This window comes from Cavia porcellus, unplaced genomic scaffold (assembly GCF_034190915.1).
Source record: "Cavia porcellus strain 051 isolate PalLab524CR breed Dunkin Hartley unplaced genomic scaffold, mCavPor4.1 scaffold_6, whole genome shotgun sequence".
Lineage (NCBI taxonomy): Eukaryota > Metazoa > Chordata > Mammalia > Rodentia > Caviidae > Cavia > Cavia porcellus.
The window spans coordinates 22778275-22884702 of record NW_026947489.1 but is presented as its reverse complement, the minus strand read 5'-3'; the positions used below and the strand labels follow the sequence as shown (position 1 = coordinate 22884702).

At 48.2% G+C, this 106428-nt stretch overlaps 2 protein-coding genes across 5 annotated transcripts; both read right to left on the bottom strand.

Moving 5' to 3' along the window:
* Nucleotides 1–306: 306 nt before the first annotated feature.
* Alpk3 (alpha kinase 3) lies at nt 307–47032 on the bottom strand. Of its 3 annotated transcripts, none has more exons than XM_003475481.3 (14): nt 46859–47032; nt 42199–42237; nt 37947–38068; nt 28704–28821; nt 26985–28242; nt 9590–11483; nt 8880–9027; nt 8416–8543; nt 8281–8316; nt 5789–6069; nt 4942–5030; nt 4045–4268; nt 2301–2349; nt 307–1817 (listed from the first exon to the last, which is right to left on the bottom strand). In XM_003475481.3, the coding sequence occupies exons 1-14, from the start codon at nt 46987–46989 to the stop codon at nt 1478–1480; spliced, it is 4857 nt and encodes a 1618-aa protein (XP_003475529.1). In that variant the 5' UTR covers nt 46990–47032; the 3' UTR covers nt 307–1477. The 3 variants fall into 3 exon arrangements, with proteins under 3 accessions (XP_003475529.1, XP_013014290.1, XP_023423240.1); XM_013158836.2 differs by having other exon boundaries at nt 9590–11480; XM_023567472.2 differs by lacking the exon at nt 42199–42237.
* Nucleotides 47033–53182: 6150 nt separating this feature from the next.
* On the bottom strand, nt 53183–105915 carry Znf592 (zinc finger protein 592). 2 transcript variants are annotated; one of them, XM_063250071.1, is made up of 10 exons: nt 105760–105915; nt 90716–90821; nt 75998–78240; nt 67596–67774; nt 59740–59916; nt 59360–59519; nt 58991–59278; nt 58710–58822; nt 58188–58323; nt 53183–56790 (listed from the first exon to the last, which is right to left on the bottom strand). In XM_063250071.1, exons 3-10 carry the CDS (start codon nt 78218–78220, stop codon nt 56269–56271), a joined length of 3798 nt encoding a protein of 1265 aa, XP_063106141.1. In that variant the 5' UTR covers nt 78221–78240; nt 90716–90821; nt 105760–105915; the 3' UTR covers nt 53183–56268. The 2 variants fall into 2 exon arrangements, with proteins under 2 accessions (XP_063106141.1, XP_063106142.1); XM_063250072.1 differs by lacking the exon at nt 90716–90821 and having other exon boundaries at nt 105760–105912.
* Between the last annotated feature and the right edge of the window lie 513 nt (nt 105916–106428).

The following is a 106428-nucleotide window of genomic DNA, read 5'->3' as shown; positions in this document are numbered from 1 at the left end:
TTCCTCTGAGGCCCCAGCTCTGCTCTTCCTTTCTGGGTCCCTCCTTTGTGTTCCTCTTCCCAACAGAGGGGCAATTCCTAAGGCACAAAGTCCCCAGACACCGTGACAAGGTGCACACTACCAGCTCAACTGTGCAAATAGCACAAACCATCTTACCTGTGGCTTCAGGAGGCTGACACTGAACTGCAGGCCAGGAGCCAAAATATGGATTCATTATTCCAGGGGGCACAGGGACTATGGGACACCCTCATTGGGCCTGGCTGGGAAGAAGGAACCCGCTCTGTCACCACACCAGATGAGGACAAATGGGAAACACAGTCGCTGCTTTTATTGCAATCCAAGGGGAGCAGGCTAGCTCCAGACTGTCCATGCCAGGTCTCAGGGAGGGACATCGGGAAAGGACCCAGGGCATCAGGTGCTACACAGAAAATTCTCAGGAACTCATCTGGGGAAGCCCAGCACAGGTGCCCAAGATCAAGAACAAATGGTTGGAGACAGGATTCCCCATTCCTATGCTTGAGACTGGGTTGGGTCCTTCCCAAGATCCCCACAAGGGAGAGTCCCAGCCTTCCATCCTTCTGTGAGGGGGACGTGAAATTCAGTGTGACCCCCTCTTTCCAGGATGGAGTATGAGGTCCCTCAAAGTCAACTCCCTCCCTCTGACCCCCCTCATGCCAGCTGGAGCTCAAGTGCAGAGAGCCAGGGACGGGCAGGGAAGTGAGCCGGGGGGAGTAAGGCAGAGGCACTGGTGGGCACTGTGCAGGCCAGAGCCAGGCAAGCCCGGGCACAGGGACAAGCAGAGTTGGAAGGGCAGGCTGTGGGGTCAAAACAGGGGAGTAAGGGCCAGAGCGACAGTGACGGGGAGAGCATGCAGGAACACGCATCATCAGATACTGATGCTTAGGGACACAACAGGCTCTGCAAGAGCCCTGGGCCCACCTGGGCCCAAGGACAGGCTAGGCACAGGAGAGCTGGGGTGATACAGCAGGTAGCTGGAAGAAGTCACCCTGAGAGTCGCAAGCCAGACCCCACAGAGGAGTCTGAAGCCCTGAAAACAGGAAGAGGCCAGGATGGAGCAGGGGACAGGATGACATGGGCCCCAGACGGCAGCGTTGGCCACCGTATCTGATTGGGGGAGAGGGTTGGGGGAGAACACATGCAGAGGACTCGGGGGCCTCCAGCAGTGGCTCGTGTAAACTTCTAAGAGGCCAAGGCCACCAGACACTTGGAGGTGGGCCCTGCTTGAGGCCTGGGAACCCTGGGTGACGACGGCACCAGGAGATGCCAGTGGCTGTGTGTCACAGCCAAAGTCATCAGAGGAAGCACTGACGGAGGAGAAGATGCTCAGAGGGGTCCCCAAGCAGTGCTTGCTCAGGACACCTTCTCTACTGGCACCGTCCTGAGGACATCTCCATCTGGTTCAAGCTGCTTCCTGGTTGGTCTGCTTCTGGGTGGAGGCCCCCAGCCCCTGCTGGGGCTACCGATGGGTCTTGGAGCTCCTCTCTTGGGAGGGAGGCTGCCCTAATACCTGGACAGCAGCTGTCTCCAAGGTCTGGGAGGTGGCCCTAGGGCTTGGCGTGCTTCTCCGGGCACCCTGAGGACTAGGGGGGCCTTTCTTCTGGGGCTGTGGACTCAGCTGGGCACCTTTCCTACCAGCTGATGGACTCTTGGAGCCTTTGGGCTTGGCCTGGGGGTGGGCAGCTTCAGGGCTCTTGAGAGCTGTAAGCCCCAGCATCTCGCAGTAGGTGTTACACTGGTGGGAGGAGGTGAAGTGGTCCAGCAGGGTTGGGAAGCAGCTCTCCTTGAGGCCTTGGTATCTGCAATCAGACAGGAAGAGCTGAGTGAGTCCCACCTAGGGTGGCAGAGCCCTGAGGGCTGGCTTTGGCATGGCAACCATCAGAGCACTGTGCCCAAGGTACCTCCTTCCCTACTCCCCAGGGTACTAACTCAGACAGCAGAGTCCCAGTTTTAAAGCTTGTCTCATTAAGACCCTGACACACAGGATTCACCAGTCCTCAGTGTGCAAATGGGGCCTTTCACAAGCATGCACACTCATCTCTTGCCCATCTGAGAGGCAAAGAGTTTGCTGTAGTCTCAGAATGTCTACTTGGCATTAATCATAGCTGCTGGTCAATGCAAGGAGTCAGAGACATGGGGGTGGGAATTACCGGCCCCCAAGAATGTTCCCATACAGCTGTGGGTATCAGTGGGACTATCTGACACCAGGCCGGCACCTCAGGAACAGAGAACTAGAAGGAGACCCCCGAAAAGACTCTTTAGGGTCCCTAGGAAACACTTACCCTCGCAGCTTGGTAGCAATCTGCACATCAGTCATCTTCCATTTAACCCCTGAAAGCAGAGAAATGGCTCAAGCAGCTCACACTCACTCATGTGTTACTGAGTGCTAGGCACAGTAGTCACTGTGAGCCAGAGAAAATGCTCGATGTTTGTGGCTCCTAGAGCCCAAGCTCCCCAGCTTCCTGAGCCTCTACTGGGGCAGACCAGTAGCGTGCTGCATCAGCCTCTGACTGTAAACTTGGCCCTTCTTCCTCTTACAGAGTAGCAGTCTGTCCCTAGAGAGTGTGTGACTTAGGGGTGGACCAGCAGAAATGCAGACTGGCTTCCACCCGACTCACAACAGCAAGTGGGCACCACAGGTGTGATCTTTTAGTTCAGATAGTCTGGCAGAGGTGATAGGGAAGAAATGTCCTACCCTCGTCAGCCGGGGCAGCCCAGCTTCCAGTATTAGGTTTGTGATCTTCTTTCCCCATTTTCAATTTGCCCAGCATTTTTCTAGGGAGTTGGTTCTCGCTAACTGGGCCGAGTACCATCATGTGACAGCGTAGAAGGAGGCATGTTTTTGATTCCAACAGACCTCGGTTCACACTTCAGCTCTATCACTCTGAATGTGTGAACTTAGCAAGTCACTTACTATTTCTAATCCTCAGCTGTAAATGAAAAGGTAGCGCTGCCTATCTGGTAGGGGTGTTGGGAAAACCACCTTACACATTAGGATTCTAACTTAGTGTCTGAAACACAGTAATTATGCAATAAATACTAATTACTTTATCATTTCTCTTGGCACATATTACATTCCATTCATCTCTTAATAATGATCTCTTACATCCACAAAAAACTTCAGCTTGCAGAAAGCTTTCTAAATACGGTCTCATGTAATCCTGAGAGACGGGAGAGAAAACATCATTCTAAGTAAGGGACAGGGAATAGAAGCCCAGAGATATGAAATGACCTAACCTGCCTGAGTTTTGGTTTCCTTCTTTGTGACAGCCTCACAGAGCCTCGACTTAATCTCTCTATGTTACCACTGCACGGTAGAATCTGTTCATTTCCCACAGCTTCTTGAGGACATCGGCTACTCCTAGCCCAGCCCTTGGTGAATGGAAAGGGAAGGGAAGATGAATGGTAGGAGTTCATCAGTTGCCTGATGGTGGCCGATGGCTCCCTAGCTCCTGCTCCCCCAATACATGGAGTTTTAGACCCAGTAATTATTACGCATGTTAATATGTGTGAGGTACTGTTATTTTTTTTTTATTGGTACCAGGGATCAAACTCACAACTGCCTCCTTGCAAGGCAGGCACTTATGCCGCTGAGCTAAATCCCCAGCCAGGTGTGAGGTACTGAGTTCCATCTCCAAAACCAAAGATGGGGGTCTAACAAAGATGGGGAGGGTGAAGCTGCAGGGAAGGGGGGTTTGGAAAACGGTGGCTGTGAATTCTGAAATGTAATACATGGATCCTATATAATGTCCTTTGAAACAAATTCCTTTTTAATTTGAAGTAGGCTAGGACTAGCCCTTTAAACCCTACTGCAATTGCCAGCAGGACGCCTGAGGTCCCAGTATGTGTTAGGGTTGCATGCAGCCTACCTGGTCTAACTGGGGACCCATCTGGTCCCCAGCCCATCAGCACTATCATATTATTGTGCAAAGCAAAAGAGAATAAGTGTGAAACAGCTTTCACAGTGTCTTTGTCTCCTCCACACACTTTTGTACCCACACCCCATGCACCCTCAAACCCACGTACCTGCCAAGTCTGTGACGAGGAAGCTACCATTTGTCCACTGGTACAGCCAGTGTTGGAAGGCCTGGCATTTCTGCACAACCTCGGAGCTGCTGGGTGCAGCTGGCACCCCTGTGCAGCCCCCTTCCCGGGAGCAGTAGCTCTGCAGGGACTCCCCCAGGTCCTCCTCCAGGGTAGCATATGGGATGGTGTTGGCAGGCCGGTAGATCAGGTAGAGAGGGATGATCCTAAACAGTTGCACCCAGCAGTTAGCAGCCAGCGTAGCCCTGAGAGCTCTCACCACCAACCCCATCCCATATCCCTGCATCTAAAACAAGCGCCCTTTCCCGGAATGGCATGCTTGGCTGTGAATCTGAAATACAGCAAGGTGGGAAGCAGCTCCTGAACTCAGGGTAGGCACCGGAGGCCACTGACTCTGTTCTGTCCATTCCCTGTGGCCAGTGGGATTAGAACCAACTCTGCTATGGCCCTGGCAGGGGTGAGGGCTGAGGCCAGTGTATGTCAAATAGAAAGGACACTGCAGAACAAGTTCCACAGACCGCAGCTCAATGCCAGTCTTACCTCAAATGCTCAAGTTAGCATTCAGGTCTCCACATGGAAACAACTGCCAGTTATAGCTGATGCTGACAAAAATCTGCAGAAGAGACCTGACCAGTCCTAACCCAGTGACCAAGCCACCCCTTACATCCCCAGGCCCCTGGAACTGCTGTGCCCAAACGCTACGATCAGCAAGCTTGGGGTGAAGGACATGGAGTTGGGGTGGCAGGGCTCATGACCAGAGCAGAGACTTTTCTAAAGTAGGACATGCACCCTGGGGTCTCTATTTCTAGATTTTGTGGGACCAGCCCTCCAGGAGGCTGCAGAGTTGCTGTCTGCATGGGACCCTTTCCACATACTTACTCTGGCACCTCCCCAAAGTGGGGGGCTGCCCGGGCTTCAGCTGCGAAGATTTTGCAGTACTCCCGGCTCATATTCTGGATCTTGCAACCCTGTGGTTACAGGAAGCCAAATGGAATTAGCAAGGAGGCTCCCAGTTCTCTGGCTGCCTGGCTCAAAGTGGGCAGCTACCTGCTGAGAGACTTCCAGGAGGATGCTAACCCTGAGGGACGTGGCTGACTCCTGCCTCCCTTCCCTGGGCTTCATCCTACAGCCTAGTGCTGGGTAGCGGTGCCCCAGTGGCCACCCTGAGGAGAGGGGCAGGCCATCCTCCAGCCCGAGTCCCTTCCATCTGTCTCCCATGTAAGTATGGATTCTAGGAGAGATGGGGCTAGAGGTAGGGGAAAGCTTTCCGCTGCAAAAACATACAGTTTAAAGCCAGTGTGGTATAGCCCGTAATCCCAGCACTCTGGAAGGCTGAAGCAAGAGAACTGCAAATTTGGGTCCAGTCTGGGCAACCGAGCAACTTAAGTTGGATGTGTGCTCTACTAGAAGATGGGCTTCAGCCCATAGCTTACCTTGGCCTGGGAGGCCTTCCACAGACCCTGCCCCAGGCCACCCCCAGCCCCAGAGCTCCTTAGGGTTGAAGATATAGCTGAGTACCAGGGCCCCTAGTCATATTTTCAAATTTTCTGAATGTTCATATTTTCTGAATTTCTCTAGACTAAATGTCTGGAGATTCTCCAGAGACTTTTATGCTAAAGAGAAGTGAGAGATGGCTCCTGCCTCCACTTCAGGCTTCCCTGCAGGAGCCAGGCTGACTGAGGGGAGAAGCGGGAGAGGGCGGTGATGGGGGGACGGGGCTCAGTACCTGGATGGTGACATCGTAGTTTCTGCCCAGGAGGGAGGTCTCGCTGCTGGGCCCGAACACAAGTGGGCTGCACACCTTGATGACACACGTGCGACCAGACTCGAAGATGGGCTCCAGCCCATAGATGACCTTGGCCTGGGAGGCCTTCCGCAGGCCACCCCCGTGTCCACCCCCTCGAAGCTCCTCGCTCACCAGCCGCCCAAAGAGCTTGTCCCCCCAGCAGCCAGAGTCAGCCAGACCCTTAGCAAACACCATGGGGGTCATCTCAATCTCTTCTCCAACTGGAGGGGACACGAGAAAGGTGGGAACTGGGAGCTTCCACCTGGCCAGCAGGGTGCGCAGTCCACAGAGCAGCAAAGGCTGGGCCATGCCCCTCCCTGCTCCCAGGCACCCCTGGGCGCACACCTGTGTCCCCCACCGAACAGTGAGCATGAGCACAAGCTGACCAACATCTCATCTAACAGGGCCTATGCGGTACCCATCCCAAAGGAAGGGCTCAGCAAGGGTCCACGGAAGGCTGGCTTTCCGTGAAGGTGAGGCCAATGGGGTTACTTTGTTCTAGAACTAGGGCTCTTGACGAACTGAATGAATGACTCCCTTTCAACCAGCGTGTTTGATGAGACAGAAAGTCTCAGGCCCATCCCGAAGCATTGTGCATCCCTGCTGTTCAAACTGGGAAAACTGGGATTCTAAACACAGGACCACTATCACTAAAAGGAACCAGAGCAAGCCAAAGACATGGCTGAAGCAGGGCATGGAGGTACACTCCGGTAATCCCAGCACTCTGGGAGGCTGAGGCAGGAGGAAAACAAGTTCAAGTACAGTCTAGGAAACTTAGCAATTTAGGGAAAACTTGTCTCAAATTTTAAAAGAATTAAGGTGTATTATGTACTGGTACCAACTCCCCACGATGAATATAAATAGTATGCACTGAAAATGTACTAATAAAAATAAATTTGGAAAGGAAAGGAGAGGACCCAGGCCCCACACAAGAGTAGAGGATGGATCTGAAACATTTTTGTGAGATCAGGAAATAAAGAAGCAATCAAAAGCTCCTTTATAGCTGGAGTAGGTTTGACTGGAAACTTGTCAGAGCACACAGGGAGCCAGCTGGATGGGGTACCCTTTGCCAAAAGTGAAACTCAATCCTAGCAACAAAGAATAATTATTGCAATGTACTGCACGTATCAGATGTGTTGAAAGTCCACCTGTTCATAATGGCAACTGAAAACAAAACAAATAAAAAAAAAACATTTTCCTCAAAAAGAAATAAACCTTATTGGTCAGCTTTGGTGGTTACTAGAACATGAGCTCATTGTTCTTAAATCTGGTAAGAACAGGAAAAGGAGCAAGTATTTAGCCTTCATTTTCTGTATGTATCAAGGTAACCAAATAAACATTTCTTTATACAGATAAAAATTTCAGCTAATGGAAGAAGGTAAAACAATAGAATTAAAATTCTGCTGTGTTGTAACTCCCTAATGAAGTAACAGATTTCAGTGATAATTGGTGACTCCTAAACCTCCTAGATAACAAAAGGAGCTACACCACATAGTTTTTTAACTTTAAAAAGAGATAGATCATGCAGATAACACCTAACTGAATCCAAGGGTCACCCTTAGCATTGTTACAGAAGTGAAACAATCCAAGCCAGGTGTGGTGGTGCACACTGAAATCCCAGCACTCAGGAGGCTGAGGCTGGATGATCATTGTGAGTTTGAGGCCACCTGAACCACATAATGAGACCTTGCCTCAAAAAAAAACAAAACAAAAACCGTAAAGTCAAACAATTTGACCTTATGTGCCTCTGGATAAGATGCAAAAGAAATACATAGCACACCTGTGAGTTATTCCTGCCCCAAAAAACTCACACCTGAATCTGATCAAAGTTCTCAACCTAATTACCAATGTATAAGAAAAACATGTGTGGAAGATCATCAAGGGTAAATGATTAACAGAATTCAGAGTGGAAGAAATTCTACACATTAAAGACATCAGCAAATAAATGAAAGCAAACAAGGGGAGAGAAACTGTTAGCTATTAAGAGAGACCTAAAGAGATGTAGCAGCCAAAAGCAATTAATTGTTCCTGGTTCAAATAAAGCAGGGGGGCAGATGGGGAAATCTGCCTGGATATTTGATGAGATGAAAGAATTACTACTGAGATTTTAGTGTGAAGTCTAGTTGATAGAGATTACATTTTAACCGGTAACTGAACAAGGTAACTGAACAAGGCAGTGGGTGGGTGGTGAGCGGGTGGGGTGAATGCAGCCTTTGTGGGATCTTGCAGCAGGGTGGACCCTTCCTCTGGCACCTGAGGTCCCACAGTGCTTGTCAAACTTGGGGTCATGTCACGTCACCAGGTTCAGGGCTCCGAGGCAGGAGGACTCACTGGGGTGTTCTCCTCCACCCTCCTCCTCTGCCCTCCCCATGACCTCCCCACGACAGGAGGACCAGGCCGGTATGGGACCCTCACCCCTAAAGGGAACGTACCTTCACCTTCTTCCCTGGAGACGAACCCAGACAACACTGTGTGGAGAAAAAGACAAGGACGCTGCTGGCTTCAGGCTACCGGCCAGGCCCAGACAGCTGCCCCTCCCTGGTGGAGTCCCCCACTCAACCACTCACCCTCAGGGCTGAGGCAGAAGTCGGTGGAGGCTGAGCCATGCTCGTTGGAAATGGTGCACCGGTACATACCACAGTCCATGGGGGCCGCCTGCACGATGGCCAGGGCCGCTGGCCCCTCATCCCCTGCACTAGAGTGGACACCTTTCTCAGGAGGGCCACCACCAGCCCCAGGGCCTTTGACCCGGCTCTTCCAGGCTGGTGGAACCCAGTTCTGGGAGCCTGAGGAGGTAGTCGTAGGTAACACAGCCTGCTTTGTGACGCTGACACCAGCTAACTATGTGACTGCAGGTGAGTGACTTGACTCCTCTGAGCCCCATTTTTCTTGGCTGCAGAGTAGCCCCCTGCAGAGGGGAGTAACAGCTCCCCTCCTAGAGCTATGGCTGAGTGGGGTAAGGAATTTGAGGTGGGAAGACTATGCGTGGGATTGTTGCCAGGGCAGATGGCAACAGGGCTTTGCAACTTACCTCCTGCCCACCTCACCCACTGGGCGCTGGTCCTTGGCCCAAGTCAGGACTGAGTCACTGAGGATGTTGAAGAACTGGCACCAGAGCTTCAGGCTACCAGAGGCATCGGGGAACTGCTCCACTCGGATCTTCCGGATCACCTGAGGGGCTGAGAGCAGGTGGGTAAGGGGCCATAGCCACGTCTGCCACCTGTGGCCTCTCTGGCCACACCCCTGCTGCTGGACCCTTGGTAGGACGTGGGTGTCTTTCTGGGATCAGGTTGGAGGTCAGACCTCCAAAGCTCACATCTTTAGCTAGAGGCCCACACCGCAGCCAGGCTAGGCTGGGGGGACTCAGGGCAGAGACAGAGGAGCCAGAGCACTGCTGAACCCCAAGCTCCAGAAACCTGAGCCCCCCCACTGCAGTGGGACAGTCTGCAGAGAGGCACTGTGGGTGACACAGTGATGGAGCTGGGGCTACGGAAGCCTGGCCCCGTGGTGGTGCTTGATTCCGGTCTCCTCAAAACTGGTACTGGAACCTAGAACTTTCGCCCGGAGCTCTACCCCCAAGCCCTTTTTATTTAGAGGCAGAGTCTTGCTAAGTCTCCTGCCTCCTCCTCCTGCCTTGGCCTCCCAAAGGCATGTGCAGCCACACTTAGCCAAGTCCCTTAGAAGGCCCTGTTACCCGTGGGTGGTGCTGGGAGCAGTGCTGTCCCCCTCCCTGGGGCTCACCTTTCAGCAGGTCTTTGGCTTTCCGAGGCTTGGCCGGGGCATCCTGTGTGTCTTCATCCAAGGCAGACTCTGCGTCAGGACCTCCAGCCTTGGGGCCCAGCTCTCCTTCTGCTGGCTCCTGCTCTGCCCGGGGCACCTCCAGTGTGGCCTTTCTGCCCTGGGTAGGAGAACGCTTCTCCCGCCCTGGGGTTCCAGGGGACCCTGGAGCCAGGTTCTTCCTGGGGCCCCTGGGAGACACTGAGGGGCTTTCCCTCTCCTCAGACTTGGACACCTCCCCATCTCCTGCTGCTCTGACCTTAGGGACAAATCTCTTCCTACGTGCCCCCAGAGCTAGTTCCTCAGGGGTAGCTGCAGGGAGCCCCGGCAGAGTCTCCTCTGGGACTGCCTCCTCTTGGTAGGGCTTAGGGGCCCTCCTCTCTGATGCCCGGAGGCCAGACCCCCCAAGGGACTCCCCTGAGGCCACCTGGGGGCCCTCCCCCACCACGATGGCAGGAACTGCAAGAGGGCTGGGCCCGGGGCCCCGGGCAGCCTGGGCAACGGCCAGAGCCTGGCGACCAGCCTGCACCTCTTGGTCCAGGAGGCCAGTGAGCCGCCTCGAGGTGCAAGGGCTCAGCAACAGGGTTTGTGCGCTCTGCACCAAGTGGTTGTTCTCCACACGCTCCAGAATGCGCCGTGATGTCCGAGGACTCAGCCCTGCCACTTCCACAGTGGGCACCAGGGCTGGGGATGGTGTCGTACCCACTGCTGCAGCCCCTGCCGGAGACTCGGTCACTGCCCCACTGGTTTCTGTGCTGGAGAGCTTCAGTAGCAGAAGCAGGTAGTTTTTCAGGGAATCAATGAGGCCCGGGTCACAGCTCCGGGTAGCTGGAGGCCGCTCCTCCACAACAGGCTCCTTGGCACAGGCCCCCTCGCTGTTGGTGGCCACAATTTCTGGCAGGGGACTCTGCATGGGGGGCTCTGGCCCTGGATGCAGGATGGGGACAGAACTGAGCCCAGCCTGGTCCCCAGCTGTGACTGCGAGCTGATGGGCCGAGGTGCTCAGCAGCCCCTCCTGTGGGCTATTGGCTAGGCCAGGCTCAGGAAGACATGGTTGAGGGGACACCTCCAGGCTTGGGCCAGCGGGGGGACAGCCACCTAGGGCCACATATGGCACGACTCTCGGCTGTTCTTCCTGCTTGGCCTTGGCTGGGCCTGACTCCTCCGGCTCCACATGCCCCTCTCCTCCCCCGGGCCCTGGGATTTCCTCTGGGGGCAGCTGTGCTGGGCACATGAGGCTTACAGGCAGGGGACCCAGGACAGTGTCTTCCTGGCTCCTGGAGGTGCTTATTGTTGGCTCCTCGGATCTGAGCGTGAAACCAGGTTTCTCTGGGGCAGCAGATGCTTCTGGGGTCTGTACTGAACATTGAGCAATTTCAGCAGACCTGGGGCCCTCTGCTGGCTGGTGCTCTGCAGCTCTGGGCGATGAGCTGAGGTGGGTTTCAGATTGCAGCCCTGGGTGACCTTCTGTGGCCAGTGGGACACAGCCCTCTGGCTCTGTCCCCCTTCCTTCCTGCATCCTCTTGTCTTCCTGGGTCTTGTCATCCTCCGGTATCCTTTCTGCCTGGGTTTCCTCTCTTCTCTGCATCAGCATATCCTTCTGTAAACTCCTGTCTGACTTCAGCCTCTCACTTTCCTGTGTCACAACATCCATCTGTGTCCTCTGCATCATCCGTTCCCCCTCTCCCTCTGTCCTCCCTGCCACCTGCATCTGTGAACTCTTCCTGCCTCTGGTTCTCTGGTCATCAGTGAACGTCCTCCTGTCCTCCTGGGTTTCAGTATCCATGGGCTCAACAACACCTTGGCCTCCAGAGCTGCTGCTGGCAGGTATGGGCAGAGCCTCGGCTGCCTGGGGCTGCTGGGAACACAGGAGGGAGAGTTAACTACAAGCGCATTAGGCTTCCTCTGGTATGGCAACCCCACTTCCTTGAACCTTACCCCAAATGCTCTGCAGGAAGCCTGAGCCCTGCTTCTCAGGCCTACAGGAAGTTAGGAAGCATAGACACAGGATCGAGTCCCAGGACCGCATGGCCATCCAACCTGGTCCCTGATCCCAGGAATCAAACTAGGGAATATCCAGCCTCTGGGGGCAGCCCTGGCCCTTCCAACCTCTCCCAGGATGAATCCAGCCTCTTGGAAAGACCCTTATTCTCACCACCACTGCACAGCTCCCAGAGCAACCTGTCTGTCCTTTACTGGTGCACCAGTCGCTCTGGATGGGATTGGGAATGAGGTGGGAATGCAGTGTGTCCTGACAGCAGCATCCGCCAGTCACACTGAGGATGTGGCACTAACACGATGCCACTGACACAAAAGGCCAATGTGACCCTGAATGGCACCTATGCCAAGAAATCAATGAAATGTAATTTTTTTTTCTGGTACTGGAGATTGAACCCAGGACCTTTACAGTCCCAGCCAGGCATGGTAGTGCACACCTAAAATCCCAGCATTTGGGAAGCTGAGGCAGGAGGATCATCTCAAATTCAAGGCCAGCCTGGGATACATTTGGGTTTGAGGCCAGCCTTGGCTACACAGTGAGTTCAAAGTCAGCCTGCAGTACACATTGAGACCCTGTCTTAAAAAAAGAAAGGAAGGGGGCTAGGGATTTAGCTTAGCGGCATAAGCACCTGCCTTGCAAGCAGGCAGTCATGGGTTCGATCCCTGGTACCGATAAAAAGAAAAAAGACAAAAAAAAAAAAAAAAAAAAAAAGAAAGGAAGAAAGAAAGAAACCTGAAGCCTCAAAATACAAATGAAAAGATAAAAGTCTACCAAAAGCAGACAAATACAGGCCCTGGGAAGTTAAGGAGAGACGGAGTTGTTGGGGAGAATGGATAATCACCGAAGGATGCAAACAGGCCACAAATCAGTCACTTCAGGCGAAAGAGTCACCCTGAGGTGCAGAGTCCATCAACTCCACACGCCCACAAGGTCACAGAAGAAAGGAGGACCCTGCAGGAGATTGGTGAGGTCCACAGAGACGAGGGAGGAAGCAGAACCACCCAGCAGCGCAGATCTCAGAAAATACAGCAAAGACACACACGTTCCTAAAGAATCCTCCTGAAAACTGGCTTGGTCACCAGGATGCAAGGAATATTGTTCCCGTGGGCTCTGCCTGAGGAAACTACTGGAAAACAAGGGGTCACAGCACAAGAACTGCTGGCAAGATGAAATACGTCCATCTCATATTAACACACAGCCACAGAAATCGAGTTAGAGGGACTGTTCAGAACATCGGGGTTACAGGAGCCTCTGACGAAGATGAGAGGCCACGAGAAATGTGGCATTGGTGACAAGGGGACACTGGATGGTGTCACTCACAAGAGACAGGGACCAAAGACAGTGCCCAAAGTGGCAAAGCAAGCCGAGGCTGTTTAATGAGACAGAGACAAGCCCTGAGAAATACGACTTTTGGTTACAAGGTGAGGAAACAAAAATGACTTGTCATTTCTCATCGTAAGAATATGAGGAGATAGGGGCTGGGGATTTAGCTCAGCGGCATAAGCACCTGCCTTGCAAGCAGGCAGTCGTGAGTTCGGTCCCTGGTACTGATAAAAAGGAAAAAAGACAAAAAAAAAAAAGAATATGAGGAGATATAAACCAGATAAATAATTCACATTACAAAAATTTGAACCCCAAACTAAGTCACAACATACATTTATAAATATGAGAACCACACCCAAAATCAAGGCAAATATATCACACAGTGAAAGACTTTAAAACATACATGATTAAAATATATTTAAATTAAGTATAGAATTTATTTTTTACTAATTATGGAATTTTGAATAGTTATGCATACGGGAAAAATTTGATAAACATTAAGAATAAGTCTGAAGAATTTTAATGAAAATGTTCTTCAACTTCTTTGACAATCAGGAAACTATTAACAGGTAGAAATGCCTTGGAGTTCATGGTTAAAGACAATGTGGTGTTTATACACAATGGAGCACTACTCTGCCATAAAGAAAGACAAACTTGAGGCATTATTAGGTAAATAGTGGCACTTCAAGACCATAGTGTTAAATGAAGCCAGGCGTGGTGGTGCACACCTGAATCCCAACGCTCAGGAGGCTGAGACAGGAGGATCAGGATTGTTGTGAGTTCGAGATCAGCCTGGGTTACAAAGTGAGCTCAAGGCCAGCCTGAACTGCATAGTGAGACCCTGTTTCAAAAAGACAAAAAAAAAAAACAAACCATGTTTCATGAAGTAAATCAGACACACATGATCACTTTATGAGAAACTCAAAAGGCAAATACCGAGCAAAATGAAGGCTGGATACTAGGAAGCAGGGAGGTGGTTCTCAAATGGGAAGGGGAGCAAGGCATGGCGAGGGGAGTGCAGGGAAGGAAAAAGGATCTTAAAAAAGAGAGTTGAAGAAAAAAATGAAAATAGTGCTTTTCCAAATGGGAAGGAGTTCAAAAGTTGGAGGAAGTAGGAAAGGAAGGAGACAAAAAATGAATTAAAGCCAGGGTCATGGCGGTGCAGCCTATAACTCCATCACTAAGGAGGCTGAGACAGGAGGCTCGCCAGGAGTTCAAGGCCAGCCTGGGCTACATAGTGAGACTCTGTCTAAAAAAAAAAAGGCCATTTGCAGACTACCGAGGGAGAGAACCAGGCCTCACCAGGAAGCGATCCCTGCCTGGAAACCACATCATTTTCATTGTTTTGTTGGGTTGGGTTCTATTCTCTTTTGTTTTGTTTGATTATGTTAAATCTGATGGCATGAGCTGTTATTTAAAAGACAACAAGACATATTATGGTAGCCATTTTGGATTTTCTGCTGGCTTGTTTTGAAGTCCTTTATTGCATTCATTGTTTTGTTTGTATTGTTTCTATTCTGCTCTGTTTGATTTTTACTATGTCTGAAGGTATCTGCAGCTATTTTGAAGACTAAAAAGGCATTATGGTAACAATTATTGGTTTTTAAAGTTTTGAAATCCTGTATCAATTAGAATGGCTTATTTTGATTGGTTTTATTGTTTTATTTTCCTTGGCTTTGTCCTCTTTAAAATTTTTTAAAAATTTTTAGAAAATAATTAAAATATGTGATATACACGTACCAACTCCTCACAATAAATGTAATCATTACTTACTGCAAACATCTACTGGAAAAAATGTATAATTTATTAAAAAGGGAAAAAAATTAAATACCTTGGAGAAAACAAATAGTGATTAGTAATTATTACACTCTTTTTTTTCTTCTTTGTAGTATTGGGGATTGAACCATAGGCCTCAGGCATGCTCGCCAAGTGCTCCACCCCCGGGTTACATCCCAGCCCTTTTCGTTTTATTTTGAAACAGGCTGACCTCAAACTGGCCATCCCGCCTCTGCTCCCAAGTACCTAGGACTCGAGGTGTGGGTCACCTTTGAACCCCTGCCATTCTCAGATGGATATTAACATAGACATAGATCTGTTAATATAGACGGCACTGATACAGACCTAAGACCTGTATGTTTACAAAGCACGTGCTGTCTTCGCACACACAGCCAGCTGCTGCTGCTCCTGACTGAGACTTGGTCACTCTCCAGCCAACAGGTCCAGCTGATCCCTTGAAGCCACTTCTCATTAGCTCCAGATCCAGTCCCCTCTGTGTCCACTGCCAGTTACCTCCCCTAGGCTGCTGGCAACGCCATTTTACCTGGACAGCCATAAAACCTCCTAGTTGGTACCCATGATTCTAGTCTTTACATCTGCTAAACTCATATCCTCACTGCAGCCCGAGGAATCTTTCCAAAGTAACGAATCTGAAACCTCTCCGAGGATGGTCATCACTTACAGGCCTGAGGTCTTTAGCCTCAAAGAGAAAAAGTTAATAATATTCTCTGTTAACAAGGGTAGAGAGGACCAGGCACCATCATAGCCCCTGTGGACACCACTGCAACAAATGTAAACAGAAAATGCAAGCTGGATTTGGCTGCACACACTTAAAATCCCAGCGCTTAGGCCATAAGTTTGAGCCCAACCTTGCCTACATAGAAAGGCCCTGTATCAACAACAATAGCCAAAAAGAAAATTGAAAGTACAGGGGTGGAGATATAGCTCGATGGTACGGTGCTTGCCTACGAGACCCTAGGCTCATCCATAGTATCACAAAAATAAAAATTTAAATTAAAGACCAAAACTAAAAATACAGGCTTTTTTTGAGACAGGGTCTCACTGTGTACTTCAGGGTGGCCTTGAACTCAACTAGGTAGCCCAGGCTGGCAGCAAACCTCCAGCCTCAGCCTCCCAAGTCCTGGGACTACAGATGTGTGCTACCATACCCCTCCAAATTAAAAATACTTACACTTTTGATCAAACAGTTTAACTATTAGCAATTTACCTTACAGGTAAACTCTCATATTTAAATGGATTTATATATAAGGATACTCACTGAAACACAATTTATAATGCCAAGACTAGAAATCACCTAAACTTCAAGATAGGACTGATCCATTGGATTATGACATACTCATATTCCAAATAAATAAAATCCAAGTTAAAAAACAAGGTACAGAATAGAAACCTTACCATGAAGTTTTTATGTGAAAAATGTAGTGGCATACACCTACATTCATAAATGCAAAGAAAGGGCCGGGGATTTAGCTCAGCAGCATAAGCACCTGATTGGCAAGCATGAGAGGTTGTGAGGTTGATCCCCAGCACCAAATCTTTCTCTCTGTCTCTCTCTCTGTCTGTCTCTCTCTATATATAGATATAGATATAGATATAGATATAGATATAGATATAGATATATAATTTCATTGCTTTTTGATCTTTTATTTGTTTCCTTTTACTTGTTTTGGGTTCATTTTGCTTCTTTCTAGTTTCCTAACATAGGAGCTTAAATGATTGATTTTAGATCTTTCTTTTTTCTAATATGTAACTTTTAATGGTGTAAGGTAAAATTTGGGATGTATAGCATCCCAAATTTTTATATTTTCATTTGATTCAAAATGTTTCCCAAATGTCTATAAGACTTCCTATTTGACTCATAAAACTATCTTCTCTAATTTAAAAATATTTGGAGATTTTATTATCATGCTATCATTGACATCTAGTGTAATTTCATTGTGGTCAAATAACAGCTTCTGTTACCTCAATTATTTGACATTTTTAAAGATTTATTAACATAGGGTTTATTTTGATTTGCGTTTTACATGCACTTGAAAAGAATTAGTATTTTGTTCTTACACTGAGTATTCTGTGTTGATTAGATCCAGTTGGTTGGTAGAGCTGTTTAGTTAACTTATATTGTTACTGATTTTCTAGTAGTTCTCTCCACTACTGAGAGAGGGATGTTAGAGGGATGTTAGAATTTCCAGCTATAATTGCTGATCTATTTCTCCTTTCAGTTCTGCCAGTTTTTACTTTGTACATTTTGAGGCTATACTGCTATTAATATACACATTTTTGTTGTTTTATTGAATTGACTTTATTTTGCATGGTACTGGGGACTGAACATAGGGCCTTCACACTAACACAGGGACACAAGGAAACTCCAGCCCTACTTGCTATTTTTATTTATTTTTTATTTGGAAGCAGGTCTCACTAAGTTGCTAAGTCGCTGAGGCTGGACTCTAATTTGTGATCCTCCTGCCTCAGCCTCTCAGAGTGCTAGGATTATAAGCATGCACCACCAGCTTAGTTTCCCTTCCTTTATTTTTGATGTTTCAAGTTTCCTTTTGGTATCTGATTCCTTTTAAAGATTTTACTTTAGGACTTCTTAGAATATAACTGCTGCCAGTATATTCTCCAGTTTTCCATTCATCTGAGAATGTGTATGTTGTCTTTACATGTAAAGCTATTTTTTCAGAATAATGAATTATAGATTGAAAGTTCTTTTCTTTTACCACTTAAAAGAATGTTGTTTCATTTCCCTTTGACCTCCATTGTCTGAGATGAGAAATCTACAGTCACTCAAGTTCTTAGTCTCCTGTGCTTTTTTTCTCTATTTTTAAGATTTTTTATTGCCTTTACTTTTCATTATGTTGTTTTTGAATGCAGAATTTTTATCATGTTTTGGGTTTATCAAATTTTTTGTCATCAAATTTTTTTTGAGACAAATTCACACTATGTAGTTCAGGCTGGCCTTGAGCTCACTGTGATATTCTGGGATTACAGATGTGCACCATCAGCCCCAGCTACTGAACTTCTTAATCTATAGGCTTGTGTCTTTTGCCAAGGTTAGGTTATCTTCAGTCATTATTTCTTCAGGTATTTTTTCTTTTTTATGATTAGATTTTTTTTGAGACAGTTTCACTATGTAGTTCAGGCTGGCCTTGACCTCTCTTTGTAGCTAGCTCATGCTGGCCTCAAACTCTCAGCCTCCTACCTCAGCCTCCCGAGGGCTTGGATTATTGGCATGTGCCACACATCCAGCCAGATATTTTTTTGTACCATATTCTTTCTCCTCTGCTTATCCAATGACATGGATGCTAGAGCTTTTGACATTATACCACAGGTCCATGAGGCTCTCTGATGATTTTTTTTTTCAATTCTGTTGTTCAAACTAAATAATTTCTATTGTATAATTGAAGATAACTGACTTTTTACCACCTATCATTCTGTCGTGCCAACCACATATGCCTTCATTTCAGGTAAAATATATTTTAGTTCTAAAACTAATGTTTAGATTTTTTTAATCTTTTAATTTTTATTGAAATTTTCTATCTCTCCATTCATTTACAGAATGTTCACCATTACTTGACATGTTCAAAGTAGATGTTTTTTAAGTCAGATAATTTCAACATCTAAATATTCTTGGCATTGGTATTCTTTATCCCCCCCCCCATGCAAGTTGAGATTTTTTTTAACATACTAAGTAAATTTTATTATATCCTAGATATACTGAGCACTGAGACTCTGGTTCTTGTTTAAATCCTATGGAGAATGTTAGTATTTGTGTCTACCTGGTTGGGTTCAGCTTGCAAATTCTGTTCAGCTCCCTGATGCTGTACACTCAATGTCAATGCCATTTTTCAAGCCTCCCCATTGCTGTCTGCATCTGTCCTCTGGTGTGTGACCCCCGGTACCCTGTCTGCTATCTGGATGGTGGTCTGTTGGTTCCATTCCCAAAGTTTTTGATATGCTGTTTTGAATCACACAAATAGCTTGGGAATGAGCCCAGGGATTTGTAGAATTTTGTAGGGAGTGGCTGACTCTGGAAATTGGTCAGAAGTAAGGCAGGTCCCAGAACAAAGAATGCTGGAGGCAAGCTGCTTCATTCCAGAGAACACCCAGCCCTGAGACAATCCAAGCAATCGGTTGCTAAGCAAAAGTGGTGTGACACCAACCTGTCAAATGTATAAATAAACACCCCTACAGTGGCTGAGCGGTTCCTTTTTTCCCAGCTGGAGAGGGCTCTTTTATTTTTCCATCCCTTGCCATCTTCCCCACTGGAAACTTAAAGAGCTTCCCTGGTAGATGGCAGAGTATATAAACACAGAGATCATTAATGACTCCTTTTCCCAAGCCTCTTCTTCTCCATGATTTTCCAAGCACTTTCTATGGCTATTTTTCTCAGTTTTCTAGCCAGAAGCTAACACCTCATTTGCCTCTCTCTGCCGCTTGCTTCCCCACATTAGCTTTACCTTGAATCAAAGAAGAGACCCAGGAGAGGGGGGAAAAGGTGCAACAGGGTTTCATCCTACTCTCTCAGCACCTCGGCTCCTCTGAATAGAGGGAAGGTTCTCCTCTAACAAAGTTTTAGGTTATCTGTGGCCTCTGTGTCACTGTCACTACCGGGAGATCCCTTTCTAGTGCATCAAGCCTGATCTAGAGGAGTTTTTCCTAAACCTTTCTGTCCATGGTGACACTTACATGTAGATTTCGGATTTCTTTGAAACCAGAGCATGAGACACAAGAAAGGGAAAGAAAAAGATAAGCACAGCTGGTTCAGTGGTACCGTTAAACCTGGGCTTCTTCCCCACCCTATCGGCTACTACTCGCTTTTCAAAATTGCCAGATAACTGCACCACGCACTTTGCCCAGATATTTAGGTGTCTTCAGTGACAAGTACAGGGTGGAGCATGATAACTGGAATGGTCATAACAACAGTGATCAAACCAATATTAGTTATTATATTTCTCAGCTCTGGGATTCTAGTTGGCCTATTTTCAAGTCTTTGTCATATTTTATAGTTTCTAATTCCCTGTTAGAGTTTCAAAATTTCTCTTTTTAGCCTCCTGAACATAGGAAAGAGTTTTAGTTTTACAGTTCATGTCTAAGTATAACAAAAGCTGAAAATCTGTGGACTCAAGTCTATCTTCTTGTGGTTTTGCTAGTTCTTTTTCATGTTTTCTTTTCCTACTTATCTAAGTTTGGTGCCGAGTATTCTATTTGAAGCATTTTTTAACAAAATAATTTGAGGGGAAAAACTAACAAAAATAATTTGAGGTTTACGGTGATGTGATTTCCATTTCTTTCTGCCACATGCCCAGAGATTGTGGGTATCTTAAATCATCTTGACCTAATTTCAGAGAAAGAGCTATTACTTGTCATCAAGATGATTCAGAGCTCCCCAATACCTCAGTGCTTAGGAGGGTCATTTACTTCTAGTTCTTCTAATTCTCAGGGTGCAAACCTCCAAGGTTCCAACCCAACCTGAGTGCTCCACTCTTGAAATCACAGACTCTAATTTTTGCCTTCTTAGTCCCATGAGACTATCCAAAATCCTGCTCAGTCTCTCTCCTTTACCAGGGCGGGGGATTCAGTGGCTCAAAGGCTTGCCTGGTAAGCACGAGGTTGTGAGTTCAATCCCCGGTACCAAAAAACCCTGAATGAACTCTCCTTTTGCAGCATGGCAAATAACACCCAGGACAAAAGTCATGCCAAAGGCCGAGGTCCCCATCCTTGATTTCCAATTCTTTCCAACTCTTGCTTTGTCCATATTCTGCCCAGAGTGTCTAGTTGTCCTCAGTAGTAAAGCTGGCTGCAGTTATCTAAGCCAATCTTCACAGAGGCTAATGCTCAATACAAGTTAGTTCTTCCCGTTTTCTTTTCCACCCCTGGCTCTAAAAAAATGTTATTATTGATGCAAAAGAGAGGGAAAAAAGAGCAGAACAGAAGACAAAGATGGGAAGAAAAAGAGCTGAGAAGCTTCTTCTGCACTGAGCATTAAACGGAGGTGCAGTCACACCTGCAGTTCCTGTCTGGCCCTGTACCTTTCCTCTGCTTCCTACCATTCATCCTTCCTAGAATATCTTCCCTCCTCTCTTTCTATCTGGGGATATCATGAGCATTCTGTTATATTATTTTAAATTCTATTCAGTATTCTTCTAACGTGGTTTTTCTGATAATAACTCCCATCCATGCCACCACCCAGTCTGGCCTCTTCCTGGATGCTTTCCTGTAACCTTGGACCTCCCTGGAACCCCAGTGCAGTTAGTGTTCACTGTCTCCCCTTATGCATGTTTCCTGATATGAGTTTTGTCCTCTCAGTCCCGGAGACACTTCTAGACAAGGATCACGTCTCTCCTCAAGCCCTTCTATTCAACAGCTCTCTGAAAATACTTACGATGTATTCCCTGCAACCAAAGTACCTTCACTGTGAAAGGGGAAGCCCCACACCATGAAAGAATCATCCTGCAGGGTTTCCCACAGAGGGATTCTTGGGTCTCCAAATGTTCAGCAAGCCTCTCCTGAACCGGGGGCTGGGGATTTAGCTCAGTGGCATAAGCGCCTGCCTTGCAAGCAGGCAGTCGTGAGTTCGATCCCCGGTACCAATAAAAAAGAAAAAGACAAAAAAAAAAACAAAAACAAAAAACCCTCTCCTGAACCTACACTGTCTCCTCACAACACTCAGCACACAAGCATCCTCCCGCATCTCCTCTCGCCTGTATCTCAGCTCCAGAGATCTGAGGTGGGCACAGAAAAACACTCAGGTTAGGGTACTGAAGAGCAGCCAGTGAGGACGCTGAAGATGAGTTCCCACTCACCAAGTGCCTTTGGGTGAGATTGCTTCTGTCCCGGAAAAGGGCTGCCTGCACATCACAGCTAGGGCAGAAGGATCTTCAAAGCCGTCACTGTTCCGGCATCAGTTCCTCACCCATTCCCAAGAAGAAGACTTAACGCAACCCTCCAAAGATGCCTCCTGTTCTCAAGAAGGGAAATCATAACAGAAGAAAGGAGCACTGACTTCCCCTAAAGTTCCTACCCCAGAGGAAAGACCTGCTGGGGAGAAAACAGCAGAGTTTAAGGAGATAAGAGCTGGGCATGGTGGTGCAGACCTGTGATCCCAGCATGCTGGGAGGCTGAGGCAGGAGGATCACAAATTCAGCATCAGCCTGGACAACTGGAAACCTTGTCTAAAAAAAGGGCTGGACATGCAGCTCAGTAGTACTCAGTTGTAGAGCACCCCTGGGTTTGATATCCTGTACAAGAAAGAAAGAAAGAAAGAAAGAAAGAAAGAAAGAAAGAAAGAAAGAAAGAAACAAAGAAAGAGCAAGATGTCATGTTGCATGCCTGCAATCCCAGCACTAGAAGGATGAGACAGGAGGGTCACTGTGGTTCAAGGCCAGCCTGCACTACATAGTAATAGACCCCTATGGTAGTAGACCCTGTCTCAAAACAAACAAAAAACAAGATTAATAAAAGCAAGCTAGAGATTGATGCTATGCTATATACCCAAATAAATTCTAGATTAATTTAAAAATTAAATGAAAGAATGCAAACAACAAAAAATAGAAAAATAAAGATAATTTTTCTATAAGAAAAATGCATAATCTCAGAATTTACAAGGGAAGCATAAATACTACAGAAAAAAGTAGTTAAAATACTCATACTACAGCATCTTATACAGCAGTGAGAGAAAACCTCTCAGAAGCGAGTGCCCAAACTACAACCTAAAACCCATTTACTTATCACAAAGTGCCAGCACTGCAATTAAACCTGAATACTGGGGTTTTGGTTCAGAAAAAACAAGTTTTACTTTATCTTTTGTCTTAAAAGAAAAACAAACAACATACGTGCCATAGGTTCACCACCACTGTTACACAGCCATACAAAATACAGCTGTGGCCAGGCATGGCAGTGCACGCCCGTAATTCTAGAATTTGGAAGACTGAGGCAGGAGGACCACAGTGCGTTCAAGGCCAGCCTGAACTGCATCCCGAAATCTTGTCTCAAAAAGACAAATATAGATAGATAGATAGATAGATAGCCGTAAAACTGGGCATGGTGTCACATGTCTGTAATCCCAGTGCTCAGAAGCCTGACGCAGAAGGACCAAAGATGCAAGACCAGCCTGGACTGTATAGTGAGACCCTGTCTGGAAAAAGCAAACAACAACAAAAAAGATACAGCTGTAAAGAAATCTTAGAAACCTGTGGGGCTAGGTAGATAGCACACACATCAATAATGCCAACACTGAGGAGGCTGAGGCAGGAGGATCAGCAGGAGTTTGAGGTCAGCCAGAGCTACATAACAAGACTCTGTCTTAAAAGATCAAAACAGAGCCTGGGAATTTAGCTCAGTGGATTAAGTGCCTGCCTGGCAAGCACAAGGTCATGAGTTCAATCCCTGGCCCCGGAGGGGGGGGGGAGATCAAAACAAAAGAAATGATGGGGAAATGATCATGAAATAATGAGAAGGAGGCAGGATCTTTAGTAACATGAATATGAAAAGTCAATTCATTTCACTATAAAGCAACACTTAAAATGTGCATAGATGCTGAATATATTTTTTCACAGGTAGATTTCAAAATGTTTTAAAGTTTTAAAACAATCAAATAGAGAAGAGAGAAGTCAGCACCTCCCAAGAATGGGCCATGCTGGGAACTGGGAAGATCCAACAAGAAGCCAACCAGCCAGCCTTTCTGGTAAGCCACTCAGCTTCCAGAAAGAGAAAGTCAGCGCCTCCTGTGAGACTGTTGCGTGGGGGCTGAGACTCAAGCCCCTCCCCCATAAGCAACCCCTCCCTGGTTCGGAGGACGGGCTGAGTTGACAGCAACTAAGGTGCACAAATGAAAAAAACAAAATAATAATAATAATAATAATAAGGTGCATATAGCAACTAAGTGCTTCTATTGTCTGATTGATTTTCAGTCCTGGGGCCAGAGATCTGAGTATCTTTTGGGAGGATGACAGTATGCAATATAGCAAACACGGGGGATTTCCTTCTATCTTGTCTGTGAAGGCAAATATTGTTCTCACTATTTTGCTTTGTTCTGATTGTTTTGCTTTATTCAACATTCTGCTTTGATTGGTTTTACTGTTTTGGTTTGATTTTGCTATACCTGATGGAATGGACAACTATTGTGAAGGTAAAAAGATATACTATAGTAGCTATTGTTGTTTTCCTAGTATCCTGCTTGGAAGTTCTGTGCCAATTTTGCTGCTTTGTTTTGATTGGCTTTGTTCTGTTTTGTTTTGTTGGATTTTACTATCTTTAAAATAATAAGTAAATAAATAAAAATTTAAAAGTCAAACAGAAACCATGCAACGTTTTCCCAGGAGAGTCAGAGCCCAGGAGCATAACCTGTCAGGTGCTTGCAGTGCCTGAGCACCTCCTCTACCTGAGGGGAGCCCAGGCAGGGGCCCAGCCAGGAAGAGGCCACTGGGCAGAGAGGTCAGAGTCACGCATACACTTGGCAGCCAGCCTGTTCCCTTTCTGAATGAGCTCCCAGAGCCTGCAAGGGCCATCTCTATGACAAGGCCCTGTAGTCCAGCCGTGGGCTGCTAGACACATGACGCTACTCATGGAGCTTCCCAGGTCACTTAAAACTTTTCATACTATGGCCAGCATAGCCTGGGGCCAGCACAGGGTACCAGGAACCACCAGTAGCTTCCAGAGTTGGGCCTGAGGGCCTTGGGGCTGCCTACTCCTGACCCTCTGAACTACAGTGTGACCTCAGCACACTGAGACATCTTCCCTCCCCACTGAAGTACTCCTCCAGGGAAGCCACTCTGTCCTCCATGGAGCTACCCATGTGCCTCCCTCCACTGTCCCAAGACCACCCATCCCAGGCCACCCTGCTGTGGATCACTGCTTTCTCCAGAAAGTCTCCACCTCGGGACCGGAGGCTCCTGCTTCTGCCACACCTGGAAATTGTCACATCTTAGTTCCTGCCACAATCAGAGCCTGTCTCCACTTGGGGTCACCAGATTTAGCAAAAAGAAATAGAGCGTCCCCAGTTAAACTGAAATTCCACATTAACTATCAAGTGTATTTCTTAATATAAACACATCGTATCTATTTTATGCACCCACCTTCACTCCTGCAACTCATAGGAAACCCTGTCTTCTGTCAAGCTGCACACCACTGTCTCCTTAAGCCCTTGGGGTATCCTGTCTTCTCTGCCTAGGCAAGACATGCTGACCCTCCTGCGGTCTTTCCAATCCTGCTCTCCTGACTCCTTAACGCTGAGAAGCAGATACCCCACTTCTCCACCCCCACACCAAACATCTTTTCCCTGTTGGCTACCTGCTCCCCAGAAAATGGCAGCACCCTGGTTCCCAAATAAAGCAAAGGTTTACCTCTGTGTCCCACCATGGGAATACTTTACAACAGTGTCTGTTCAGTGTCTGTTCATTTAGTTTTTTTTTTTTTCTTTTTTGTCTTTTTCGTTTTTATCGGTACCAGGGATTGAACTCATGACTGGGGTGCTTATGCCGCTGAGCTAAATCCCCAGCCCCTTGTTCATTTAGTTCTTAACGTGCACCAGGCACTGTACTAAAACCAGCCCAATTTTTGTAATACCTTATCAAGTAGTATGATCATATCTTATTAAAGCAGTCAAATATGCATAGATATGATGTAATCAAAACTACATATTTAAAAGCACTTATGATAAGTGCCCCTGGCACAGGCCAGGAGGAGAACCAGTGCTCCCCAGATCTGGCCATGGTAGGACTCAGGAAGCTTATTCTTCCACCCTCTTGGTAAGCGCTCCCAGTGTGGGTCAGGAGGAGAAACAATGGCTCATGTGAGCTTACAGTTGCACAGGCTGAGAATCAAACACACACTCCTCCTCCCCATGAGCAACTAGGGATCGCTGTCTCAGCATCTCTTGGGAGGACGACCATATGCAATATAGCAAATATGGGGATTTCCTTCTATCTGTTTCAAAGCAAAGGTCGTTTTCACTGTTTTGTTTTGTCATGTTTGTTTTGCTCTATTCAATACTCTCTTTCAATTGGTTTTATAATGTTCTGTTTTTGGTTTGATTTCACTATACTTAACTGATTGGACAACTATTGTGAAGATAACAATGTATACTATAGTACCTATTACTACCATCCCAGTATCCTGCTGTGAAGTTCTGTACCAATTTCACTGCATTGTCTCGATTGGTTTGTTCTGTCTTGTTCTGTTGTATTTTTACTACCTTCAAAATAAAATTTTTTAAAAATTGGACATAAAAAATAATAAAAGCACTTATAAAAATACATATTTAAATATTTTTCAATTACAGTGAAAGGTACATTGCCATTCCTCTCTCTTAAAATACACCTCTTGCTTCAAACACAATTATCCCATCATCCTTGCTATTTTCTGAAGCAGTCCTGGAAGTCCTCTCTCCTGAGTGTCTTTCAAGTGGCTGCCTTAATGTCCTGAATGGATTCAAATTATTCACTGCAATTTCTGTTCAATAAAAACATTACTGTGAGTCCCCATCCACTTTACTCATCAGATCTGGTACTAGGCAACTCCTGGCTCTTCATCCAAGTCAAAATGACCATGAAAGATACACTTTGAATCAATGCTGGACACTGAGGCAGCTGTGACAACACAACTAAAGATACCCTCACAAGAGGACTTGCAGAACTGCTTCAGAAAGCGGTCAGCAGGAGGGGATACGTGGATTCGAAGCAAGGGGATTTTTAAAGGGGAACTCATAGCAACATGTCTTTTACTGTAATAAATCTCTTTTTAAAACTATAGACCTCCAACTACGTATTTTGATCACACTGCATAGATATACTTGATTCCAAAACCTTAGGTAAACCCAGATTAAAGTAGCATTTGCAGGACACAAGGTATTTTTAAAGTCTTCTAACAAGCACCCCGGTTGAGACACACCACACACCCCAGCTCACTCCTGCTGCTCCATCACTCCACAAAACCCCAGTCTCAGCCCAGCCATGGAAAACGCCCTGACACCCCCACCCCACCCCCAGCACAGTCCTCTTGGCTGTGAACTCTCACACTTGAGGAGAGAGAGCCACATCAGGCTGTGCTGCCCGCACGCTTGGCCTCTGGAGTTGGCTGAGAGGAGCCATGCTTGTGGTCCCTACTCCTGGCTGGCACCCCCTCTCCCCACCCCTACTATAAATAACCCCCACCCTCACCCTGCTGCTGGCTGCCAGGCTGTTGCAGCAAGAGTTTCCATGAGGTCAGCTTCCCAGAGGGGCTCCCAGCCTCAGCTGCACTCACCTCTGGTGGGGGCCTGTGGCTGGCTCGCCCCTGCACAGGGCTGTCCCTCGAACTGTGCTTCCGGCGGGCAGGAGGTGTGGGTACCTGGGCAGAGGCTTGAGGCGAGACTTGTCCAGAGCTCTGGGTACTATGATCCAAGGCTCCATTCAAGGAAGAGGGAAGCTGACTATCAGCATGGGGCTCCCCTTTGGGCTTCGGAGGGGCAAATCTCTTCCTGTTAAAAGGCCGAGCAGGCTGAGGCTCCGAGGAGGGGGTGTGCTGACCAGGATCAGTGGGCATCTCAGCACCTCTGGACCTGATGGGCACCTTCCCAGGAGGATGCTCTGCAGGTGCCCTGACACTAGGGGGCAGAGACTTCCCCTGTCCCTGAGGCCTGGCCACCAGGGCGCTCTCCATATATATGTCCTTCAGGGAGAAATACCCTTCCTGGCCTGGGCCTGGGGTTGGGACAGCAGCTGGAACCTGGGCAGGGCCATCACGAGCCTTGTCTTGAGTGCCCACAGTAGAGGCTGGCTTCTTGACACTATTGGTCCCAGGGGACACAGACCCCTGGGCTGCCCGGCCTCTGCGCTGGGCCTGAACCTGCTCTGGGCCCACGGGCCCCTGTGTCCCACCAGAATCAGGCTGGTCTGAAGAAACACAGTTTTCTGCAGAGTGGTGAGTTCGGGCTGCCTTCTCCAACTCTGGTGTTTTTAGCCCTGGCTTGGCTTCCTCGTCTTTCCTTTTCTTTTTGGCCCCAGACTCCTTCTGGGGGGCTTTTGAGGGCCCCCGTTCCATGGCCTCACAGATGTAGGTCAGCAAGCTGTGTTCCACATCTTCGCCATTCTCTGGTGCAGGCTCCCCGTTGGTGGGCGCCTCACTGGGAGCAAAGCTGTTGATCAGGCCCAAACCGGGGTGCTGAGCAGACTCTGTGTCACCCTCCTGCCAAGCTTCCGGGGCCTCATCTTTAGCCTCCTTGGGTGGGAATGGGGCCGAGGGGACAGGTACCCCGGGTCCGCTCAGGCGTCGCTTGCGCTGGAAGCGGTCAGGGCTGAGCTTGCGCAGCGCCTCGGCCTCCCCAGGCGCCTCCTTTCCATGCCGCCAGCTCTGCTCCAACTCCCGCATCTTGGCCGCAGCCTTGCGCTTCAGCTTGGCGAACCAGCGTTGGTGGATCTTGTACTCGGTCATGGTCCCTACCTCCAGGACCCCCGAGCAGGACACAATGCCCTTGGTGTTCCGGGCAGAGGCCTGGTAGATGGCAGCATCTTCTTCTCGACACCTAAAGGCAGGAACATGAGGTGTGCCACAGCCTACCTGTGACATCACCTCCTTACCACACCCTCTGTTCCCGGGGAGGAAACAGAGGCCAGAGGAGAATGGCACCTGTCCAAGGTCGTGCTGTCCCAAGAGGGATTAGACTCAAAGTTCAGGAGAGCTGCTTCAGGGAGCAGGTGACCAGCACGGCCCCTTGTGAAGTAATGGTAACTCAGTTGCTTTTTTTGGTTTCTGATCTCATGGAAAATGTTTCAGTGGGGTTGCTCTCAGCTCTGTGGCTGTCAGAGATACTCCCTCCCTGGCCTCAGGAGATCCCAGGCCCTGGAAGGCAAACACGGCTCACCAGGTGGCTCGGCTGGGTTCATGACCCTGTGCTCTACTCCAGGAGGTGTCAAGCTGTCTCCACTGGGGACACTCCATGCCCTGGGGTGGGGGTAGAGTGTGTGCCACGCCCCTTACCCTCACCTGTACAGCTGCAGGGTGTGGCGGTTGCCCTGGTGAGTGATCTCATACTTGGGCAAGCCACAGTAGCGGTCCAGTTCGGTGTCATCCTTGTACCAGGTCACCTCTGGCTCTGGGTACCCTGAGGAGGAAGCAGGACACTGAATTGCAGTAAGGTGAATTCCAAAACAGCGGTACGGAGAACAAAAGGCCCGGCTGCCCCAGACCATCGCCCTGGACCCACTGGGCCCACAGTTTCCCTGCACAGCTCAGACAATGCGTTAGTAACCACAGCCTGTCCCAGTCGAACGCTGGAATAAAACTATGGTTGGAAGTGAAGCGTGGAATTTCCAGAAATCCTTGACTAGTAGTAATGTGTTCCCTCTCTACGTGGCTCATTGCACAACCTCAGTTACAGGGAGGACTCCCTCTGGACCACCACTGCCCAGAGCCCTCCTTTCGCCAAGCTCCTGAGCTGCATTTCTTGACAGTGCAGCTAAGCCAGCCACCTGCCCCCTGCCCTTTCCATCATCCTTCATCGTCCTTCTGTCCACCCATCCACATCTCCCCAGTCACCGTCGTGAGACCCCCTGAAGTGTCTTCCCAGCCCCTCTTCTTTGAGGACCCTAGGGTAGAACAAGGGATGTGAGGCAGAGAGCCCCGGCAGCTTCCAAATCTGGATTCCAGTCATGCTGAGCACAGGCGCGTTCCTCGAGGCCACCCCTAGGAAGTTCTGGCTCAGACTGCAACCGACCAGCATTACTGATAGAGATCAAAGCCTCTTAACTCTCCCTCCAACATACGCAAGCATTAGAGCCCAGGCTCTGCTCTCAGGAACTTACTGCACAGTAGAAAAGATAAGACCAGCAGCCAGGCAGGACAGCAACGCTCCTGGGGCTGGCACCTGCACACGCCCTGCCTGCCCTGCGGTCCAGCCTCCCCCTCGAGGCTGCCTCTCCAGCACGTACCATCCCAGCAGCACAGGGCCTTCTGTACCATCGCCCTTCCTTGACAGACATGTTTGGCTCCATGTCCTCCTTAAGATCCTGCCATCTCTCTCCTTTACCGAACAGTTCTTTAAAAGCCATGTCTGAAGCCAGTACGGTGGTGCACACCTGTAATCCCAGCACTCTGGGAGGCTGAGGTGGGAGAATTGCAAGTTCAAAGCCAACCTGCATAATTTAACAATACACTCTGTCACAAAATACAAAACTTAAAAAAGAATAGAGCGTATAGCTCAGCGGTAGAGTCCTCCTGGATTTGAGCCCCAATACAAAAATAAAATTGGTTTGAGAGCCAGGTGAGGTGCCAGCTGCTTATAATCTCAACTACTCAGGAGGCTGAGGCAGGAAGATACTACCTGGGCAACAAACCAAGACCTTATTTCTAATAATAGTAATAATAATAATCATGAGTTGCCTGTCCTTGCTCTCATCACTTTTCTTCCTCTAACCAGGCCTCTGTACCCAACACTGCACCAGAATTGCCCTTGTCAAGGACACCCATGACTTGCACATTGCCAGTGCTGAGGACAGTGCTCATGTCCCATCCGTCCATTTCCAAGAGGCTCTTCCTTCTCCAGCTGTTCCCCCAGCACCATGAGCCACGCCTGGTGTCTTTCTTGGTCCTCCTCCCCTCCTAGACAGGCCCCACGGTTCAGGGCTCAGAGCCCTTTTCCAGCCTCCATCCACACTCACAACCCAGGGATCAAATCCTGGCCTGGTTTTTGAAGGGCTGGACACGCCTGACTCTCCACATCTGGCTCAACCTCTCCCTGCCGTCCCCCCCAATCCTCTCCCTTGATTCCACAGCTGCATGTGTGACTGATGCTCGCTCTCACAGGCCATGAGCACCACCCAAGCTCCTCTCTCCACCTGCCCCACGGGCCTCAGGACATGCACATCCTTCTAACAGCATGGGCCAACTGTGACACAGTGGCCACCCTCTGTCCATTCTTCCTCTCATAGCCTCTCAGTTCAGCAATCCTATTGGCCCTCCCTCGGGAAGAGCTCCAAGGGCTGATCTCCATCATCCCCTCCCACCTGGGTTTCACTGAGGTTCCCACTGCCACCCTGGCCTCTCGGCAGTCCAGCCCAGAGGCAGAGTGAACGTGGCCTCGTGCAGCCCTGTGGCCCAGGCCCCCTCGCTGCACTGCTTGGCACCTTGCTCCTGGCACCCCAGCCTGGGGTCTGCCACTCACCTCTGACGTGGCCGGCACCTTCCAGTTCCACCTCACACCCCAAGGGCAGCAGCTCTCCCCCTCGGCCTCCTGTCCCTCCTGACAGGTATCTCCCCCAGCCCCATGAAGCTCATTGCTCCTGACATATGAGCAAGGAGTGCGTTGCCTTAGAAGTGTGTTGGTGTCCTCCTGTCTGCCCCAACACACTCGGTGTAGCACGTCAACTTCAGGACAGTTGGGGACTTATCTGTGCTATTTCCAGCTCTGTCCCCACTTCTAGCCCCATGCCTGCAAGGGAATCAATCCTGATCAAATATTTACAGATAATGGAAGACCTCAGGAGGCAGAGACTGGAGCCAGAGGTGCATGGGGGCTTTTGAGTGAGCAGCATTCAGACAAGACTTCAAAGGCGCACAGAACCATGGGAGATGCGGGCTCCGCATCAGCTCCGCCCCAGACGTCAAGTCTGATGCCATCCGCACAGTCAGTGCTGGCATCCGTCTCCTGGCCTGTCTCTCCTGCCCATTTTGTGCGGGACTCTGTGCCTGCCCCTTGTGACAGCACACAGGCACAGGAGCCCCGGAGTAAAACCCTGCTGGAAGTGTGAGACACAGGAAAACAGTGAGTGGACAGAGCAGAGGGACTGGGCACACAGGTAACTGTATGGGCACGGGGAGCCAGGGGGAGGCTGTGGCTGGCCACTCAGGGAACACCGAGCAGCGCTGGCTGTAAAGTGAGTCCCAAGTTTCCATTGTGAGCTAAAGTCCCTGGTTACATCACTGCGCCTATGGCCCTGGCCAGCACAGGTGTCCCCGCTGCCCCATGGAATGATCTCATCCCGCCAGGCCCAGGCAGAGCCTCCCACCTCGTGACCGGGCAACACAGCCCCAGCTGCTGGGACACCAGGCCAGTGGGAGGCAGGGCGGCCAGCAGGGCCATGGGCAGCCAAGGGCTTCACAGCAAGAGTGCGGCACCATCCCTGGGCTGCAGGAGCTAACCCTAAAACACAGCCCGGGGTGCAGGTGGGCACGTACACATGTATGTGCTCACAGCAGGGGTGCCTGTATACCCACACATGCACACAGCAGGATGGAGCCCTCTGTCCTGTCCCCACAGCCTGGGACTCCCTCTTCCCAGCCCATGCAGACACCCAACTTGGAACCTCTTCTCCACCGTTCCCTGCTTAGAGCTCAATTTTTTAAAAATGTCCAAATACAGAACTTTATTTGGCCCTCAGAACAGCCCTGTGCGCATAGCTGCTGATGTTCACTGCTGGCTCCACTGAGGGCCAGAACCTGAGCCGAGCTCTTTCAGGTATAATCTCACCTAATCTTCAGAAACTCTAGGAGGAGTGCCTGATCCCAGCCCTCGAGTGAAGGCAGGGGAAATCAAGGCTGGTGAAACGAAGGCTCCCTCACAATGTCATTTAAAGATGCAGCAAAACAGCCAGCATTCAAGTCCCTCTCTGCTATAAAATGGCAAATTTTTAAACCCCAGTGTCTGCAGAGGGAAAACAAGGCCCAGAGAAGCTAAGTGATTCCCCAGGGTCACACAGCTGGCATGTGCCACAGGACCGGGGTTCCTTTTCCTTTCCAATGAAGGTTCCAATAATGATATATAAAGTTTTCTCCCCAGGGGTCATCACATTAGACTCATTTCTCTGAAAAGGATTTCTTTAGAGACTTGGTTCTTTCTGAACACTCAATGCCTTGCTCCCATCTGCCTCCTTCTGATGCTCCCGCTTCCCATCAAACATCAGGGCACAGCAGTGGAGTGGAGGACAGCAGCAGAGGTGGCCACTGTGGACAGAGATGCAGTCTCCAGACGGAAGCCCTCTGAAGCCCATCAAGCCCACCCCCGGGGGAAGACTCCCACAGCCTTATCCCTCCTCAGGCCATGTGTGTCCCACAAACAACCAGCAGGGACAGCGACGGGTGTTCTTGCCTAGACCAGGTCCTGACCCCCAGGAAAGCACTGGCCCCATGTCTGGCCATGGTGGCCCTTGGCGGCTGCCCATCCTGGCCTGTTTAGGGACACCCCTGACCAGGGGAAGAAGACAGGTACCTATGGCCACTCTGTTTTCACAGGATGAGCTGGGGCAGCATGGTAGTGTCACATGGAGGCCACAGCTGGTCACCAGGCACCTCTCCAGGCTGGAGAACCCCAATTTCTAACTGTTTCCTAGGACCTTCTGCCTCTTGTGGTTTCCTTCTTCCCCTTCCTACGGTCTGCACTTTCTCCTTGGTGGCTGGAAAGGTCTTTCTTATGGGACACACTATGCTAATCTTTCCTCATCTGCTGCATAAACTCAGAGATGAGGGAGGGAAGGCACCACAGAGGATGAAGTGTGGAGAGTGGACGACACTGCAGGCCTCAGCAGGGAGGGTCACTGCCTGGCTGGCAGTCACGAGATGCAGAGACAAAGTTTATTCCAGCAGGTGGGGCTTGAAGCAGGGGAAAGCTTATTCCCATAATGACACTGGGAACAAAATGATTCGAGACTTTCCCAGAAGGTAGAGCCAAAAGACAGAAGAAAGGAGAGGAGAAGATAAAAAAAAAAAAAAAATAGAACTAGATCATGGGAACAGACATCCAAAGCAGGATTCAGGAAGGAAGAACAGAGGAAAACAGGAACAGGAAATCAACATTAAAACATCAAATTTCCTAGAACTGAAGACTGAATCTCAGTTCCCAACTAAAATACCAGAGCATGCCCTAGAGTGAAGACCCAACTCAAAGGGCACTGTCATGGGATACCAGGAGGAGAACAACTGGTCACCTGCAAAGAATTGGGTTCAAACTGCCTTCCCATTCTGACCAGCAACACTGGAAGGAAGGAAAGAGTAGAGAGAGGCCTTTAAAGCTCTGAAGGAAACGTATTTTTAACTTAGAATTCTATACCCAGCCAAACTTTCCGCTAGGGGTAAAGTGGTGAAAGCAGCTTCTCAGACACAATGAGTCTGACATTTATTTTCCATGCATTCTTTCCAGGAAGCTACGAAAACAAGAATATAAATCAGGGAGATTACTAGAAAGGTTGCCTTCGTTCTTTATAAATATTAATCTTGAGTTGCTTACTTTCAACTGTCTACACCTGTAGTAAAAATGTTTCCCCTATGGACATGTGTTAGCATTCTACAAGTGTATAAAAATTCAAGACATTAGCAATTTCAAATTCAAGTTCAAAGTATATATTGTTTAAATGATTAAATGCAGATGTTTTATACTCTGAATAACTGTTTTGAAGATAATATGCGATATATATCCCATTAATACCCCCTAATTATCATGTTTTGAGATTTTCTTTTTTTTTTTTTTCTTTCTTTTTCCTTTTTATCAGTACCAGGGTTCTAACTCACGACTGCCTGCTTGCAAGGCAGGCACTTATGCCGCTGAGCTAAATCCCCAGCCCCATGTTTTGAGATTTTATTTTCCCTCTTTAAAATAAAAAAATAAATCAAATAAATGCTAGGTACATACTCAGGTACATACTGCACTAGGTCCCTGCCTCTTCCCTGGTGCACCTTTCATGTGCTGAATGAAGGTTTGCCTCTTCCCATAGAAACCGAAAACCCTAAAAGGCTGCCTGTGCTGCCTCTGAAGCTCACATGAGCTAAACTCGGGGAGACCAGACATGCCCCCCACCACACTTTCCCATCCATAGATGGTGATGAGTGAAACAAGAACAGGAAATCACCCAGAAGGAAGTAGAAAAAGCCCCAGCACCCCTTCCCATGGGCAGCAACAGTGACAGCCACGGCTCACGCAGCAGCTTCAGTGGTCTTCACCAGTGCAGCACTAGAGCAGTTCTCAGTGGATCTGGATTGGGTGGCTTCCTTTTTCTTGACTGTCCTAATGTTCCTGCCTCCCCAAAATGTCTCTGAGCTACACAAAACCTCACTCAATAAACTGTAATTCTGCCTCAAAAAATATTCAAAGTATAGACCGCCCCCTACGCGTTAAGCTGTTCACCACCAATTTCCTTCGCAAGCTCCTCCCTCTCATCAGCTCCTTGCTACTGAAGAAACTGGGGAAACCTTGAGAGAGGATTCTCCTCCATAATAGAAACAGGGGGAGTGGTGGGGCACAATTATAATGTAAGAACATTTATAAAATAGCGAACTTACAGGTATTTCATGATTGTTTAGGGGTCTCTGACCAAGTTTCTGTTCTGCTGTTTCTGCTGAACTCAATTGACCCTGACATCTAAAGCCTAGCCGCATACCTCTGATAAGCACTGAGTCAGAGTAATTGTCTGTCCCTTAAGGCACCCTGGGCTGGTCAAGGACACCTTGGAAGAGTCCCCTCCCTGGAGTGTTTCAGTGCTGTGGTGACACCTTGGACTGTGCTCACCCTGTAAGGGCCCCCTGCCCTTGTTCAATGATAAACAGTTCCTTTGTTTCAACAAATCTGTTTCAGACTAACCTGCCTGTCAATATATGACTCAATGCATGTAACCAAGGATGTAATGTTTTGTCACTTGCTTTGTACTTCCCACTGCCAAATTCTATGTAAACTAAACTCTCTGTAAACTGGGGCTTTTGCTTTTGTGGTATTATCCTGCAATAGTCTGCTGGCATGAAGATTCAACGGTGAGCTGGCATAGGATTAAATACTGCCTTCTTTAAAAAAAAAAAAAAATATATATATATATATATATATATACATATGTATAATATACATCAAGAAAGAGAACATATAGAATGCTAAAAACAGGAAATCCATCACAGGAGAGAGGTTAAGAGACACAACTGTGTATGAACCACATCACAGCAGAACAGCTCAGAGGAGTGAGGTCTAGAGCTCGCACTCAGTGCCTTCTCTACCACCTCTGGAACCTGATAAAACTACCAGAGACAAAACTTCAACAAAGCAAGAGAAGAAACCAAGGAGGGGCACAGAGCCCAGGAAGCTGCCAGACCTCAAGGCACACGCCATCACCCCAGCATTTGGGAGGCTGTGCAGGACTGTGACACGGGCTACATAGAGAGATTTAGTCTCAAACAACTAAAAACTTTACAAAAAGAGGCTACTGGGGCTGGATGTGACCCACACGTGCAATCCTAGCTAGATGGGAGAGTGAGGCAAGAAGATCACAAATTCAAGCCCAGTCTGGGGAACATACTGAGACCCTGAGTCAAAATAAAAAATTTAGAAAAAGGGCTAGACATATAGCTCAACATGGAAGTCTTGAGTTTAAAGAGAAACAGTATCATCACATATAGTATCATATACAGTATGATTATAGTAAGCATGCTATACATACACACATTTGGATATACAGATACACAAATATATACTGTATATAACCATAAACAGTGTGATTGGAGTGTAACATCATATGGTAGTATAATAAATATCACATAGGTATAATAAGGCAAACAATAACTGTAGAGTTAAGCAAAATTTGTGGGGTAACTTAATTCCTAATCTACAATCACAAGAATTCAGCAGAGAACATTTAACTCCCCAGACTCACAAGTCAGAAGCTTTGCTGTTACTCAGCATTGTGGCCATGAGTACACGCCAAGAGAGGGCTGAGTGCTGAGAACAATCACTTTAAGAAAGACAAACTAGTCTTTTTGATAAATATAGAAGCTGGGTATACTTTGCACCTATTTTTTAGTTTTTCATGGGTTTTGTTTTGTTTCATTTTGTGCAGGGTCTAGCTATGTAATGCAGGCTGGACTTGAACTTACTGTGTAGCCCAAATTGGCCTCAAACTCATGGTGATGCTCCTGCCTCCGCGTTCCAAATGCTGGAATTACAGGTGTGTGCCACCAGTCCCAACTAGAAGTTGAGTGGAATTTGAAGCCTCAAACAGTATGTATATTTTGATAAACTGAAGTCTAACTTTCTTTAACAAGGAGGGGAGGATGTTCCAAATAGAGAAAGCAGCACACGAGAACGTATAGGGTGGTGAGAAAACTGTTAGTGGGACTGTTAATGTGCCGGACAGCAAGAGGCAGCGTCTCCTCCTCCCCAGTCACCTTGCGGCTTCCAGGCTCCTCCTCTGCAAACTTGACTAATAATAGCACTTACTTCACAGGGTTTTGTAAGAATTCAACCACAATGGAAACAGACAAACATTGCAACACAGGTCACACTGTTTAGGGTGCAGGCAACACTGTCCCCAGGGCAGTGTCCTCGACCTGGCATTTGGCAGCCTGAGGGAGAGGGACCTCAGCCCAGAAAAGCCACTCCACTGATTGGGAGCACAAGGCCCCCACGACTGGGTAGATCACAGCTAGAAACTTGACTAACTCAAATCACAGGCTCTCGGAGGAAGCTGGGACCTGGGACCCTGGCTTTGCCCACTTGGCTACAAGGGGTGGGCATCTGCAGAGGTAGGCAGGTGTCCTGTGGGCCTTGCACAGGGTAGGAGACACGATGGGTGGCTGTGCTGGGGGTGTGGGAGAGAACAAGGCCCGGAGCTAGCTTCCTAGATTCCGAGGGCCCCTCCTCCCCTTCCAAGGTACAGCACTTCCGGTTCTGCCCAGCTGTTGCTTCAGGCACCACCATGAAGCTCAGCAAAATACCAATACCCACTCTTCACTCCCACCAGTCATGTGTGATGCTGCCATGAAGGCTTTGTATGGATTCGCTCAATGTCCTGCCTCTACAAAGCTCACGCTACGTTATCCTCACTCTACAGCTCAGGAGGCGGTGAGGTTCCACAACCCCCTCTGTCACACCCTGGAGGGGAAATGACCCCAAGCCAGGCACTTTGCCTCCAGGGTTGCCCCAGTGCCACACATGTCACTGCCTCCCAGACCAGATACTCCCAAGTCATGAGCAACTCAACCGTAACACGTTGGAGCCTCCAAGGCCACCTCAGCAGTCATGTGGTCTCTGAAGGTAAGGAAGCCTTCCTGAGGAAATGTCTGGGTACACGTGTGACTCCAGAGGAAGGGCAGGGGACAACTGCCTGCCAGGGACACTGAGCTTGAGAGAAAGCTGAGAAGGCCGATGTTAGCTTGCACAGGTTTGCACACGGCCCACTGCCCATCACTACGAGGTACCCCAGCCCCCTAGCCCCACTCCATGCAGAGACCCCGGAATAAAATGTATGGACAGCACCACATTACCTGTGACAATGCAAGTGAACCTGACGTCACTGTCCTCGGACACAGCCCGGGACTTGAGCGTGGTCTCGAACAGCGGCTGTGTCTCCTCTGTGAGCTGTGCAATGATGGAGCAGAAGGTGCTCCTAGGAAAGGCAAAGAGTTGTTCAGAGTGGCCCTTGTCCACCCTCTGTGCCACCACCTGGCCTTGACTAGCACAGCCCAGATCTTACCACATCTGCCCACATCTGGGCAAGTCTTCCTTCGGGGAGCCCCGGCTGTTGGCCAGGCTGGAATGGAATCTTGACCCAGTGCCATTACCAAAGGCCACTCACACAGGCCAGGCTTCTGAGCAAGCTGGACAGCCTGCCCAAGCCACCAACTTGTCCTCAAGGGCTCAGCTCTACCTCCAGCTCCAGGAAAGCTGTGTGTGGAGGACACACATGGGCAGGCAGAGCCCCCATTCATGCCAAAGAGGGAAAAGCCAGCTAACTTCCAAGGGCCCAAGCTGGGGCTTGGAAGCAAATCTTCTGCATTGCTTTAAATGCCAGTGGATCTCAGGGGTTTAAACCTAAAAGGAGTCTCTCACTCACAGAGGAATCGGAAAAGAGACTTCAGCCAGGAGTCATGGTATACATCCACAATCCTGGCTGCTCAGGAAGCCAAGGCAGGAGAAGCACACACGAGTGCTAGGTCAGCCTGAGCCTCTTAGTGACATTCTGACTCAAAGTCAAGTTTTAAAAAGGGCTGCAGATTTAGCTCAGGGTAGAGCACTTGCCTATGAGCAAGGCCCTGGGTTGAATCCCTAGCCACCGCGCTCCCACAAAAAAAAAAAAAAAACAACAACAACAACTAAATGAATTCTGATTCCAAGCAGGGCTACGAACCTGCACCAGGTGTTGCTCCTGACCCATCCTGGATGCCACATGCTGAAGGGACAACTGAGCTGGGAGCTCCAGGACCAACTGGCAGGACCAACAACCCATGGACCCACTCTTGCGGAAGCCAGAACTGTCAGTTGGGATAGGTCCCCAACTTCTGGGAGGCTTCCTGCAGAAGCCCAGCGGACTCAGCCACAATGCTCAGAGCTTGCGGTCCGCTCCTTCTGGGCACAGGAAGAAGCCGCCCTGCCAGCCCTGTCCCAGGCCAGCAGAGCCACAGTGCACTCAGGCATGAAGCGCAACCACAGAGCCAGGTTGTGGGGTGCACAAGCTGTGCCCACCCCCCTCCCCTTGACAAGCAGCAGGGGAACCGTGGATGAGGGGGTGAACTGAGCAGGGGGAAAGGTGAAAATGCCAAATCACTCCAAGGTGCCTTCTCAGCCTCAGGAAGGAGCCCTCGCCAGAGGGTGATGTTTATCTGTCCATGACTCCACCACAAGTGGACAAAGTTTGTGGGAGCAAAAGCAACAGCAGGGACAGCTCACACACTGCACACTGCACCCACATATGGGGTGTCTGTCCTGGGAATATTACCCTGGACTTGGGTCGGAGGACAGAGGCACATTCCCCAGGAAGAACACCTGGAATCCAGTACATCTCTGGGCAGATGGAGGTCGACCCAGGAACCACAGCTTCTCCACTTGAATGAGGATTTCTGGCCATTCAGGGAGTTGGCAGAAGCACCCCACAAAATCCACTCAGAATGGGGGCCCCAGCCACTCATACACCAGAACCTGAGCTGGGTCTGCAGTGAGACACTGTACCTCTCACCCACAAGTCACCTGCCCCGAAAGCATCTCCTCGTTCCCTCTGAGCCATGCAGAGCACATCGTCCCTCCGGACCTGGGCAGTCAACCCGCTGAGCCCACAGGAAGTGGAACATCTCCTTCCTGTAGTCCATGGACAGTGATTCCTGACTGTGGGCCGGGCCAAATCTCAACCAATACTTTCTAGAGACTGCCAGATCAAACACAATCCAGCTTCTATGATTCTGTAACTAATATCCCTAATTAACCTCTCCCTACATAATCTGAAGCCTATTTCATCCATGGATGTGAACCTGGATCCCATATTCACTTTAGGGTCTTAGGTAGAAAGCTGCTTAGGCAAGACTAAGAAAATCACTTCAAGATGGGTTACTTGTGCCTGTAATCCCAGCACTAGGGTGGCTGAGGCAAGAGGATCAAAAGTTCAAGTGCCCCCTGGGTAATTTAGGGGGACCCTGAGTCATAAAGTGGGGGATAAAGATATAGCTCAGTAGTAGAGTTCTCCTGGGTTTGATCCCCAATGCCATTAAAAAAGAAAGAAAAAAAAATAGAAGAGGAAAAAGGATGAGGAGGACACGGAAGAAAAGAAGAAGAGAGAAAAGGAAAAGAAAGGAAAGGAAAAGAAGCCAGACATGGTGGCGCTCCTGAGCATAGCACTCAGAAGGCTGAGGCAGGAGGATCCCTGTGAGTTCAAGGCCAACCTGAGCTACACAACAAATTCCTGCCTCAAAAAACTCAAGTAGGCCTGGGGATTTAGCTCAGCGGCATAAGCGCCTGCCTTGCAAGCAGGCAGTCGTGAGTTCAATCCCTGGTACCGATAAAAACGAAAAAGACAAAAAAAAAAACAAAAAAACAAAAACCCTCAAGTAAATAAAATAAAATTCTAAAAAAGAAGAAAAAGTCATTTCAGCAACAAGGCACAATGGCACCGGCCTGTAATCCCAGCTACTTGGGAGTCTAAGGCTAAAGGAACACAAATTTGAGGTCAGCCTGGGCAACTTAGCAAAATTCTGTCTCAAAATTTTAAACAAGGACTGGAGGTAGAGCTCAGTGGTTAAACACTTGCCTAACATGTGAGGGCCTGAGTTCAATTCCCAGTAGCACATTAAAACACAAAGAAACTTTTTAAAAATCATTTCAACTACTAGATAAGTGAGAAAATAAAGAAATTACTTTTAAAAATTGCAGAGACGAGTGCTCCTGTTAGATATATAACAACTGCTAATTACTTTATTTCCTCTCTCCTTTTGTGTCTTTGTTTGTTTGTTTGGTTAGTTGGTTGGTTGGTTGGTTGGTTGGTTGGTTTTTTGAGACCGGATCTCACTGTGTAGCCCAGGCTGGCCTGGAACTCCCAGCAATCTTCCTGCCTCTGCCTCCCAAGTGCTGGGATGTTAGGCATGTGCCACCATGCCTAGCTCATCACTTCTTTTGAATGGAAAAGAATTCTAATCTCTAAAATGAAAGACCTCTGCATGTGGTTCTAAACTGTTTGATAAACAGTGTTCAGGCCAGGAACCTGAAAGAAAGAAGGCCCTCTCTCTGAGGAGCGACTTGGGAAGCATTTGGGGTGCAGCACAGATCACTATGCATGCTGGACTGTCCCGCTGTGTGTCACTCTTCTCATCCCACAGCCTTCAGTCCCTCCTTCCAAACCACCTAGATGTGGACGTGCTCTGCCAGGTTCCCTAGAAAGCATGAAGGACCATGCACAACAGGAAATGGTTTCCAGTTTGAACCAGTGGGGCGAATCTTCTTCCACCTGGGGGCCACTCAGGACCAAGTTTCCTCCATGTCTGTCCTCTTGGAGGGCACGGAGGGGGCTGACCCTGCCTGTGGAGGTGATGAGCTATCAGAAGTCCGCTGGCCTCAGACCGCTGGTCTGGGTTGGGGCCCGAGTGGTGGGAAGTAGCCAGAAAATGTCGCCACTTTGACAGTAACCACTGGTTTGGCCAGGGATAGGGCCTTGTGCCCAGCTTGGCAGGCAAGTGGAGTCTTTCGACCTGCAAACCTTGCCCAAGGCTTGCTGGGCGGGTTCGGGAATTCGCTAACGGGGAGGCCAGGTGTGTGGTACTGTCTGGTCTCACGACCCCACAGTCTACAGGCAGAGACAGGAAAGAGAAGAAAGGAAGCTCAGAGGAAGAAGAGGCAAAGGAGACGATAAGAGACTACGGGGAAAAATATAAAAGGCGAGGGGCCATGATGGAAGGCTGCTACAGCGTCAAACCTGGATAAGGGATCACAAAATCATGAAAACTTTGCATAGGAAGAGATGCGTCCCTGGTGGCTCCTGTTTTGTTCCTGTGGCACCTGTCCAAGGGCACACAGATGTCACTGCAGGCATCTCAGGGACCCCTGCCCACAGGTCCCTTCCTGAGTCCCTGTGCTCCTTCCTGGCGGGCATGCAAGTGTCACCCTGGTCTCTGCAGACCCATGCTCACGTGAGTACCCCCGCCTCCCCTCGCCCCATGCAGCCGGTTAGTGTGAGAGCTGTCACTTGGCGGTCCCTCAGGGCCCAGGCCCACAAGAAAAGCAGTCAGAGAAACAGAATGGAATGCAGGGTGCGTTTACCTTCCAGAGCTGGGGTGAGACAACCGGCTGCTTGGTAAGCTAAGCAAGAGACAGCAAATGGAATCATTAGGCCGAAAAGCAAGGAGACCAGGAGGCGAAATCAACAACAGTCCAGAAGGATTAATCTGCCATCATTGGGGACCCAGAAGCCTTTCTATTAAAAGGGACCAGCTGTCTCAGCTGGCCTGCTCCGGAGAGCAAGCGGCCTCACCATCGGACACCAAGATCTCTGAAACCAAAAGCTGGTTATAAGCAGCAGAGTCCAGAGAAAGGGTTAGGCAGGAAGGAGGCCTGGCAATGCTTTGGGGAAAGTGCGCCTTGGGCACGTGGATCTGCCCCGCGAGGGGCCCTGGGCCCCGTCTTTTGGGAGACAAGGAGCCACATTCCTGGCTGTCCCCTGACAGGTGTGGGGGAACACCCACCATTAGTGGGTTAAAGTACAGTTAACAAGGAGCAAGGCAGACCAGCCAGGAGAGGGGAAGAGGAAGGGAGACACAGCAGTTAATCCAGCAGGAGCCAGGAGGCGCTCAGCTCTCTGAGGCAGCTCCAGACCTGCTGTTCGGGCTCCTCCCCGCACACCCAGGGGCACGTGTCGCCTTCCTCCCTTTCTCTCTGTCCCTGCTGCCTTCCTCTGAGTCAGAGCCTCCCCTTCGAGTCTGCTCGTCGGACACCATCCCTCTGCACCGGAGGTGGAGGCCTCCCGCTGCTGTTACACCGGGACTTCCCTCCCTGGGCTGCTTGTAGCTCTCCTACAGCTGGGGTTTTATCTCCTTCTGCTGCAGCCAGCCCTGCTCCTAACTGGCGTGAATGCATCCATGGCCTTCACTTTGGTCCTCTCTGCTTGGAAAATCCTCCCTCCTCTCTGCCCACCCAGCCTTTTGGCTCCTAGCAAAGTGTGAGGCATGTGAGGGCACCCGGCAGCTGTTCTCTGAAAACAAGGGAAGTGGGGGGAGAGGGGAGCGGAGGAAGTGAAAACACATTTGTCACCCAGGAGGGGCCCTGCACCCCAGAGGGAGCTGCTGCTCCAGAGACAACGGGAACAGGGCGTAGCTGCCTGGCTCTGTGCTTTACAAACCCTTGGGCTGCGTGGGCAGAGTCCCCCTTGGTTCCAAAGCCCAGGCTGACTCCACCCTCTCCTGACCATAAGCTCCTCAGAGTGATGAAATTTCTCTTCTGAATTTGGGTTTTTCCTCTCTCTCTGGGAAGGAGGAGGAAGTCAGCTTTCCTGAAAATGGAGGTTCACTGGCCCACAGCGAGCACCTGGGCCAGCTAGCAGACCCCAGCTTTGTCCAGCTCCCGTGGCTGACCTCTCAGCCTCCCCAGTCAGGCCACAGGGCTAGGGGGACTCCCAGCCCAGGAGACACCATTCTTCAGAGAATGCAAGTCCACCCAGCGCCCTGCTGACTGGGAACCCCCACCCACCACCCATTTAACAGCCTCTTGGAGCTCAGAGTCAGGCATCAAATGCTGGGGCAGAAAGCCTCTGAGCTTTTCATAGGGCAGGAAGCTGCCCAGAGGGGAGAACCTGCTTAGCATGTGTAAGACCCCAGCACTTCAGAAAATAAAATAAAGCTGCATATGATTTCAGTGTGGCTGGTGAATTCCAACTAGCACAGGCTGGGACATAAAGAATTTTTCCAGTCACCTTCATTGCCCAGAAGGAATGAAAGGTCTCCTCATAGGGAGCAAATATCCAGGTTATCCTGGACCCTGAGGAAGTCCTGGCCTATGCCTGGGATAATGGTCACTCAGATCCCAGCCCAGCAGCTACCTATAAAATGATCCCCTCTCCTCGTTCATGAGCCAGTCTGACCCCTGCTCGGAGTGCACCCCCTCAGCTCCTCAAGCCTGCATTCTTGTCTAGCTTTCTTACTCTTTGTTGTTAAAGGCTGCCCTAATCCATCATCTCCTCAAACCACTTTCTTTACTGCTCAACTAAAACTTTTAAAAGAAAAGAAGAGGGGGGCTGGGGATTTAGCTCAGCGGCATAAGCACCTGCCTTGCAAGCAGGCAGTCGTGAGTTCGATCCCCGGTACCGATAAAAAAAGAAAAAGAATAAAAATTAAAAAAAAAAAAAAGAAAAGAAGAGGGGGAAAAAAAAATCCTGACCTTGTGCCTCAGTTTCCCTAAAACCCCAGGCAACTTGCCTGACCAAGTAGAAGAGCAGACATTGTTTCACAACAGTATAGCAGCATCACCATTCTGCTGCCCCAACATCCCCTGGATTGGGGCCACTGTGAAACAAGGGTGTTCCTCAGAAGCTAAGTCGTCATACAGGCTTCCCGCCAGCTGCAGCTCTTTACCTTCCTCCAGCCTCCCCGAAGCCCGTCTCCAACAGGGGGGAGGCATGTCTCATACCTTAGCGAGCACTGGGATACCCTTGCCCTGACATGAGGATGGAGACTTCTCCAAAGGACGTCACAAGCAGGGAGGTGAGGTGCATGTAGTGAAACAGAGCCTGGACCCAGAACCAAGGCTTCTAGAGCCCCGAACACCTGCACGGCCGTCCATCAGCTCCCAGGGACAGCCTATCAGCACAAGAGACCATTCAAACAATGACTCAAGAACTCCATGACAAGCTGGGCACGGTGGCATACGTCTATGATTCCAGCACTCTGCTAGGCTGAGGCAGGAGGATTTCCAGTTCAAACCCAGCTTGGGCAATTTAATGATTTAGTGAGATTCTCAAAATATAACATAGAACGAAGCTAGGGATGTAGCTCAGTATGAAGGCCCTGGGTTCAATTCCCAGTACAAACAGGAACAAAAAAAGGTAGACTCAGAAAACACTGGAGCCAAAAATGAGTGGGGACAGAATTTGTCTCCTAGTCAGGACCCAGGGCTCAGCTCTTTCTCACTTGGTCCCCTTCCCATCTCTGGGGGCCACAGACTGTGCAGTCACCTCCTCTAGCACAAGTCAGACCTTGCAGAGCCCTGGGAACTGACCCTTGCCTTTTCCCCAAAGCAGCCCCTTCTTGATCTCCTCTCTGTGGCCAAAGGCTCCTCCAGGGACCAAACGAGTCTGGCTCTTTGTCCCTCAGAAGGGTCTGTGGCCAGCTGGCTGGAAGTGAAACATTGCAGGGGTGGAGCCTGTGGTGACCCCACCAAAATACCCAGAGCAAAGAGACACATTTTCAAGCACTCAGGGCAGCTCCAAGGGGACTCAAGTCAGCCGCATCTCCACCTTCAGCTTTCTGGTGGGCACACTGCTTTGACTCACCCGGGGTGCCGTGAAGACATCCCTCATGCCACCCAGCCAGCCAGAGTTCCAGGCCAGCTTGCCCTTGACAGCCCACCCACCCTGCCCTCCCCTGTTCTGCCCCGTCCCAGCCCACCCCTCCTCCCTCCCCTCCATCGCTGCTGTCCTGCTGTCGGCAGGCGAGGTCCCTGCTTCCTTTTCCTCTCCTGTCCCCCTGATACTGACAAAGGCCAGACACAGGTGGCCAAGCCCAGATAAGCCCTGTGACAGGCGGGAGTTGCCCACAAGGGAGCAAGCTTCCCAGACGATGGGAATCACGTCCACATTGGAAGCTGGTGTCTCCACAGAGCCCGCACTTGGTGAAGGGGCATTCTTTCCTGGCACTGGGGGCCTGGTGCAGTCCGACTCGGTCACTAACACCAGCCCTCAGCCCTGCCCCAGACATGTGACATCGTTTGACGAGTTTTATGCAGAAACAGGTTCCGGTTACATTTGAACCCTTCCAACTCCAAGGTCAACAGGACTCAGCCAATCCACAAGGAAGTGCCCAGGACTTTTCCTGAAGGTCCTTGCTGCCTGTTTTCGTGCTCTTGAGAAACACAGAGCAAAGCAGCTCTCAGCAGCCTGGCGGGAGCGCTCCTTTTCAGGATAATACCCAGCAAGCCAGGGGCTGGGCTGGACACACACTGCCAGTCCCAGCGGACAAATGTCACATTTCCTTTTGGAAAAATGGGCTGTGGAAGGGAGGGCACTGAGCTTCACAGAGCAGGCAGGAGTGTATGTCTCGGTAGCAAGGTGTGTGGCTCGTGTCCGGGCGCCCGTGAGCACCTGAGGCTGTCTATCATCTGTGGGCAGCCTCGCCCCTCTGCCACTCTTAGAATAGCAGGGCCCCTCAGGTCCTCCTCTCCCTCCACACCTCAGCCCCAGCCTCCAACCCCAGGGGACACGGCTCGGCCAGCTTCAAGCCCTCCATCCCTGGCTGCCCCTTGCCCCGTTCCTCTTGTCAGATGCCTGTCCTGGCCCAGGAGGATTCTTATTTAAGACACAGGTTTACTCCTTGCTGGTGACCGCCCCACCCTGAGCAAGGTGGCCCCCACTCGGGCAGCCAGTCCCCCCTCCAGTCCCCTTCCTGTGCTCTCCCTCCAGCCCCAGGAATTCTAGCCGCCCCAGCCATGCTTATCGCTCCCTGTGGAATCTGTATCCAGTGGCTGGGGACAGAGGGGCACTGGGTAGGAGATAAAGAAAGCCCAGGGCCCCTGTGACATCTCCCCAAATAGGGCCCAGCTCCTCTCCTGGGGCCTGGTGGGACCTCAGGCCTGAAGCCCGAGGGCCTTGAAGGGGCAGCACAGGGACTGTTGGGGTCCAGTCCCTGCTCCAGGCCTCCGGCCTGTGGGCAGAGTGAGGAAAGGGCCCCATCCTGCCCTGTCTGTTGCCACCCAGTCCCTGAGCAGTGCCACTTACCTGGTCTCAGGACGCACACTGAGCAGATAGCTGCGGCTGGCTGGGCCGGGGGTCCACACAGGCCCATCGTCCTCACTGTCAGCCCCTGCTCGTTCACCTACGCCCAACCCAGGGACCCTGCGCGACCCCATGTTGTTGCCTGCCCGCTCGGCCCGGCTGCTGTCCCAGCCTAGATGGCCGCCCCTATTTATAGCCCAGCGTCACCTGCTGCTGTCCCTCCCTCCCCCTTCCCCCTCCCCGCCACCCCTCAGCCACCACCAAGACTACAACTATGTGCAAGCCACGCTGGCATTGGGAACAGCCCTGGGGACGCACAAGGGATGATCAAAAACACAGTGAATGCTTTTAAAACAAAAACAGAAAACCAAAAACCTTACTTCAGTAAGAGACACATGATCAAGCATGGTGGATAGGTGTGCTGAAAGGGAAGGGAAGCATTTGAGGGTTTGGGGCAAGTGGAGAGGAAAGCAAAGGGGTGCAAACCCTGCTGTCCTCCAAGGGAACCACAGCCCCTCCTTTAGGAAATGCGCATCCTAACAGACCTGCCTTGTTCCTGCTCCATCCCAACATGGCCGCAGCCCGCTGGCATCTGGTCCTCCACCACACTGACCACCCTGACCACCCTGACTAAGGGGTGCCAAAGGAAGCTCTTACCAGCACATTCAGGACTGGAACAGGGAAGGGAAGCAGCCCCTGTGACCGAGCACCACGAGGAGGGCGGACCTCGCCTCACCTCGGTGTGGCCTTATTGCCTGTGTCCCTTTGTCCCCACCTCCCTGCATGTGGCAGTTCCAGCTTTCCTAGATGTCTGTGTGTCAGAAAGTTCCTCCTGCTTAACTGTGATCCCAGCACTCAGCAGGAGAGAGGCCCAGGCAAGAGCATCACCAAGAGTTGGAGGCCAGCATGGGCTACAAATCAAGTTCAAGACCAAACTGAACTACATAATGAGACCCTGTCTCACAAACAAAACTTACTCTGGTTTTCAGTTTAACTTCATCTTCTTTCTCACATCCCCTCTCCTTGTCTAGGTCTTTTTAAATTTTGCCCTTATCATCCAGTGATAACTCTAAGCCATCCTTCCCAGCTTCTTGCTATTTTTTTGTTTGTTTGTTTGTTTTTCAGTTACTAGGGATTAAACCTTAGCCCTTTACACTGAGCTACATGCTTTTGTCACCCTATTTTTTAAAATTTTAAGACAAGATCTCACTAAATTGCCTAGGTTGGGTTCCAACTTGTGATCCTCCTGCCTCAGCCTCCAAGAGGGCTGGGATTACAGAGTTGTGCACAATGCCCAGCTCTTCAAACCAACTTTCTCTGTCTCCAGCCAAGTTCCTGATGATGAGGCAAAACTACACAAGGTGTGTCAACGTCCTCAAAGATGAAAAGGTAGATAATGTTTTTCCTCTCTGAGCTCACAGTCTTGTAAGAAAAGCCAGGATCTGTAGAGCGGTGCCATCTAACTTGAAGACCAGATTGACAGTCTACCAAATCTATTGAATCCGAGAGCAGATGAGTCCTAAGGGAGCATCCCGTTGACTCAGGATCCTCCTGCCTAAAACCCTCAGTGATTTCGCACTTCCTGAGGAAACTGGATGCCTGTAGAAAACTCATGGGCTGCTCTTAGTGCACTTACCATGGCGGGGATGCTGTAACCAGTCCAAGCACAGTGGAGGACCCATGCCACTGGCCCTGTCACCTCAGCCCCCACCACGTCTGGGTGACTGTGACCATGCCCCATGGGTGACATGGCACCATCTCTTCTTCTTCAGTCCAGGATTCAACAGTCCCTTCACAACCCAGGGAAGAGTGGGCCATCAGCTCTGGAGGACAGTGAGAGCCTGCCAGGGCTCCTGGGCTCGCTCACTGCCTCCTGTGCCTTTGGCTGGCCCCTCCCCAGAACCTGTGAGGTTACAGAAGGTTCGCTTTTCCTGAGGTACCTCCCCTTCTTTTCATTGCCCAAATGCTCGAAAGAGCCCAAGGGAACCGGTCCATGATCCAGTAGCAACGAATCATCAAGCGCAAACCAGTGAAGCAACCCCGGAAGGGGAGCTGGGAGCCAGGCCTGGTCCACTGGCTGGACAGGGAAGGGAGGGCAAGAACACAAAGCCCCAGGGGCCTTTAGGGGAGGAAATGGGGCGAGGGCCAATCCAAGCGGCCCAGAAGCAGCACCCCTGCTGGTCACCCACCCTGTTGTCAATGGCCTAGATGCGCCTGTCACAGGGGCCCAGGGACAGTGTCTCCAGGACCTGGAACGTGCTCCTCCCCAGACCCTGCTCATGCACACATGGATTTTCTGTCCTGAGGCCACGCAGAAGCCCAGTTCTTTTTTTGGTCCAAGATACCCACAAATGTGACATCAAGAGAACAAGTTTCTTCACAGCATAAGGGAGCAGGACACCGGAAGCCCCTCCAAACAGAACTCTTCCACAGTCCAAGTCTGCCTGTGGCCACTGAGCAGAGGCAACTGTGCCACCCACCCACAGGCACTTTTCAGGACAAAGGGAAGCACAGCTCTGGTCACCTTTACTCTGGCCATCACCCTCCAGATCTTGTGCTTTTAGGCATTTATGCTGAGGTAGTTTTTTCTACAAGCTGGGGCTAAGGCCTGGGGTCAGAGTTCAATGAGGATTTCCTTTTGCTGCAACATCAGCTCCCACTGCAGGCCCCACAGCTCTGCAGACCCGAGACAGCTCAGTGAGAGTCACACACACCAAGTGTCAGGCATCCCTCCAGTTCCCTCCCCAGTTCAGGCCTTCACCGAGCTGTGTCCCCAGCACTTTTTGAGGCAGAGACACACTTTTCCTGCCTCAGTCTCGCAGAGTACTGAAATTACAGGTATGTGCCACGGAGCCCTGTTTATTTTCTTTCTCTTGATTCTACTTTTTCCCCTCACAGGTGAGCACATGCATGCATAGGGGAGGGGAACTGTTGTGTGTTGTTTTTTAGAAATTCCCTACATGGTGCAGGCCAGGCCTGAATTCACCGTGTAGCCCAGGCTGGACTTGAACTCCTGACGCTCCTCGGCCCTGGGCTCCTGTATGCTGGGATTACAGGTGTGCATCACCATGCCTCACTGCCACTCTTCTAATAGTAAGGTTTTAGCTCTGAGCCAAACAAAGCCCTAGTCTTGGCGGGTGCTACCTACGCATGGGAAGCTACTGCTTTGTGCCGCCAACCTGCAATATTCTTGATGCCATCTGTCCTCCCTCCAAGAGCTGCCCAGCTGAGCTTCTTTCTAAGCAGGCAGAGCCTCGCCCCAGGTGGACAAGTCACCCTGTCCAGGGACTAGAGATGGGGCCACAGCTGTGCTTGGATAAGTGGACACCAATTAAAGCATTACTGGCAACAAGAAGCTACTTCTGACTCTAGTTTGATTGAAAAGGGAATTAGGGACTCGAGGATAGAGCTGTCCCACCTGCCCAGGTGTCCTCCCAGCCCCCACTCTGATGCCACATGGGCTGCCAAAAGTCTAGGCTCTTTGCAGGAGAGGAAGGAGCGCTGCCCTTGGTGGCAGCTATCAGTCAGATGGGCTGGGCTGGACTCACTCCAGCCATGTCTTTGCTCAGGAGGAAGCATTCTTTTCCCCCACCAGGACTTTTCCTATGAACTCTTTGTATCTCCACTCTTCTTTTTCTCAACAGCAGAATCTTCTCATCCAGGTAAGAAGCTGATTTCTGCTCTCCTCAAGGGTTGCCACTGACAAGTCAAGCCACCCTCCTCACCATCCCGAAGCAGTTTCCAGCTTCAGCCTCTGCCTCACCTAAGTCCCCTCCCCCTCCGCATCCGTGTGCACATGTTTGCATTAAGGGGAGTGAACAGGGCCTCTTGCATGTGGGCAAGCACTGTACCCCCGCTGCACCCTGGCCCCTCCACAGCCTCTACCCTCTCCCTGCTGCCAGCACCAGCACCAGCACCACCACACACACACAGCCCCTCTCCCCAAGCCCTGGCTCTAGTCTCCCATTTTAAAGTCATTTCCCAAGCCCAGCATGGAGCCAATCTAGGAAATAAATGTAAAGCTTCCTCCAAAGACAGCAGTTCTCAGAATACCCCCAAATATCCAGTCCTATCTATGCACAAGGCAGGGAGGGGAAATGCCAAGGGAACTGGTCTAAGGAGTAGAAAGTCCAGGAGGAAGGAGGAGCTGCGCACATGCATCCCTGGCCGTGACTGAAAGGGGGTCTGGAAACAGCAGGTTTGGTTTGGTTTCGTTCAGTTCGGTTCAGTTCGGTTTGGTTTGGTTTTACAGTACAGATTGAGCTCAGGGGCTTAGCCCTGAGCTACACACCCCAATCACCCTTTTTATTTTTTTTTATTTTTTTTTATTTTTTTTGCAGACAGGATCTAAGTCAGTAAGTTGCCCAGGCTAGGTTTGAACCTGGCAATCTTCCTGCTTCAGCCTCCCAAATGCTGAGATTATGGGGTATCAGCTGCCACACACAGCAGTTTAGTCATTCTCTTTACACATCAAAAATATGATGCGCTGATTCCATTTTCATAGAATATAGAGACAAAGGCTGCATGCTTCAACTCTAGGGTACAGATCTGAACAACTGCTGCCCAGGTGACACAAGTCCACCCTTGAAGGAAGCTGGTGCCACAGCCCCGTGTCACTCTCAGAGGGAGGCCCTTCTCTCACATCCTCTGAGTGCCACTTTCCATATGATCAATGAAATGTGTTTTGATTTTTACTAATCATGTACTAAAAACAACTTATATTTGCAAATTTAAAAGTATTTTTAAAGGCCAGTGCATGACACAATAAAGTAGCACAAAAATACACCTGCATAGGTAGACCAATAACATGCCTGAGTGACAGGACTGCAAGATGCTCAGGAATTAATTTTCAATAGTTCAGACTTGGAAAGGCTGGACAACAGTGAAAACAAATGGTCACAAAAGAGCTGAAAAACAGAAACCTGAAGCAAACTGAAAGAGGAATAAATGCAAATAAAAGTGACACTGCTCAAGAGAGGAGAATCTTCTGTTTTTGTATACAACTAGGGCAAAAGTAAATAGGTAAAAGAGAAAGCAGGACAACTTTTACCTTTGGGGAAGCTTTTTCTATTTTAAAGACATACAGGAATGAGAAAATAACATCTGACCAAGCTCAAGATACACAGAAACAGGCTGGGTATGGTGGTACAGATTGTAACCCCAGCACTTGGGAGGCTGAGGCAGGAGGATCACTGTGGTTTAAGGTCAACCTGAACTACAAAGTGAGAAACTGTCTCAAAAAACAAAAACCGAAGCTATGTGAAGACATAAACCAACTTGCTCGTTTGATGGAAGACTCAGGCTAGGTGCCTCTGTCACACAGAACCTAGACGTAGGGTTCCAAATACCAGTCACAGCTGCCTTCACTGAGACTACTCTGGACAAAAGAGGAACATAGTGAACCTGGGGAAATAATTCTGCAAAAGTAAAAGGTACATGCCCCTCACTCTTCATTTCACTGAGGTAGAAAGTTTAAACAGGAAATGGCTACATAAGTAAACTATGTTAACTTGCCATGATGAAAGTGAAGATGACTCTAAAGGCTAGGTAGAAACACAGCAAACACTCAGGATATGATAGTAAGTGAAACGGGGGAGTACAAAATCAGTGTAACGTCAGCCACAGCCCACTAGGAAGCCAACTCTACCCCTGCTCGCTGTGCGACCTGAGGGAACTCACTGACCACCCTGAATCTCAATTTTACTGTCTCATAAAAAATAACAAGCTATCTATCTTGTGCGGTTGTTCTGAGGCTAAGAGATTATGGGGATGTTTGCTGTTGTTTGTATAGAGACAGATATACACAGGCACACAGCTATGTTCACCACTACCCACCCTTACTGCAGTCCCCACAAACTCCGCCCCGCATGTGAATGAACACTGGGAAGTGGGGGAAAACCTGGAAACTGCAGCCAGTCAAGGACAAGGTCTGAGCATGTGTCTCACGTCTTCTTTAACAGTGCACATCCCACTTTTAAGAAAGACATTTGAAGTGGGGACCTGAAAACCTCATCTGTGGGAGCCGGGTCCAAGGCCGCCACTCCCCTCTGGCCACCCACACCCTGCGGCTGCGGGGATACCTGTGAGGAGAGAAGGGGGACGGCAGCCCAGACCTGCGAAGGCCCTGGCCCGCTCAGGTGGCCTGCAGAACTGTGGCTGCCTCCACATCAGACTGATTCCGCCACATGCTACTGAGTTAGTGCTGCACACCGAGAGCTGTGCCGCCCGCCAGTTCTTCACCAGTCACATCAACCCGGTGTGCATATTTGGGACAATCTCCCCAATACCACCACAGTGGAAAGAAAGCAAGCCTCAGAACACTGTGTATCGAATGCTACTGTTTGTATTAAAAATAGATATATAAATATACACATTTAAAAACTTATAAATGCATAGAATTGCTCTGAAAGAATACACAGGATACAGTTAGCAGCGATTAACTGGACAAGGGTTTCGGAGCTTGACCCCCATTGGAAGGTTACTTTTTATTGGATACTTGTTTGTTGGATGTTTTGTCACATGTATGCATTAACTTTTCAAAACAACAAAATAAAGGAAACCGATGGACACTGAACAGAGAGTGGTGATCAGGATGGAGGTTCCTTAGTCTGGGGAAGGCAAAGTGTGGGACTCACAACTGTTTAGGTTTTTTTGTTTCTTTCGTTTAAATCGGACAGTTTACATAAGTTAAGGGAGAAATTCTTTCTACAACAGTTAGCTCATAGTTATTCAGCCTATCATTTCACAGAAATAAAGCAATTGGAGAACTGATAGCAGGCATCTGTCAAGCCTCAGGGCGCACTAAATGATAGTGCGGTTCGTATCTGTTTAATTTGATCAGAGGAGCTCTGGCTGGCAGTTAAGGCCTCTGCTGATGACAAAAGACAGCTCGCCCATTCAGAACACCATGAAAGAGACAAGGTCCGAAGATGCTAGACTGGGCAAATTTTCTGGATAATCCTCAAAAATAATACTCTTCAAATGGCAAAGGAAACCCCAGAGTGACCAGCCCCAAGATGGTGCTGCTCCAGCTGGGGTGACATGCAGGTCTCTCTAGGGGGAAAGGGGTACACGTGGTCTCTAAAGAGACTGGGCACTTTGTGGGGCACCCCAAATGCTAGGGAAGTAGAAAAGTGAACTTCTGGGCAATTGATGAGCAGGCTGGCAGCCAAAGAAACTGTGGTCACTAAGACAGCAGAGGGTTTCACAGGTTCCATGTGTGACTGTCGTCCCAAGTAGCCCAACATATCTGTTCTTTACCATCCCAGCATCCATTTTCTTCTCCATAAAATGGAAGATAACTGGGATCTTTGTGAGGATTAGTGTCACCAGGAACCGTTTACCGAAATGCTGGGCATGTGAGCAGGGCTTAAAATAAAGCTTTACAACTCTCAGATCACAGAGAGGTGATGCTCTCTGCCAATGCTTAGCTGACAAGCAGCATCCCTGGGTGAGCAGAAGCAGGTGGGCACCACCTCAAGTCTGAAGGTCAAGAATGGCCTCTCTAGCCAGGTACGGTGGTACATGCCTGTAATCCTAGAACTTGGGAGGCTGAGACAGAAGGATCACTGTGAATTCAAGGCCAGCCTGAACTGCATAGTGAAATCCTGTCTCCAAATAAACAAAAAAACAGCCTCTCCACCTTTGTATGTTTTATGAATCAGAACGAGTTGGCACGAGTATCTTGTAAGAGCTTGGGAGGACCTGGATGGGGGCAGGGACCTGTGAGGCTGGAGTTTGCTAAGAGCTAGCTACGAGCAGGTGCCAGGCCACGAACCAGGATCCCAGTGAGCAGCTTAGTCATCCTCCAGCCCAGGAAGGGGACATGTGTGTAGGCTCAGGACAGCTGGCTGAGCCTGCAACTTCCCCGACTCCTCTGCCTGTCCCTGGGCACCACTGCACACCCCTCCCTGCACCTCCACCAGGCCTGCTCTCATGACTGGACCTGGGATCTGGGGCTGGCTCTGGCTCTACAGGCAGGGGGTGGGATGGGAGGCAAAGAGTGGTGGACTTGCCAGGAAAAGCAATCAAAAATGCTATGGATGCCAGAGTCCCTAGAAATGAAGCAGCACTAACCTTTCTTACTGCCATTAGCATTTCACTGACAACCTGGCATTTGATACAGGGAGAAAAAACTGGTTTTTCAGTTGTGAAAAGGTCAGGCATATTTGTCTGACTTAATTTATAACTGCTATTCATGCCTCCTACAATAGATCACCTGTAAGAACGCAGTGAGCTCTGTTCCCAGGGATGCATTGGACCTGCAGGGCCAATCCCAGGCCCGGGACAGCCCCAACTCTGCCCCAAATCTACTCCTGGCTCTGCTACACTGAGTTCCCTTTGGCAGACCCAACAGCAAGGTCTCTAACGCTGCAAGAAAAGGACAGAATTCCTCCTCTCCACCCCATTACCCAAAAAGGGTTTCCATAAGCGTCAACTCTTCTTCAGGAAAGAGGGAGACACCCAAGAAGATTTGCCTCCTGCCCAGGAGAGACCTGTGAGGGGACTGCACTGGTACTGAGACTGCTCCTCAAAGTCTCCAGAGAGCCAAGAAACAGGAAGAGCTCTCAGTGGGAGCAGGGAAGGGCAGCTGACTTGGAGAGGAATACAAGAGCCTGCCTGCATGGTAAGAAGTTTTTATTGAAATGTAGTCTGAGCAACATGAGTGCAGCCAAGAGGAAGAGAGGCTGGCCTGCCGGGGCAGCAGCCTCTCACAGCATAGGAGCAAGAACACACACATTCCCCCATCTGTGTGCCCCAAACCTGCTGTCAGGGAGGGCAGGACAGCTGGGGAGCAAAGTCCCAGCACCCACAGTGCCTTCTGCAGGTCCCTGGCTCTCCACACCTGCCGGCCTCAGCCACACCTTCTGTTGTCTCCAGTTACAAGCAAAGGTGCGCTCAAGTTTCCCACCCACAGAGACACAAGAAGCCAATGTGACAGTTCTCAGGACTGTTTTTGGAGAAAAGAATCAGAAAAAGACAGGAAGGGCAATGTGACCAAGGGCCCTTGCCAAGCCTGGCTGGGTAGAGCTCTCTCCCAAAACAGCCCCCTCTCTTTCTTCTCAGACTCTGAGAGGCTCCCTGGCTGAAGGCAGCAGCAGGGACTCCCAGACAAGCACAGGCCCAAGGTCTGGGGTGCAAACTATACTGACAGCATTGGGGTAGGGCTACATAAGAAGCCTGGAGTTAGAAAGACATAGACCAGAGTTGGGTACCAAAAAGCAGCACAAAGCCATAAATAACAGAAGCAAACTTCAGAAACAGGAGGGTCCTGGGCAACCCCACCCTGGGCAGCGCACCACAGCTCAGGGCACAGTGGCCACACTCCCACGGGCACAGACTTTGCCTTCCCTTAGTCTGTGAAGCGGTGGGGGACACTGGGGGCCCAGCCACATACACTGCCACGCCTCTAGTCACACCTGAGGGGACAGTGCAAGGCTTTCCTGGTCCTGAGAGGCCTGAGGCTGACTCTGCAATTCCTGGGCCCGATCCTCTGCCAGGCTGAGGCCCAGCAGTCCCCTGGCCTCAGGGTCAGCTGACAAAGGCCGGCCGGCACATCCTTCCAGTCCGTTCTCTCTCGCTTCCATGGCCAATTCCTCCCCAAAGCCCTCCTCTGGCTCAGAGGCTTCCACCTTCACTTCCACTATCTCCTCCTCCTCCTCCTCTTGCTCTCGCACTTTGTGGACGATGAAGAGGTGGCGGCTGAGAGAGCTGGCGGAGGTGTAGCACAAGCCGCAGAGGAGACACTGGGCTGTGGAGCTGTCTGCCTGGTGCTGAGGTATGTGGCTCTGGAACTCCAGCCCCGAGTCCGTGGCAAAGCTACATTTTGCACACTGAAAAAGCGATTTGTGCCTTTTTGGGCGAGGGACAGGTGTGCCTTTGCTGGTGGCCGGAGAATCCCCTGCTCCGCTGAGGGGTCTTTTTCGATGGTTCACCTGAAAGGGAAGATGGTATGAGCAGAGCCCCAAGACACGATCACCACCACCAGAAGCCCAATGCACCACTCAGGCTAGCTCACCTATCCCTAAATATGGCTTTGGTTCAATTGGTACCAGTTCTGTGGTTTTGGTTTGGTTTGGCTATTGTTTAGAGACAGGGCTTCATTCTGTAGCCTGGCACCTGCCATCCTCCACTAGAATGACAGGTGTAGGCCGACAAGCCTGGGCTCCAGCTCTGTTTTTCAACGTCACATATACTTGTGGTATGAATTCCAAATACATGGGGAAGGGTACAGCACACAGAAGTCCTTTTTTTTCTTTTGGTACCAGGGTTGAACTTATGACCTCACAGTCACCGGGTAGGAACTTGAGCTGCTAAGCTAAATCTCCAGCCCAAAGCCCCTCTTTTTACTTCCCAGCCTCTCTCCAAAGAGCACTCTGGGGGATATAGCTCAGTGGCACCACACCTGCCTGGCAAGTATGAGATCCTGAGTTCAATTTCCAGTGCAAAAAAAAAAAAAAAAAATCAAAGGACCAAAGAGCACTATGTTGTTGGGGTCACAGTGCTTCTCCAAGAAAGCCTGTGTGCGTGCACACAAAACTGCTATCCTCTCCCATGTGGCTGCACGCCATGCGCACTGCTCCTCACCTGCAGTCTTAGCTGACAGCACAGGCATAAAGGGAGGGCTTTCCTGGCAGCAGCACAGGCCCACTGGACAGGTGATGTCCCCGCTGCCAGCGTTAGACCAAGTGCCAGCCATTACCACCTTTTGAACCATCCTTTGAACACACTTCCTCATGCCCAAGGCCAGTGCACTCCAAGACATGCCCCGGCAGCAGGATACTGCGCAGGGTATGTTTGTTGGGTTGCAGGGTGGAGCTGCATTTTTCTGAGACTGATGCTGGCTATATTGTATGTGAGAGGCAGTCAGCAGCTCTGGGTAGCTCAGTCTTGGGGACACCTGCCCAAAGGCAGCCCCCTACCGGCTGGCACGAGCCTGCTATGGCAGGGAGAGCAGGCTGTTAGGGGTTTCCTGGGAAACAGACAGCTCATGTGGCAGGGATGAGGTCACAGGCCAGCTCTCCAGGCCTAGCTCTCCCCATGACAAGTGGGGCTGGGAAGAGACCCAGTCCGGCACCATCTGACAAGCTGACAAGCCTGCCCTGCAGTGAGGCTGAGGCAGGATAATGTACATAAAAGCACCCTAGGGTCTGTGAAGAATGGCTCCTGCCTAAGCAAGGAATCACAGTGGCGGGGACACCGGTAGAAGGCTAATGAGCTGGCTCCTGGGTCACAGAGACAGCTGGAATGACCATGCTGAGAAATGGTCACTCTGGCTGCTCCACAACCCCACCCTCATGCCTCTCCAGCTGCAGCCCAGCAGGCAGCTCACCTGAGGGGAATGTCCGCCCAGCAGTCTGACTTTGGACGTCTGGCTCAGATCAGGGCTCCTGATCCCGTGCATAAGGCTGATGTGATTCTCTAGAAGGGAGGGCCGAGGGAAGCTGGGAGGGTCCTCGGTGCAGTACCTGCAGGACACAGCCAAGGCAGCAAGTGAGAGCCCGCTGCAGGCTCCCTAACATGCTGCTGCACAGACACCAGGAGGGAGTTGGGGTGGACAGACAGCCCTGTCTCATCCCATCTGGTGCAGGTCAGAACCCCGTGCCCTGCTAGTATGGCTGCCCAAGGCTTGACCTCTGGCCCTTACCATGGCCTCATTCCCTGTTCTCATTGCCCAGAGGCCCCAGTTTGAAAGGGACAAGTACATCCTACAGAACAGGCATGGTCACCTGGGAGGTGCAGTCACCCTCATGACCCTCATACCGCAGGGCTCATTGCTGGGACTGGCTGGAGCTGGAGGGAGGTGGGGAGCAGCCCAGCACCACCAGACCCTCAGCAGCCCCTGCATACTCACCCACACGTGTAGACCTTCTTCACGGTGTCATGGTTGTTGCGGATGTGTTTGCGCAGGCTGTTGGGGGTGTGGAAGGACTGCTCACACTGCCGACACGGATACCGCTTCAGTGTCTAGTGGGTGACACATCACAAAGGTCAGAACCAGAAGGTCATTCTGGGGGAATCTTCTCAGATGATGCCCTCAAAAGCTGCAACACTCCCCCTGCCCAAGACACCAGAGCCCTAGGAGTGGCCATGTCAACAACCCTATATGGCAGCCCAGCTTACAGCCACACTTACCCGCCCATGGCTCTTTTTCATGTGGGATACGTAGCTCTCTCGGTCGGGAACCCACTCTTGGCACTCCTGGCAGGTCCAGCCTGTGCTCCTCAGTCGGGGTCTGGCTTCAGCCCTCCGATGGGCTTCTGATCTGCCCCAACGGCCTGAGGACAGGGAGCTGCCTCGGGCAGCCACACTAGCGGCAGGGGGTTCCATGGGCACTCGAGACCCAGGTCGGTTAGAGGATGAGTCCGCTGCAGCCTGCAGGCTGGAGAGCTCATCCACGTTCCGGGGAACACCATGGGTGATCTGGGGATGGGGAGAGTGGTTACTGACTGGGGGAGGGGCAAGAGGCATCAGACCACAGGACCCCTGCCCCAAGTGCCCCACCTTGACATGCTGCATCAGCTCTGGTTTCTGCAGGAACAAGAGTGGGCACTCAGGGCACTTGAAGACGCCTGCCTGCGTCTTGCTGACATCTTGGTAAAAATGTTGCTGAATATGCCTCTTCTTGTTGAAGACCATCTCACAGGAGCACTTATAAATGAGCCTAATGAAACAAGTCCCAGGGTGTGAGGTGACCATGGTTCTGCTGGCAGAATCACAGACCCGCCACCCCTTCTCTGCTCTCTCCATGCCAGGGCAGGGCCTAGAAAGCCCTGCTGAGTGCCTGCCTCGGGGCATCATTAGCAGACTTCAAGGCCTGGCCACCAGCCTCAGCATCCTGGTCCATCCCAACAGCCCCCAGAGCCACTCCTTGCTGCACTCACTGGGAGGGTCTGTGGGGTTGGGTGGGGTGCTGGGTGGTGCTGTGGTCCGCAGTGCTGCTGGCAGTCTTGAAGGCCATAGGGCAGAATGCACATTTGTGGAAAACCTGGCAGTGTCGCTCCTGGATGTGGCTTTTCAGCAAGGCCAAAGTCAGGTGGACAACACCACAGTGGATGCACCTAGATGAGAGGTGAAGGTGTCAGACCCAGAGGTGCTGCTGCTGGAGAGGGACAGAGGCAGGGTGGGGCCACCTTGAGGCCCATTACACACCACATCCTGAGCCCAGGGACACATCAGCAGACAACCCTTTTCCCACTTCCAGGGGATACCCTTCTGCACACCCAAAATCTGGAAAGCAGGAGACCGCTCACTGATCACAGTCTGAGTTAGTGTGTGGCCTCACTGCCCAAGTGCAGAGGAACTGCAAAGGCCTCTGCCTGCCCCCACACCGCACCAGTTTTGCGCTGATCAAGCCAGGACAGACACCTGGAGTCAGGCAATGCAGCGCCCCTGGCATAACCAGACAGAACACAGAGTCCAGGAGGAAGCACTGGAGAGCAGCACTGTCCAGGGCACCCACTGTGTAGATGGATACTGGCCACATTTTGCACTTAAAAGCCACATATGGCTGATACTGCTCTGGGTGGTGTGGCTCTAGAGTAGTGACACCTGCTCAGCAAGCCTGTAGATGGCTTTGTACTTGCTGTGTTTTGAGTCATGGTCCCCCTAAGGTTGCCCACGCTGGCCTTGAACTTGCTCCTCCTACCACAGCCTCCCAGGTAACTGGGATGACTGACGTGTGCCATCACGCCTTGCTCAATTTTTTATTTCTTCTTCTCCCTACCAATTCGTATCTTCTGAGTTTTGTTTGGTAGATACATATTTTTGTAATACATAAATAACCAACCTAGATCCTCAATAAAGAATTACCTTAAATCATTTTTCTGAAATTGAGGTCACATGAAACTCTGGTTCAACCTCACAGCATCTCCACAAACTCTCTTCCTCAGTGTGATGACCTGGCCCCTGGCACCTGCATCCTCAAGGTTCCTGGTGCTTCTCATGAGTCCAGGGTTTCCCCTCTGAGAGGAAAGACTTCCTGGTTCCTGCTCTTTATATTCCTTTTGTGCCAACAGTTTCTCCCCTGTGACCTTGACAGTCCAGTAAGCATTAGAAAAGGCTGCTGCTTTACTGAAAGCCAGGCATGACAATGCACACCTGTCATCCCAGCACTCGGGAGGCTGAGGCAGAAAGACTGCCAAGAGTTCCAGGCTAACCTGGGCTACACGGTGAGTTCAGGGCAGCCTTAACCACATAAGGAGACCATCTCAGAAAGAAAACAATAAGGCAAGATTTTACATAAGAAGTCTTTGATTCCTGAATATTAACTTTATTCTAAGTTTACTGGCTAATTCCACAGTTTACATGAATCATCCCAGAATCGTGCAATCCTTTTTCTTCCTGGTACAAGTGAGATGGGTGGGAGGGGACAACGGGATCATCTCTGCAGACAATTAGCAATGAGGGGTAGTTCACAGAACCAGAATGTTGCTGGCAATGAACTCCAAAAGCTTTCATTATTGTCTGTACATGCTGTAAATTACAAAATTTCTATGAAGCTACTTACTTTCTTTTCTTTGCCATTAAACAAAAAAATAGTAAAACTTGAGGACCTCACACACACACTCACACACTGCTCGTGTAGATGGGTGCTCTCCATACAATGTATAAGGCCATGATGGCAAATCTTTCAGAGCTTTCAAGGATATAAACAGCTGCAGCATATGCGCTATAGGTTCACCACCACTGCACAAATTAGGAGGAGAAAAAAAATCCACGTTACCAAATTCATCGAAAGTGAACCGGTACACTTGAAATATGCAAAATGGTTTTCTCTCTTACGTGGCTTTATTTGGACAATTTGACCAAATTTCTGCAGAAACAATATAAAATGCCACTGCAAATCTATTTGATGTAGTAAGTGTTCTTTGAGAAACTGCCTATAATCCCAGCACTCAGGAGGCTGAGGCAGGAGGATTGCTGAGAATTCAAGACCAGTCTGAGCTACAAAGCTAGTTCAAGACAAGACTAAACTGCACAATGAAATCCTGTCTCAAAAAGAAAAAGAGAGAGAGAGGGAGAGAAAGAGAGAATAAAGCAAAGCAAAGCTAGGTTAAGCTAAACTAAGCTGCTTCGACATCACTGGTCATTTGAGAGATGCAAATTAAAACAACACTGAGATTCCACCTCACCTCAGAAAGAATGGTTACTATCAAGAAATCAACCAATAACAAATGCTGAAAGGGCCATGGGGAAACAGAAACCCTTCTCCACCACTGGTGGGAATGCAGACTGGTACTACCACTGTGGAAATCAGTATGTAGATTCCTGAAAAAACTAGGACTAGAGGTCCCATTTAACCCAGCTCTTCCCCTTCCAGGTATTCCCAAAAGAATTAAAAAAACATCATACCACAGTGATGTATGTGCACTCATGTTTATAGCAGCATAGTTTGTAAAAGCCAGATCTTGGAAACAACCTAAATGCTCACCTACTTGAGGGATGGATAAAAAAAGATATATACACTAGAGTACTATTCAGCCATAAAGGAGGATAAACTGGACACTTATAGGCAAATGGATGCATCTTGAGAACATATTCATTAGTGAGATATACATTTGTTTTAAATACCCATTTTTTTTGGCATTAATAAATTCTAAAAACACACATGTAAAATCATATTGTTTCATCAGTGTGAGAAGCTGAAAGAAAAAACATACGAATACCTGTGTGTATATGTATAAATGTATGTACATGTTTATAAAAATAGTAGCTAAGATACTTACTAATGATACTATGGATTTCTCTTCACTGAAGATAAAGATTTGTGTTGGTATTGTTTGCACAATTGCATGCAGATGTTTTATGCTCTGGGTGAATGACTTGGGGATGACAGTGCACAATGTATGTACCACTATTGCCCTGGTTGACATGCTTAGAAATTTTGTTGTAGTTTTTTCTTCTTTTCCTTTTTTTTTTTTTTTTTTAATGTTGAAATAAAATGGATTTGGAAAGAAAGAGAGAGAGAGAAGAGAAGGGAAGGGAAGGGAAGGGAAGGGAAATGAAACTGCATCCACAGAAAGAACACAAGGGTAAAAGGATGCATGCTTCCAGAAGCACTGAGCCTGATGGGTAAATACACTGATGAAGAATCCAACCTCATAACTCAACCTTGGACAGCTTTTCTTAAAAGAAAGCAAACAATTATACAACAATTGCATGTTGGAAAACATGTGAGGTATCAGAAAAGAGAATATAGCCTAAGATGTTTAAATCTGCTAATGGTCACAAATAAGAAAATACCATGATTAAAAGTCCTTGCAGGAAAACAGACACACCTTGAGACAATAATGTTAACAGAAATAAACCAGACACATCTCCAGTGTAGGTTTTATTGGTCTTGTTCTATACTATTTTGATCAATTCTATTATACCTGATGATATAGGCAACTCAATTTAAGAATAGCAAGAGGCACAATGATAACCACTTTTGATCACCTGCTATTCTGTTTCTGCATCATGTTCTATGCCCACCCTTCTGTTCTAACTGACTCTGTTTTGCTTAGTCACGTTTGGTTTTATTCTCTTCAAAAAAAGTAATAAGAACTGTGGGTGTAATAAAACCCCAAAAGTGTAATTGTTATTGTAAAAGAGAGGAAAGGAAGGTGGACTAAGGGATATAACCGCAGGTATGTTTGAGTGTGCAGGATGGAAAACCATATTACTGAGGTTTTGTTGGATCACTGAATGGAACTGTCTCCAATATCACTGTACGAATGTCCACTTTATATGCTTTAATTTTATAATTTGGACAATTGTTTCTAAGAAGACAATACATAACCTATTAACTAATGATTTCCTATTAACTAATGATTTCTTACTGTATATTTTTTTTCTTGAAATTCTGTATTACTTGTACCCTTTTACTGCTTTGTTTTTTTTATGTCCTTTCTTTTTTCTCTTTAAATAATAAAAAAAGAAATAAACCAGACACACAGTTTAAATACTCCATGGTTTCTCTAATCTGAGAGACCAAAAATATAAATAATTTGAAGAGCAAAATAAGAGATAATAGAAAACAAGAAGGTAGATTTTTTGCAAATGGAACAGGAACCAAAAGATGGGGGGTAAGGGGAGAAGGGCTCAGGGCCCCCTGCGTCCTGCACACCTTGACTCCCTTTGAGGAGTGCAGAGGATCAACAAGGGTTCTAAGCAAAAGAAAAAAAGAAAGCAATGCCGGACATGGTGGCACACACCTGTAATCCCAGCACTCAAGGAGGCTGAGGCAGGGAAACTGCACGAGCCTGGGTTATACGGTGAGTTCAAGGCCAGTTTGAACTATGTAGTAAGACCTGTCCCCCCCAAAAAAAGAGAAGAAAAGAAGGCAAAACCAGGCTAATCTCTCTTCCTTATGACATCACTGCTACTCTCCAAATTACCAATGAAGGGTAGAACACATAATAAAATTCTAAAACATATCCATATAGCTACATTTCACACAAAACATACCCACTGCACAATGATATACATATATAATATGTTGGGCTTTTTCACTGTCTTAACAAAAAGCAAAAATAATGTTAAAACAAAATAATATTGTAAAACTCTTACAGAAGTCAGTAAAGTAAAACACATCTATGTTTTTAGAATTTATTAATGCCAAAAAAATGGGTATTTAAAACAAATGTATATAATAAGGGACTTATGTCCAGAATATACACAGAATGCTTGTAACTCAATAACAAGATGACAACCCAATTTTTAAATGGGCAAAGAATCTGAATCAACATTTTCAAAGACACACATGGCCAATAAGCACAATAAGCACACACTTAATATGACCAACCTCAGGAAAAATGCAAATAGGATACCACTTCATGTCCAAAGAACAGATACAATCATAGAGTCGGACAGCAGAAAATGTTGGCAAGGATGTAGAGCTTAAACCTTTAATACACTGCTTGTGGGAGTACAATCACGGAGACAAACAGGCTGACAGAGTCTCAAGATGTTAAAGTACAAGTTATCATTTGAACCAAAGATTCCACTCCTACGTATATTCTTAAAAGGGAAACAAAGGTCCGCACAATAACTCACACACATATGTTCACTTGCGGCATTACTTGTAAGGGGCAGAAGGTGGAAATAGCCCAAACATCTATCAACTGAAGAATCAACATGCATGAGGTCTATCCATACAATGGAATAGCATTCAGCCATAAAGAGGAATGAAAGACTGACAGATGTCACAACACATCTGAATCTGAAAAATATAATGCTAGACTGCATATTGTAGGACTGCATTTACATAAAATACACAGAAGATAAGTCTGTGGGACCAAAAGTAAATCAGTGGTTGCCTATGGTTAAAGGAGTAAGAGGACTGGCAAGTATGGGGTTTCTTTTTGGATAGTTAAAATGCTCTAAAATTATTGGTAGTGATTGTACAACTCCCTGCCTATATTAAAAAATCATCTTCATCTTTGTACTCTGAGTATCTAGCAATTTGCTAAAGACAGTAAGTACACACATAAAAGACAAATGAGAATAAAAATTTCAAAATTCCAAAGAGCTTGCAAAATATGGTACATGCTGGATGGTAGTTATATTGCTATGAAAACTGTAGGGTCAAAGCCTTATAGCAAAAAAAAAAATTTTTTTTTTTTTATACTTGCACAGGACTGTACAGTAAACAACCATGTGGTTGCTTACATGGAGTCCCCATGTATTCAGTCAGTTATCAAAGTAAAATATTTTTATTTATAGGATATACAGTAACTATTTGGGTCCTATGAATATATAGAACCTGTCCTTAATAGCTTACATTCATGTACCACTTTAACATGAAGAAAACCCATTTATAGAAGTACAGTGACAGTTGACCCAATCACTCTGTCCATCGAACCACTCAGGCTAGTTTGTATACTAGTAGAGTTTTATTTCTACTTTTATTTTTATTAATTTTATTCTTTTTAATACAGATTTTTCAGTGAGGGGCTTTTTCAACCCCATTGGTTCCATTTTCTTGAATTTTTTTCCATTTTAATTTGCTTCATAACTTAAAATCTCCTAGCCTTAGATATTATTTCTCAATTTTGTGCTGATGGGCATGTGTATGAGAACTGGAGAGGTAATTTATTGGAATGAACTTTCCCCAGCCCCTTTCCCTTTTTTGACATGAATTTTACAAATGAAGAATGATGTTGCTAAGTTAATGTGGCAAAGTTGACAAAGACCACTGAAATGATTATGATTTAGAAGTAACTTTCTCCTGCTGCTCTGATCTGAAAAATGGTTGCTGTATGTTTTTTACATGGCATTTGGTTTTGGGTATCTGTTACTTTGGCACTATTCTTGTTTGCCTCTTAACTATTTTTGCCAGTGTACTATACCTCAGCCTTATTCAAGCGACAGAAAAAGTCATAAGAACAATAAGTAAAGTGATTTGTTTTATAATTTATCTTCCATGTCCAGTTTGGTTAGCTTGTTATGCAATATAAGTGAAATATCAGATTTCTATTCCTGTGCCCTTTTTATCATTAAAATTCACACACACACACACACAAAAAAAAAAAATCCAAAGAGCAGAAAATGTGTCTAAATTTAGTCAAAATTAATTTTTAGAAACCAAAATAATAAGGTAAAAGTTCCCAACTTGGAGATCTAATTGGGTCAAAGTAAAAGTTGCAGATTTATGACTTTTAGAGTAAGCTTTGCTCAGTCTAGTCTTTTTCTTGAACACGATTTCTTGCTTATAAATGTTTAACACAAATGTGGTGGCAAAAAAAAAAAAAAAAACACAAAAGTGTGGTAGAACATGCCTATAATCCCAGTCCTGTGGGAGGCTGAGGCGAATTCCAAGTTCAAATTCAGCCTCACCAACTTACTAGCTTAGCAAGATCTTGTCTCAAAATTAAAAATTAAAAAAAAAAAAAATGCAGGGGTGCTGAGAATGTAGCTCAACATGAAAGCTCCAGGTTCAATTCCAGTGGGGGGGGGGGGGCTTGACAGAGGAGATTCGGTACAAAACGAGTTTTCTTGGTTTTACCATAAAGTTGCTCATTTATTCCATTCTCAGGTTTTGTTTCTCACAACCTGACAAAAACTAACAAAATGAAGATACTAGAGCCCTTTGAATTTCAAGTTTTACAAAAAGGCTGGATAACTTTTATTAATGAAAACTAGAACATTTCAAAATATTGCAATTAAACTTACTATCAAAACTACTATAAATTTAATATGGCAAACACAGTAACTTTGTGAGTGAATTAAATTTATTATACCTTTACAAGTAAATAGAAAGCTGGGCACACATGTAGTCCCAGCTCCTGGGAAGGTTGAGGCTGGCCAAGTTGGGCAGCATAGTGAGGTCCTCATCTCAAAAAAGACAAATTAACAACCCCCAAAAACTTTCCCCTTCAAATCTTTTTCTTTCCTTTTCTGTGTGTGTATGTGATACTGAGGGTCAACCTAGGAGTGCTCTACGCTGAGCTATATCCTAGACTTTTTTTTAAATTTTGAGACAGGGTGCCCAAGCTGGGCTTGAACTTGTAATTCTCCTGCTTCAGCCTCCTGAGTAGCTGGGATTACAGGTTGTACCACCGTGCCCACCTTCAAAAGTATCTCATTTCTTTGAACTCATTTTCTGTCTTCTTGCTCTTGGATCCTCTACAATCTACATACCAATCAACATTCTTGCAATAGTAGACCTGTAAGACCAAATGTCACTCTAAAGTTCAGACTAGTTCTGGGACTGGTCATTGGGCAATACCAGGGCAGGGAGCCAGACAGCACCCACCTGTAGCCCACCTTGCGGGCATAGTGCAGGCAATTCTCCTTGACATGGGTCTGGAAGTAGGCAGAGCGACAGAGGACTCCACACTCCGGGCAGCAGTAGGGGGACTTGTGCGCGTGAATCCGCTGGTGTGCACAGAAGCTGCACTGGTTGGGCAGCAGCATCTGGCACACCTGGCATGTCTAGGAAAGAACACCAAAAAAGCAGGTCATGAAGTGACACAGCCCTGCAGCTTTCCCGCCCCAGCGGCCTGGCTCTCCTGGGACATGGGTCGAGAGCCTCTTTCCCCAACAGTTCTCATTTCCAGCTCGCCAAGGACACTGGCAACATCCAGATCTCATTCCAGATGTCCACACTGATGCTCAGCAAGCGATGCGTGCCACCTCATGAGTCAGAGAAGCCTGCCAGCTCCCTCTGCGCCTATGGGACTGCAGCTGCAGCTGTCCCATCATGTGAAGAACCCAGGTAAGCCCAAAGGCGTCAGCAGAACAGGACAGGGTGCTCCTTTAGTGAAAATGAGGTGCATATATGACTGGCCAAGAGGGCCACTGACCCAGGATCAGAGCAGGTACTCAGGGGACGAACTGTTGAATGACAGGGAAAAATTCTCTGCTTTAACCAAACTGCAGAATGACAGACTCCTAGACAAATAATCCAAGGTCTTCAACAAATTGTGATGGAAAAAGACAGACACAGAGAATGGAAACTTACAGACTAAAGGGGAGATAAGCTGGGACACAGCTCGGTGTAGAGCACTTGCCTAGCATGCAGAGGCCATGGTTTCCAGCCTCAGTATCGAAAAAGAAAAGTTTTAAGAGAGATTTTCAATCAGGTGGAATGCAAAGCCCTTGACTGAATTTTGAGTCAAACAAGCAAGTGTAAAAAGAAGACAACTAGAGACATGTAAATACTAACTTTATATCAGGATATTTTACACTTAAGATTTAGTAAGAAATTACTATTAATTTTTAGATGTGACCAGGCATGGAGGTGCATGCCTATAATCCCAGCACTTGCAAGGCAGAAACAGGAGGATTGCCATGAGTTCGAGGTCAGCCTGAGTTACACAATGACTTCCAAGTGTGCCTGAACTAAATGATAAGATATCATCTCAAAAAAAACCCTTATTTTTAGATGTGGCATCATCTTCACATTTTCTAACAACAAAAAGAACTTTATCTTTTACCACTCACTATAAACTAGAGCTTGGTGTAAACTAAGAGCTTGCTATAGTTTGAAGGACCTGCAGTGTCCACCAAAAAGGCCTACAGAACTAAAGACTTCACTATGGGGAAGTATGAAACACAGAAGATCTTTGGGTCAGGATTTAGTGGGTCCCAGCCTCTTCCTCTTGTCCAAGACCTGTTCCCAGATGATGTGGGGCACAGGCCCATGGCAATGAAGCCAACTACCCATGCACTGAACTTTCCAAAACTATAAGCCAAAAGCAGCTTGCTTTCTTTATAAGTTGATAGCATCAGGTAATTGTTTTAAGTAACAGAAAACTAACACAGAACTACATACTAAAGTATTTACAGATATGCTGATGCCTGAATCTGTTTAAAAATAAAATCTATCCATTGGGGAAGAGCACTGGGTAAGAATATATATACATATAAAATGGAACCACAAGTTGACAATTCTTCATGGAGGATTCGTTAAAACATTCTTTCCATCTTTTTTAAAGACAGGATCATGCTATATGCAGTCCAGGTCAGTATTTTTGTTGTTGGTTTTTTTTTTTTTTTTTTTTTTTTTTTTTGGTTGTGGGGATCAAACTCATGACCTCATGCTTGCCAGGCAAGCGCTTATGCCACTGAGCTAAATCCCCAGCTCGTTCTTTTTTTTTCTTTCTTTCTTTCTTTTCTTTTTTTTTTTTTTTTTTTTTTTTTTTTTTGTGTGTGTGTGTGTGTGTGTGTGTGTGTAAGGTGTCCTTATACAGTTCAAGCTGACACTTTAAACTCATTGTGTAGCCCAGGTTAGTGTCAAACTCGCAGTGATCCTCCTGCCTCAGCTCTGGAGAGCTGGTATTACAGGTGTGAACCACCACACCTGGCTTAGGCTGGTCTTGAGCTGGTAAACCATTAGCCTCAATCTCCCACATGCTTGGACTACCGACATGTACCACCACATTCAGTTCTTTCCACTTTTAAATATATTTCATAATATAAATCTTCAGAAGTTTTTCTGAAGTATGGATTTTAGAAGCAGAACAGCCTAACTTTGTGTAAGAGAAAACAATGCTCACACACACACACACACACACACACACACACACACACACAAAAGGTAACAGAGGCATAAAAACTAAAAACCGTCAGGCCTGGTGGCACCCTCCTGTAACCCCAGCATTTGTGAGGGTGACACAAGAAGACCGCCACAAGTTCAAGGTCATATGGGCTACGCATTTCAAGGCCAACCTGAAGTACATAGTGAGACCCTGCCTCAAACCAAACCAAAACAAAACCAAACCCTGTTTTTACAGCTTCGTACATATGAGGAAGAAAGGAGCAAAGTAAAGAGCTCAGGACAAAAGTGAGACTTCCCTGAGTGCACCTTGTTATACTTTTAACTTTGAAACCATAAAGATTTTATATCATTTTAAAAAATCATACAACCAGGCAGAGTGGAACATGTCTGTAATCCCGATACTCTGGAAAGCCAAGACAAGAAGACAGTGAATTTGAATCCAGCCTGGGAAACTCAGTACTTGGCAAGACCCAATCCAATCAATCAATCAATCAATCAATCACAAAAAAAAAAAAAAAAACATAAGGGGGCTGGGGATTTAGCTCAGCGGCATAAGTGCCTGACTTGCAAGCAGGCAGTCATGAGTTCGATCCCCAGTACCGATAAAAAGGGAAAAAGACAAAAAAAAAAAAAAAAAAATCAATCAATCAGGCTGGGAAGTTAGTTCAGTGCAAAGGCCCTGGGTTCAATGCCCAGTTCTACAAAAATAAATCAATAAATATTCAAGAGGTCACATCATGCCCATTAAGATGCTATTATACAAGACAGTAAGTATTGTGAGGATACAGAGAAACTGGTACCTGTACACTGTAGGTAGGAATGTGAAATGGTATGGTTGCTGAAAATAGTATGGTGGTTCCTCAAAAATTAAACAGAATTACCATATAATCCAAAATGCCATTTCTGAGCATATAGTGTAAAGATTCAAAGGTAAAGCCCAAAAAAGATACTGTTATACCCAATTTCATACTAACATTATTCAGACTAGTAAAAACATGGAAGATACCCAAGGATTAATGGATTTAAAATGTAGTACATACATACATGCACACACAGAATAGTGTTCAGCCTTTCAAAAGCAGGAATTCTGACAAAGGCTATAAACATTGATGACCTTGAAGACATGCCAAGTGAGATAAGCCAGGGATAAAATGACAACTATTGCACAAGTCCACCATATAAGGCACCTAGAGTAGACAAGTTTACTGCAACAAATCAGAAAGATGACTGGCAGGGGCTGTGAGAGGGGGTAAAATGAGACATTGTTGACTCATTGGTCCAGGGCTTCAGTTTTGCAAGATGAGTTCTGGAGACCGGTTGAACAATGTGAATGTACTCAACACTGGCAACCTGAACAGGTAGAAATGGCTAACTGGAGGTATGAGGGTTATCTGACTGCAGTACCTGTCACTCTCCTGCACTGATCACCCGGGTTGATCTGGTTGTCCTGGCTGGCTAGGCTGACATCCCCGTCCTCCCTCACTGCTCCATGTGTGTCCCTCCCAAAGCTGGCAACAGGTCGAAGAGACAACCAGTCCCGACAGAGGCAGGCGATCTCTTTGGTGAAGGGTATGCAAGTAGCTACACTGCCTGCTAGAACCTCCATACAAGCTCTCCAAGAATGGCTAACTGGGAAACTTTATATGCATTTTACCAAGATTTAAAAATTAATAGACCGGATGTGGTGGCATGCACCTGCAATTCCAGCACTTGGCAGGCTGACACGGGGGAATCACTGCAAGACTGAGGCCAGCCTGGGCCACACAGTGAGTTCAAGGCCAGACTGGGTCACACAGTGAGACCACATTTCAAACAAACAAGCAAATAACAACAACAAAAAATCTAATCTAATCATTAGGTAAAAGGTAGGGAGCTTCCCAAGTATGGTGGTAAACACATAATCTCAGCTACCCAGGAGATTGAGGCAGGAAGATCATAAATCCCAAGCCAGCCTCAACAACTTAGTGAGGTGCTGTCTCAAAATTTAAAAATTAGGCCAGGTGGGGCTGGGGATTTAGCTCAGTGGCATTAAGTGTCTGCCTGGCAAGTGAGAGGTCATGAGTTCAAATCCCAGGACCCTCCCCCCAAATAAGCCAGGGGTACAATTACAGGCAAATGCCTGTAATTATAGCATTTGGGAAGCTGACGCAGGAGAAGGCGTGCAAGTTCAAGGTCAGCCAGGGCTACAAAGTGAGTCAAGGTCAGTCTGATCCACATAGTGAGACTTCGACTCAAAAAATAAAATAAAATAGCCAGGTGTGTGGCACACACCTATAGTCCTGGCACTCAGAAGACTGAGGCAGGATGATCACCATATGTTCAAGGCCAGCTTAGGCCACATAATGAGTTCAAAGCTAGCTTAAAGTACATAGCAAGAACCTGTCTCAAAAGAAAAGAAAACTTAAAAAATTTAAAAGGCAAAAAAAAAATTAAAAGGCTGGGGATTGAGAGGCTGAGGCAGGAAAATCATTTGCAAGTTTGAGACCCCCAAAGCTAGCCTGAACTGTGTAAGGAGACCTTCTTCAAAAAAGCAAAAAATAAATTAATTAAATTTTAAAATTCCAAAAAAAATCTGTGGGGCTGGGGATTTAGCTCAGCAGCGTTAGCGCCTAACTTGCAAGCAGGCGGTCGTGAGTTCAATCCCCAGTACCGATTAAAAAAAAAAATTAAAAAGATAAAAATAAAATAAAAGGCTGGGAATGTACCTCAGTGTTCCCTGAGTGGGTATGTATGTATATATCTCTATCTCTATCTATATCTATATCTATATCTACACTGAAGGCCAGCCTGAACTGCATAGTAAGATCCTATCTAAAAACAAAACAAACAAAAAAATCAGGCATCTGTGACTCCTGCAACCATAAACAAGAACAACAGCCAGCCTTCCTCCCTTTCTTTGGTTTTTTGAGACAAGGTCTTGCTATGTAGCTCAGGCAATCCTCCTGCCTCAGCCTCCCAAGTGTTGGAATTACCCCTTCAGCTTTAAACTCTACCTGAACCTAATCAAATTCCTCCCTCTCCCTTCTTGGCTCCCTCCTTCCTCTTTTGTCCCTTCTCCTTTCCCTCCATTGGCCACACTTAAACTGTATGCAGCTGGGCATGGTAGCACATACCTGTATTCCCAGCACTATGGGAGGCTAAACCAAAAGGATGACAAGTTTGAACCCAGCCAGGGCAACTTAGCAAGACCCTGTCTTCAGATAAAAACTAAAAAAGGGCTGGAGATTCTGTTCTTTTCCTTGAAAAGAAAGAAAGAAGAGATGCTCTAAAATGAAGAAGAAAGGGCTGGGGATATAGCTCAGTGGCACAGCACCTGCCTGTCAAGCATAAGGTCCTGAGTTCAATTCCTGATACCAAAAATGTATAAATAAATAAAATGAAGAAAAGAAGTGCTCTGGAAAGAAGTGCTCAGCAGTGGTCTGAAGAAGTAAGCAAATACACTCTGCATGCAGAGTGGGCCACTGCGGGAGTACAAAGATGGTGGCCACGGCACAGCTGGGTCTCCTGTGTCCCCCTCTCACTGGGCCTCAGTGGTTTGATGGCTCTCCATGACAGCTCTTGCCCCGATGCCCAGTCTCCCTGCCATAATGCTGCCTCAGTGAAGCTCACTGCAAGCGCCCTGGCTTCATCCCCAGTACTGCTGAAAAGAAGAGAAAAGAAGAGAGGATAGGAGGGGAAGAAAGAGGGGAGTGCGGAGGAGAGAGTAGAGGGGAGCAGGGAGAGAAGGCAAAGCTGTATTTTATTTTCAGGCTGGGTATGGGTCCAGTGTGTGCTGGACAAACTCTCTACCACTGAGCTACACCCTCAGTCCCTAGTCAGGTCATTCTTGCTAAATTTTGGCTTGGAGGCAAAATATGGTGCATACAGGAAAAATTACCTGTATGAGGAAGTGACCCTCAGGACTATCCTGGAAAATTCCTAGGACACGTGACCCAGTTTCTTCAACCAGGCCATCTGGGGTGGAGTGGGAAGGTGGGGCCACAGGCCAAGTGACTGAGAGCTGACAGAAACAGTGGCATGTGGCTTGTATCTAGATGCTGATTTCAAATAAGTCCCTGCTAGGGAGTGGTTCAGTGGCACAGCATTTGGCTAGTAAGTACAGTGCTCTGGCTTTAATCCCCACCATTATGAAAAAATTAGCAAAAAACAAGCCCAAATGTAAAACTAATTTTTTAACCAGAGCCTCACACTTGCTAAGCAAGTGCTCTACCACTGAGCTACATAAGACTTCTTTTCCCTACATAACTGCAAAGGTGTGAACTTGCCTTATGTATTTAAGGAATTGTGATTCGACTTAATAGGTGTGATAATAACAAAACAAGAAAGAAAAAGAAAAAAGTTCCTCTGTGTGGACCTCTTCCTCCCAAGGTAACTGGGACCATGGGGGGAGAATTAGAAGACTACACTGGGAGGGAGGCAGACGGACAGCCAGCAGCTGTCCAGACAGAGGACAGACACCCAAACTGCTGTTCTGCAGCCTTGCATTGGTATGGAGTCTGCCTCACCCCATCAGTGCCCTCCTGCCTGGATACTGGCCTGAGTGTCACAAAAAAACCCAGAAGACCAATGGTCACTGAGGTCACTTCAAGATCGCAGACCTTAGTCCTCAGCCCCCTCCTGAGTCCCAGGCCATCTCCATGGCAGGGAAGCACGTACATGCAGGACTCCAGGGGCTGAGAGTCCACCAGCCCCTGCCACACTCCCAGGCTGGCCCAAGGGGAGAAGAGCACCAAAGGTGAGTGACAAGAGTGCCAACCTGCGCACCTAAACCCTGACCTCTGCCAACACAGATTTCAGAAGATGGTAAGACATGGCATGGAAAACCAAAAGCTTCTGCCTCCGCCATCCCAGGTCCTCATTACAGGATCAGGAGGGCCCACAGCCCCACTCAGTATACACACCTACAAAGCACGCACAGCCCCAGGGAAGGGTGGCCAGCCACTCACCATCTGACTCCCTGGCAGGAAACCAACCGGAAAGGAGAGGGCAAGGGGGCACAGAGTGACACTGTGGCACCCCAGACTCCAAGAAACCCAGAGATTATCAGGCTAGAGCTGCCTCTCCTCAGCACCGTCCGCAGCCTCCCTCCACACTCCTCAGCTCACGCTGCCTGAGCTCAGAACTTTGCTCTCAGTGCCTGCACCCCCTCCCCTCTTTCCCTCCTCTAAATTCAATTTCCCAGACCCAGCCAAAATGTCACTTCCTGAGCCACTGTCCCTATACTTGCAATCACTATGAATTAGTGCCTCTAAAGCACTTTGTACAAGTAGGTTCATCATCTAGGTTGGCCCCAATCTCAGTCTGTCCCCCATTGCAGCTACTGGGTATGACAACTGCCCTTGCTGAGCCACTGAGCATTCCCAGAGGAAAATGGCATTGCTTGAGCAGCACAGGGGCCAGAGCATGGCAAGCATTGGGAAAACATGTGCAGCCTGTTGGTACCAACGCAGCATGGTCCCAGATGAACTGAGATGCATAGTGCGATCTGCTCCCCTCCCAGGTCCTCTAGCCCTGGCTTCAGAAGACAGGTGGGAGCACGTTGGGAGCCACCTCTACAAGGGGACCTGCTATTACAGCCACAAGTGCAGAATGCCTCTAAAAATAAATTGCTCAGCAAGCATAACCAAGAATCGGAGCAAGCAGTGGTTCGAACCTGGGTAAGAGGAGGCCACAGCACCCACGAATTCTCTACCTGCACTCTCCTTCCTCCCATTCCAGCCCTGCCGCAGGCCCTGCCAAAGTGTCCCCAAGGGGACTCAGTAAGACAGTATGGCCACAGCAGGGCAGAACAAATTACTAAAAACATAGTCTTCAAATGAACAGTGAGACAAAGAGACAGTGACACCCACCTTGTTCCCAGGCTTTCTGGGGACAAGCCCAGACACCTGCCAAACCCCAGGTAGTGATCCAGCCAAGACCCCACCTGGGCCTGATAACAGGCCTGCAGCCCAGAGGTTGAGGGCAGGGTAGACTGAGGGGCAGTCATGACCCATTCACACATCTTCAAGGTCTCCCCTTGTTAAGGGCCAGATTTGTCCCCCAGTAAACACCAACTGCTGTGTCCAGGTGAATCAGAGTTTTCTTGTGAGACAATGCAACCCCAGTGGTGCTCCCAGCACCCAACATGGAACCCCTTGGAGCCAGGGCCTGCTTACCAGCCCCTCGGTTTCCTCCGACGTCCTCTGGAAATGTGCAGCCAGGACCATGTAGTCCCGCATCTGTTTGTGACATTCAGGACATTTGGTTCCGTACCGAATGAGCCTCACTGGGTCTGGGTAGAGTGGAAAAGCTGGGGGCGGGGGGTTGCTGTTGCCTGAGGTGACGCCATGTTTGGGAGATGAGGAGGTGGCCAAGGCCTCCGGGGCCGGGATGCTCAGGGGCGCTGACACGAACATCTGATCAGCAGCGATGGGCTTCACAAGCAGCTGAGAGCACTGCATGACGAGCCCCTTGCTCTTGTGATCACGGGCATGCCGGAGAAGGCTGCACTTGTTGAAGAAAAGCAATGTCTGCGAGCAGAGTGTGCACAGTGCCTCAATGTGGACGCTGCGCCGGCTGTAGTGCTGGCTCAGGCTCTTCTCTAAGGCGAATGCGTCCCCACACTCCAGGCAGCAGTAGCCACTGGCCGGCACGTGGATTCTGCTGTCTGCGGGTGGGCTGAGATTGGGTGCATAGAGGGGCACGGGGTTGGAGCTGTGGAGGACCTTGTTGAACACTTCCACGATCTGGGGGGCAGCCTTCTTCACCTGGTGCACCAGGGGCACTGACATCTGCGTGAGCTGGGGCTGGCTCTGTCTCTGTGCAGATGACTTGGCCGTCACTGATGCAGCAACGCTGTGGGGGACCAAGTTGAGGTTGGCCAGGTGCACGGCTTTGGGCAGGAGACTGGCAGGGGCTGGGGCCTGAGGAGCCGCGTTCTGTTGCTTTTTGCCCATCTTTGAGGCCTGGGCTGCCCCCTTGGGGACCTGGAGCACAGAGCTGTTGCAGGGAGATGAAGAGTCACCAGCTTTTGTCACATTCTCATCCCCTTTCCTGTCACCCTGGGGGCTCCCTGAATGTGTGCCTGCCTCTGGAAGGTGCCCTTCCACAGGCACGGTTGTGCCCTCATCCCCTGGCACCTCGCCTGGGGTCTCAGCAATGGTGCTCCCTACAGGTGACCCCACAGGGGACTTACTTGGATCATCAGGATCTGGCAGGATCCTGGTAATGGTCCTTTTGATTTCCCCTGATGATGTCTTGATGGTTTTGATTCTGACTTTGGGGATGGCTGGGGGGGAGCTGGCAGCCACAGACGGGGAGCCCCTGCTGCTGCCATCACTGCAGATGCTCCGAGGGCTGTCTGATGGCTTCATGTTTTTCCGAGTGGCCTCCAGAGGACTCCGGGGACTCTTTGGTGACTTTGGCATTTTGGGGCTACCTTTAGAACCCTCTTTGGTGGTCCCTGAGGGATCCTTTGCGTGGCCAGGCTGATCTTCCTTGGTGACACTGGCCACCCTTCTGGCCTGCAAGGCCACCAAGGCTGCAACACATGAGGACAGCCTGGAGTGAGCAGGCTTGAGTCGCTGTCTGGGGGGCACAGATGAGCAGGCTCCCAGCTCCAGGGCAGGCTTCTTGGGCTCACTGATACTGTGGCCATGGTGGCTGTTGAAGTCCAAAGCTTCCCCAAAGAATCGACTGGAATCCAGTTCTCTGTGGGGCTCCGCCACCTTCTGCCCACCTCGTGCGTGTTCCTCCTGGCTCTCCAAGGGCATGGGCTCGGGCTTGGGTTCTTTCTTACAAAAGTGATCAAACATGTGCAGTTCTGGGACTGGAAACTTGGACAATGTCTCCAGTACTGGGCCCCCCACAGTCCCACATCCAGGAGGGGGTGAGAAATAACTGTCTGAGTGCTTGGACTTTATCCCAAACCCATTGTCTTTGATGGGATCCTCAGGTTCTGGGCTGGAGATCGGGCTGAACTGGTTGAAGGTAGGTAATGGCTCAGACTTAACAGGCTCCAGCTTGCCAGAGAAACTCCTGGTGCTATCTCCATTTAAGAAAGTGGAGTCAAACTTCCCACAGTTGGGGGGATCCGAAGGCAGATCTGGGCCACGGAAACCATTGTGCAGGAGGCTAGAGGTGATGTGGTCTTTCTCCACCTCGAAGGACTCCTGGCGGCTGGTGTTCTTGACGATGACACTCACGGCTGGCACATCCGGGGCAGATCCTGAGTGAGACAAGGACACACTCTCATCCAGACACATGCCTGAGGGCTTGAGCGGACTCTCATTCTCCTCACTGGGGGTCTGGATGGCCTCCTTGGCATCAAGGCTTGTGGGGTCTGGGATGTCAAAGGCAGCAAGAAGGTCATCAAAATCGGGGGTTTTCATATCCCCCATGGCTGGAGGCTCACCAAAGGCTGCAACAGAAACAGGACACCATCAGTGACTACTAGGGCCACACGACTCTGACACCATCTTTACACTGTCCCACATGCACTGCTGCTACACCCACGTAGAATCTCATATTCTATGACAGAAGTTACACAGTGAGTCTTACCCTAAGAGGTTCCTAAAATGCTGGAAGGTAGGGGGAGAGGTGGAAAGAGAAACATACATTTAGTGGCAACCCTGCCTGGAAGAGCATGGATCTCAGTACCTATGAGTCCCTACTGACTGAATGGTCATAAGACAGGGTGTACCTGTCTCACATGGGCCAGAATCTAGGGTCAACACCTCTGTGTTCATCACCTCTGTGATGAACTGTGTCTAGCAAACAGCCAGCCTCACAGCCCCATCCCATTTTCTTTTCTTTCTTTCTTTCTTTTTATTTTTTTATTTTTTTTATTTTTTTTTGGTGTGTAACCCAGACAGGTCTCAATTTCACAGTGATCCTCCTGCCTCAGCCTACCGAGTGCTCAGAATACAGATAGATGTATGCCACCACACCTGGCCCCAGTCTCTTCTCAAGCATTGTTCAAAGCTTCCCTCCTCTAGAAAACCTCTGATTCGTACATGACACCTGACTACATCATCTCCTACCTAGGCAACTTTTTCTCTATTCAGCAAACACACTCGATTCCTTGACTTTTTACTCTAGAATTGTTACTGATTGTCGAATAAACCCAAGGAGTAGGGTGACCCTCAAGGGACCACATAGTTACCAAATTGGCCAGGTGACAGTTTAGGAGGAAACTAAATTCTACTGTAATGTAATACACAAAAACCAGAACAACAATGCTACTTTAACTTAATGCTCCCACTTCTTTCGTGATTCGTGAAGCAAGCTACAGAGCTACGCAGCTGGCTGAGGACAGCCATGCTCTGGTAAGAGCCTCCCCTAAGCTACCCCGCTAGTACAAACATGGAGCTTCAAACTGGCTGGCTCAAGCCTGTGGGAAGAAGGAAGAGCAACTTTGCCATCTCCATCCCTTGTCCAGCCCTAAATCCTACATCTGCTTCACTATCCCAAGACGCTTCTGGCTTCCACATTTCTTATACTACATTAATGCTGGAAACCATTCGAGCAGATTGGCACAACTTTTTTAGAAAGAAATGTAATTGCTCCACATTGCCAGGTAAGTGACCAACTAGAGTATAGGAAGTCCACTTCCAGAAACTTAACCTAAGAAGGAAAATTCCCAAAAGTCATACACAAAATTGTAACGCTAATGCATTAAAAAAGCACAAAGAAGCCAGACACAGCAGTGTCTGCCTGTAGGCCAGCCCTCAGGAAGCTGAGAAGGGAGGATCCCTTTTTTTTGGTAGGGGCAGAATTGGGGGCTGGGGATTGAACCCAAGACCTTCACACTGAGCTCCATCCTCAATCCTATTTATTTATTTTTAATTTTGAGACAGTCCAAGTTGCTAAATTACCCAAGCTGGGTTCAAATGTACAACTCTACTGCCTCAAGTTCTAAGACTGTGTGCAACTATGGGAATTAGGTATGTGCCTCCCATGCCCAGTTGAGGAAGATCACTTAGGGGGCAACACAGCAAAAACTCATCTTAAAGAAAGAGAAAAAAAGGAAAGCACAGAGGAAAGACACACACACACACACACACACACACACACACACACACACACACACAGCTAAATGTCCAAGAGAAGGGGATGTTTAAACACTTGATGGAGTATTGTAGCCAATAAAAATCCTAATTATGAAATTCTATCAACACAGAATGTTACCTACAATGTTAAGTTTAAATAGATTAATACAAAAATACTGTCAGAGTCTGGTAATATAAAATGAAGTATGGAGTTGATCCACAATTTAAAGAAAAAAACTTACATAGGTGGTTAGATTATTGCTAAATTATTTTTCAAAACTTTTTTGGGGGGAAGCTAGGAGATCATTTTTGTAATTTTTAGAAGGAAAAATAAAAAAGCCATTCAGAAACACAAGGAGCGCGGGTGGCAAGGCAGAGGCATACCTTTCCTGCCCTGGGACCATCAGGGGCTGCAGGTCTGGTTTCCCACCCCTCCCAATCCCGCCACAAAGCCCACGTGTGGCTCAGGAGGTCTCACAGAAGAGGAAAAGGTGCCCGCCCACAAGGAAGGACCCCATCTCGGTCACCAGGAGTCATGGTGTGACACCAGTAATCCAAATGGACTCGCAGGACCTCTCATGGGGAGGAGCTTCTGAACAGAACAAATGACTGTCACCTAGACTAGAAAGAGTTAGCATCATAAAGACAGGGTACCCCGGGGGCTGGGGATTTAGCTCAGGGGCATAAGCACCTGCCTTGCAAGCAGGCAGTTGTGAGTTCGATCCCCGGTACCGATAAAAATGAGAAAAGACAACAACAAAAAAAAGACAGGGTACCCAGTGAGCAGGGTGGCATGCCACTGAGGGAGCTACCACACAGGGAACCATGACCATGAGGACACATCGCAGTGCTCACTTTCAGCTGGTCCTCTCTCTGCCCTTCCACTTTGCCTATCCTCCTCTCTCCTCTTTCCTTTCCTTTCCTTTCTCTCAAATGTCTAGAGGAAAAAGAATTGAAGAAGGGGAGAGTAACCTGGTCCCCCAAAGGGGCGGAAAAAAGCAGGCAGGACAGGGTGTGACAGACTGGCTGGGCGCCTGACATGGGGAGATTGCTCCATCAGAAGAAAGCAGGTTTTCCTCACAGAGGCACCTCAGGTACTAGCTGAAAGCAGGCAGAGGGGAGTCAAGCTAGACGGAGTGGCAGCTCAGATCAGTAGCAGAAAAAAACCTCCTTAAGGTTTTCAGTAACAAAACTGAAGTCTTACAGACTTCTTGAATGTGGGAAGCAGGTAATGAAAATGATCCAAACGAGATATTTCCCTAAATGAATGTAATTATTATATATCATAAACAAACACCAATTGAACCAAAAGTTCTTTTTAAAACTCAAAGTTCAGGGGGCTGGGGATATAGCTCAGTGGCAAAGCACCTGCCTGGCAAGTGCCAGGTCATGAGTTTGATTCCCAAAGTCCCCCTCCCAATCAAAGCTCATGCAGGGTATGGTGGTGCATGCATATAATCCTTGCACTTTAGTAGGAGGCTGAGGCAAGAGGATTGCCACAAGATCAAGGCCAGCGTAGGATACATAATGAGTTTAAGACAAGCCTGCACTACACAGTGAGACTCTGTCTTCAAAAAAAATTCCAAAGTTCACAACTTTTTTTTATTCCACCCAGGTAAGGGAACCCAAAACCAAGAGCAATCAATTAACAACAACTAAGGGACCCATGAAACCTAAGTGTTTCTGTAAGTGGAAAACAAAAATGAATGAAACTACCCTAGTAAAAAAGCCAAAAAAGAAGCTGTAAAGGAAAGGACAACCAACAAAAAGCTCTACTCATGTAAGCAACAAAGCAAAAAGAGTATCTGCAACATAGAGTTACTATCATTCATATCTTATATATAAAAACAATTCACAGGGGCTGGGGATTCAGCTCAGCGGCATACGCGCCTGCCTTGCAAGCAGGCAGTCGTGAGTTCAGTCCTTGGTACCAATAAAAAAGACAAAACAAAAACAAAAACAATTCACAGCCAGGTACACTATGGTGCATTCCTATAACCCCAGCACTTGGGAGGGTAAGGCAGGAGGACCACTATGAGTGCAAGGCCAGAGTGAACAACAAAACCAAAAGACAAAAATTATGGTGATTTTCACCACCATTTGTCACTTTGGGCTTTTAGCTCTTTCAGGGCTACAGAAATTTTTTCCAAGCTACCTTGGAGCAACTTTCTGAGGGTTCAGCACAGCTGCCAATGGACATGTCACAAAAATTTACCTAACCTTAACCCTGGTCATTTCAGACAATTCCCCAAGATGGGCAGAAGTTATTCATATGCTCAGAAATACTAATGAAGACCTGAATGACCTCACTCTAAACCCTGCTTCCAAGTCCCCTTCCTCTCTGCTAAACTGTGTGCCCCAGCTATGGACAGAAGCAAAGATCTTACAGGAGATGACGGGGGGGGGCTTTGCCTACAGAACAATCAGGTCAACATCATTCATGCCAGCAAAAGAATTGGCAAAATTGAGAAGTATCACGAACAACACGATGTCCTGGCTTAAAAGAAAACAACTAAGACAAATTCATCTTAAGAAAGCTGAAAGATCTGGGCATGGAGGGGCTGGGGATTTAGCTCAGCGGCATAAGTGCCTGCCTTGCAAGCAGGCAGTCGTGAGTTCGATCCCTGGTACCGATAAAAGTGAAAAAGACCAAAAAACAAAAAAAAGAAAAGATCTGGGCATGGCGACACAGGTCTGTAATTCCAGCACTTGGGAGGCAGAGGCAGGAGTTCAAGACCAGTGTGAGTTCAAGATCAGCCTGTGCTACATGATGAGTTCAAGGCCAGCCTGAGTTACACAGCAAGACCCTATATCAAAGACAATAAAAAAAAAAAAAAGCCAGGTGTGTTGGTGCACACCTGTAATCCCAGCACTCAGGAGGCTGTGATAAATTAGCAACTTATTAAGACCTGATCACAAATAAAGAGCTAGAAATGTAGCTCCATGTAAAGGTCTTAGGTTCAACGCCCTATACGAGAAAGAAAAAGGAAAGGAAGAGTAGAGTTAAATGCTAGACAGAGAAAGGGAAGAAAAGACAGACAGAGATGGAGGGATAGACAGGAGAAAGGGAGAGACGCGATGGGGCGAGGGAGTTGTTTCAGAGCAGAAGTGGAGGCCAGGAAGAGGAACTTCCTCTATATCTGAAGGGAAAGCAGAGTGACAGACAGAGCACTGCTGCTCCCACAGCTCCACAGGGACGCTGACCAGAGAGGGGCACTGCTTCAAGGGTGATGCCGACAGGAGCCCAGGAAACTTTCATGGATCAAGAGACAGGGAAAAGCCCCATCACAAAGCCCCAGACTAAAGCTAAAATAACAAGGAACTGAAAATCACTGGACCCAGCTTTCTCTCCTACACTGTCACAAGTTACCTGGGCAAGACCTGGGCAAGCCCTAGTTTAATAAGTAAAATTAAATTAACCATACTGTGCATGGTAGGGCACATCTATGATCTCGGCACTTGGAATGCTGAGGCAGGAGGATCACAGCCTGGACTACACAGTGAGTCCGTGGCCAGCCTTATCTCAAAAAAAAAAAAAAAAAAAATTAACTTCAAGGAATTCAAGTCCTTTGAACAGGCTGTGATGACTGGGCAAAATAAGCTAGAACTAATGGCTCCTACAGACATGACTTCCCAGGTGGACAAGCAGACAGCTACCATACTCGACCAGGCTGCTGACAGGTCAGGTGACCCAAAGTCACAGCTATAGTCAGTCCCCAATTTAAGAAACATTTGTGTGGGAACTGTTACAGGTATGCTACGTAAGCCTCATTTGTCAGCTTATGAACGAATCTGAGTTAAAAACAATTCTCCTAGAATGGAACTCATTCTTAAATCAGGGACTTACTATATTATTAGACAGAGGACAACATTCTGTGCAAAAACTCTGTGTTCAAACTGTTGTAGCTTGACATAACTGACGCCATCTTGTGGCCTGTATTTGACTTGTGCCCTGTATTTGACCCAGAAGAGTGAAAAATTACTGAGTACAAGTCCGATAAAAAAGAGCAGAATGAGCTGTACCCACAAGAGAGAAAAATTAACCTGCTCAACAAAGAAGAAGGATACAGGTGTCAACCAAAATTAATGTAAGCTTCTAGCTAAACTGTTTCCAACAGGATGTCTTGCTTTGCAGTATTCTGCTTTAAATTTCCTGTACCCCTCCAGTTCGGGGCCACTTGGTTTGACTTTTAAACAGGAGTCTACATGAGCTCAGCTAATAAAATCCCAAAATTTATCAATTTGGCTGCTTGGATTCCTATATTGATTACAAACCCACTTTACAAACCATTAGCAAAATATGAAACAACGAGACTGGGCATTGTGGCATACACCTCTAGTTCTAGCAGTTGGGAGGCTGAGGCTGGAGGACTGAGAACTCAAGGCTGCCTGGATTACATAACAAGACCCAACCTCAAAAAAAATCCCAAAATAAATAAATAAACAAAATGAAAGGGCCTAGAAAGCTTCTCAGCAGCATCTAGGAAACAGCTGTCTAGGGTCCCTAGGCAAAACAACAAAATCTTTCATTTGTCTTCCCTCTAATGCTCTTATCCATGGTTGCTATCAACTATAGATCTGTGCTCCAAGTCACCATCACGTTAGGGATTAAGCTCCAGCTGCTCAGCTGGAGGGGCCTCTACTCAAGCCCGGTCTCTGCCACCAGGCATATGACACGGGCAGTTCTGCCTCTCAGGCCTGTGAGTCAGGGTCTGTTGTCCCCAGTGGAAGAAAAGGGCCCAGCCTGGCCCAGAACACTGACCTCTCCTTATCCCAGCTAAAGACTCAGGTCCCCCACCGAAACGCCTCCTCCGACACCTGGCTCCCTCCACAGAAGCCCTTCTGGGGTACAGAGATCACTAGTCTTCAGCACTGTCCACAGCTCCATGGGCTGTTTCATGGCTGGGTTCAGACAATGCCTCGCTGTTATTTCCAGGACAGCTACAGTGGCAGAGAGCTGAAGATGTTTCCCTGGCCTCCAGACCATCCCTGAGGCACCTACCCTCACCTATCCTGCTCAGGGGTCTTTCTCCACCACTGCAAGCAGATTGCCCATCTCCTAGCAACAGAACCCCATGGTGGAAATTCACAGCATGCCAGAGTCAAAACAGATCTCAGAAATTATCTGTTCTAAGCGGAGGATGGTGGCACATCATCCCAGCATGCGGGAGACTGGGGCAGGAGGATTGCTATGTGTTCAAGGCCAGCCTGAACTACTTTGTGAGATCCTGTCTCAAAAAAAACCAAAACAAGACCAAGGATGATGGCATCTAAAATCCCAACATTCAGGAGGCTGAAGCAGGAGGACCACCAAGAATTCAAGGCTAGTCAGGGCTACATCATAAATTCAAGGCCTAGCTGAACTGCACAATGAGTTATTTTAAAAATAATTATTTAAAAACAATTATTATTTTAAAAATAATAGTAATAATAATAATCCAACAACAAAAACAAAACAAGAAATTCTGTGGTCCACCAGCCTTTCAATGCTGCCCGCATACTGCCATTGGCCTGGCCACAAGAAGCACCACGGGAGTGACTCTACTACCAATACCCTGGCCTTGACCACTACTGTTGAGTGTGAAAGCTGACCAAAATGTTTCCAGCCACTGATCTGACCCAACTTCTTCATTCAACAATTAGAGAATGAAGGGCTTAGAGAGGGAGAGCACAACCGCCAGTCACCAAATGCCGTAACACACAGATAGGCTTACTTAAGAAACAGCCTGGAGGATCAGACTCTACTCTGGGGTGACCCTATGCCAGGAGCCCCAAAGTTCATGAAGAGCACAAGGTTTCTACACACACCGCACTCCCCTCCCTTGAGCTCCTGATGCTCCATGATTCCCACAGCACAGTTTTCCATCTCCACTGTGACCCGAACGCAGAGGCATTCACTGAACCATTCACTGGGATTTCTAGGCTGGCTCTCCACTCAGTGCCTACCGGACACCTGCACTCCATGTGTCTAACGCTGGCCCTTGGTTCCCACTCGCCATCATCCCCATTTCGGTAAGTGATGTCTCCGTCCTCCAGCTGCTTAGGCCACAGTCTCTCTTTGCTGCAGAGTCTTGCTCCAACCCATAAGCAGGTGCTGTCCCCACACCTTTGGAAGACCCCACACCAGCCACCTTCCCCACCCCCAGCACCAGGGCTGGGTTCTCACTGCCTCTGCACCCTCTACAGGAAGGACCGACACACTGGCCAAACTGCTCTAAAGCGGGAGCAAACCACAGCCCTCCTATACCAAAACCCACTGCAGCCACGACCTCCTGAGGAAGAGCCAGGCTCTCGCAGCTGGTGCAACCCAGAACCCTGCTGGTGGCTCTGTGGGGGACATTTCCACATGCCCACCAGACCTGCAATCCTGTCCTAATGGCAGGTGCTCTCCCATGGGAGATACTACCCCAAGCTTGGTCCTTTCACTCTGCAGCTTCTTTTTACAGCACTTAGCACGACTGACACAGATCCCTGTTCATTTCTTTATCATCTGTATGTAAGTAGCACTGTGTTTACTAGAGGCTAACCCACCAGCAGAGTGGGACTGAGCTGTCAATGTGGTGGCAATATAAGCCCAGAATGCAATCCCAGAGGCTGAGGCAGGAGGATTGCACTGAGTTCCAGAGCAGCCTGGACTACACAGTGATTTTAAAACTACCTAAAAAAACAAAACAAAACAACAATAACAAGGAAAAAAACAAGCAGAATGTGACAGAGCTAAGATTGTTCAAGGACAGTCACAGATTTTCAAGCAGGCTTACTGATTTGTGTTTAGCCTTAAAAACTCTTTTGTGTGTCGCCAGGCAGGCCTATAATCCCCGCACTCAGGAGGCTGAAGCAGAAGATCACAGTAGGCCCAAGGCTAACCTGGGCTACATAGTAAGCTGAAAGCCAGCCTGAACTATATAGCAAGACCTTGTCTCAAAAAGAAAAGAAAAAAATGCAAACCAGCAAATAATACCATGTGTGCATGGGCATCTGTATATACAACACACGTGTGTGTACTATGGGTTGAGCCGAGGTCCTTGTGTTGCTAAATACACACTCTCACAAGCCTACAATGACAACCCCTTTAAACTTTTTATAAATAGACCTTCCAAGGTGAGGGAAGCCTCACTAGTAGAAAGAGACTAAACAGCCCTGGTCTATGAATCCCGGGCCATTTTAGGAGCTGATTATAATCTTGCTCTTGGGTGTTTTGTTGAGACAGGGCCCTACTATGTAGTTCAGGCTGGCCCTGAACTCACTATGTAGCTCAGGCGGGCCTCAAACTTGCAGAGATCCTCCTGCCTCAGCCTCTTAAGCCTGGCAAAAGCTGATTAAGCTTAATTATTTTATCAATGGAAGATGTCTTACAGGTAAATGTCCACAATAAGGGTAAAGTCAGTTCAACACTAGTGGAGAGAAAAGGTACACTATGGGTACCATGCGCTTCTTCAGCAGAAAAATAAACCTGTGAACAACTAACAACCTCTGATCACACACTTTAAATGAGCAAACTGTATGACATGAGAATTATTCAAAAAACGGTCACATTAGCCAGGCGTGGTGGCCTCATGCCTGTAGTCCCAGCACTCGGGAGGCTGAGGTGGAGAATCGTTGTGAGTTCAAGACCAGCCTGGGCTACAAAATGAGCTCAAGGGCAGCCTGAACTGCATAGAGAGACCCTCCAAAAAAAACCAAAACAAACAAACAAAAAAAAACTATCATACTAAAGGCAAAGACAACTACAAGACTCATGCAGGACTATGAAGCTGAAGGAGAAGCAGAAACTAGGAATAGGTAGCAACATCTACACAGCTGAGTCGTAGATAAAATGGCCCTCATCCTCCATCACCCTCTCCCTGGGCCTTGCTAGCACACAGATCTCAGCACAGGCCCCTCTTGCTCACAGGCTATCCTGGGAGCAGCTCTCGCACGGGAGCTCATAAAATAGCATCACTTCTGGTTCATGGGCACCCCCAAATCAAAGCCAGAAGCAAACCTTCTGATCTGGTAAGAATAAACCTCCAGCCCCAGAAGTGGGCTCTCCTCAGGATCGCTCTCTGGTAGCCCATGTATGCTACTCTGAGGCTGCCACCAACTGTGTCTGCCATAAGCAGACGATCATCCCAACAACTCTCCAAGATGCACAGTTAAGTGCTGAGGTCTCAGTGGTAGCCTCAGATCAGCACAGGAATGAGGAGCTGGTGCAGCAAAGGGCTAGTAAGAGGTGAGCCTCTGCTAGCCTCCCTAACCTCACGTTCCCCTCCTCCTCCTCTCCCCTACACATGTACACAGCTGTTCCTCACTATACCATGGGGTCATGCTTGCATGAAACTCTGCAAATTAAAAATTTCCTAAGTTGATAATGGATTTCATATACCTATCCTACTGCTGTGGTTTAAACGTTTCCTTCAAGACTCATGTTTTTTATCATTGTTGCTGTTTTTTGGATGCTGGAGGTTGAACCCAGGGCCCTCGCCCTGAGCTACAACTCCAACCCTTTATTTTCTTTTACTTTTATTCCTATTTTTAGTTAGAAACAAGATCTCCCTCAGCTGCCAAACTGCCCGGGCTGGGCTTGAATTTGTGTCCTCCTGTGTCAGCCTCCCAGATAGCTAGCTCTCAGCTAGCTATCATGTTGATATTCAATCACCATCCTGACAGCATAAGGGGATACTTTTGAGAGGCAATAAGGCCATAAGGGTTCCATTCTCAAGAATGGATTAATAAAGGCAAGTATAGTTCCTGATGAAAAGGAGAGTTCAGCTAGATTTTGTCTCACATGCATGCCCACTAACCTTTCCATCAATGATAGTAGGAAGATCCTCAGCTGATGCAGCCACCTTGGACTTCCCAGCCTCTAATACCGTCGCCCAAATAAATGTGTACTGTTTAAAAGTTATGCAGTCTGGATGGAGTGCTCTGGAAGAGCAGCAAAACACAGCCAAAAGGACAATGGTTCCCCTTGGTGATCTCATGGTTGGCTGGGAGCTACAGCTCACTGCAGTGCCCAGCAAAAAGGAAAGGACCCCAATGCAATGGGGGTGCAGCACATACTGCCACTTGTACACCACTGAAAGACAACCAGAGAACAACTGTCTCCTTTCTACGCGCTTTCTCCATCACCATGTCTTCCTCTTTCCTCTCTACAGAGCTTTAGAGCCTCCCACCATGACTGCTCAGGCCTCAGGCGCTCAGCCTTCTGCAGAACCACAGGGCCTCTGCCAAGAAGCCCTACACCACCAACTCTGGCTGGCAGCAGAGCGAATACCCTTCTGTCCTCCCATGTGTGCCCTGCCCAGGTCCCTGCTGGACCACAGCAATGGACAGCAGGGGTGTACTCCATCCAAAGGTCTGTTGCAACAGTGCCTTTCCATCCTCAGATGAAAAACAACACTGAGAGTCTTGCTCTTAGCCAGGCATGGTGACACCCACCTGTAGACTCAGCTATTCCTAAGGCTGAGGCAGGAGGATCACTTTAAGCGCAGCATAGCCATAACCTCCCCCATTTAAAAAAAAAAAAATCTCATCTTTTAAAGATACATAGATAATACGATGTGATATTTGGGGTTTTCCTCAAAATAACGCTGGATAGGAGGAGAAGAAAAAGAGCAAATAAATGAAACAGGAGGTTGCCAGAATTGTTAACTGTTGAACTTGAGGAGGAGTACATGGAGCCTATGTCAGAGTAGAATTTTCTTCATTTGTGAATTTTGGGACCTAAGGACTCAATTGTTGGCTAGTAGACCCCAGGATCCAGTGAGATAACTATCACAGTCACACTCAACAGGTAGTTTTCATAACTAGAAAATAACAATTGTTGGCAAGAATATGAAACAGAGAAATCCTTGTGCACTGCTGGAGGAAATACAAAATGCTATAATTACTATGGAGGTACAGCAGTTTCGTTGAAAATTAAAAAAGAAAATGATGGCCGGGGATTTAGCTCAGCAGCATAAGTACCTGCTTGGCAAGCACAAGGTCGTGAGTTCAATCCTTGGTACAAAAAAAAAACAAAAAAAACAACTACAACAACAACAACAAAAAAATGACATGTGTTGGGTGTGGTGGCACATCTGTAATCCCAGCAGTCAGAGACTAAGGCAGGAGTATTGCCAACGTGTTTTAGGCCAGTCTGGACTACCCAGTAAATTTGAAGCCAGCCTAAACTACCTTGCGAGACCCTGTCCCAAAAAAACAAAAGAAAGGGTCATGACCCAATAACTGTGTTTCTGGGTTCACTCAAAAGAACCAAAGCAGGCTCTCAAAATATTGGCATGTCCCTGTTCACAGCAGCACGAGGCACAATACCCCAAAGGTAGAAGAACTCAAGTATCCTGCATGCAGAGCTAAACCAGATGCCAGATAAATACAAATGCAAAGTCTTGGAAAGGAAGGCACTGGGATTATAGCTCAGCAGTACAGCACTTGCCTAACCTGCATGAGGCCCTGAAAAATAAGAAGAAAACATTTCTGACACTGTAACATGGAGATGATAAAATGCTAAGTAATGAGCCACATACAGAGATACAGATTGAATAAGTCCACTCATATGACATCCCTAGATAAGCAAATTCAGACAGCAAATTGGATGGTAGGGACCCGGGGTGTGGGAGAGGCAGGGAGCAGCCGTCTTTTGGGTTCAGAATTGTGAGGGGACATGACAGGTTCTGGAAATGGTGGGACTTAGGGCAGCACAGTTCTGAAAGCACTCAATGACAGTGACCTCTATGCTTAAAATGATCAATTTTCTTGTATATCTTTTACCACCAAAACAAAACCAAGCCAAGGAACAGAAAAGCTCTCTTGTGTCCACACTCAGCTCTTCAAGGCCAGCTCAGGTCAGCCTAGGCATCATACCTTAGTGAGGTTCTCAAAACAAGGGTGTGGTGAGCGTTGCTGGGGGAGCAGAGCTGCAGAGAAAGAAAAAACTACCTAGGCACATGGTCTAGTGTCCAAACACCACCTACGGAAAGAAGAAAAACAAAATGTTTTTAAAATGGATTTGAAAGCAAATGTTAAAGTAAAGAAAAAGACAGTTTAAACCCTAATTATACTCATAGCAGTGTAGGTAAGACCCTCTGGAAAATCTCCAAACATAAACTCAACGCAAGCCCCAAAGGTAGTCAAGGACAAACCCCTCCCGGCCCATACCTCCCCCTCCCCCAACTGGGCTCAGCGCCCAGAGCCTGCCTGGGTTCAGCACCCAGCTGACTGCTCGCCAGCTGCGTGACCTTGGGCGAGTTTGTGCCCTGGGCTCTTACAGAGGTTGAGGGAGGAGTCACTATGTGTAAACCTCTGGCCACACTACTTGTCACTCAGCAAAGGCATGTGTCTTCCACATAGCCAGCAAGCTTCCCTCTCACATTTCCTGATATGGGGCGAGGGATGTCCTGCCTAATCTACCTAATCTACAGCTCCTCTACAGCACTCAAGAACCCCCAGAACAGCTGAGGATGCAGAGGGCCAGGCACAGAGCTGGGCAGCTAAGCAGTGGGATCACAGGTTCCAGAGAGGACAGAGAAGACAAACATGAGTGGGCAATGAGACCGAGAGGTAATATAGAGAAAGCTGGCCAAATCCACTATTTTAAACTAGGTGTTCTTCAAACACGGCTGAACTTGAGAATCTCTTTTGGCAAAGTGCTTCACCACCACATGAGATTGAAACTGCCCTGGACAGTGTTCACCAACATCAGTGAAAGCTGACATTGTGGTACACACCTGTAATTCCAACACTCTGGGAGGTTGGGTCAGAAGGATTGCAAGCTAGAGCCCAGGCTGGGCAATTTAGCAACTTAGTCTCAAAAATAAAATAAAATAAAAAGTTCTGGGAATTTAGCTCAGTGTGAAGGTCCTAGGCTCAATTCCCAGTACCACAAAGCAAAACAAAACAACCCCAATTCTGGTTAATGGTCTATCAGGTACATGAACTTATAAATGACAAAAGCAAAGGTCTCTTTCCTTGAATTTCTAATTTGGGAGGGGTGGGGTTTGGTTGTTTGGTTTCTTTGTCAGTACTAGGAAAATTAAACTCAAGAGACTCACGCTTAGTTGCATACAGCCCCAACTCTTTTCATTTTATTTTGAAACGGAGTCTCAAAGGTTGCCCAGCCTGGGCTCCAACTTGCAATGCTCCTGCCTCAGTCCCACAAAATGCTGGGATTACAGGTGTGCCCAGCTGGGATCTTCACATTTTAAAACATTAACAAGCAGACACTGTAATGTCTAAATGAGGACAAAAGGCAAAGACCAGGGGCCAAGGGGTGTCTGAGGTCTGCTGTCCAATAGTAACTAAGTCCTGAAATGCTCCCACAGCTGCCTCTGGTTATTTGCTCCAGGGTAAGCTGGTGGCCCAGCCATGGGGCAGTCAGGCTGGCAAGAGAGCCTCTCCTAGGCAGCACACATAGAGACAAGGCTGAGGATCCTAAGCTCAGGCTCCTATAGAGGCCACACAGGGCCCACACTGCTCCCACCCAGAAGCAGTGCACAACTTTATAGTCACAGCACACTGCTCCATCTTGAAAGGAGCCTTCAAGACTACATACAGCAGCATGTAGAAGCACTCAGCCTGCATGCCCAGGGCCAGGACAGCTGCCCTGCACACTAAGTTGTGCACTGGAAGGCAGTGTTTACATCTCCCGTTTCTCAACACCCTCCTATGCCAGGGTGCTACTGGATATGGCACCAAGTCCCCTCAATCTGATATTGAGACATTCAGGGTACCCTTGTCACCATTATGACACACCTTAGTGTGTTGTAAGACCAGGATTAGAAAATGCCATTCTAGAATATTAATTTCAGATTAGGTTTTCCAGCACCAGAAACATTAAGGCCTATCAGAGCCAAAGAGACTATAGCAAACCATTCAGTTCAAGCCACTCACTCCACAAACAAGGAATCTGGGGTTCAGAGGGGAAGCAATTGGAGCAGAAAAGGCACAAACCAAAAAGGACAACCACCGTGGGAGATTCCTGTTCCTCCTGCAGGTCCATGAGGCACTGGCTTAGCCTCCCCATGGAAATGGGGCTGCAGTCTTCTTACTCACAGTTACCATTTAAACCAAATACTAAGCAAAGAACTTGTTCAACCCTTCAACTAATGATTCTCAGCCCTGGGTGCACATTAGAAACACTTTGGCTGAGAGACTGAGGTAGGACCACAAGTTTGAGCCCAAACCAAGCAACTTAGTGAGATCCTGTCTCAAAATGGTAGGGGAATGGGGGACTGGAAATGTGGTTCACTATGAGTATCTTGGGTTCAATCCCAGTACTAGCAGAAAAGAGACAAAACAAGACTCAACCAAACCAGACCAGACCAGACCTGGGTCAGCTGTGAGAGCCCTGACCCCAGACCTCCAGGGCAGCCAACCTCCTTAGGTCAGGCCTGTACAGAACTCCGCAGTCAACCACCTCAATTACTCTCTGCCTCCAGGGCTTGGGTATTTGATCCTCTCTCATCTGGACCACTCTTCCCTCAGCTAGTCCCATGGCTGCAGACCTCCTTCAGATCTCTACTCTAGTGTTTTGTCTTTTGAGAGAGCCTCTCTCCTTGTAGTTCAAACTGGCCTTGAACTAACTATGTAATTCAGACTGGCCTGTAATTTATTGCTACCCTCCTGCCTCAGCCTCTCCAATGCTGGGATTACAGGAGTCCACACCCAGCCTTGTCTTTTTAAAAAGCTCTTATTTTTCCTTTATTAAAAAGCTACAAAAGTTACAAACTGGGCATGATGACACACACCTGTAATCCCAACACTCAGGACCCTAAAACTGGAGATGGAAGTTAGTTCAAATCCAGCCAAGACTACAAAGTGAATTCAAGGCCAGCCTGAACTGCATAGTGAGATCCTGTCTCAAAAAGACCAAAAAACCAAAAGTTACAGCCAAGTGTGGAGGGGCACACTTGCAGTCCCAGCACTTAGGAGGCTGAAACAGGAAGACTGTCACAAGTTCAAGGCCAGCCTGGGGTAGGTAGTGAGTTCAAAACTAGCCTGAACTATACAGCAAAATCTTGGCTTAAGCCCCCCCCCCCAAAATTGTAATAATATATAGCAGTTGCTATAGTTTTACATTAAAGAAACAATTACAGGAAAAGCCACTCTTCAAGCTCCATCCAACACAGAATTGAGAAATATATACTTATTGGAGAAACACCTCCCCTTGCCCACAGGCATGTGCACAGATCAGTGTGAATGCACACACAGATGTCCTGCATCTTGCTTTGATCTTTACCTAATGAGCCGGGTACCTTTCTCAATGGTTGAGTGGTGTGTTTTTATTGGCTGCACAGGTCAATGAGATTTCTCCAATTTCTCTGTTTTATTTTGATACAAGGTCTTGATATGTTGCCCAGGCTGGTCCTGAACTTTGTTGGGCTGTTTTCTTTATTTCTTTCCTTTTTTTTTTTTTTTTTGCTACTGGGGACTGAATTCAGGGCCTTCATACCAAACTATATTTCTAGCCTCCAGTCCATCCATCCATTCATTCGCTTTTATTTATTTTTGAGTTTTTGAGATAGGGTATCCCTATGTAGTTCAGGCTGGCCTCAAACTCACAGCAATCCTCCTGCCTCCGCCTGAATATTGGGATTATAGGTATGCATCACTATTGAGACAGGGTCTCAATAAGTCACGAGACTGCCCAGGCTAGGTTCAAATTTACAATCCTTTAGTCTCAGCCTAAGAATGCAGGGATCACAGGTATGTGCCACATGGCTGGTTTCATGTCTCTATTTAAAGTGGAAAACCTGTCCTTGCGGCTTTATTTTTCTATGTATACTTTTCATTACCATAGTTAATATTTTCTTGTTTGTTCTCTATAAACCTATAATCAGCAAGCAGCTCTGTGAGAGGAAGATTCTGATTTTTTATTTTGTTCCTTACCACATCCCCAGTGCTACAAGAGTGCCTGGCGAACAGCAGGCTCTCAAATATTGATTTGAGAAATTAATGAACACATCAGAAATACCTCAGTTGTTCCTGAATACATTAGAAATAACTCAGTGGAGGCTGGGGATATAGTTCAGTGGCACAGCACCTGCCTGGCAAGTGTGAGACTCTGAGTTCAATTTCCAGTACCAAAAACAAAACAAAACCTGAGTGGAAGAGCACTCATATATCATTTGTGAGGCCCTGGGTTCAATCCCTTGCACTGCAAAAAAAAAAAAAAAACACCAATTTTAAAACAAGGTTTATACCAAAAGATCATAAAGAAGAAGCTGATTATAACAAAATCTTTCCCTGTAATTCCTAACTTGGGAAAAGCCTTTTTACTAATAGGCTAGAGCTGGCATTGTGGTACACTTGTGCAATCCCAGCATTCTGAAGGCCAAAGCAGAAGGACTACCATGAGTTCAAGGCCAGCCCCAGCTACATTCAAGGTCAGTCTGAACTACAAGGGAAGACACTGTCTAAAAAAAAATAAATTAATTAAAAAAAAAAAAAAAAAAAAAAAAACAGACGAGAAAGCCAGGTATAGTAGTGCATCATGTCCAGGATCCCAGCACTGCAGAGGCTTGAGGTGGAAAACTGTAAGTCCAAGGCCAGACTAGGCAGCTTAGCAAGACTTGCAAATGAAAAGGTTGGAGAGGGCAGGGGGATGTGGCTCAGTGGTAATGTAGTTGCCTATTACGGGTGAGGTCCTGAGTTCAATCCCAAGCACTACAGAAAAAAGCCAGAAGCCCAATGAAAAAGACAGAAGCCTGATGAAACAGAAACCATTTAGAAGTATCAGTCAACTAATCCAACCCAAGTGGGCTTGTAAGTCAAAGATAGTTTATCCTGAGAAACAGAATGCAGACAACAGGAAGCTGGAAAATGGTGGAACAAATGTTTTCAGACATTGTCCTAGCAGGGAATGTAGGTTCAAAAGAAAGCCACAAACGTGACTGCCACCCTCATGCAAGGACAGAGAAAAAGAGACTGTCCCCATGACTATGCTCTGTGAGATGCAGGTCTGGTGAGGACACAAGTACCAACACCAAGGACCCTTCTCCTCAGCCCACCTGCTTCCAAAACCCACTCCACTCTAGGTGGAACCTCGTCATCATCACGACTCACTGAGGCCCCCTGCTCCTGCCTGTCACCTTACTTGACCTCATGGTGACTACTATCCCTTCAATACTATCAACTCAGTTCACTCAGCAACCTGAAGACTCTCCTGCAGCTGACAGGTCACCTCCCCTTAGCGTACCCAGACACAGATTCCAGCCCCTCCTCCAAGCCTCCAGCTGTGACCTTTTCCCATCCCTTCTCCCCGTGCACACTTCACTCTCGTCAGCGCTCACGTCCACTCATGCACCAGTGTGACTGAAGCACCGACTGGGCATCGGGCCTTGCTCCTGCCCCTATGTGGCTGGCAGCCTATAAGAAGAAGACGGACACAGACTCACACTGATGCCCGAGATTCAGGCAGCTGTCTTAAGCGTAGCTCCCACCCACACTGGACAGGAGAGCAAGCCACACAGCTGGCAGGGAGAGAGGGCTTGGAGAATAGCTTTGAGGGAGGAGATGTAGGGTGAGAACTCTCATGTAAGGCTGCAAATGTGGAAGTCACTCTTTTTGTTTGTTTGGTCTTTTTTGAGGCAGAATTTCATTATATGGTTCAGGCTGGCTTTGAACTCACTTGATTCTCTGCCTCAACCTCCTGAGTGCTGAGACTTACATCTAAAAGGGTCACATCCCTCTACCTGCCCAGAGCTCTCAACCCTCAGTAAGAGGGATCATGAGGGATGCTTTCTCCCTAAATCTTCCAAATTTATTTTTTTTCAAATTTATTTTAACCAAGCACATTTTATATCCACATCTATAGATACAGATAGATACTGATTTTATATATATGTATGTATATATACACACACAGTCAGATTTTTTTAATAAGAAAAAAAGCAATTGCTCCAACTCCTGATGGCAGTCAGTACTGCCCACATTGGACCCCACAACTAGTCAACAGGGAGCCAGATGGACCTAGCACCTCTCCTTCCCTCCCTATACACGCTCTGCCCCCAGAGGCCTGCCTGGCCCCAGGCTTTCTCTCAATTGACTCAATTAATCGCTCATAATTAAAGCTACAGTTTGGTGATGAACTACCAAGAGCATGGCCTCTCCCAGGAGGTGAAAGGATTTTAAGAGATCCCTAAGACTGAAATGTATGAGGCTAAGAATGTAGCTCAATAAGAGTGCCCAGCATGTGAGAAGGCCCTGGGTTTGATCCCAGCACCACAGAAAAAAAAAAAAGAAGGAAGAAAGCAAGGCAGCCAGCCTTCCAGGCATGGCAGAAAGTAGCACCAGGGTTTACAGTTAGTGGACAAGGGGGCTCCTTCTCCAAAGGGGCTGGCACTCTGGGAAGCATAGTCAGGGGAGACCAGTGAAGTAATGAAATAGGAAACTCCACCAGTGCCCCATCTTTCTCCTCCCAAATGACCATCTACTCCACCCTACGTACTCAAGGGCTTCCCAGCCTCCTCAGAGGCTGACCTGTGGCAAATAACCACCACTCCATGAAAGAAGCAGCCCCTGAGACACTCCTAGTCTGGAAGCAAAGTGTTGCCTAATTGCTTTTGCAAGGACCCTTGAGGGCCAGGTTCGCTCCATGCAACTCACAAGCTCACAAACTCACAGGACTCTGGCCTGAGCTCACAGCAGGCCTGTCAGGGTCACCTGCAGGTTTCCCATCTTTGGGTGAGTGACACCCCACTGTAAAAGGCCCTGCAGGATTCTAAATGCAAGTGAATGTTCTAAATTAAACACACACAAACAGTAGTGTTAATCACACACTGAATAAGGGCCTGAGATTTATAACACTGATGAAGCACCAGACAGAAAGGCAGTTTCTATACTGTCAGCCAGCCCAATTGAGGTCTAGAGGTCTAACGAGTTTAGAACAGAGAACAGCCCTCCCCCAAAGAACCTGAACAGCTGCTCAGTGCCCACCTGCGCTCCCTCCTCCTCTGACAACGCCAAAGCTCAGTCTCAGATGTGCCTCCTGACCTGGAACTGCAGTTACAATGGGTACACACTTGCAAAACCCCTCCCTATTGTCTCACTCTGCCCTTCAGAGAGGAAAGGAACACCTGCTACTTCAGAAACAACTGGCAGGAAGGAGAAGAATACCGTAAATGGCAGCAAAGCAGAGCAATAAAAATGGAGCTTGCTGGGTGTGGTAGCACAGGCCATAATCCCAGCACTCTGGGAAGCTGAAGCAGGAGGATCTCAAGTTCAAGCCCACTCTGCAATTTACCAACTCAATGAACCCTGTCTCAAAACAAACAAAAAAAAAAATTTAAAAAGAGGGCATGGGAGGTGGCATGGGAGGCAAAGGGAACACCTTATCTTTACAGTCCCTTGGTCCCAAGTTGTCACGCCAAGACCTCTGCCACACATCCCCCACATGGATGTACAGGAGGAGGCTGGCTACACCAGCAGAGAGTTTTTCCTGAAGAAAGGATCTGACAGGAAGCTATTGCACAAGGACCTTCTATTCATCAAAGCCTCATTCTCTATACCCCAGGTGACCCTGGTAGAGGCGCTACCATCACACACCCAGCAAGGCACGTATCTTTCCACCAAAAACATAACCTATGCTACAAGGACAAAATTCTAGGCAGTTTGAGTTTTTGTCTTAGGGCTTTCAATGTTTGTTTCAGAAATAAAAACAGACTTACTGGATGTGTGTCTGTTTTGCAAAAATGATACAAACTTGCCTGTATAAAATTCAAGTGAGGAGGGCCAAGGATTTAGCTCAGCAGCATAAGCACCTGCCTGAAAAGCATAACGTTGTGAGTTCAATCTCTGGTTTAAAAAAATAAATAAATAAATAAAATCAAGTAATGTACAGTTGCCAGGCATGGTGGTACAAATCTGTGATTCCAGCACCTGAGAGGCTAAGGCAAGAGGATTGCCTCAAGCTTGAGGCAAGCCTGGGCTACATAGTGAGTTCAAAGCCAGTCTGAACAAGATAGTGAGATCCCATCTCCAAAAAAAAAAGCCACCCCAGCCCACCCTCCAAGGGCAGGAGCTCTTCCAGCAAACTGTCCTGCAGGTGGACACTTGGCTCCTGCCTTCTCTAGAGGAACCTGTGGATTGATTTTTGTGGAGAATCCTTAATGCCATCTCTGGACTACTCAAATAAATAAATAAAAATTTAATTAAAAATTTAAAAGAACATTTTTCAAGTTTCAGAATCTTTGAGAGAACAGTAATCCTGGTGTTCTCAAAAACAGATATACACACAAGTCACATAGATCCCTGGTCCACACGAACTGATTTGAGAGCAGAAACAGAGACTCTTTTTTTAACATGTGGCTGGCGGTGTTTCCACAGCAAGACACACGCATATGTCTCGTCCTTCTCATTAATGCCCTGCAGTGTTAATGAGAGGAAGGGGTCATCAGCACCTCCTTTTTACTGTCCTTCTTTAGGTACTGGGGACTGAATGCCAAGCAAGTGCTCTACCATTGAGCAACAACCCCAGCTCCTGCACTGCCCTCCATACCTTCAGACTTTGCAAAAGACATGGTAAGGGAAATAACCTAAGTCACACAGTGAACTGAGGACAACTCAAACTTCGGCACCACCAGCCTTAAAAGGTGCTCATTAACTTTTCTTAGAGCCATAAAGTGGATCAGATATGTCCATGCAACGTAACATTTCCCTACTCTCAAATTAAAACAAATAGTTGTTTTAAAAAATGTTCTCAAATGTAATTAGTTAATGGTTATCACATCCAACACCCCTAGAGCAAGCAAAGGTCCACACATGGAGACTGACACAGATTCTGGGGATGTGTGCATGCCTCTACTGCTTCGATATCAACTTTCAGAACTCTCCTATTCAGGATGTTACTATTTTTGTAAAAAGAGAAAGCTAAACATACAGGTAAAAACAGAGAAGAAAAATAAGGGTCTAAAGTACAAATATCAAAATGTTAACCAGGTGTGGAAGTGCATACCTCTGATCCCATCACTTGGGAGGCTAAGGCAGGAGGATCACCATGAGTTTGAGGCTAACCTGGGCTATGTAGTGAGTTCCAGACCAGCCAGCACTACAAAGTGACACCCTGTCTTAAAAAACCAATAAATAAGGGGCTGGGGATTTAGCTCAGCGGCATAAGCGTCTGCCTTGCAAGCAGGCAGTCATGAGTTTGATCCCCGGTACTGATAAAAAAAGAAAAAGACAAATAAATAAATAAATATCAAAATATTAAAATGGTTACAGTAGCTCTAAGTTATAAAATTTACCAATGAATTTCGTTTTGTTTTTTGTATTTTACAGACAGGATTTCACTATGCAGGTTCAGGCTAGCCTTGAACCCACTTTGTAGCCCAGGATGGCCTCAAACTCACAGTGATCCTCCTGCCTTATCCTAAGTGCTGGGATTACAGCCATGCACACCACACCCACCTTACCAATGAGTTTTATTTCCTTTGTATACTACCTGTATTTCCTAAATACATAAACATGCATTACAAATGAAAATATACACTTAGTTAATCTACTTAGATTTATTTTACAGCAGAGACAAAGATTTTAAATTCTAGAGGGTCCATCACTCTTATTGGGATTGTAGAAGCAGAAAGAAGTGCCAGGCTAGTAGCACATGCCCATAATTCCAGCACTCAGAAGGATTGTCATGAGTTGGAAATCAGTCTGGGCTACTAAGAGAGTCGAAGGAGAGACCTTGTCTCACAAAAAACAAAAACAAACAAACAAAAAGTGTAAATGGAAGCTCAAACTTCAGGTGATTCCAGTCCAAAAGCAACACTTAACTATAACTGCACTGAACTGAGTGCAGGAATTGCTTTAAATCTCCAATGTGTAGGGAAGATGAAGATTCTAAACCAGTCTCTTTCAAATGCAACCCAAAGCTCCTGGACAGTCCCAAGAGTTCACAGACGTTTGCTCAAAACAACTTCCAATCCATCTGCCCACGCGACTACTCAGCCACAAAATTACCCACACCACTTAGAATCTGCAAACTTTGTCACTAGCCTAAGGCTAGGGAACCTCTTTTTTCTGATGTTTTATATGTAAAAAAATGTCACTACCACTGATCATAGTGGCATAGGCTTGTTTTATTTTGTTCTGTTGACACAAGGTCTCTACATAGCCCAGGCTGGTCTCAAACTACAAATAATTCTCCTGCCTTTCTTGAGTTCTAGGATTATGGACATGTGCCAACCTGCTTGGTGTGCAAGTCTGTAATCCCAACTACTGAGAAGGCTGAGGCAAGAGGACAGCAAATTCAAGACCAGTCTGGGCAATTTTTTTTTCAGTCTAGGAAATTTATGTGAGATTCTATCTCAAAATTAAAAAGGGAAGGCCAGGGATTTAGCTCAGTGGCATAAGCGCTTGCCTGGCAAGCACGAGGTCATGAGTTCAATCCCTGGTACAAAAAAAAATAAAAATAAAAAAATAAAAATAAAAAGGGCTGGAAATGTAGTTCAATGGTAGAGTACTTTCCTAGCATGTGTGAGACCCTAAATTCAATCCCCAGTACTGAATATATATATACCTGGAACCTTAAATTCACAAGCACAGAATTCTACCCTACTGATATAGAATTACTCATTCTATTGATTAATAATTACTGGTATCTATAGTAAATAGTGCTTGAGGAAAGATAATGTTAAGAGAAAGGGTTGAAACCAGGCATAGTGGCACACACCTGAAATCCCAGCACTTGGGAGATTGAGGCAGGAGGATGGCTGTGAGTTTAACACTCAAGATACATAAGCAAGTTCAAGGCCAACCTGAACTACATAGGGAGACCCTGTCTCAAAAAAGAAAGCGCAAGAAAGACAGAAAGAGATGTATGTGACTTGAGGTGGGGAGCTTGTCAGTGTGTTCAGCCCCTAGGGTAGGGCCACTAGGGGACAGAGGCAAATGCCATCCCACAGCTTAATTTCTCACAATCCATTTATGTCCTAAATTTACTCATCAGTCTCTTCCAAGTTTGGTGAGTGAGTCAATGTCCTTGGACTCAACCAGTCAAGTGCCATACAAAACTGTAATTCTGGTGTAGGAAGGCACCAGAGGCAGATCCCAAAGCAGACATGGTGGAGTATATCTGATGTATCTAGCACTTGCTGGTGCCTCCCATCTCCACCGTTTACAAAGTCCCCAGACAACAGGGCCTCTCACAGCTCCACAAGTTTTCAAATTGATGGCTCTCTCTACTTACTTTGCTCAGTCTTATCTGCCTGAGCCAGGCGTGGTGGCTCATGCCTGTAATCCCTGCATTTGGGAGGCTGATGCAGAATTGCTGCAAGTTCGAGGCCAGCCTGGGCTACACAGCAAGACCCTGTCTCAAAAAAAGAATCTTATCTGCCTGCAAAACTATTCTTCCAAAACCCAGGTCAGGTCATCTAACTCCAGGAAGCCTTCCTAACTTCCCCCATGGATTTAGTTCTTACCGTTCCCAACAACTCTTTAACCACAGCTATAATACAGGACTTAAGTAGATACTGTAGCTCATCTTTTAAATTATTTGACCCCCTCCTGGGTACTGAGCTCTTGGAAAGAAGGAACTCATCCTGTATCCACAAGTTCTAGCACAGTGTCAAAGCACCAAAGGGGAGGTCAATGTTGAAAGACTGATCATGTGGAACACAGTAGGTAAATTATTAAGAAAAAAAAAGGAAGGCAACAAAACAAAATTCAAGAACTTAATTATCAGGGCCAGGGATTTAGCTCAGCACAGCAAAGTGCCTGCCTGGCAAGCACAAGGTCCTGAGTTCAATTCCTGCTACTCTTTTTTTAAAAAAACTGAATTATCTATATAGTCAATCTCACAAAACGATCCAAATATAGCTGAGAGGCAATATGGCTATTTTTAAAACTGAAACAACAGCAACTAACCTTTGAACAAAGTATTAAACTGTTTATATGCTTAATTTGATCTGCTCAACAACCGTATAAGGTACTTTTTTTCTTTTAATTTTTTTGGATTTGTTTATATTGACTGGGATTTAGGGGATGTGATGGGAAATGTTGCCTTGGAGCACAACCCACTCCTGCACGTTTATACACATTTAAATTGAGGAAGTCCAGAGTGGTGATCCCAGCACTCTGGGAAGGCTGAGGTAGAAGGGTAGCAAATTCAAGCCCAGCTTAGGCAATTTAGCAAGATCCTGTCTCAAAATTTGAACAGGGCATGTATGTAGCTCACTGAGAAGGCCGTGGGTTAACCCCCAGTATCAGTTAAAAAAAAAAAAAAAAAAGATGAGGAAACTGAGGCTCAAGAGAGGTTAAACAACTGCAATGAGTAGCAGAAGCAAGTGTAAATTTCAACAGCCTGACTCCAGGGCAGAGCTGGTGCCAATTCAGGTTATGTCATGAATGTGACTCTGGACTGGTCTGTTGTAAAATGGGTACAATGACCCCTTTACCTTAAGTGTGCAGAGGATTGAGATAAATATGACAGTGTATATAAAAATCAGTGAAATCCTCCTCCCGCCTAGTAGACACTCCCAAAGTGCTGGGTCATTTTCCCTTTCCCTCCTACAGACCCCAAGCCCAAGGATCAATCAACCTGCTTGAGGCTTTTCCAAACAGATCAAGCAGTTAGGCCACTTGGCTCAGAAACCCTTGCCTCACTTCTTATCTCACAGCACATTCCCTGCATATGGGCGGGAGACCTTTTAAAATGTAAAAGTTCCTAATTACAGTGGAGTTCCAATCCAAACTAAACAGAGAAAGCTTTCCCCCAGGCCAAGGCGCCCAGGTCTAACCCGGCCCTCCTGGGCGGTTACCTCCCCTCTCCCCTTGGCCCTCTCGTCCTGCAGCCCACGGGGCCTCTTTCACTTCCTCCAGCCGGTTGGCCTGTGCAGCTGCACACGCGGCTGACTCTCCACCCGCCTGCAGGCCAGGACCTCGGCAGCACTTCCTCAGGGAAGGCTTCCCGTGCCCCCGACTCAAATCAATCTTTCCTTCCTCCTACTTGCCACAGTTTGAAATTATTAGTTTACCACTTCCTTAAAGTTTTATCCCAAAGACACCATCTGGGGGGAAAGGTAGAGCTCAATGGTACAGCACTTGCCTACCATATGCCAGATGTAAAAAAAAAGACATTTTTAGGGACCCTTCCCAGGCTACCTTAATGTAAATTCAACCCCTATTACTGATAGCTCAGATGCTGTGTTTTCCTTTTGCCTTTTAGTACTAAACACTTAAATATTTTAATTACATATTTTATTTACTGTTTTCACACATACATGGTAGAATGAAAACTCAACAATGGCAGTGTTTTGTTTGATTTTGTTTGCTGTACTGAGGATTGAACTTGGGAAGTCAAGAATGCCAGGCAAGTGCTAAACCAACTGAGGTAAATTCCCAGCACCTACCCTACCTTCTTTGTTTTGTACATTATACTTTTTTCAGGCAGGATCTGGCTAACTTGCCCAGATTGATCTCCAACTGGAGATCCTCCTGCCTCAGTCTCCTGCATGCTGTAACTACAGGCATGTTACCACCAGGCCCAGTCTAAACTGTTATTTTTGCTTGCTTTGTTCACTGAATCTAAAACGAATGCTTGGAGTATATTTGTTGTTCAATAATTTTATTAGTGGATTTTCCCACACAGCTAAGAACACCAACACTAAAATGTCTTTCTAGTTTGCCACTTTACCCCTCAACACTCAACTCAGTCATGGGCATATATAGTAAGTGCTCAGTAAAAGTTTACAGTTGGGCACAGTGGCAACAGCTGTAGTCCCAGTTACTCAGGAGGCTGAAGTGGAAGGATTACTTGAGACCAGAAGTTGGAGGGCAGCCTGGGCATCATATCTAAACCTAGCATCACCCCCCTCCCACCCCCAAAGAAGAAAGGCCACAACTAGTGGAAAAACTGGAAAGCAATTGAAGTGCACTATGAACACATTTCCTCCTCTCACTCACTGCCTAATATACCTGAGGGGTTTAGGAAAGAGATCTCTGAAATCCCTCTAAACACCCCTAAAGTTAGGCATCCACCTGTCCCAACATGTGCGCCCCACCACAGTGTGCACACCTGAGTCCAGCACCACAGAGACCCCATCGGCCCCAAATGGACAAATCTCAAGCCAAATATCTGTTACCCCCAGTCCCAAGTGCACGCTGCCTGTCCAGTTAGGCCAGCCCTGGACCGAACATGCTTCTCTGGGTGGGCCGGTGGGTTCACTCTCACCCAGTACTTCTGATGCCACCCCTGGCCTACTCCCAGAAATTTAAAGAAGGAAAAAAAAAAAAAAAACAGTTTAAAATCCCCAACAACTCCAACAGCCCTGCAGTTCTCCGGAGCAGGGGAACCTAAGGTCATGGGGACCCCTCCCCCTCGTACACGCCTATCCAGGCCAGGAGGCCATCTGTCCCGAAGACGCCGACGGGTCCTCCCCCGGGTCACACTGCTCCCCTTCCCGGGCGGCAAGAAGAGTGTCCCACAGAGACAGAGCCCACCCCACGCGCGGGCCTGGCTGTGCCAGCCCTAAATCCCGACTCGGGCGCGGGATACCTGTCTGCGAAGGACCCTGTCGCGGGGCCAAGGCTGGGCCGGGGTCAGGAGACTGGGGGCGCCGCGGAGGGGCGAGCCCGAGTGTCTGCCCGGGACGGCGCCGGCACGCTAGGACGCGGGGTGACAGGGCGTCCGGCGGGGCGCAGCCGCACCGTTATCCGGGCCGGGCGGGGGGCGCGGGCGGCGGCGGGAGGGGCACGCTGAGGTCGGAGGAAGGCCGGGACGGGAGGACCCGGGTGGGGGCCGGGGTGGCGGGGCCGGGCCCGCCAGGCGGCGGCCGGGAAGTGCTGGCGCCTCGCGGGGTCGCGGACTGCGGGGCTGACGGCGGCGCGCGCCCGGTCCAGGCTCTGTGCGGCCGGGTCCGCTCGGCGCTCGGCCCCGCGGGTCCCTCCGGCGCGGGCGGCTGTGGGACGCTTACCTGGCGGCGACGGCGGCGGCGGCGACGGCGGCGGCGACGGCAGCAAAGAGCTGGCTCGGCCGCGCGCGTCCCCAGCGCCGGCGGCGGGAGCCCCAACATGGCGACGGCGGCGGCGGGCGGGGCGGGCCGGGGGCGGGGACGGGGCAGGCCGGCCAGGGCGTGGGCGGTGAGGACGGCCGGGGGTGGGGACCGGGACGGGGACGGGGACGGGGACGGGGCCGCGGACGGGGCCGCGGACGGGGAGGGGGAGACGGAGACGGCGGCAGCTCGGCCCTGGGCGGGGCTCTCGGGTGAGGGGACGCGGGCCCGCGGTGACGGCGGGCGGGGCGGGGCGGGACCGAGCAGGGCAGGGCAGGGCAGGGCCGGGCCACCGAGCCGCCGGACCCCGCCGCGACCGGCCCAGCGACCTGGGCTCGGTCCTCGCCGCGCCCGGCCGCCCACTAGAGGGCCGAGGTGTTGCTCCTGCGGACGACCGGCGCCTCGCGGGCTGGGCCGGTCCCTTCCGTCGAGGCGCGACACGCAGCGGGGCCTAAAGTGAAAGCGAGCAGCGGGGCCGGGCCGGGCCTGGCGCCCAGGTTGCGACCGGAGGGAGTACGCGCGCGCAGCCTGCAGTCGGCGGCCCCGGGCCGTGTGTCTCCAGGTCACCGCGCGGAGAGGGGACCCAGGGAG

What these genes read in the sequence shown, in the direction of transcription:
- Znf592 (XM_063250071.1), bottom strand. Translation starts at nt 78,220, where the DNA reads ATGGGGGATATGAAAACCCCCGATTTTGATGACCTTCTTGCTGCCTTT. An exon ending in CAACCCCACAGACCCTCCCA is followed by an intron (nt 59,520 to 59,739) that starts GTGAGTGCAGCA and finishes TTGTTTCATTAG; the next exon opens with GCTCATTTATAAGTGCTCCT. An exon ending in TGGGCGGACATTCCCCTCAG is followed by an intron (nt 56,791 to 58,187) that starts GTGAGCTGCCTG and finishes CTTCCCTTTCAG; the next exon opens with GTGAACCATCGAAAAAGACC.
- Alpk3 (XM_003475481.3), bottom strand. Translation starts at nt 46,989, where the DNA reads ATGGGGTCGCGCAGGGTCCCTGGGTTGGGCGTAGGTGAACGAGCAGGG. An exon ending in CACTTTGGGGAGGTGCCAGA is followed by an intron (nt 4,269 to 4,941) that starts GTAAGTATGTGG and finishes GCAACTGTTTAG; the next exon opens with GATCATCCCTCTCTACCTGA. An exon ending in CCTCGTCACAGACTTGGCAG is followed by an intron (nt 2,350 to 4,044) that starts GTACGTGGGTTT and finishes CTCTGCTTTCAG; the next exon opens with GGGTTAAATGGAAGATGACT.